Source organism: Prunus avium, chromosome 1, assembly GCF_965620075.1.
Source record: "Prunus avium chromosome 1, drPruAviu1.hap1.1, whole genome shotgun sequence".
Taxonomy (NCBI): Eukaryota; Viridiplantae; Streptophyta; class Magnoliopsida; order Rosales; family Rosaceae; genus Prunus; species Prunus avium.
Window position 1 is genome coordinate 52,291,028 of NC_142284.1, and position 116,011 is coordinate 52,407,038.

At 38.9% G+C, this 116,011-nt stretch overlaps 17 protein-coding genes, 1 non-coding gene and 1 pseudogene across 24 annotated transcripts; 10 read left to right on the top strand and 9 right to left on the bottom strand.

Moving 5' to 3' along the window:
- Nucleotides 1-6,430: 6,430 nt before the first annotated feature.
- On the top strand, nt 6,431-7,268 carry LOC110761301 (uncharacterized). The gene has a single exon (XM_021963749.2). It carries the CDS (start codon nt 6,537-6,539, stop codon nt 7,101-7,103), a length of 567 nt encoding a protein of 188 aa, XP_021819441.2. The 5' UTR covers nt 6,431-6,536; the 3' UTR covers nt 7,104-7,268.
- A 2,172-nt stretch (nt 7,269-9,440) lies between these two features.
- LOC110761302 (chaperone protein dnaJ-like protein) lies at nt 9,441-10,357 on the bottom strand. Its single transcript, XM_021963750.2, has 3 exons — nt 10,163-10,357; nt 9,939-10,070; nt 9,441-9,810 (listed from the first exon to the last, which is right to left on the bottom strand). The coding sequence occupies exons 1-3, from the start codon at nt 10,295-10,297 to the stop codon at nt 9,724-9,726; spliced, it is 354 nt and encodes a 117-aa protein (XP_021819442.1). The 5' UTR covers nt 10,298-10,357; the 3' UTR covers nt 9,441-9,723.
- Nucleotides 10,358-10,922: 565 nt separating this feature from the next.
- LOC110761335 (uncharacterized) lies at nt 10,923-12,379 on the top strand. The gene is made up of 3 exons (XM_021963796.2): nt 10,923-11,130; nt 11,307-11,550; nt 11,870-12,379. The coding sequence occupies exons 1-3, from the start codon at nt 11,059-11,061 to the stop codon at nt 12,211-12,213; spliced, it is 660 nt and encodes a 219-aa protein (XP_021819488.2). The 5' UTR covers nt 10,923-11,058; the 3' UTR covers nt 12,214-12,379.
- Nucleotides 12,380-12,565: 186 nt separating this feature from the next.
- On the bottom strand, nt 12,566-12,689 carry LOC148297995 (small nucleolar RNA snoR77). Its single transcript, XR_015833205.1, has one exon. It is a non-coding gene; the product is annotated as a small nucleolar RNA snoR77 (small nucleolar RNA).
- A 1,091-nt stretch (nt 12,690-13,780) lies between these two features.
- LOC110761239 (L-arabinokinase) lies at nt 13,781-21,933 on the top strand. Of its 2 annotated transcripts, XM_021963673.2 has the most exons (30): nt 13,781-13,995; nt 14,091-14,226; nt 14,339-14,446; nt 14,620-14,688; nt 14,797-14,880; nt 15,036-15,112; nt 15,261-15,327; nt 15,528-15,585; nt 15,699-15,766; nt 15,849-15,911; nt 16,193-16,246; nt 16,346-16,448; nt 16,525-16,634; nt 16,769-16,888; nt 16,974-17,030; nt 17,342-17,508; nt 17,590-17,758; nt 18,119-18,202; nt 18,371-18,496; nt 18,592-18,722; nt 18,796-18,877; nt 19,074-19,161; nt 19,695-19,738; nt 19,823-19,918; nt 20,008-20,084; nt 20,280-20,480; nt 20,638-20,803; nt 20,899-20,970; nt 21,333-21,536; nt 21,632-21,933. In XM_021963673.2, exons 2-30 carry the CDS (start codon nt 14,119-14,121, stop codon nt 21,755-21,757), a joined length of 2,979 nt encoding a protein of 992 aa, XP_021819365.1. In that variant the 5' UTR covers nt 13,781-13,995; nt 14,091-14,118; the 3' UTR covers nt 21,758-21,933. The 2 variants fall into 2 exon arrangements, with proteins under 2 accessions (XP_021819365.1, XP_021819364.1); XM_021963672.2 differs by having other exon boundaries at nt 13,781-14,226.
- A 167-nt stretch (nt 21,934-22,100) lies between these two features.
- On the bottom strand, nt 22,101-23,919 carry LOC110761165 (AIG2-like protein D). Its single transcript, XM_021963578.2, has 5 exons — nt 23,629-23,919; nt 23,405-23,477; nt 23,207-23,299; nt 22,856-22,939; nt 22,101-22,467 (listed from the first exon to the last, which is right to left on the bottom strand). The coding sequence occupies exons 1-5, from the start codon at nt 23,769-23,771 to the stop codon at nt 22,324-22,326; spliced, it is 537 nt and encodes a 178-aa protein (XP_021819270.1). The 5' UTR covers nt 23,772-23,919; the 3' UTR covers nt 22,101-22,323.
- A 285-nt stretch (nt 23,920-24,204) lies between these two features.
- PBA1 (N-terminal nucleophile aminohydrolases (Ntn hydrolases) superfamily protein) lies at nt 24,205-26,475 on the bottom strand. The gene is made up of 8 exons (XM_021963743.2): nt 26,243-26,475; nt 26,069-26,145; nt 25,920-25,975; nt 25,747-25,819; nt 25,531-25,642; nt 24,939-25,012; nt 24,639-24,713; nt 24,205-24,527 (listed from the first exon to the last, which is right to left on the bottom strand). Exons 1-8 carry the CDS (start codon nt 26,349-26,351, stop codon nt 24,393-24,395), a joined length of 711 nt encoding a protein of 236 aa, XP_021819435.1. The 5' UTR covers nt 26,352-26,475; the 3' UTR covers nt 24,205-24,392.
- Nucleotides 26,476-36,013: 9,538 nt separating this feature from the next.
- LOC110761222 (gamma-glutamylcyclotransferase 2-1) lies at nt 36,014-39,051 on the bottom strand. The gene is made up of 9 exons (XM_021963648.2): nt 38,767-39,051; nt 38,087-38,210; nt 37,887-37,963; nt 37,705-37,761; nt 37,424-37,480; nt 37,246-37,292; nt 37,005-37,076; nt 36,804-36,883; nt 36,014-36,690 (listed from the first exon to the last, which is right to left on the bottom strand). The coding sequence occupies exons 2-9, from the start codon at nt 38,193-38,195 to the stop codon at nt 36,527-36,529; spliced, it is 663 nt and encodes a 220-aa protein (XP_021819340.1). The 5' UTR covers nt 38,196-38,210; nt 38,767-39,051; the 3' UTR covers nt 36,014-36,526.
- A 3,686-nt stretch (nt 39,052-42,737) lies between these two features.
- On the top strand, nt 42,738-44,963 carry LOC110761220 (sequence-specific DNA binding transcription factor). The gene is made up of 2 exons (XM_021963645.2): nt 42,738-43,536; nt 44,350-44,963. Exons 1-2 carry the CDS (start codon nt 43,035-43,037, stop codon nt 44,850-44,852), a joined length of 1,005 nt encoding a protein of 334 aa, XP_021819337.2. The 5' UTR covers nt 42,738-43,034; the 3' UTR covers nt 44,853-44,963.
- A 1,167-nt stretch (nt 44,964-46,130) lies between these two features.
- LOC110761275 (Ras guanine nucleotide exchange factor K) lies at nt 46,131-48,294 on the top strand. The gene is made up of 3 exons (XM_021963719.2): nt 46,131-47,068; nt 47,239-47,671; nt 47,943-48,294. Exons 1-3 carry the CDS (start codon nt 46,343-46,345, stop codon nt 48,077-48,079), a joined length of 1,296 nt encoding a protein of 431 aa, XP_021819411.1. The 5' UTR covers nt 46,131-46,342; the 3' UTR covers nt 48,080-48,294.
- A 237-nt stretch (nt 48,295-48,531) lies between these two features.
- On the top strand, nt 48,532-49,266 carry LOC148297996 (pollen receptor-like kinase 1 pseudogene; annotated as a pseudogene).
- Nucleotides 49,267-51,151: 1,885 nt separating this feature from the next.
- Nucleotides 51,152-54,962, top strand: LOC110761294 (putative LRR receptor-like serine/threonine-protein kinase At4g31250). The gene is made up of 3 exons (XM_021963741.2): nt 51,152-51,892; nt 52,524-53,093; nt 53,252-54,962. The coding sequence occupies exons 1-3, from the start codon at nt 51,211-51,213 to the stop codon at nt 53,920-53,922; spliced, it is 1,923 nt and encodes a 640-aa protein (XP_021819433.1). The 5' UTR covers nt 51,152-51,210; the 3' UTR covers nt 53,923-54,962.
- Nucleotides 54,963-61,899: 6,937 nt separating this feature from the next.
- On the top strand, nt 61,900-65,061 carry LOC110761154 (ribonuclease H2 subunit B). 2 transcript variants are annotated; one of them, XM_088246965.1, is made up of 10 exons: nt 61,900-62,083; nt 62,171-62,242; nt 62,325-62,426; nt 62,504-62,580; nt 62,674-62,797; nt 63,272-63,336; nt 63,732-63,801; nt 64,111-64,183; nt 64,330-64,408; nt 64,647-65,061. In XM_088246965.1, exons 1-10 carry the CDS (start codon nt 62,035-62,037, stop codon nt 64,770-64,772), a joined length of 837 nt encoding a protein of 278 aa, XP_088103091.1. In that variant the 5' UTR covers nt 61,900-62,034; the 3' UTR covers nt 64,773-65,061. The 2 variants fall into 2 exon arrangements, with proteins under 2 accessions (XP_088103091.1, XP_021819250.1); XM_021963558.2 differs by having other exon boundaries at nt 62,171-62,230.
- A 384-nt stretch (nt 65,062-65,445) lies between these two features.
- LOC110761327 (protein kinase C-like zinc finger protein) lies at nt 65,446-68,230 on the top strand. 3 transcript variants are annotated; one of them, XM_021963789.2, is made up of 5 exons: nt 65,446-65,747; nt 65,922-66,300; nt 66,551-66,673; nt 66,948-67,427; nt 67,512-68,230. In XM_021963789.2, the coding sequence occupies exons 3-5, from the start codon at nt 66,596-66,598 to the stop codon at nt 68,091-68,093; spliced, it is 1,140 nt and encodes a 379-aa protein (XP_021819481.1). In that variant the 5' UTR covers nt 65,446-65,747; nt 65,922-66,300; nt 66,551-66,595; the 3' UTR covers nt 68,094-68,230. The 3 variants fall into 3 exon arrangements, with proteins under 3 accessions (XP_021819481.1, XP_088103090.1, XP_021819480.1); XM_088246964.1 differs by having other exon boundaries at nt 66,066-66,300; XM_021963788.2 differs by lacking the exon at nt 65,922-66,300.
- Nucleotides 68,231-68,748: 518 nt separating this feature from the next.
- LOC110761286 (kinase with adenine nucleotide alpha hydrolases-like domain-containing protein) lies at nt 68,749-72,928 on the top strand. Its single transcript, XM_021963733.2, has 10 exons — nt 68,749-69,283; nt 69,420-69,520; nt 69,683-69,804; nt 69,997-70,202; nt 70,295-70,352; nt 70,469-70,778; nt 71,068-71,169; nt 71,244-71,672; nt 71,864-72,619; nt 72,734-72,928. The coding sequence occupies exons 1-10, from the start codon at nt 69,082-69,084 to the stop codon at nt 72,770-72,772; spliced, it is 2,325 nt and encodes a 774-aa protein (XP_021819425.1). The 5' UTR covers nt 68,749-69,081; the 3' UTR covers nt 72,773-72,928.
- A 1,400-nt stretch (nt 72,929-74,328) lies between these two features.
- Nucleotides 74,329-80,025, bottom strand: LOC110761289 (aminopeptidase M1-like). The gene is made up of 19 exons (XM_021963735.2): nt 79,682-80,025; nt 79,410-79,558; nt 79,214-79,316; nt 78,767-78,956; nt 78,590-78,683; nt 78,261-78,411; nt 78,040-78,144; nt 77,846-77,962; nt 77,518-77,631; nt 76,764-76,946; nt 76,311-76,611; nt 76,102-76,223; nt 75,927-76,024; nt 75,573-75,750; nt 75,385-75,499; nt 75,225-75,292; nt 75,038-75,112; nt 74,841-74,918; nt 74,329-74,711 (listed from the first exon to the last, which is right to left on the bottom strand). The coding sequence occupies exons 1-19, from the start codon at nt 79,982-79,984 to the stop codon at nt 74,526-74,528; spliced, it is 2,730 nt and encodes a 909-aa protein (XP_021819427.1). The 5' UTR covers nt 79,985-80,025; the 3' UTR covers nt 74,329-74,525.
- A 1,183-nt stretch (nt 80,026-81,208) lies between these two features.
- On the bottom strand, nt 81,209-86,829 carry LOC110761230 (aminopeptidase M1). Of its 2 annotated transcripts, none has more exons than XM_021963658.2 (19): nt 86,502-86,829; nt 86,211-86,359; nt 86,040-86,142; nt 85,719-85,908; nt 85,543-85,636; nt 85,210-85,360; nt 84,989-85,093; nt 84,795-84,911; nt 84,488-84,613; nt 83,537-83,719; nt 83,113-83,413; nt 82,901-83,022; nt 82,726-82,823; nt 82,372-82,549; nt 82,184-82,298; nt 82,033-82,100; nt 81,854-81,928; nt 81,680-81,754; nt 81,209-81,553 (listed from the first exon to the last, which is right to left on the bottom strand). In XM_021963658.2, the coding sequence occupies exons 1-19, from the start codon at nt 86,778-86,780 to the stop codon at nt 81,368-81,370; spliced, it is 2,715 nt and encodes a 904-aa protein (XP_021819350.1). In that variant the 5' UTR covers nt 86,781-86,829; the 3' UTR covers nt 81,209-81,367. The 2 variants fall into 2 exon arrangements, with proteins under 2 accessions (XP_021819350.1, XP_021819351.1); XM_021963659.2 differs by having other exon boundaries at nt 84,500-84,613; nt 86,502-86,828.
- Nucleotides 86,830-87,299: 470 nt separating this feature from the next.
- On the bottom strand, nt 87,300-91,181 carry LOC110761274 (RNA-binding protein 208). 2 transcript variants are annotated; one of them, XM_021963717.2, is made up of 13 exons: nt 91,022-91,181; nt 90,558-90,696; nt 90,156-90,217; nt 89,850-89,952; nt 89,689-89,765; nt 89,443-89,504; nt 89,255-89,342; nt 88,914-88,989; nt 88,748-88,778; nt 88,523-88,642; nt 88,311-88,396; nt 87,981-88,154; nt 87,300-87,778 (listed from the first exon to the last, which is right to left on the bottom strand). In XM_021963717.2, the coding sequence occupies exons 2-13, from the start codon at nt 90,681-90,683 to the stop codon at nt 87,521-87,523; spliced, it is 1,263 nt and encodes a 420-aa protein (XP_021819409.1). In that variant the 5' UTR covers nt 90,684-90,696; nt 91,022-91,181; the 3' UTR covers nt 87,300-87,520. The 2 variants fall into 2 exon arrangements, with proteins under 2 accessions (XP_021819409.1, XP_021819410.1); XM_021963718.2 differs by having other exon boundaries at nt 90,558-90,687; nt 91,022-91,171.
- Nucleotides 91,182-91,738: 557 nt separating this feature from the next.
- Nucleotides 91,739-102,333, bottom strand: LOC110761248 (DNA topoisomerase, type IA, core). The gene is made up of 22 exons (XM_021963683.2): nt 102,137-102,333; nt 100,945-101,715; nt 100,440-100,858; nt 99,540-100,194; nt 98,791-98,877; nt 97,849-97,895; nt 97,426-97,535; nt 97,198-97,298; nt 96,954-97,046; nt 96,326-96,409; nt 96,153-96,236; nt 95,934-96,002; nt 95,571-95,630; nt 95,084-95,155; nt 94,722-94,829; nt 94,557-94,633; nt 94,293-94,376; nt 93,561-93,672; nt 93,347-93,436; nt 92,892-92,957; nt 92,689-92,793; nt 91,739-92,352 (listed from the first exon to the last, which is right to left on the bottom strand). Exons 1-22 carry the CDS (start codon nt 102,257-102,259, stop codon nt 92,224-92,226), a joined length of 3,546 nt encoding a protein of 1,181 aa, XP_021819375.1. The 5' UTR covers nt 102,260-102,333; the 3' UTR covers nt 91,739-92,223.
- Between the last annotated feature and the right edge of the window lie 13,678 nt (nt 102,334-116,011).

Here is a 116,011-nt window from a genome sequence, read left to right on the forward strand (position 1 = left end):
CCCACTTTATTGCTAAATTACGGACATGAGCCTAATAATGTGGGTGAGCCCAGCTTTAGTTTTGTTTCTCTCTCTCTTTTTTTTTGGGGGTGGTTTTTCCCATCTGCCAACCTCCTTTATCCTTGATGATTCTTTAGTGATTTTTCTTTTTGCTTTCCCCATAGAATTTTTTGTTGGAACCCGATACGCCAATTTGACGTACATTAGCTAATTGGTATTTAGACGTAATTTTGCCGATTGGTGCTTGAAAAAACAGAAAGAAAGCTAAATGGGTTCTGAATTTGTAGAAGTAACATGGCTCAAATATCCTTTGTGTGTGCTTAGCCTTTTGAAGTAATAAGCTACGTACAATTTCTTAAAAAGGATAAAACAATATGAACACCAAATATTCTTGGCATGCACTCCAACAAAGGATGAGCTCAAAGACTAATTTGCAACTAATCAAAAGGGTTTAACAAAATTTGGGTTATCTTTCATTTGAGATTTTTTTTATAATGGAATCTGGACGATACGAGAATAAATTTTATTAAATAAAAATTAAACGAGTACAACGAGGGGACATAAAAGTTTCATTTGGGATTAAACTGCATTATTTTAGGATATGGGGAACTTAGTTACCACAAATATCAAGTGGGTTTAGGTTTGGGAATTTCTGTTCCACATAAAATTAGAGTGGTGTTCATGGAATTTAAAACAAAAATGCAGCGCTAAATGCAACGAGTGGAGGTGCTGCATGAAACAGAGTGAGAGTCTGACAAGGCGCAGAAAAAAGAAAAGAAAAGAAGAAATGATAGATGAGGAGGGAGCTAAAGAAGGAGAGAGCACGCCTTCTTCATGAGTCTTGAGGGACTGTGCACGCACTGCGCACTAATTTCAGGGATAGAGAGAGATGGAGATAGTTCGACAGAGCCGTTTCCCTTTCAAATTTCTTACGTATGGACACTACTTAAACATGATCATAATCATCATGCTACTAATACAGCAACAAATCATATTTGACAATAACAACTGAAATTGATCCTTTGAGATCTATGACATGGATCCACCAACGTCATTTGTATATCCGATATTATAACCTATTTATTAGTCTAATGACATTTGTCTCTATTTTACAGGAAGATGACTTAGGTTCGGGACTCCATCGAGCTCGTGTTAAGGGTAATATTTTATTATCATACTGTGAATTTAACCATTAATTATGTCGATTATTACCAAAATGTGCGATACATATGTACAATTTAAGAACATATAAGCAGATTAGTCTCCATGTTAAACATTTCATTCTGAGTGTTAAACATTTCATTCTGAGTGTTAAACATTTCATTCTCCACCAAAAACAAAACTCGGAAAGTTTTGGTGATGACCACTAACGAATACTAATCTTAAAGTAATCTTGTACTGAAAAAAAACATGAATATGCTGAGAAAAGGAGTAGTACTAAAGTATGATTAGGACATGCAGCATGGCAATATACTAGTCTAAAAGGAAAAGGCAAGGTTGAATTGTTTTTGGGTCATGGTTCATCTTTCCTTTGATGGATGAAGCTCTCATCAGGGTGAATAATAAGGGGTCTCACTTTGTCAAAATGTGACTGTGTCTTTGTCTTTTGCAGTCATGTTGAGCAATGAACAGACCAAACACTGGTAGTGGGATACTAGCATGATTAATTGGGATAATAAAAACAAATTCAAAAAGCATGTGCTGCATGCATAGACCTCAGCAATCATCAATAAAAAAAGCCCCCTTATCGTGCACCTATAGTCTTCAAACATTTATAAGTGGGGTACAGCTTAATTTGGTTGACCTCTTTTACTATCATTCATATGAGGTTTGAAATCTCCAGGCACTTAATGAATATTTGTGTAAACTCCCCTTTCTCAATCGCTTTAAAATAATAGTCTTGAAACTTTTAGAATAATAAATAAGTTACATCATGGAATTAATTTTCTAATGAAGACGAAAGAAAGAAAAAAAGAGATGTACAATCAATGAGATATGTAATGGGGTGCCTTAAGAAGTGGGTGGCCAACAATACTTTGTATCTATTGGATCATGTCATCCACATAAGACCACTGTTTATGTCTAAGTAGTGCTCTCAGGAGACCCAACATGGAAGAACAGCAAACCTGCAAGTTCCTAGCAGCCTCCTTCCTTGCATAGGAAGAAAGAAAGAAGCTTGTAGGTGATGGTTTGGCTCTTTTATTTCTTCTCATATTTATCTTTCTGGTAGGTACATGTAGCTGGCCATTAATCTTTAGTGCTCCAATATAAATTTTACCTAACTTGGAGTGCGAATTTTAGCTCCAAAGTTTCATCAGTTTGACAAATGAGGAACAAAGCAACCCCCATTAAAAGAGAATATGCTACTTTGAGATTCTTAAGATTCTTATTCATGTAGGCTGAGTTTCTATAAATTTTATCCCAACTTTTTTTATCTTCTGGGTTAATATTCCAAAAAGGGTTGTGAGACAAGCAAAGCCAGAATAATTCTATACCCGAAGTTCTGAACCAACACCTCTAATGCTGTCTTAGTTCTTGGCAAGTGTATATATATATGTAAATAACATATTCCTTGTGATCTGCCCAACCCATCCCAATGTTATCAGTCATGAATCATGATTATCACAATGGCTTTTGCCAGTCTTGGCCTACAGGTAAAGATATTCAAATTCTAATACCTTTGAATATCATATTGCTTTTGTTAGGGAGAAATACTACAACGTGATCGAAATCATCAACTGGCGTTATCAATTCAAGTGCTATAATATAATGGTTGATATTACCTAAAGTATAGCGAGGTGATTTTCCCACTTTCCTTTTATCCACTTACACTCCCTTTTGTTTTTTTATATCTTTTTAATTAATTTTTTCTTTTCTGTTCTTTTTCTTTCTTATTCCACCCTTACCGTACAATTCCCTTTAATAAGAAGACATGTACAATCACTTACTAATATTATGAAAGAATAAAAATATGTGACTATTATGCATACCTTGTTATCTGCATATCTAAGCTCCTAATGACAGTTTGGTTAGCAACATTCTTTAGTTCTTCTACCTGTAAACATGTTAGCCCAAAAAAATTATTATCTATTAACTACAACAAAGATAAATAGTACTCACATACTTGGTAAAAAAAACAAAGAATTTGGCATACAAATACTTACATTTCTATCAATTTCCAAAATTTATTTTTGTTTTTGTTTTATTTTATGTTAACTTTTTTTAATTTCAGTTATCAAAACCTTAATGTAGGGTAAGGGATATTGATTAAAAAGTATTAAAAACCAAAAAAGAGTGTAAGTGGAGAAAATGGGAGTGAGAAAATTAACTCCCGAGGTATATTATTAACAAATCGATATAAGTATTTTAACACGAGTAGATTAATAACACTACGTTGATAAACTTATTTTAAAATAAAGTCAGATCTTGAATTGTTACAAAATTAATGATAATGTTCTTGAATTTGGGCAATGACTTCTGGGCCAACTAACTGGCTAAAAGCCTTATTAAGAGCTACAAATTATCGCTATACGTCTTAACATCAAAGATCCACGGTGATGGTCAAGTACCCATTGAGAACCAAGTTCCCAAAAAGACAGAGCAAACGAAAGTACGGAGGGATGACATGAACAGAGTTGGTTTTTTTTTTATTCTTACATTGGGCACAAGCTGAACCAGCAAAATATAAATAAACAATGAGAAGCCATGAAGCACGGCCCGTATGAATGGGAGCAAAAAGATGAGCCATATGTGCCTGGAATTAGATGCAATATTTTAAGTCAAATTTAAATAAACAGACTTCTGACCCAGTAAAAAAAAGAAGGTATAATTAATGATTGCTGACCCCAAGTTAATTATCCATTCTTAACAACGCGCTTCTGCGCTTGTGAGAAGTTTTTTTTAATTTATTTTAGAATTAAAAATAATAATGGGCATAAAAATAAGATCCATTGTCTGGTTTTTGTTTTAATTTCAATTTTTTAAATATGAAAATATGTGAATTTACCGTATTATCCTCGTTTAATTAATAATTTCAATTTCTAATGTTTGCATTAACCAATGACATTTTCTCGTATTTTGAATGTTTTACCATTCTCTGCCTTTTGCTTTATATATAGATTCTTAACAATGATTAATAAAAACAATAATAATAATCCAAAGTCTAAACGCAAAATCTAAAATTTAATGGGGAGAGGGATCTTGTTATTTTAAAGGGTTTAAATTCTTGGTGCAATTGGAAAAATAAATTATATGTATATATAAAAGTCAATATATTAATTATGTTATGTGGCAGAAAGTTATGAAAATGGATTTATTTATATAATTGAAACGTCGTTGTACTAATTTGCAGATGCAGGTACATTCTAGGGTTCTAGAATATAGAAGACAGCTAATTAACAATTTATTATACAAGACAGCTAATTAATTAGCTTGCTTAGCTGGGTAATTGGGATAGGTCAAAGAACTTTTATAAATTATTTATTTATTAAAAAAATTCTTTTATAAATTAATTTAGATCATGTACGTGGTACCCAACCTGAGGAAAATATTCAAAAATATTATGAGATGTTGGTTTAATCATGGGATGCCATCATTCTTGGATGCATATGATTTAAGGGGCAATTTTTATTGGACATGGGCTCTAAAATTGAATAACATAAAACAAAAAGATAACAGACGAATCTTTATTGAATTAAATTGTGAGAAATTGTTGAGGTTTTATTTGTTTAATTCAGCACTATATTGTAGTTGAATACCCTAAGCTGGCTTAATTTTGAACTCATTTACCTAAACATAGCCCATAAAATAGAACAGAGAAAATATATAGTTGGTCTGCCAAACTTTGGTGAGCACAAGGTTGACCAAGCCAAATCAACTTTGTCATGCACTGAAAATTCGGAAGTGTGCCTTTTTGTTTTTGGAGAGAAAAACGATAATTGTATTTATAAATTAAATATGAAAATTATAAATTACAAGAGCCAATATAAATGCTTATAAAGGGTTAATATAAAGATAGAAGCATAGTAATTAACCATGCAGAGTTAATGCAGATACATACAAGAGTGTGCCCTTGTTATGCTACTAAAATTAGGAACTTGTTTAGCTTTATTCTACGATGACCGAACTCATAAAATGCAATTATAAGGTAAAAAATTAAGTGTGACCGTCACACTGTTACGTAATGTTATTAATTCTCAATTAGAATATGTTATATCTTTTTTTGAACTTAGACTTTTTTAGTTAAAGTCTCAAGTTTGAGTTGAACTATATCGGATCATAAACTCAATCATGGAACGCGACCATTAGGTTCATTCCACAAAATTTGATCACACAATAATTTCTCAACTAATGCTCAACCTAAGGCTTTTGTAGCTGGACATTAAAGAAGAGACCTCATATCAGATCCATACCTGACAATTATTTTAGATCATTAGTGTGGCTCATGTTGTACTTGCAATTTAAATATTTTCCAATCATGATGTTTGTGCATGCTTAATTCTACTATAGCATGCTTTTTGTATTTGCTCAATGGTATGCACCTTTTGCTTTCAACGTGTGCAAATTATGCACTAAGTAAGCATGCATTCGTAGGTCAAATAAAAACAGTCTTGAGAGCATTTGGATGAAAATTTTATACACATTACTTATTTCCATCATTTATTGGAGAAAAAAAGACTAAGATTCGTTTTGAGTGATCCTGGACTTCTCCATATAATCACTTTAGGTGAGTTTTAAGTGATTTTATGAACATGCTTCTCCTTAAAATCACTTAAAGTGATTATATGAAGAAGCACATGGGAAGTACTTCTCCTCATAAGTAATTTTGGCTCCCAAACGAGCCTTTATTGTTTTATTTCTGTCTTTCATTTTCCTTGAATCAAAAAACATAAATATAAAATCACCTGATGTGTTCCTTAGGGCTTGATGATGATGTACGAAATTAAATAAACTTATTAATTCAAGACCACCGCAGCTGTAAAATCCTACAAATTAAAGTTGAAAATATCTTGGGCCAAAAAGTAAGTTGAAAACTTTAATAAACAAGACAATTGAAAGCTACGAGGTCCCGTGAGTGTTGATACCAGTCATCCTCATTCCTGTCACTGATGAAAAATTACTATTTTACTTCTCATAATCAACAAATTCATTTATATTCTAAAACTTTTTTCAAACAATTATTATTTAAAATAAATAAATAAGAAAAAAAAAACTCAAACTTGTATTGGTGCAAAACTGTAAAGCTTGAAGTTGAAAAAGGGGGACAATTGCATGCAACGAGAATGGCCCCTGTCTAAATCAGTCCCGAGACTTGAACTTTTGTGCATATATGAAACTGTCAACCTTCCGATGGGTTTGTTTACAAGTTTATAAATATAAAAAGGTAAAGAATACCAAATTCATTTTTATGGAAAACTGTACATTAAATAATATTCATAATCTTAAAGGCCCCTCAACCGCTATAAATTGAAGGCACCCATCTGAGATTGACAGAAGGAAGCAATTCAGAAATAGCTAGCAACTTACTTAGCTCAATAATGAACACCACCATGGATTCAAAGAAATCTAACAAGATCAGAGACATTGTCAGGCTTCAACAGATTCTCAAGAAGTGGAGAAAGATTGCTAACTCCTCCTCCTCATCATCAAAAGCAATCTCCACCAGCAACCACAACATGAGCAGCAGCAGCAGCAAGAGCATCAAGTTTCTGAAGAGGACACTTTCTCTGTCGGACAAAACCACCTCCTCCTCATTTGAGGGCTCAAGCAATGCTGCTGTCCCCAAAGGCTACCTTGCTGTTTGTGTTGGGGAGGAGCTCAGGAGATTTGTCATCCCAACTGACTACTTGGGCCGTCCTGCTTTTCACATTCTGCTGAGAGAAGCTGAGGAGGAATTTGGGTTTCACCAGACTGGGGTTCTGAGGATTCCATGTGAGGTTTCTGTGTTTGAAGATATTTTGAAGATGGTGGAGGAAGACAGGGACACATTGCTCTTCAATCTGCAAGAATGCAGGTTTAACAAAGATGATATGATGGGGTGCTGCTCATCATCAGAAGGCCAGCTTAACTTTTCTCACCACCCAGAAAGCCCAATGTGCAGATAGTTTTATTTATTTTTCATAATTTTCACTCCTGTAGATCTCTCCTTAGCTGAGACTGAGAGGGAGAAGAACTTTCAAGTTGAGTGTGTAAATTATCTTCTGATGCATTTTGTCAGGCATCCAATCCAACATCTTATTTTCTGAGGCATCTAAATCCAACATCTTATTTTCTGAGGCATCTAAATCCAACATTTTGATAACAGAACTGCATATACTGACAAGCCTAGATGCAAACCAACAATCTTATTCATGAGGCAAATGCTGATTTTGTAGGATCAAAGCAAAATGAGTTTTTTTAGGCATCCAATCCAAAGGGTTCATAGTCAATAATCAAAGATTTTGATATCAGAATTGCATATACTGATAATGCAGTAAACAACTAAACCAGTTTCATTGGTGAGTCAAGTGATGATGACTCGTTACTCATCCGACATATAAAGTCTTCACATGTCTGCAGAGCCAGTTGCAACCAAATAATAAAGTCTTCATAACATTGCACCAATCAACATTTGCAAAACTTCAAACCACAAACCATATTCCAGAAGTTCTCAACTAAACCACATGAAATAATAATTCAAAAGCTGGCCAAGGTTTGCAAGACATAATTCATCCATTGGACCTGAAAAGGTAACCAATGGAAAACCAACAATTTAAAAATATGAGATTACTTCATTCAAAAGAAAAAGTAGCCTTGGTCAACATTTCTCCTGATGGCACCCCCAATAAAAAAGTTTAACCATATCTGTCAGGACAGGTTCATGAGAGCTTTGAACATAAGACAGCTAGCTGTTGTAATCAGTACAAGTGAGTACCATTAACACCTCTAATGTTGTCCTATTCTGAGAGCCTATAGATTTTCAAAACCTTCATTCCATGAAACTTTGTTGTCAGCAAACCACTCGTCTGAGTCTGCCACCTCATAAACTAAGGCATATTGTATATACAATCTGCAAATATCGGTATCCTATGTCTTTGATGCAGAAAGTCAGAGACAAATGTCTAGTTTAAAGACTTTATGATGCAGAAAACAATATAATATTGCAGCCATTAGCACTTACATCAAGTAAACACCGAAAATCACATTGGCAGATTTTCACAGTTTCTCTTTGTTCATTCACATGCAACTTTCTTGTTTCAAACTTCAGGAAGCAAAACCATGTGTCAATCTTGAGTGACTAATCAACCATATGAATTGTAAAAAAATAAAGCAATTTGAAGTTTAAAAAATCCACAGTAAGATCCAGTAAAAAAGGCAGATCATCACATGATGTCTGTAATGAGTATGACCCTTTGGTCCAATTTGCAAGTAGCAAAAGCCTAAAATATTCACGTGAAATACGGCTTCAGTTTCACAATTCTTGGCAATAGAGGTCTAGTTTCATGAAAACCTGGTGCTAGAGTTGTAACTCTTAATCAATCTTGGCAATAGGTCTAGTTTCCTGAAAACCTGGTGCTAGAGTTGTAACTCTTAATCAATCTCTTACAAAACGATTATAAATCTAAACGCTAGGATTCCTTACAAAGTTCCAAACAAGCATGGAGATATATAGAAAAAGTCAAAGAGAAACCTTATGAAATACAACGAACACCCATTTGACATCTGTGTATGGGAACATATCTTAATCAATCAGTGGCTAACACAAATTGTCAGTTTTGTGCAGCACCAGTAGTTATGTTCCTCAAAGATTATAGTCCTGGTTGCAACTTGAAAAAAGAAAATAGCCAGCCAATGGTACTTTGGATCAAGCTCATCAATACCAAATAAACCAAATTGATTGTCATTTTAATATCAGGCCTCTCAGTCAGAGTGGCTTCTCAAACTCAAGAAGTTGTAGAGAAAATTTTATATGCTAATAAGCACTTAATTATATGAATGTAATAACCAAAGGAAGCATTTTCAACCGTTTTCAGTCAGTTTGGTGTTCTTTGTGACAGCGCAAACTAAAACTCAAGCAATTTGTTTAAAACAAGCCAAAAGTTGAACATTGAAACAAACAAAAAGTTTTCCCCTTAAATATATTGTTCAGTCCTCTTAATATGTACATTATGGGTTAAATTCTTTTTATATTCATGAATTTTGGCATACATTGAAGATGAAATCTTGGCCCTTTTATATAAAAGGGACTGGGTAGTGCAGGGAGAATAGATTGAGGGGTTATTGTAAGGGATTATATTGAGGGGGTCCTTAATAACCGTTTGATTTAATGTAGAGTTATTATTGGATATAGCCCCTCATTATAGAAGCTCCCTTGTAGTGAGCCTCAATTGGGTTATTGTGGACTCAGGCCTACATTTCTAATTCTCAACATTCTGCAATCAAGAAAGATAGGCATTCAAGTATTTAACTTCTCAGTGGTTAATTGCAATTTACTCAAATTACAAGGATTAGAAAATTTATAAAAATGGTCTTGGCATTTTCACTTGTAATATTGCTTCCTCTCAAACAAATTACACATGAGCAAAAAAAAAAAAAAAAAACCTCAACAGTGAATATAAGCTGTTCAAAACAATGAAAACCATCTCCAAAAAATCAAAGTAGTTGTGGAGGAATCAATCAATCCCTCCTAACTCATATCATATTCATATGTATCAATAAGGAAGCAACCCAGATGAAATTAAAGGCTCAAAAAGACACCTCTTCACCATCATTGTAATTTGGGAATGTGACACATTTGAAAACTTTGCACTTAGAACACAAAACCTGACCAATCTGCAGCAAAAAATAGCAACCATGAAAAAATATCAAACCTTTCACTTAAATCTGTTCTGGGTTTCCATAAAAATTGAAACTTGCAAATGAAAAAGTACTGGGATTAGGGAGGAGAGCCTCAAACTTACAGCTCTGCAAGCTGGGCATCGACGGTAGATTCGATTGGTCTCAGATTTCACATTGGTTTTCTGGCCTTTGCAAAAATCACAGAGCAACCACCCTCTGCCATTGCAGGCCTCGCACAGAACTGCTACATCACCCTTGGAAAAAGCTGGACCAGAGTCAGTCAGATGACAAACAATTGAAAATGGTGAAGCTCAAAACGTCTCTACTGACGGCAGTAGTTCAGTACCTCTGGTTCTTGTCGTTGTTGTTGGATGGGTGCGCAGTGTGCAGGCTTGACCAAACGACGTGTTGTTGAGGGTGAGGGTGGCAAGATGCGTAAAGAACTGAGCTTCCAGGGGGCGAAAGTCATCATCGTCGCCATTAGGCTTGGTTGTGAGCTTCTAAAAAACAGAGCGGAGTGAAGTGTCGCTCTGCTTTTCTTCTCATTATCCGATAGCATGTCCTTCATTTGTGACGTGTCTTCCAAATTACAGAATTGCCACTGCTCCAATGCACAATTAATTTTTTTTTTCTTTTATACTATTTTTATAATTTTTTTTTATAAATAAAATTATTATTATTGATACTATTCAATTTCAAAAAAATTTAAATTTGTTATTGGTACTAAAATTTATTTGAGTTTTGGAATTGGAGATGATCTTAGTCCCCTCTCGTTTTTTATTTTACTAAGCCTCAATTTCTTAAATGAAAAGAGTTTTAGTATATATTGTTTTTTACAAAGCGATATTCTAAAATAGCTCTAAATGAAGGGAAATCGAACTCAGATACAAAGTGGCGGACGCACTAAATCAGCCAACGGGTGTGACAATGTTGTCATTTGCAAAAATATGGCCCACTAGGCCGATGAATTTGGGCCCCGCTAAGTAATATTTGGGCTAGCATCGGGCCATAAATTTGGGCCTTTCCGGATATTATGGGCGGGAAGTAATCTTATTAGAAAGAAATAGAAGGTTGAAGAAACCCCCAGAAAAAAAAAAACCACCCACCCACACTATTACAAGAATAAAATTGTTCTTTAAAAATCAATTCCCAAAAAGAGAAAGACTGGCGGTGTGAAGCCCGGCAAGCTCGCTAGGAAGACAAAGCGAGAGAGATTTTGATTTAGGGTTTCGGATCGCAAAGATGAAGCGCAAAGACTTTGATGAAGACGTAGACGACGCCTTCTACTTTCCTTCATCTAAATCCAGGAGACTGGTAAGCTCTCTGCGCTCTAAAATTTGTCTTTGTTTCAATTCATTTCAATCCTCAGCAAATTTAGGGTTTTTTTGCCGCGCTTTCCTCCGAACTTGGAGATATGATGAATTTCTGATACTTGTGTTTCTTCGCTCTTTAACATGTAATTTTCTGCATTTTTGTTGTGGAATTTCTAGGATGCTGACTTATTTGCAACTGTAAATGAAGACCCAAGAAGTGCAGCTCAGGTGTTTGAAGAAAGGCCATCTCAAGGCACCATTGTGATGCAAAGAGATGATTTGCGAAAGGACCCATTACCTTCGGGTGATGAGAAAGCAATTGTGCTCTATAACCCCGCGAACATGCCGCTGCTTCTCAAATCCCCCGACTCGCGGGATTTCTCTCTGATTGTGAGTTCAGATTTGATTCCGGGTTTAAGGGGTAAGAACCTGGATCTCTGTATTGTTGTTAATTGACCCGTGTTTTTGTTACTTAAGTTTAGGAAACTTAGATTAGATATGTTGATCATAGAGTCTAATTTCAAGTTGTTATTTCAGCTTTGAATGGTGTTGGAGTAGTAACACAGAACTTAGGTTTATTTTTCATGATTAAGGTGATTTTTAAATGCTTACTGCTGAGCTATGTTCTGATTTTGTGTGTCATTGAAAACATGTTCTGGTTTGGTTCTGGCTCTAGAATGAATGCATACTTTGAGTACCCATTTGACCTTGCCTTTTACTAACCAATTTGTTTCTGGTAGATCATATCTATTCGTGGGGAAATTCAAGGTCGCCGAAACCGGCAGAGGATCGTGTGGTTGAAGAGGAAAACAAAGAAGTTTCAAATGGCTGTTTGGCTGTGGTTCCCTGGGTTGCATCTAAGTTCCCTCTAGCCTCAAGGGATCAGGCAGCGAATCAGTTGGAGCCCATGGAAGCTGAGGAAATTGAAATGATGGACACAGATGACAACGATTACAATGGCGGGGAAGCTACCGGGTCTGGCAGTATGATGGAAGGATCGGGTGGGTTACAGCACTGGCAGCAACAGCAGCACCATTGGTTGGAGCCAAAGCTCGTCCACAATAATTATACTCATGTCACCTAATAACTAGTTCAACCTCCCAGTTCTTTGCAGACTCACTGTAGTTTTATTTTATCAACCTGAACTTGATGAAATTTTCCACTTGGGGGAGTTTTCCAAAGTTATATTGTGTTCTTTGGAAACCCCCTTTAAGAATTCTCAAATAAATCACGGATTGTTTGTACTTCAATTCTGTGAATGTTCGTAAATGTCTGTCAAAACATAAACGTCTTCCATTTGGCCTGAAAACTCATCTAGGTGCATCGACTCAAGACATTATAATCCAAATTAAGATTCGAACCAAACCCACGATCAGTGATTATTTAGAAAAGAAAAAACCTCAAATGAAATCAATCGATTGTGAAAACAAAGTTAAAATGTACTGATGCTTACTAGACCAGCTTCAAAGAGAGAATCTCAGCAAGTCTGAAGAGCAAAAGAATTCGATTTACGAGCAGTTAAACGCCTCCCAAGCCATTGTGATCGCAAGGGGGCTGCCTGAATTACCACTCGATACACCAAAAACAAGTATGAAATAGAAACAAAAATATATATATATATCAACCTCAACAGAGAAACCCGCTAGAAGGAAAGAAAGCCACAGCGAATTTGGGTGAAAAGGTTGAGAGGTTGATTTAGGGAAGCTGCATTCATCTCGATGGCACTGTTTTCAATAAGCCAAAGAGCCAAACTCCAGCCCCATTCGCCTTCTCAACAATAAAAAAAACTACAAAGAGAAACAGAGGAAAAAATAATATATTGAAGAAACTCTGCAACCTCCAATTTTGCTCAGGCGTTCGGCGCAACTCTAACCCTAGGAACACGACTTCTGTAAACTTCCCTCGACAGACAAGTATATATAGGGAGGAGACGCGCCTAGCCCTCTGCCAAACGAAGCCCACCTGGAATTCTTTTTCTTCTTGTATGGGCCAGATTTGAATTCCAAGGACGTCCAATTCTGAATGGACTAGACCCATAACCGATGGGCTAACTCCAAATTCACGGGTGGCTTCTTTTATTTATTTTTGTTTATTTTTCATTTTAGTTTTATCAGCACTTATTGGTTAGTGTTTTTTTCTGTACGACTACTCATTGGTTTGTTTGGTGGCCGCATTTGGATTGGTTCGGAATTTGTCCTAGGCGACAAACCCAACTGATCTCATCTCATCGGTTTGGATTTTTTCTACGAATCGAAACTGATTGAACCGTATACCTAACCAATCCAAATCAATTTATCACTCGAGAGTTTGATTCCGTGTTTTTTTTTTTTTTTGGTCAAGTGATTCCGTGTGTTTACACGCTTTTAACCACTCGAAATACAAGTACGTTGCAACATCCTATCTTGTAAGATTATAATCTGTGTGTTATCTTTTTATTTTTTCTCCTTGAGCAAGGATGCCTAACGAATATACTCAGTCATGGACGCTGCATTGAGATTCTTCTTCCCGGCAAATTGGACCTCAATTTGGAAAAATGATTGTAAAAAATAATATTCGGTAAAACCCACGATTCTGATTCCAAAACCCCACCAAAAAAGAAAAAGTTCGAAATAATTGAAGATCATATAATCCATTGCCCATACTTTTGGATAAATGTACGCCGTACGAGAAGAACATCCATTTTAAAATGACCACGTTAAGCTGACGTGGCACTCTGAATCGGCTGCAGCATGTAGCAGCAGCTGACTTCTGAGAGAGACAACAACAAGAGGATAAACTCGATGACTCAACTCACACAAACAAAACGGCAAAACCCCGCTCAGTTTGTAACAAATCGAAACGTCACCGTTCATCTCATCTCTTATTAGTAAACCTCCAGCACAAATCTGTTTGATATTTTGGTCAATTATAGTCCCTTCTTCTTCTATAATTGAGATTCTCTATCTTCCTCCTTGATCACAGCGATCATTGCTAGACAGAGAGAGAGATAATGAGGATTGACGAAGAGAGCGAAGGAGTTTCGGCGTCCAGGAACCACCTGGTGTTTGCTTACTATGTCACCGGCCATGGCTTCGGCCACGCCACTCGCGTCGTTGAGGTCAGCTCTCTCTGCTCTCTGATCACTGTTTTCTTCAAATTTCAATGTCGATTGTCCAATTGCTGATCTGCTCCGTCAATGCGGTGTTTTTTTTTTCTTCTTCTAAGCGTAGGTTGTGCGGCACCTGATTCTGGCCGGCCACGATGTGCACGTCGTAACCGGAGCGCCGGACTTCGTTTTCACGTCGGAGATAGAGTCGCCTCGGCTCTTCATTCGCAAGGTATCACTTCCACAATCTCACAAGTTGCATGTCTCTCAATGATAATAAGTATTATGCATCAATGATCAAAATGATAATTTTATAGAATTATTTTATGATTTGTGATATTTTAGCATTATATTAGTAATGTAGCAGTAGCAACTTTATTTACTTATTGAATTTTTGGATATTAGGTTCTTCTAGACTGTGGAGCTGTTCAGGCAGATGCTTTAACAGTCGATCGTCTTGCATCCTTGGCAAAGGTAATAGGAAGTGACATTTCCTCTTTTTTTTCTCTGTTTTGTTGATTTTTATTTTTTTATTTATCCTGGTGGAGAAGTAATGTTGCTGATTCTGTTATATTTGTTTAGTATTCGGAGACGGCTGTGGTGCCAAGGGCTTCTATTTTGAAAACAGAAGTTGAATGGCTAAACTCCATCAAGGCTGACCTAGTGGTACTTAAAATGTTTCTTCTGTTGTTTTGTTGATATGGGCTTGAGCTTGTCCAATGTAGTCCGTTAAGATTGAGTGGAAGGGAGCTTTGATTTGTGTTTACATAATTCCATAAAGATCCTTGCTCTGACAGTTTATTCTACTTGTACAAGAACAGGTCTCAGATGTTGTTCCTGTTGCGTGTCGTGCAGCAGCGGATGCTGGAATTCGCTCTGTTTGTGTCACTAACTTCAGGTATCTTGTTATCACTAGCATTCTTTTTTAGTCTTTTAGTTGTAAATGCATAACTTGAATCGTTCAAGTTATGACTTTTGATGATCTTGAGTTGTCCAACTCTTTCAAATTTGTGAAAACTCTCAGTGTTCTTCGTTTCTCTATGCAGTTGGGACTTCATCTATGCAGAATATGTGATGGCTGCTGGAAGTAATCATCGTTCAATCGTTTGGCAGGTGACCTTCCTGTGCTTTAGATTGAATTAATTACCATTAGATTTTATTCATTTGCCCATTGCATCCCCCTACCCTTCTTCTTTGATTCAATCCGGCCATGTCTCTGTAGATCAATGTCGGTGCGAAACATACTGACTTATGTGTTCTTTAGATTTGCCTTTTGATGTTTTATGTGGTAATTTTCTTTGTGTTGATTATAGATAGCGGAAGATTATTCTCACTGTGAGTTCCTCATCCGCCTCCCGGGATACTGCCCAAGTATGTTGCTTTCAACCCCAAGGCAGTAGCTTCCTTGTCTTTATTACCTTTTATCTCTCCAGTTCAGGGAATTATTTATTAACTTGTCTCATACTGTATATTTGACTTTGCAGTGCCTGCTTTCCGTGATGTGGTTGATGTACCTCTAGTTGTGAGGAGGATTCGCAGATCCCGCAAAGAGGTTTTAGTCTCAAGATCTATAGCAAAGCCCTTCCATTGGTTCATTTTATTGATTATTTTTTTCATTCTTTTCCTGGTTATAGGTGAGGCAGGAACTCAGAATTGAAGATGACGTAAAACTAGTCATCCTCAACTTTGGTGGACAGGTGAATTGATGATTAAACAGTGCTCCCTGGATTATTGTTGGGATGCCTTTGTTCCAGTTTCATCTAATTTTGAATGATTCAGTTAGATCTGTCAGTGATAGATTATGCGTGCAGCCTCACAATAACTTTATGAGTTCTCCAATGCACACTTAGCTATCTGCACTTTTATACTATTACTTTAAGTTGCAATTCATACAAACTTGCATATTCGCTCACACATAGTTCATAGTTCATTATGTCTATTGCTAATTGTACTTGTATATTTCTCTCTCTATCTGCAGCCAGCAGGCTGGAAATTGAAAGAGGAGTTTTTACCCCCTGGATGGCTGTGCCTGGTATTTTCATGGAATTTTCTATATGTTTTCTTCCTGTCTAAAAGTGCTTTTCATTTTTTTTTTAAATAATAATAAAGGTTTTATTGTTTTTTGGTTCAGGTTTGTGGTGGTTCTGACACCCAGGAGCTTCCACCAAATTTCATAAAGCTTGCAAAAGATGCTTATACGCCTGATTTTATGGCAGCATCTGACTGTATGCTCGGTAGGTTTGAACTATTTTGGTAGGGAACTACATTGAATGGACAGAGATCAAAAAAATTTGGTTCATGTTGTTTCAGGAAAAATTGGATATGGCACTGTGAGTGAAGCCCTTGCATACAAGTTACCCTTTGTCTTTGTACGCAGAGATTATTTCAATGAAGAACCTTTCTTGAGAAATATGCTTGAGGTTTGGTCCATTTCTTATAAAAGAAAAACTTTATTACATTTTTTGAGCAATGTCATCTTCATCTTCTCCTCCCTCTCTTATATGCTTGTCAATAGTCTGATACTAGTTCGGTTTAAAATAATTTCGTATGACAGTATTATCAAGGTGGTGTTGAGATGATTAGGAGGGACTTGCTCACTGGTCATTGGAAACCTTACCTTGAGCGTGCAATCAGTTTGAAACCGTGCTATGAAGGAGGTATCAATGGTGGTGAGGTACCTTCTTTGTTTCTAGAATTCTGTGATTAGTTATACATTTTGATTTTGCATCTATGCAGTAATGTAAAAATTCAAAATATAGGTGGCAGCTCACATCCTGCAGGAGACGGCTATTGGGAAAAACTATGCATCAGATAAGGTAATTGAACTTAATCAACTTGTAGGTTAACAGAACTTCAATACCAAATCGTTTTGTTGTAATGAATTTCCTCCAGTAGCAGAGACTCAGAACCTGCTCTATAAAATTAGTGAATTAGCACTATAGTCTGGCACAAATTCACAGGGTGTTGTAATCTAATAGGCCAAACTGTGCAAACCCAAAAAGAAAAGGGCTAAGGTTGGGTGGTAGAAGATTCACATTTCTGTGGAGAATAATTTATTGAAACTATTATTTCAATGAAATAAAAGAAAATTACATTTTGATTCTACTTTTGTCATGTTGAAACGTAGCTAAGCGGGGCAAGAAGATTGCGTGATGCCATAATTCTTGGGTATCAACTACAAAGGGTACCTGGACGGGATATGGCCATTCCTGAATGGTATGCAAATGCTGAAAGTGAACTTGGAATGGGATCACCTACTTGCGAAATGAGCGAGAAGAGCTCCCTAATGAACTCGTGAGATGTATATTCTATTAGTGTTGTCGTTATACAAAAATTATTTGGATACTAATAAGATTATTGCAATTCTATTTTTAGATGCACTGAGGACTTCGAGATTCTTTATGGAGATCTTCAGGGTCTTTCAGATACAATGACATTTTTGAAGAGCTTGGCAGAACTTGATTCTATGTTTGACTCTGACAAAAGTGCTGAGAAGCGCCAGATGAGGGAGCGCAAGGCTGCAGCCGGACTCTTCAACTGGGAGGTCTCACTTAGCTGAACTAAATCTCATATGCTTTTTCTTAGGTTTTCGGTTTTTACTATATCAGCAAATGCCCACTAGCTGCTGCAGATGACATATTAACATTATGTATATATTGACGTAGTTACTTTGGAACTGATAACTTGTTATATATGCATTTGCAATGACACCATCACTGTTTTTCTGCATTTCTTTTGTGTACGTTTGGTGTATAAATGACCATTTAAGGTTAACTAAACTGCTTGACAGCATTATTTGGACGTTTGCCTTAGGAAGTATTATATATGTATTCGTATTTGTCAGAATATAAACTGTCTTTCCAATGGTTTTACTGAACAATTGTATTTCATTTTTGGGATACAGGATGAAATCTTTGTGGCAAGAGCACCTGGACGGTTAGACGTAATGGGAGGAATTGCTGACTATTCAGGAAGTCTAGTCTTGCAGGTTTGTCTCTGTATTTTATTAGTTATCCTGTCTTCATAAGCTTGCTCTTGCCACTCAGTGCAGTGTGTACGCGTTTGTGCATGGATGCAGACATACACACATTGGACAAAGCTGCCTCTTGGCATGGTCTTTCCTCCTGAATGTTTCTTCTGATTTTCTTTCTCACAGATGCCCATAAAGGAAGCCTGCCATGTTGCTGTACAAAGAAATCATCCAAGTAAACATAGGCTCTGGAAACATGCCCTGGTTCGGCAGCAGGCTGAAGGAAAAAACCCAACACCTGTCCTGCAAATTGTATGTATAAGCATATCAATAAGCATAGAAAGTGGGTTTGTCTTACTGGTACAAATTTTAATATCGTTACCATCTCCATATATTGGCTGTATCAGGTCTCATATGGTTCAGAGTTAAGCAACCGTGGCCCAACGTTTGACATGGATCTAGCTGATTTTATGGACGGAGATCAACCAATGTCATACGAGAAGGCAAAGAAATATTTTTCACAAGATCCATCCCAAAAGTGGGTCAATCTTCTTTACTTAATGTGTCTGTATTTGTAACTTTGTACACTGCTTACCTGGTCTCCATTTTAGGTGGGCGGCATATGTGGCAGGTGTCATTCTGGTTTTAATGACAGAACTAGGCATACGTTTTGAGGAGAGCATCAGTTTGCTGGTATGAGTTGGCACTTATTTTGTTTAGAGAATATTCTGATTTATTCTTATCTCCTAGCTCAGAACTTTTGCTGTTATAGTGTTTGCCGGTTCTGTTCTCTATTCTCTGCTGTTCAATTCATATGTGTAGTTGCTTACAAATAGTTTGTTGTGGTATAGCCCATAATGTTGACACATACACTTCTCATAACGTACAGGTTTCCTCGACAGTCCCGGAAGGCAAAGGTGTCTCTTCTTCTGCTTCTGTGGAGGTTGCTACCATGTCTGCCATAGCTGCTTCCCATGGTATTTCCATTATTCAAATATTACAGAGCTAGAAAACTTAAGAGTCTTCAAATTCTTTTTTTAGCTTTTCTAATTTCATTTTCTACATATAATAGAAGTGGTCCTTTTTAGCTTCTTGCATAATATTCTTATTGTTTCTTCCTTGTTTCTAGAAAAAATGACAACATTTGTTAACTTACCCAGCTACTAAATCAGGCCTTTTCATTTGTAACTTCAGATTTATTATTAACTTGTATAGAGTTGTACAGGTTTATCTTTGTTATCCCAAAAGAAAATTTCATGGCAATTCATGAAGAATATTTGTGTGGAAATACTTACACATTTGCATGCTTGGTTTCTTCTTTTGATATTAAGCTGGTTATTTATCATGTTGTTTGTTTGACTTAGAAAGTTCTATTTCTGGTTTATTTAAAGTACTGCATATTTGGGCCTAATAAACTTTTTTTAAAATTTAAGTATTGACTATTCATTTTGTTTATTAAGTTATGAACATGGAAAACTAAATGACTAAAACCTACTCCTGTGCTTTGTAGGATTAAGCATCAGCCCCAGAGATCTTGCTTTGCTTTGCCAAAAGGTTGCACCTTCAGCACTGTATTATAATCAACAAGCTAGTGGTTTTCTTTTGAAAATTTCCTTGATTATCCTAGTTGTTTATTAGGTGGAGAATCATATTGTTGGAGCTCCGTGTGGTGTGATGGACCAGATGACTTCTGCATGCGGTGAAGCCAATAAGCTTCTTGCAATGTTGTGCCAGGTATCCGTTAATGTTTCTGAAAACAACTCTGCTGCAACATTTTACATATTGAGAAATCATATCATTTTTCTTTTTGGTTCTTTGTACAGCCTGCTGAGGTTCTTGGACTTGTAGAAATTCCTGGTCATATCCGATTTTGGGGAATTGATTCAGGAATACGACACAGGTAGGAGATCTATATCAACTTTTTCCATGAATTTTAACATTTGCTCCCAGTTCTCACAATTCTAGTAAACGTTTGATCAGCTTAAACCATTTGTTGATGGAGTTTTTATTATATGATCTATATCAGGACTTATTCTGATCTTTAATCCTAAAATAACGACTTGTACTAAGCCTTGCCATTTTTCTTCTTGGGTAGTGTTGGAGGTGCAGATTACGGATCTGTTAGAATAGGTGCCTTCATGGGTCGAAAGATGATAAAGTTAGCAGCATCTGCTATTTTGTCTCGATCATCAGGAACTGAAAATGGACCAAACCCTGATGAGTTAGAGGATAATGGTTTTGAACTACTTGAAACTGAAGCTTCATTAGATTACTTGTGCAACCTGTCACCTCATAGGTAATGTTCTCTACTGGCACCTTTAAATAATTTCTTAAAAACTAAGGTGCAGTTACTGGCCAAAAATAAACAAAGGTGATGTTTATAGCTAAACTACTTTTAAAATTGTATTGGTCCTATAAAGGATTGTTTATTTATTCCAAAACTTGAATTTCAGATACGAGGCTCTTTATGTTAAGATGCTTCCTGACTCTATACTTGGTGAAACTTTTCTTGAGAAGTATGATGGTCACAATGATCCAGTTACAGTAATTGATCCAAACCGTAACTATGGAGTGACAGCACCTGCTAAACATCCTATATATGAAAATTTCCGAGTTAAGGTACCCAGATTTTTTATGCCTTTCAATACATCTATCTCTAAATGCTTTTATTCTTCCTATAATCTAAGGTACTTGGTTTACTGTTTAATGTATAGGCATTCAAAGCACTGTTAACATCTGCAAATTCAGATGATCAGCTTACAGCTCTTGGAGAGTTACTGTACCAGGTACGTACAAATAGTTGAAGAAAACCTGTAATTCGAACTCCTCTTCAGCACAATTATAGACAAGACTACGGAAAATAGTGAACGAGACCATTTTTAGCATAGGAATCAAGTACCACCAGGTTCACATCCTTTCGTCCTATAGATAATTGGAGGACCAGTGTATGCCTTGGTCCATGTACCGACAAATCTCGAGCTACTTGCTGGCTGGGCAGTAAATGAGTTTGCTTAAGCCAATCAAGCACTACCTGAATTTTTCCTTTTCGTTAAATCATTGAGTTAGCACCTAGCTTTAAATATATTGCATGGATTATTTATTGAGCTACAGAATCTTAGATTGCTGGACATGCTCTTCTTTTTTGCAGTGCCACTACAGCTACAGTGCCTGTGGACTTGGCTCCGACGGAACAAACCGCCTTGTACGGTTGGTACAAGAGATGCAACACAGTAAAGCATCTAAATCTGGCGACGGGACACTATATGGAGCCAAGATTACAGGAGGAGGTTCTGGTGGGACAGTTTGTGCAGTTGGTAGGAATTCTCTACAGAGCAGCCAACAAATTTTGGAGGTAATTTTATCAGGCAAACAGTATTTTACTTAATTAAACATTATTATACCAGAAATTGAGTTTATTGATAGAATGGTTGATTTTGATGCATCCAGATTCAGCAGAGATACAAGGATGCAACAGGGTACTTGCCATATATTTTTGAGGGCTCATCACCTGGTGCAGGCAAGTTTGGATATCTAAGAATACGACGCCGTCCCTCTGTCAATCCAAATGAGTAATTTACGGGAATGTAAAATGTCTAGTAATTTATTAATTTGGGTTTAAATTTATGAACCTTTTCAAGAATCTCACCAATGGTACAACTGTCTTGTGGATGTATTGGCGTATTGGCAGTATAACAATAATATTATTGAAGTTCAAATAAAATTAATAAAATTATATATATTTTTCATTCCATATGGTTTTGATTTTTCTGAGGTACAGATTAAAACATGACGAAATTCAAAGATTCAAAGTAGGGATATGAAATGATTGGTTCTTTCTTCTGACACCGGTTCCAATCAAGATTTCTCATAAGTTTAGTACAACATTGCTCTGGAAACATATAAATTCCAATCAAGATAATGAGAAAAGTAGAATATTGAATCTGGCCCAAACCTTCAGCCAAACAAACAGAACAAAACCTACAAACAAATGGGTAATAAACAGTTTGCCCTGACCACCATTGCCTCAAACAAGTTATTTCGATTATTAACACACTGGATAGCATTTATATAAATCATAGAATGGTAGATGTTGTTTTGTTTATATGGGTCAGAATCTACAAATCGAATCGAATATAGCATCACGACACGGCGGGATTCTCAGGACCCTGCTGAAAAAATGATTCATATGTTGCAACTCTCGGCTTTGCTTCAGGCAGCTCCAGCTCTTCCATGAAACCCGAAGTCATCTTGATAAAATCTTTCTTGTGTATTTGCTTCCATTCCTTGTCAATTTTTAAGTGATCAAAGGAACTAAGAAAGTCAGACACAATACAATTGACTAAGGTGCTAACTAAAAACTACGTCGGTATACATAGAAGTTAGTTCTCTAGTTTATTTTGGGTTCTCTAAATCTTGACATAAAGCAAAGACTATATATATCATCCTGTTTTGAAATAAGAATTCTAAACTCAGTAGTTAAGTACTGAAACGGCAGTTAGGCCAAAACCAGGAATTTCAACAGTATAATTTTTTTTTTTCCGTCTATTATGTGTGGGCGGCTGACTGGCTTTGTCTCGGGAACTCTTAGTGCACTCTAGTCTAAGGGTGGTTCGGCCCTTGCTTGTTCATACTCAACTATACTCAAATAAAGTAGGATGGAAGAGCTTTTACCTCAAAATTCCAATCTCCATACAAATTTGGATCACTTTTGTTGCTCCAAACGTAAGCTTGAACTAACAAGTTGTCAGAACTATCCTGGAAAAAAATGGTTACAAAGTTCTTGAGACAAGGCATACGCTTATTAACAAAATCCATCAAACATTTCCCAAAAGGTCATGAAAACTGATGAAGTGGTTAGCTCCAATCACAAAAAAATGCATCAAAATTGTAGGTTTTTTCTTTTAGCTTTCTAATTTCTACCCAGCCTTTGCCAATCATCGTCTTCAATTTGATATTTGCATACTATGATGTAACAGTAAACATTATGAGATTGTAAAGAATGCATTTGAGCTACCAACTTACCACCAAGGAGACCTCAACAGTGCTCCTCTCATACTCAACATCCTCAAATTCATCCAGAATATGTAATTCAGGATCTGTGATGCCCAACAGGAGCTGCCCAAGAACAAAACAAAGCACCCTCCTTTCTTAATCAAACATTTACAATTAATTAATACATAACTAATTTTAAAAATGATCAGAAGAGGGCTTAGGCCTTGCCTTGCCAGTAACTTTGTCATTCTCGACCGGTAGAATCGCCGGATAAACTCGTCCTTTGATGCTATACCTATGGCTACATATTTCACATCATCATCATCATCGTCAAATTTCACTTCTTTTTTCTCTTTCTTTTTTTGGTAAATTATCAAAAATGACAACCAGAAAAAGCATTTGTGAGAGAGAGAGAGAGAGAGAGAGAGAGAGAGAGAGAGAGAGAGACTGACTAGCCATTGAGGATGGCAGGGGAAGATTGAGGGACACGATTTAAGAGGACTCTGCAAACGTCATCCGCCATGAGGCTGCCGTACACGAACACCTTGTGAAGGCTCTCAGACTGAGCCATCGCCACTGAGCTCATCGCACTCATCTCTCTCTCTCTCTCTCTCTCTCTCTCTCTCTCTCTACTATTTCTTCCTGGATTTTATTATTTTCTTTGGAAATTCTTATTGTAAACCAATACGACGTGGAGGTTGGTGGTCGCTTTTTGAGGCCGTAGCTTCTCCAATTCGTTGGGGACGAAACAATCACTACACGACATATATCTGATGATTTTTAAATTTTCTTTTAATTTTTGTAATTTTTAAATGCCTATCAGAATAATTACGATTGCTTGAATGATTGCTGATGACGTTATATATGTTATGAAGAAAATTCTGAGCTTAAGTTTATTTTTTCGAATATTCTGCATTTGTTTATCGGAAATCAAATATATTTTTCAAAAATAGAAATTTCTTCCGAGCGTCGAGTGATACTGTAGAAAGAGTTGGAATCTTGATAGGGAATTGAGACAAGAGGAAACATGCACAAGCCACAATAACTAGAATCTAAGCATTTGTTGATTGAACCAAACATACAACAACTAAATCACAAAAGATGAGAAAATCTCCCAAGATGGAGTTGAACACCCTATTCCTCATTGTAAACAGAGTTTGGAGTTAAAGAAAAACTAATAAACAGTTGCCAGACTCCTATCAGTAGAGCAAGATCTTCATTGTATGTTCATAGGCTCGGGAATCGCGGTGTTCAAGATATCCAACAATGAATTCTGAGGCTCCAACTCCTCGTGCCAGAGTGGAAGCTTGTCACCAGGGTAGTAGTTTCGGGTCACTCCCTCAGAATTTATCTGCACAAGCACACAAACAAAACTTAGCCAATCTGTGGTCATGTATGGTGCAAACACAAGTGCGATAGGATTGCTTAGTCATGATTAGAGTTGAGGGGAAGAAAAACTTACAACTACAGTGCGGACAACACCCCCACTGGCACCATCTCGTGCAATGGCGAGAGACACGGCTTTGACCACTAATTGCTGCAAAAATGCCACCAAACAGCAGTTAACAACAAACTAAGAGAAACTTCTCATAAAGATAGCATAACAATCCCTTTTTTGAGGTCAAAGCTCCCTCGAGATTGTAGCATTTATCAATGTAAAGTACTGTCCAAGTCAAGTTCAACGGTCTAGAACTTTCTATGACAAATTTGTTCCAAGGCAGTTACAAAACCTTTCTACCTGCAAACATCAACAGATACATACCTCTGCTTCATCTTTGGTCATTCCTTCTTTCCATGCTTGATCGAAAAATCCATACAAGTAGCTGGACCCAGACCCTGTAAGACAAAAAGTATGTTAATCCCAAACCCCCAGATGAGCAAAACTATCGCCTGAACCTCCTCGTGAAGGTAAAATCACATAAGAAATTTTCCACAAATAAATTTCAAGTTGTAACCAAAACAGATTGGAAATCAATCCGCATCATGTATATGCAAGTAGGATATGATATCTGAACATAGCCCTTCTTTGGGCAGTGAATACAAGTCGTTGATCCCTCAAATTCTATTCATTAACCACAAAGATGAATTCTTGGCATGTACTTGGGGCGCATCCAACATTACCAACCAGTTGCAAACTACTAAATCCAATTTGATGATAATCTATAAAATATCGCAGAATACTTCCAATCCGATTCCACTAAAGATCCTATTTCAACCAAACAAATACTAGGAAGTTATTCTTCGTACAAGCAATGAAATTTGCATCCCATATAACATACAGAAACGTGCAAAACGTGCACCATAACCTAACCCCAAGGGTGAAACGAAATTTTAAGTACTCCAGCATAGCATACCTCCAATGGTAAAGGGCAGCTCTAGCAGTGTGCCACCAAGAGGAATTCCATAAATCTTACCGCCTTCGTACTTGTCCCACCCACCAACAATCAACCCAGTTTCTAGCATATTCTGCCATGTCCAAAACATGATGTTAAAAACACAATCATTTATTTATTAAACTACAAATGAACTGATACCATGATACCATAAATGAGAAACTCAAAAAACCCAACCTTGTTGCCATAAGACAGTAGCCTGACGAGGTTGGCACAAACTTTGACAGTTGCAGGTTGCCCAAGCTGTATGCTGTGCAAACACAATCATATAACAAACCCATTAGATACCCAACGTGAGCTATGAATCATAAAATGGGAAAAACAAAAGCAACAAAGAGGCAAAGACTGACGTGTGTTGATGAAGGAAGTAGCGCACATAGTCAGAAACAACCTGAGAATCCGCAGCCTGCAAATTGCAAATGGGTAAATGCTCAAATGATCGAAAAATCAAGAAAATGAAGAAATTAAATGAAAATAGTAAAATTGATGAGATTGATACCGATCCAGAGCGACACACGTAGACATTATCGGTGAGCTGGGTGATTTTATCGGAGGCACGATTGGCCACATACACTCCTACACGAATAAAAGAGTGATTTCGATGAGTGTTGAAAGCACAAAAGCTTATTAGGGTTTTGGGGAAGGAAAGGGAAGAGAGAATGAGGTGGCTCACCAGTGCTGGTTCGAGAGTCGGCACCGAGAACGACGCCGCCGTTGTAAGTGACGCCAATGATGGTGGTACCCATGGAGTGAGGAGCGTTAAGATCCATGTCCGAAGCCATTAACGAGAATTGGGAAGGAAGGAACGGGAAGGTTGGGTTTTTCAGAGGAATTGAATTTTGCAGAGAGGAGAGAGAGAGAGAGAGAGAGGTTTTGTTTTTGGTTTGTATATGTTAAGCTTGGCTTTCTGCACAAGTTGTTTTACTTTCTAATGTTTTGTAGTTTTTGGGTCATCTGGTCCAACACTAAAATTGTCATTTTGGATGATCCAATCCAAATCGAATTTGGGTCAAATGCTGGGCTTTCTTTTCTTTTTAATTATAAAAAGTGCAAGGTTTTTATGAAGGAAAAATGGGCCTATATAACATTGCCAATTTATTGGGTAATGCTATGCTTACCACATAAATCTACCACATTTTAATACCATCTTACATGGCAGCTGATGTGGACAACCACCTCATTAAAATTATATTAATTTTTTTTTTAAGGAGATAATATTTTCTATATTTTTCTTTAGTTAAAAATTTATAAAAATAAAAAAAACTAAACTAAACCCTACGACCACTTTTCACACGTCTCTTTGCCTCCCCTAATTCTCTCTCTCCCTCCTTCCTCTCCTCCCCATCGCAGTGCTTCGCCGGACTCCTGCCACCACTCCTCCCCATCGCAGGTGCTTCGCCGGACTTCTGTCACCGCTCCGCCAGACTTTTGACTCCATTCCACCGCTCTACTCCTTCCTTCACGGTTAAGATTCTTTTTCTGTTTAGCTTAACCTTCCTCCACCAGTCCTCCCCATCGCAGGTGCTTACCACGGACTTTTGCCACCACTCCGCCAGATTCTGACCCTGTTCCTCCGCTCTACTCCTTCCTCCACGGTTTTAGGTTAGTAAACCTTCGTTATAACTTTTTTTTTTTGTTTTGCTTACCTTGTTTTTTTTTTTTTTTGGATGAATGCTTTCTTCTCATACACGGTTGCTGAATCGTTAATTTATTTGTTTCAATCAGTATTCAAATTAAGTTTTTTTTTTTACCAGTTAAACATGCTTTTCTTAAGAACCTGTAATAACTTGACTGTAGTATACCATTGAGATATAACTTTCTGTTTCTTTTTTGGCTTATGTTGTTTCTTTTTTTAGTTTAATGTTTTTGATACGTTAATTTGTTTATAATTCTCTCTTCTTCTCTTTTTAGTCATTAGATGAACTGATTGACCGTAGTATTGAAATTTTGGTATTATATGCTTATGTATCATAAGCTCATGTCCTATATGATGTAGGAATGGAAGAATATTCAAATATTTCTGCAAGTTTAGAAATTATTGATGAAGATGAAGTTGTTGAACTGGAATCTGATGGGATTAGAATTGAAAATAATGGAGATGATGAGATTGCCATGGACAATAGAACAGATGTGAAAGAAAAAATACAAGAGCCGATGGTTGGAATGGTGTTTGACAATATTTATGAGTTAATTCAATATTATAGAGAATATGGGAAACAATCTGGCTTCCCAGTGATAAAGAGGTCATCAACAAAAGGAGATGATGGAGAGTTGAGAGTCATCACTGCAAGGAACTCATGTGGCTTTTTTTTATTTTTATTATAGCAAGTACCTGTAAGGTTCATGAAAAAGCTATTCTCATATGCCCAGCGAATCCTTAATTAAAAAACACCCAAAAAAAACTCAATCAGATGTAGATGCAAACACAGTAAAGAAACCCATCAGAAAATTAAACAAATTCATACCCACCCAGAAAATTAAAAAAGTAAAACTCATTCATCCACACCTTATGAATTCCAGTCCTGATTTTCTTTAGATAAATTGCTTTGTGCGATATAGGTGTACTAAACCAAACACCAAGAGGACTTAATTTGAAAAAGAATCTTAAGAAAACTTAATTTGAATACTGATTGGAAACAAATAAATAAAGGATTCAACAATCGCTTATGAGAAGAAAGCATTCATCCAAAAAAAAAAAAAGGGTAAGCTAAACAGAAAAAGAATCTTAACCGTGGAGGAAGGAGTAGAGCGGTGGAATGTGTCAAATTAGGAAGAGATATTGAAGGTTGAGTAGAGATAATGGAGAGTGTAGAGAATTTGGGAGCTATGCATATTTTCTGATTTCAACTTATGTTCATTCAATTACACATCAAAACATATATACATGTAATAACCCTAAAAAACATTCCATGAAACATTCCCTAAAACATTCCATGAAACATTCCCTAAAACAAGGATTACATTGCTCAAGAAAAGCATTCCCTAAAACAAGGAATGAGACAAGTGCCATGAGACAAGGGGTGTCTTGTGTTTCATGTCTTTGTGTTCCACAAAGGACAATCACACAAGAAACCACTATTGCTAACACTCCCCCTCAAGTTGGTGCATAGATATCACCAATGCCCAACTTGACCAGTGAGTTGTGGAATACCCTGCTAGAAACTGCTTTTGTCAAAATATCGGCCAGCTGGTCTTCTGACCTGACAAACGGAAGCTGAATTTCTTTATTGTCAAGTTTTTCTTTAATGAAGTGTCGATCCACTTCAACATGTTTTGTACGATCATGTTGGACTGGATTGTGTGCAATGGATATTGAAGCCTTGTTATCACACTGTAGATGCATTCCTAATGTAGGTGCATATCCAATCTCTGTAAGCAATTTCTTTAACCAAAGGAGTTCGCAAATTCCTTTGGTCATGCCTCTGAATTCGGCTTCTGCACTAGACAAAGCAACAACATTCTGTTTCTTGCTTCTCCAAGTAACCAAGTTACCACCAACAAATGTGAAGTACCCTGATGTTGATCGTCTATCAGTGACATTCCCTGCCCAATCTGCATCTGTATAGCCACTGATATTTAGATGACCATTTTTAGAGAACATAAGTCCTTTACCCGGTGCAGACTTCAAATATTTAAGAATTCGAAGAACCGCATCCATATGATCTTCACTCGGACAATGCATAAACTGACTAGCAACACTTACAGCATACGCAATGTCGGGTCGGGTATGGGATAGGTAGATCAGTCGTCCCACCAATCTCTGATATCTTTCTTTGTTAGTGGGTACTTGATTGGGATATTCCCCAAGGCGGTGATTCTGAACGATTGGAGTGTCCACAGGTTTGCAATCCAACAGTCCCGTTTCTGCCAATAAATCTAGAACATACTTCCTTTGTGAGAGAAAAATGCCTTGCTTTGATCGAGCAACTTCAATGCCCAAGAAGTACTTGAGTCCACCAAGATTTTTCATTTCAAACTCCTTTGCTAAACATTGTTGGAGTTGAGAAATTTCCTGCTTATCATTCCCAGTAATAATCATATCATCAACATAAATGATAAGAGCTGTTACCTTTCCTCCCTTGTGTGATAAGAACAGAGTATGGTCAGAATTACTTTGCTTAAAACCATAATTCTTCATTGCCAAGGTAAAACGCCCAAACCATGCCCGGGGAGACTGTTTCAATCCATATAATGCCTTCCGTAATCTGCACACCACATTAGCAGGAGTAGATGTAACATATCCTGGGGGGATATCCATGTAGACTTCTTCTGTGAGTTCTCCATGGAGAAAGGCATTCTTCACATCAAATTGGTGGAGAGGCCAATCAAGATTTGTTGCAAGGGACAATAGCACTCGAACAGTGTTAAGTTTTGCAACCGGGGCAAAGGTTTCTTCATAGTCAATACCATATGTTTGCGTGTAACCCTTTGCCACAAGTCGTGCTTTGTAGCGTTCAATTGACCCATCAGCATTGTATTTCAAGGTGTAAACCCATCTGCATCCGACAGTCCTTTTTCCCCGAGGTAAACTCTCCAGTGTCCATGTGTGATTTTTCTCCAGAGCATGCATCTCTTCCTTCATTGCGTGAACCCATTTTGGATCCTTCAATGCCTCACTCACTTTGGTTGGAATATAAATTGCAGATAATTGGTGTACAAAGCCTTGGAGAGGTGCAGATAATTTTTCAGCCGAAACATAGTTTGCAATTGGATACTTCGATGCTTTGCCATTATCCGGTGAATACCGAATTGGTGGTTTTCCACGGTTCTGTCTATTGGGTAATTGATATCTAACAGTTTCATCAACTAAAACATTAGATGTAGTAGAATCACGTACCTCAGGAGTATTCTCAGGAGATTGATCAGCTGGTACTGAGATGTGAGGGGGGTCTTCATCATTATCGTCGGCGAAGTAGGAAAAAAGATTGTGCTCTCTGCTGTGGAGCGACCGGTCGCTGGGATCCTGGCGACCGGTCGTTTCTGGACAGGTTCGAATTTCAGCTTCAGCGCTTGGAAGCGACCGGTCGCTGGGCTCCTGGCGACCGGTCGTTTTAGTACAGGTTCGAATTTCAGCTTCAGCGCTTGGAAGCGACCGGTCGCTGGGCTCCTGGCGACCGGTCGTTTTAGTACAGGTTCGAATTTCAGCTTCAGCGCTTGGAAGCGACCGGTCGCTGGGCTCCTGGCGACCGGTCGTTTTAGTACAGGTTCGTTTTTCACCTTCAGAACTTCTATGCGACCGGTCGCTAGGCTCCTGACGACCGGTCGCTTTTTGGCAGGTTACACTTTCTTCTGGACTTTTGGGATCCGTTTTGCTCCAATCTTCAAGTTCTTGAATTTCCAGGGCCTCATTGCCCAGTGATTCTCTTTGTATGTCTCTGTGAGGCGGAGAGTTGGACATCGGATCATGGAAAAACATTTCCGATTCCATAAAAGTGACATCCAAAGTGACATATGTACGACGACTGGAGGGGTGATAGCATCGATATCCTTTCTGATGGGCAGCATAGCCTACAAAAATACATCTGATAGCACATGGATCAAGCTTGCCACGTTGATTCTTATGGAGGTGTACGAATGCCACACAACCAAAGACTCGGGGCGGAAGCATCTGAACAGAGGGCAAGGGCCCATGTTGGGCAAGTGCTTGTAATGGAGTCCGGAAGTCTAAAACTTTGGAAGGCATTCGGTTGATGAGGTAGACTGCAGTGACTATAGCATCATCCCAATGATGGCGAGGAACATGAGCTCCAATCAAAAGAGCTCGTGCTGTTTCAAGGAGGTGTCGATTTTTTCTTTCCGCAACACCATTCTGTTGAGGAGTTTGAGGACAAGTGGTCTCATGAATGATGCCATGCATTTGGAAGTAGGTCTGAAAATCATGGTTGATATATTCACCTCCATTGTCAGAACGGAGGACTTGAATCTTGGTAGAGAATTGAGTGTCAATTTGCTTATGAAATGACTGAAATATAGGGAACACATCAGTTTTATTTTTCATCATGAAGAGCCAAGTCATGCGGGTACAATCATCCACAAAGGTAATAAACCATCGAAAGCCAGAAGTTGTGGAGATAGGTGAAGGACCCCAAACATCAGAATGTATCAAAGCAAATGGAGCAACACTTTTATTTGTACTTAATGGATAAGAGGCTCTGTGGCTCTTGGCCAAGATACAAGTATCACATTGGAAATCAGTGGTACAGGAATTTGAAAACAAATCTGGAAATAGATGTCTCATATAGCCAAAAGACGGATGCCCCAAACGTCGGTGCCATAGCCAAAGTTGTCGATCCTTCCAAGTCGATGAGTGCTTCACACTATGTGCCTTTCCCATACTGAAATCATCCACATAGTACAACCCCCCTCTCTTAGTACCACGACCAATGATCTCCTTCGTGAGAATATCCTGAAATAGACAGAAATCGGGATACATGAGTACACAACAATTTAGTTGCTCAGTAGCTTGGCCAACAGACATCAATTTATTAGACAACGATGGGACAAGCAAAGTATTTTGAAGAGTAAGGGACGGAGAGAGGCCAATGGTTCCAGCACCGACCACGGGAGAGGTAACACCATTTGCGTTGGCAATACTTGTTCGTTGTGGTGTAGTTGTACTTAGAAAATCAGTTGGATCGAACGTCATATGATCTGTGGCTCCTGAATCAATAATCCAACATGTGGAGTCACTTGTATATGATGTATGAAATACGTATCCACAGTTACCTGAGTCACTAAAAGATGGAGAGTTCTTTTCTGGTGCTGAGGTAGATTCTTCATGAGGAATTAATGTTACCGGAGAGCCCATGGTGACAAGGGCAGCACGACCCGTTCCTCCAGTAGCAAGTTTACGAGCCTTGAGACCCTCCCACCACTCTGGATAGCCATGTAGTTTAAAACAGGTTTCTCGAGTGTGTTTTGGATTCCCGCAGTGAGTGCAACCATTCCCATTTGTGGGAGCCTTGGGTCGAGAAGATGGTGGAGTAATCGTCTTGTTGGTAGTGGTCTGTAGTTGGAGAGAAGCAGCAACTGGGGTTGAAGTTGGGCGAGAGGGTCGGTATGTTCCTTTTGTTGCCAATCCTACTCCGGTTGGTGTTGGAGCTCCTAACATCACAGCTTGTCGAATATCTTCTCGTCGGACATGAGCATAGGCTTGCTCTACTGTAGGGAATGGGCTCATTTGGAGCACATCACTTCGGGCTTTGTCAAGTCGGTCATCCAAACCATCCAAGAAAATATAAACTCGATCTTCTTGGATGATATCATAGTATTTCTTGATATCCAGCTCACACTTCATTTCATTTGGACGACGAAAATCGATTTCTCTCCATAAGCCTTGGAGATCATTGTAGTAGGTTTCAATCGAACCTCCCCCTTGTCGCATACGGGAGATTCGCCTTTTAAGATCATACACCTGGGAGGTGTCAGTGCCATCAAAGTAAGTTGTGGCAATTGCATCCCAAACTCCTTTGGCCGTCGGGAATCTAATGAAGTTGCCAATCAACCTTGGCTCCATGGAGTTGATTAGCCACCCTTTCACAATTGCATTTTCTGTCCGCCATCGGTTGAATGTAGAGTCTGTCTGAGGAGGTGCTGGGAGCTCACCCGTGAGATATCCCAGCTTGTCTTTGCCAGCAACATACATCTCAATAACTTGAGACCATAAGGCATAGTTGGAGCCATCCAATTTAATGCCAATTTGTACAGAGGAGGTTTCGTAGGTAATTGTCGGAGTCGGAGTCGTAGTCGATGTTGATGCTTGTGTCTTCATCAACTCAGCCATTTGAGTAGCAAATTCTGTGAAGGTAGGTTGATAAGGAGTAGCCGGATCGGTGGTGCTACTTTCAGTGGGAAAGAAATCGTTTTCTCCCATGATTGCAGCAACGATTCGAGACTAGAGTCAGCAAGATCGCTGCTCTGATACCATGTCAAATTAGGAAGAGATATTGAAGGTTGAGTAGAGATAATGGAGAGTGTAGAGAATTTGGGAGCTATGCATATTTTCTGATTTCAACTTATGTTCATTCAATTACACATCAAAACATATATACATGTAATAACCCTAAAAAACATTCCATGAAACATTCCCTAAAACATTCCATGAAACATTCCCTAAAACAAGGATTACATTGCTCAAGAAAAGCATTCCCTAAAACAAGGAATGAGACAAGTGCCATGAGACAAGGGGTGTCTTGTGTTTCATGTCTTTGTGTTCCACAAAGGACAATCACACAAGAAACCACTATTGCTAACAGAATGGAGTCAGAAGTCTAGCAGAGCGGTGACAGAAGTTCGGCGAAGCACCTGCGATGGGGAGGAGTGGTGATAGGAGTACGGCGAAGCACTGCGATGGGGAGGAGAGGAAGGAGGGAGAGAGAGAATTGGGGGAGGCAAAGAGACGTGTGAAAAGTGGTCGTAGGGTTTAGTTTAGTTTTTTTTATTTTTATAAATTTTTAACTAAAGAAAAATATAGAAAATATTATCTCCTTAAAAAAAAAACTAATATAATTTTAATGAGGTGGTTGTCCACATCAGCTGCCATGTAAGATGGTATTAAAATGTGGTAGATTTATGTGGTAAGCATAGCATTACCCCAATTTATTTAGTCCATCTATTTTCTTTTTTCTTTTTGGTGGAAATCTATTTTCAATTGTTCAATTTGATTTATGTGTTAAAATCGACCACATTGGCTAAATGTCTCCAAACAATGATTAAATTGCCCAAATTGAAGACACATTCACTAATTTTTTTTTTATACAAACAATGTTCTATTTTAATCTAATTTACTTGAGTAAACTTAATTTTTCTTTCAAACTACAAACAATATTCTAATTTAATCTAATTTGCTTGAGTTAAACTTAATTTTTCTTTCAAACTAGCATGGGAGGGGGAGAGGATTTGAACTTTGGTGCATAGTGGTGAGCACATCCGATCTAGCCAACTTGGCTAATCCCATATATGCATACATCAACCAAATTAGTTAAAATGGTACAACACGGGACCATTTTGGTAAATAGGGCTCGTTTGGTACGTCGAACTATATTGACTAATTTATGTCGGATAGTATTAATCTACTTCGGAGAGTACTGACAGTTTATCCATAATATTATAAGGCGTTTGGTGTTGTTTTGAATAAATAGTCTGACTAAACTATATTGTGTTTGGTGTTGTTCCAGATAACATTGGATCATACTATTTTTTTATAAAAAATTCTTTGATAATTTAAGTGGAAATTGAAATTCAAATGACACGAAATTTTTTTTTATAAGATTCATATGACAAGATTTGTTTTTCAATTGTTTTTGCCAAGAATTTTTTTTTCATATAACCAAAAAACAAACCAACAAAGCACCAAAAGTAGAAAAAAAAAAATACAGCAAGAAAAACATAGCTGCATGTATTGTTCTAATCGCTAACTTGGGATGATAATTTGATTATTGAGTTGGATACCTAGAGAAGATGAAATATATAATAAAGAAAACTGAAGAAAAACTCAGTAGCATGTATTGAGTTGGATACACAGCCGCATGTATTGTTCCAATACATCAAGAAAGAAAGTCAAAAAGGAAAAACTCATAACCTAATTTCCACAAAAAATTAATAAAAGAGGAAATATATAAAGAAAGAGAATATGAAGACGAAAGAAGCATATGAGAGAGAGAGAGAGAGAGAGAGAGAGAGAGAGAGAGAGAGAGAGAGAGAGAGAGAGAGAGAGAGAGAGAGAGAGAGAGAGAGAGAGAGAGAGAGAGAGAGAGAGAGAGACGAGTGACGAGTGACAAGTGAAGAGAATAACCATGGAGAAGATAACAGAGAAGAACCCTAGTGAGAAGAATATGAAAATAACGTCATGGGATTTTTTACGTAAACGTGTGTGTTCTTTTTCCCTAATTGTATAATTAAGCATGTATTATCTAAATTGAGGTGTGCAAGTTGTATTAGTTAGTCGGGTAATGAGAGTATTAAAAGCCCAACCCGTTTAAAATAGCCAGTTAATTAAATAATACAAGTTGACACCAAACACCTGATATGGACTATTTACTCCTATCCAGAGTCTAATATAGCGTACCAAACGAGTTGTTTTGTCGATAAAATGGTACAACACGAGACCATTTTGGTATATACCCTTTTTGTTTTGTCGGCTATGAGATATTGTAAATTAATCTACGAAGAGGGAACTTCGAGCCCAACTGCACAAGGGTGGACTCATTGCTCTTACCAAACTTACCAAACTCTTTTATTTTAATTTATTTTACATGTGGAAAGACTCGTGTACCTTCTCTTTTTTCGTTTGATACAAAGACTCATGTACCTAGATCGAATAAAGGGTCAAGACACTTATAAGGTCCCAAAAAAAATTATTCGGATAAGTTATTTTTAATATTAGGTGGAAGTGAGAATAGAGGTGGTAGAGATTGAATTTAAGAATCGACTTTAGCGTCACTCAGATAAAATAATATTGTAAAATTCAAATATCTATCAAAAGTGCTAAGCCCACTATTGGGACTGTTACATCCCTCCATCCTCACATATTCCACACGTACAAACTTATTGAAGATTAGAAATTGGAAACACTCTTTAAATTAAAATGACTGTAAACGTTACATCCGACATAGTTTTCAAAAAGGAAAGAATAAAGGAAAAGAAGAGGTTAGTTATCATCCTCATATTCATTCCTAACCAACCAAACCATGTGTTTTTGCCGCACTCAAACCTAATCTCTTCTACGAGGCTAGAAATGGTGCCCCATCTGCTAAGCAGGCCGCTGAAATAAGCTTACCAAAAACACAGAAGAAAAAAAAGACATATGTCTTCTCTTCTAGTGGGAATTAAGCCAAAAGGAAAGGAAATTAAAACAAGGGGTAGGGATATGAGGGTTAGAAGCACTCTCAGCACAGCATAGGCTCCGCCATTTTTATCATCAATCTTCTTTCTGTTATCGTTGTCTTGTGTTCAAATGTTATGAGTCCATGGCGATGGCTTCGGGAAGTGGATGCAGTTGAAGGGGTGGGATGTGGGACTTGAGTGGGAGGTGGGTTGGACCAGCCGATTTCTTCTCCTTCAGATTTCCAAGTACCTTCCTCACCTCATTTGCAAGCTCAATCACATAGTCCTCTTCATGGTCTGTTCACGTTACAAATTCTTTGATTTAGTCACATATTTAATGAAGAAATAAGAAAAGCTTGTCATGTCTTAATGCTGAAGGATTTGTGGTAATGTAAGAAAAGATTGCTCACCAATATCAAACAAAGCCTTCTCCAATAGAAAGAGATAGTCTCTATTGTTTCCGCAGGGCCCAGATGCAGTGGCGATTTGCCTGAAGAAAAATACTCGGTCATCAGGGAGTGCCATTGAGGGAAAATAACTTTATCACACAAATAATTACACCCACCATCGCACCACCAAAACAAGAAAAGAAGAATTGCAATCTATATTACCTTGCCATATCCTCCAATGGAGCAGGACCCAGATAATACTTGTTTGATTCCTTGTCTGGAGTGGATGTGAAACTGCAATATCAAGAACAGGTTAGGTTAGGAAAACATCCCGAAAACAATTTTTGTAAACAAATTTGTAATGCGTTTTTGTTTCTTTCTTCTCTTACATTATGGAGCAATTTTACAAAGGATGAATTTAATGAGATGCGGGAATTGATGAATCTACAGCAAAATGACTTACACAATCACTCCTGTCAAGGACGGCTCAGACTCAGAGAAGTCCCCTTCCTGCACACCACAGAAAGCACATGTTATGACAAACAGTACAAAAATAATAATTAGAAATTCACAAATACTAAGAAAGCTGGCAATTCCAACTTTCGGGCATGAAGGTGGAGTAATATTAAAACTAATCTTACCTTATAAAAGTTCACAAGGGTCTTTGAATCATATTCACATTCTCTCCTTTCCAAGTACTGCAAATGAGAAGCAAATAAATGTAACATTCCAATTAGATAAGACGTACGTAAAATTTGCAACTAATAGTAAAAGAGGATAAGAAGTATGTCTATTAGATAAGTAGGGTATGACTGCCCCGCCAAAACACCAACAAATAATGTCAAATTTATCTCGGGTGAACACTCTCAACAGAAAAATATATCACAACAATGATAAATTTTGATTTTGAAGAAGCATATACCTCCATTGCCAGTTTTTCCCTTTCAGGCCCTCCGCGTACAGAATAAGCAGCACCCCACTGTTGGAAGAATTTGAAGGTAAGAAAGAAAGAACATTTGATAACAAAAGCTGAAGCATTATTCCGATGCTATCAGAACCAACGAATATGAATCATGAAAGGTAATAGTCTAAGATGTTACTTACGCAAATAGCTCCTTTTTGGTACTCCAAAGTGCAAGTTCGAGCAGGGTGCTCAGGGGTACCTCTGTGATCAATGCATGCTTAACAAATGGAAAACAAATGAACAGAATCAGTGGCAATATATTATAATGACATAAAAGGAATTGAAAAGTATAAGTTATAACAATATGTACAATTTCTTCCTGAATACTAGTGAGACATACCAAGATCAAATACACGCCTGTAGTCCTTGATGTAACCTATCACTTTCTCGTCGTATTCGAAACCAGGGTTCCACACAAGTGAACCATATCCAAAAACCCAAAATACCATGGTTGTGTATAACTCCTGAGAAAGAACAATGGTAAAAAGGTCACAAACTGTGTTTAAATAGTCTAAATTAGAACATTTTATAATAATCACGAACTTTCTATTACCAAGCGCGACGATGCCCTACTTTGTGAAAGTTATGTGTATATTTAAAAATTAAAAAGCTTCAAGCTTTCTTCTTCTTTTAAGGAAAAAAAGTTGCCCAACTTTTCTGAATCAGCCAAACTAAGTGCAATGATGCAGATCAAAAGACTTGATTAAATATCTTTAAATCGTTGCTAATGTGGAAAGTTTTGGGTTTTTCATTCAATAAAATCTCAGAAAGACAAGGCAACTATAAATGCACTCGACATTTTAGGAGCTAGAAATTGACATTCACATTAATTGGAAACTCAAACAAAGAAAACACGAAGTTCAAAATTTTCCATTTTCCCCCTTTTTCTCAGCATCCAAGCAGAAGGTGCAGATCACGACACAAAATAAGAGTGGAAAAGGAGAAAACCACCGGCATTGTTATGCAACCAGAAAAAATCGAAATTTCACCAAAAAAAAAACAGAGGGAACGAAAGCTTACAAAGAAGATGGCAGAAATTTCCCCAAAAAAACAATGAGAGCAAGCGTTTGGAGAAGGCCCTGGTGGTCTGAAGGAGAAAGCGAGAAATCGACGCTCTTTGATTTTGCAATGGCACGACGACAAAGAGAGAAACGAAAAGAGGGGAAGCTAAACGTGATTAGGGTTTAGCTTCAGAATTGGGGCTTTTTCTTCTTCTTCGTTTGTCTCTCTCTCTCTCTCTCTCTCTCTCTCTCTGGTATCTCTTCGCCTTCTCTTTATTTGGTTTGGTGTCGGTGTGAGGAGCGAGAGTAGTAAGCGCTTTTATAGGCCTTCGAAGCAGAGGAAACAGAAGCCCGCGTACGCGTAGCATGGAATGCCTGCTTGAGACAGCTTGTTGATGTATGTGGCATGAATTTTGTATCATGTGCATCTATCACATCATGATACATGCCAAGTAGCTTTTTTTTAAAGTAAATTTTTATTTTTATTTCTTTTTTATGAGCATAATTAATTTTGTTATATTATTGGAATACTTTCCTTTGTTTTTTTACACTAAACAAAATAAAATCTCAATTTTTTAGCATAAATATTTTTGTTCAAAAAAGTATTAATAATAAAAGAATTGGTCTAGAAAAAAAAACACATTGGAATATCTAGATGGGTGTCAAATCTAAGGGTGAGACAAATTCTAGGTGTCAAAGTACCAAGATTTTGATCCAAGGGTATAAGTCAAATTTTTTGACTGATTAAAGAACTAATATGATACATAAAGTGGGTTTTGTTCCATTCACTTTGCTCATATAAAGGTCAATAATGGCATACTAAGAATAGTTTGAAAGAGTAATAGTTATACATTTGTTAGCTTATGTTTAATTTAACAAAATTTAAAATTAACCAATACTCATTATATTTATTATTTCGCCATATATAGGTATAACTTTCAAGTTTCTTTTAATATTTTAGGAATAATATTTTTCGACACATTGTTACGTAAATGAAAACACAAATGTGGAAATTTCGCTACCACAAAATCGTGTGGAATTATAAGAATCATTTGTTGTCAATTCACGATCTCATCTTATCTTATCTTCCTTATCTTGCATGATGACGAATATGTTAACTTGTGTGGTTACAATATATTTCACATTGTGTAAGGAAAAAAAAAATATCAAAGATTAGCTCATAAATAGGTTTTTTTTGGCCATATATTGTAATTATTTTATTTAAATTAAAACACAATTTTAGAAGAAATTAAAACTTTGATTACTTCAAATAAGTAAACTTGATTACATTATTTATTACAAAAATTATGTATTAGCGGCAAAAACTATATCCATACCATGCATGTCCATCTCATCTAATCATCATGTATGTCTACATACATCATGATGGTTGGATTTGGTGAAACGTAACACTAAAATTTCAAAAAGAACAAACTTGGTCAGGTTCATTGAACCTGGTCAGGTTTTTACAGCTGTGATCGTTTTCCGCGTTACAATCAAATTCAAATTAGTGCTTTTATTGCCAAACGGCGTGTACCACAGAATCGTGTCATTGAAGTCTGCAAGACAAAGACCTAATTTGGTTCAATGAACCTGGATGCTAATCCGACACCAAACCAAACCCACAACTAGTCTTGGTAGCTTTCTAGGCAAACCCCGAATCCACGCACCCCGTGACTTCGATTCCTCTGTCTCTTCGATTTCGGTGAAGATTCCAAATCCCAAATTACAAGTTTGAATTTCTGGAGGAGGAATTTGGTGCTTTCTTTGTAGGACGACAAGAAGGTGGACGATGAGAGGGATTTCAAATATGGGAAAATTATCCAGAACCCCAACTCAATGCAACTCAATGGAGCCAAACAAGCCACAATTTGAGGAACTTCGTAAGGTTTCTATCAATGAGTGGATAATGGGTTAGAAATGATAGGTAGGTTGGGAAGTTTTGAAGGGTTTCTGTCTATGTTTGCAACTGTCTTTTTTATTTTTATTTGGACTGTATATTATTATCTGAAAAAGATGGTAAGAATTTCAGATCGTAGATTTTGATGTGGACGTTAAAATCTGGTGTGAAATTGATTGTTGTACTAAGTCGTTAGTTACAGTTACAGTTATGTATAAATATGCGAATAAATATGCGACTGCGTATGTATTGAGTAATTTGGTACAAAAGAAGTCGGGTTAAATAACTTATTTAAATTATTTGCATGATATTGAAATCATTATTGAATAATGTCATCTAAATGAAATGGTTAAACAATTTACATCTACTTTTCTTTCATTTCATTTTTTGGTGAGTCGTGATAGATGATGCCTACTTTTATTTATTAGATATAAGGGATTACATTACAGCAATGAATTCGCTAAAATGTCAACTATGAATAAAGTGATTTAGGTGGCAGGCCAACAAACTATATATGCAATTTAATAAATTAATCCATAAAATACTGTCCAGTTGAAAAGGTCGAGGCCTGGGTTTATAATAGTAGAGATTATGTTATGTGCACATGTTACATACGGAACGCGTGCCATAGAGTTATAGTCCCCGCAGTCCATTTAGTCAACCTTTACAAGTAGATTGCTTCCCATTTTCTCTCACTTTACATGATTTTTTAATTAGGAAAACGAGACTTTTATTAAATACTAGAATATAGTGATTGTGAAAGGTTCGCTTTAGACGATTTTTATGTGTGAAATGATTATTACTCGTTGATTATGTGTATGAATTTTATTATAAATTCATATATATATATTAACAATTGACAATTATTCATACGTGTATGAATATCTATCATTAACATTTACCTTAAAATTCATATCATTTTACACTTCTTCTAATTAATTTACGACTTTAAACTCTTAAAAGGAAAAAGTATGATGTATTTTACCCTTTTCATTTATCCATCGGCAATCGAAACTAATAATTTATCATGTTCCTTACACATTCGCATGTGGAGTGTATGAGAGGAGCATAGGATTGCTAAAATCATTAGTCATACAAACAAGGATGGAGCTAGGTGTGGTTTGAGGTTGTCTTTTTGTTTTTTGGGTCAGGGAAACTCTATTCATTAATAGTGAGAAACAAAAGCCCATAAAACATTAAACAAAAAAACCATAGATCTAGAACACAGGAGCAGCCCCACCACATAGGAAGCCAACAACACCATCAAGGAGGAGTAACCGATACCAAGGGATATCAAAGAGACCAACAGAAGATGGGGATGAGCAGGCCACTCGGGGGGAAACGACCTCATAATCCAAGAGTCAAGTGCAGGATGCACTTTAATCGCAACCACACACCACCGAGGAAGAACAACGGGAGCGATAGACGCAAAATTGAGGAACAAAGGGTGGTGGTTGAGAACTGGCGACGAAGTCACTGCCCATGGGTGGGCAACATCACAATAGAGATGAGTAGAGTATAGATGTAAGAAGTGGAGGGTGAGAAGTGAAGGTGGTTGGGGAAGAAATGAGAGGAAGAGATGGAAGATGTAGGGTCTCACATGATGGGCTTAACTTAGGAAAAAACTAAAGAAAACCAAAGCGGAGATAAGGAGCCTAAGATCTGAGACATAGCCCAGGGAAAAAACACCCATTTTCGAGTGGGGAGAAGCTAGGGACTCAAAATGGAGGACGAGGAACAAAGCTCTCAGTTGGGTTTTTTTGGTCATGGATCCCCAGCCTTCATATAGATCATTCATCATTTAAAATAATAATTCACATAGATTGAAAATTTTATGCTAATTAACCCCTCATATGTACCCGTCTTGCTCCGCCATTGCATACAAAAATTGACTAACGCTATCAAGGTCCAACCAAAAAACTGCTGTGCCATATTCAGTGAGACATAGAAACCAATAGCAACATTTTAGATTAACATAAACATGTGTATCTGAATATAGAAAGAGTCAAAAACACATGTTTATGTTCTTCGAGCCCAATAGTAACACCAACTTAAAAGCATTCCAAATGTATAGATGAACTTGGGCTCAAACAATATCAACTGAATTTGACTAGGCATATATCATGTAGTATTGTAATGTAGGGTTTGAATCTTTATTAAAGAAATGTTTCCAAAATAATATAGGTTATACCTAATATCCAGAATATTTAGCTTAACTAGTCCAAAATAGTCACTTAAATTAGGGCTTTTCAGTGATGAGCAGAGCTTTGTGGTTTACAGAGGGTTCAGGCCATCGATCGCTCAAAGGGACTCTTGCGTAAGTCGATTGAACTCTGACCATCACCAAATTTCCGAAAAAGATGACATTTTGAGCACAAAATTGGAAAATGAAAGTACAAGGAAGCCAATCCGAGCTCGACCGATCGCAGCGCGGTTCGAGCAGTAGGCGCAGCACGCGTTCGCAAGTAGCACCAGACTGGAATTCAACAGACGAGCTCCTTCTGGTGAACGAGATCGCTGCTGTGGAAGCCGATTGTCTGAAAGCATTTTCGTCATTTCAGAAATGGAAGATCATATCTCAAAACTGCTCTGCTTTGGGCGTCCCGCGGACTTTGGATCAGTATCGCAGAAAATGGGACGCTTTGTTTCTCGATTACAAGAGCATCACGCAGTGGGAGTCAGCGTCTAGAGGCGGTGCTTCGTACTGGGTTTTGGAAATTGGAAGGAGGAAGCAGAAGGGGTTGCCTGAGAATTTTGATAATGAGTTGTTCAGAGCCATTGATAATCTTGTGAGGGTTCGGGGGAACCAATCGGATACGGACCCGGATAGTGATCCAGAAGCTGAGATTGATGCTGAGGCTGATGTGCCTGATGTTGTTGCAGAGCCAGGTATGATTTTTCTCCAACCCCAAATGGAAATCTGTGTTGATATTCAAGTGCTGCATTGTCAAATTAGTTATCAATTGCCTGTGTGGTTTTTGCATTTTTGATTTCTTTTGCGCCAATGATTTTGTGTTGACATCATTGAATGCTGAATGTATGTTTACATTTTGAGCTCATTATTTGGAGGAAAAAGAAGCGGGAAGGTGATGTTGAGCCTCCTTCATATAGTATGATGTTATATTGGGCACTCTCGAAACGGATAGAGGATTACGAGTTTATGAGCATTAAAATTTAGAGCAGAACATAATGTAAATGTAAGACATTACAATCCAAGTAGTAAATAAAACTGCAAAGTTTCTTGTTTAGTTTGCGTATGATTCTTGGAGGTGAATGGTTATGTTATCTCCTTCATTGAAACTTGGATCATAAAGGTAGAGTGTTGTTGAGCATGAATATTTTTGAAACAAGGGTAAGTTGTGACATATGACAGCTTAGATATGCACAAACGCTTACTAGTTAGTTCTCTTGTTTGCAAGCTTGATTATTCAATTGCTGTGTGCGTACCATTTCAAGATGCAATAAATTAGTACTGGATGTTGTAGAAGGTTTAAGGTGGTTGAATTTGTGATGTGAAAACCGGTCAACTGCATAAGTTTTGCTTACTTTTGAGTAATGGGTGAGTAAGTGAATTTTAGTTATGGTTTAATTGTTTTTTGTGCTTGGAGTTGTGAAAAAGCATAACAAGCATGTTGTTCTGTAAGCCTTAGTTCTATGCTTCATCACCAGTTATGTTCTTATAGTTGTCCTGTATATTATTAGAGTCCAAGAGGAGAAGACGCCGATCAACACATCAGAAAAGCTGTCCAATAGAAAATTCATCTAGAAGATGTAAGGTGGAAAAGCCTGAAGAAACCCATGTAGAAGAAAAACCTGAAGAAACCCGTGCAGAGGAAAAACCTCAAGAAACCCACGCAGAAGAAAAACCTGTGGGAAGCTGCTTAGAAGTAATTCCTCAGAAGAGCCTGGCAGAAGAAATGTCTCAAAAAAGCTGTGCGAAGAAACATAAAAATAGTCAAATAGAAGAGAAGGCTATCAGCATTGAAGAACAGGAGCAAATTGCAGTTATGCAATTGCATGAAAATGTAGAACTAATCCAGGCCATTGTTAATGAGAATGCAGATCATGAGGCAGCCGATGTGAAGAGCACCGGGGACCCTCAAACTGATCTTGTTAGACGCCAAGGGGATCAGGTTATTGCATGTCTGGGAGATATTGTGAAGACTCTTGACCAGCTCCGTCAGCTTGTCCAGGAATGTGAATAGCCCCTCCCCCCTTTTCTAATTTACTGAATGTCAATATTTTAATGGTTAACATTTTGGTGTTAGGATATTTATCGTAAAGTTCTAATGCGATGTTGGAGGTAGCTTATTTTGTGTTGTTTGGCTATTGAAGACCAGTTTAGGTGTGTCTGTTTCGTGTTATAGACCAGTCTCTTTAGTTGAAAGAACAAGGTAAGTTTGTCATCCTAGAAAAGAGAAAGGACAGATTATCATTGACATGCAAGCTAGAGAATCAGACTTGCATTTAGTACATATTGACCGCTCCATAAATATCCTTTCCTATGGCTAGACACTTCTTAATAGATCTCCTCAAATCAAGTGAACTTCTTAGTATCCAATAACGCAATTACGCGTGGGAGTATGCACTCGTTCATATGCATCAATGGTTGACGCGTGTGAGTATGCACTCGTTCATATGCATCAACGGTTGACAGCCACGGTTATGACTTGTGATTGTGAACAAGTTGAAACAAACCTCTGGCAACAATGCCAAATTTGAGTTGTATTGTTAATGTGCTGTTCTGATTGCTGTCATGTACAATGTGCACGGGTATGGTGTCACGGTGTTGAAACCTTTAAGGGTGGAGTGGGGTTCACGTGTGGGAGTTTGAGACCATTAGCAAGTAATAATTATTTCCTGTTTTTGTCAATGGACCCGTGTTTATTAATACCATCTTCAACAACACCAAATTGACCAACCAGAACACACAATTTTTCATAACTCTTAGTTCTGTTATTTATATTTTCCATAATATATATGTCATTTGATTCCTTATATACTGTTTTAAACAACGTAAGTACGATTATGAAATCATATGGCAAATGGCAAATGGAAAAGCAAGCAAGGGCTCTCTTTCACGAGAAAAGGCAAGGCCTTTCTTTTTCTTTACCAACTTTTGGGTTTTTTTAATCTTTTATTTTTATGTAACTAGTAAAATATAGGGATTTTGCGCTAAAATAGCCCCTTTTCACAATTTTTTATTATTTCTATAATAGCCCCTGACCATACGATGTCTCGTTGTTATTTCTATTTAATGCAAATGGGGCTATTTTAAAATATAAGTCGCGAAAATGGGCTATTTTAGCCAATTTCAGTAAAATATATACACCGTTTTGGGTTTAATTGGCACCTCATGCATCTTAGAAGCACATGTGTTTGCAAATGAGTGGTCCAAGTGGCATTGAAGTGAGCTTCCAATACAAAAACAGTTTAATCCTCCAAAAGAAGAAATTAGCATGAAAAATACGTATTGCTCTTTGAAATGAGTTCCCATTTTTATGAAACTTCCATAAGGAAATCCCATAAAATCTACATCAAGGCATAGCATATTACTCTTGTCCAAAGCCAATCAATTTCTGTCTCATTCTTCCACCATTGTTGCTTCCTTTACAACCTGCAGAAAAAAAGAAAAGAAAAAAAAAATCAAAGACTCCATTAATTCCTTCACCCCAACACTCCACAAAACCAATCCATGAACCCCTCCACTACTTCACCCAACACCAACATCCATGTCGACTTCCCTAACAGCCACCCAAATGAAGACCAAAATCAACTAAACACTCCCTTACTCCACCAATGCTCTGAGGAGCTACGCAGCTTCAGAGCGAGCCTCAAATGGTGGACACTTGACCACTCCTCATGCCTTGGAAAATTCATATCCTACTTCACCTTCATCTTCCTAACCATCCTAGTCCCCATCCTAACCGCCTTCTCTCTCAAATCCCCATCCGAAGACCCCATCTCTTTCAACAAGCTTGTCCAACTTCCCCAGTCCGGCTTAGCCGCCATTGGCTTCATCACTCTGTCTAGCTTCTTCAGGAAGTATGGCCTGAGACAACTCCTCTTCCTCGACGGTCTTGGAGATGACACTTGTTTTGTTCGTCGTGGATACACTCGTGAGCTCGATAAGGCCTTCAAGTGCCTAGCTTACATACTATTGCCTTCCTTTTTCATTGAGCTTGCACACAAGATCATATTCTTCTGCACTGTCAAAATCTCACTGCCCCATATTAGCTTAAGCGTCCCGCTCAATTCCATCATGTTTGTTTTGGTTTTGGCTTCTTGGGTTTATAGGACAGGGGTGTTCTTGCTGGTTTGTGTTCTGTTTCGGTTGACTTGCGAGCTCCAAATACTTCGATTTCAAGGACTGCACAAGCTGTTTGAGGGGCGCGAATCCGAATCCAGCGTCATATTCCAGGTACGTATGATTTGAAATTTCAATAATATATTTGATAATAAAAATCTTTTTTCCTTGATGCAACATATACATTTGAGCCAAAACTTTCATGTAATCTCTTTCAATATTTCTGTATTTTCAGACTGTTGAGTGGATATTTTTAACAATAGTAATCTTCACTTTGGTTTCAGGAACATATAAGGATAAGAAAACAATTATGGGTTACGAGCCACAGGTACCGATTCTTCATCATCGGATGCATTTTTGTCGTCACTGTGAGCCAGTTTGGGGCCTTGTTGCTGGTTTTGGCATCCAAAACAGAGAAGACTTTTCTCAACTCCGGGGATCTTGTGGTTTGTTCTGCTGTTGAGCTTAGTGGTTTGTTCTTGTGCCTAATGGAGGCAGCAAGAATAACACATAGAGCTCAAGGAATTTCAGCGATTGCAACAAGATGGCACATGCTTTTGACTTGTCCATCCGCTGCATTAGATCAGCAATGCAAAAAACAGCAGAGCTCAGAGGATGATGGATGTTGTGGAGAGACTGATTCAGAATTTTCATCGAACGTTTTGACTTCAGTTTCTCCACAGGAGCCTTCCTCATTCCAAACCAGGCAAGCTCTAGGTCTGTCTGCTTTCTTTCTACATTCCTTGATAGCTTAGCTAGTAGAAGAAAATTACTTATAGCAGTACAATACTACAATTCAAGACCTACTTTCAAATCAGATACAAAGGCTTAAGGCAAACTTTGAATATCTCTAGTCACTCACTTGCAAACCAAATTAACCACACATATCAAATAAACTCGAGTGCTTTTGCACATGTGAAACTTCAACACTGTATGGCAGTGATATGGATGCTTATGTATAGTTGTGTGTCTGTGTGTGTGTGCGCAGTGGCATACTTGGGGCACAACAGTGGAGGGATCACGCTATTTGGGTTTCCGCTTGATCGGGGATTGCTTCACACACTGTTTGCGTTTGAGTTCTCTCTGGTGCTGTGGGTGCTCAGCAAAGTGGTTGTCTTGTCTTAAGCACAACGTTACAAGATTGACAATGAAGCTGCCAGCAACATCATTAACAATAAGATTGCCAGGACCAAACTCTCTGTTCTCATCGGAACTCGAATTGTTTAAACGTGTTTCTTGGACTGTTTTAGTGAGGATCATTAATAGAGATCAGCTCAAAGATTGAACAATAATATATTGAAATGTTTTCCCAATGAAAAAGGACCACAGTAGATTATTGACATTAAAGTCAAACCCTACCAAGCATCAAACATATTAGACTTACTATATCCATAAACAAGGCTGAGCAAACAAGGAGCTTTGTCATCATTAACAAGAACAAAAGAGCAATCTGTTACCTGTTAATGATATCATTAAACTATGGAAATCTTTCGTTCTTCTATAAAAACCCAATTCCCCATTTCGTTTCACCACACCCACCTAATCTAACACCATTTTCAAGCCCTCCATTTTATCCTTCAACCGAAAAAACACAACTCATTTCTTATCAAATGGCTCACATTAACAAAGCCTATGTTCTTAATCACTGGCTTTTGGTGCTGTTTTTCTCAGCACAACAATGTATTTTTGTGTCATCTTCTGACCCCTCAGAAAAACAAACCCTCCTCAAATTCAAGTCCTTTTTGTCCAATGACACAGCTCTAGATAACTGGAACAGCTCCACCAACCCCTGCAATGGCTCCATAAACATTTGGGCAGGCTTGTACTGTGACAAAAATGGCAATGTGTATGGGTTGAAGTTGCAGAACATGGGTCTCTTGGGCATGATTGATATCGACACCCTTTCGGGTTTGTCTGCCCTACGAAGCATAAGCATCATGAACAACAACTTTGAAGGTCCTCTGCCTAGTGTGAACAAGCTTGGTGCACTCATAGGAGTTTACTTGTCCAACAATCAATTCACTGGTGAAATCCCAGAAATTGCTTTTGAGGGCATGAGTCAATTGAAGAAAATTTAAATGGATGGAAATGAATTCTCGGGAGAAATACCAAGTTCTTTGGCTGCATTGCCTAAACTTACAGAATTGGATCTCCAGGGAAACCAATTCAGTGGGGAGATACCAAATTTCCCACAAGACCCAAATGGATGGAAGTATTTCAATGTATCAAACAACCAGCTCGAGGGTCCTATTCCGGCAAGCCTGAGCAAGCAATTTAGATGCAAGCGCCTTCGTGGGTATGCAGGAAACTAATATTTTCATTCATTTTTATTTCTCTTTTCAATTTTTGTTTTGGACTAAGTACGTTACTTTTTGAACAATTATGCAGGAAACAAAGGGTTGTGCGGAAAGCCAATTACCCCATGCAAATCCTCAATCAAGTGGATCAACTTTTTTTGAGAAGCTAGGAAATCTCGCACCATCGAGCATATATAGTATAACATTATAGGACAACTTTTGAATACACACAATCATTTGCAAATCATATGTAATGTTTAAATTGAGATGCTTTCTACTCAATGAAACATATCATTGAATTTGAGGACGGATCACAGTAATCGGAGTTTTTATTTATATATTTAGGTGATGAATTTATCGTTTGCAATTTTAATATTTCATATAGCTTATGCAGAATTTATATGATTACTACTATGTTGAGTTCAATTAAAGAACCACTAAACTTAAAAATTCCCTCAATCAGTTTCAGCATTATGCCATGATAACATTATACCTATCAGAAAGACAACTACTACATATAATTATGAAAACACCAAACCAGTGTTGCTGTTAAGTTGATCAATAGGTCAACTCTCGGTCAACGATTCAGTTTAGACTTCTATCAGCCTGCGTAGGTTTTGTATCAACTTCAGTCCTCTCTGTTTTTTTTGGACATCAAAACTTCAGTCTTAATTTCAAACTGCAATTCTGTGAAAATGATTAGAAAACAAAGAGGCATCTCATCATTTCTCTAGCGTTGCATTGCTCCATCAGAACTGTTCTTAAATTCATGATTTTTTTCCCGAACAATGTTTTTCTGTTATCTGCAAAATAAAATAATTTTCAAAAGTATTACTTTATAGTTTTGAGATTTTTAACAAAAACCCAAATCCAAATAAGTTGGTATTTCTTGTAAAATAATATCTTGCATATGTACTATCAAAATCCAAATAGAATGTGCCAGAATATTTATTTTCCAGCCTTGGACAGCAGTTTCTCCTTCCACCCATTCAATCTCTTTCTAAGCCTCTCTTTTATGTTTTTGAAGCAGTCTTTCCTTCTTCTTCCAATTACAGTTGGTAGACCCAGATACTTTTCTTGTAAAATAATATCTGCATATGTTCTATCCAAATCCAAATAGAATGTGCCAAAATATTTATTTGTTTTAATAAAATAATACCTGTGTTTGGTCTTATAAAGTTCGAATGGCTTCTAGTATGGATGTGTCTCGGACCTAAAAGCATGGTTTAATTGTTTTAGGGTCCTGTTTGAGATAACCCGCTTTCTTAGTGAGTTAATACAAACACGACTCGTTAAGGCTCAATTCGAACACTGAATTTTTCATGTCGTGTTAATAAAAAACACAAAAAAATAATATTATATACACATGTCAAACTGCATGAATGTAGGAGTTTCTACTTACAGAAAAAGGAGGTAAGTAATTTCCTTTTCGAAATGCATACCTACCGAATCAAATTACTTATTTACTACTAGGGCTCTCTAAATAGGTCCAACTCATAAGCTTAGCTAATATCACACAATGAAAGCCTCAGTAAATATAATTAATTAAGGGCAGTAAATTAATACGAAGTAATATTAAGTGAAAGGGATATCCTTGCTATCATAAACATTCGGCTGAGCCAACAATGAAATGCCACTTCACCATCACCATTAACAAGAACAGACCAGCAACTCAACAGCACACACCAAAGCTACAAAATATTAAACAAACACTTTTGCCTAACATCTAGGGATTAAATCTAATATTTTATAAAAAATTAATGCCGGCTCTCACCCAGCTCACCCCTCATGGGCAGGCCCAAAAAAAAAAAAAAAAAAAAACCTTGCCATTGTCGACCCTATTTGTACCTTTCCATCTTCCCCTAATCTAATTCTTTCACCACACCCACCTAATCTAACACCATTTCAATCCCTCCATTTTCTCCATCAACCAAAAAAACCCAACTCATTTCTTATCAAATGGTTCACATTAACAAAGCCTATGATCTTAATCACTGGCTTTTGGTGCTATTTTTCTTAGCACAACTTTGTATTTTTGTGTCATCTTCTGACCCCTCAGAAATCCAAACCCTATTGAAATTCAAGTCCTTTTTGTCCAATGACACAGCTCTAGATAACTGGAACAGCTCCACCAACCCCTGCAATGGCTCCATAAACATTTGGGCAGGCTTGTACTGTGACAAAAATGGCAATGCGTATGGGTTGAAGTTGCAGAACATGGGTCTCTTGGGCATTATTGATATCGACACCCTTTCGGGTTTGTCTGCCCTTCGAAGCATAAGCATCATGAACGACAACTTTGCAGGTCCTCTGCCTAGTGTGAACAAGCTTAGTGCACTCATAGGAGTTTACTTGTCCAACAATCAATTCACTGGTGAAATCCAAGATAATGCCTTTGAGGGCATGAGTTCTTTGAAGAAACTTTATTTGGATGGCAATGAATTCTCTGGAAAAATACCGAAGTCCCTGGCTGCATTGAGCAAGCTTTCGGAATTGGGTCTCCAGGGGAACCAGTTCAGTGGGAAGATACCAAATTTTGCACCAAGTCCAAATGGATGGACGTATTTCAATATATCAAACAACAGGTTTGAGGGTCGAATACCTGCAAGCCTGAGCAATTTAGATGCAAGCGCTTTCACTGGTAAGCAAGTCATTCAAGAATCTCCTTGTTGTCCTTTTTTTTTTTTTTGTTTTATTTATCCACTGCACAATACATGATTTTGATGTGTTTGGTTTTTGATCGTTATGTCGTGTGAAATGGTTGTTGATTGTTGATATTTGTGTGAGTCTCACGGTAAATTCACACATACATCAACAGTTGACAATCGTCCATGCGCGCGTGAACAACTGTCGTTAACATTCATCTTAAAACACACACGATTGTTTATTTGAGTTTTAAAAAGGAGGTTCAGTCGGAAGGTCATATTAACTAATGAAGTTTTGAAATTTATATAAGGTAAATGTAATTCCATGACTTTTAATTCCATATCAAAACCAAAGTTTTGAAAAAAATAACAAAAGAAGAAAGAAAATCAAAGATATTGTAATCAATTTAAATAAAGGAAATATGAGATCATTGACAAAAAGATTGAGAGATGCATCTTCGTTGATACCAGATCTTCTCAAACATAAACTTTCCATATGATGGTATTGGTAGCACGTTGGTCTAATTGAATTATCCTAATTTATAAGTTTTCTTTTATTTATCAAATGGGTTTTCATTTCTTATTTTCTTGGGCCTAATTATGGGCCTCTTTTTCTTGACCAAATAGGTAACCAAGGCTTATGTGGAAAGCCTCTGGCCCCATGCAAGTCCTCAAAGAAAAAATTCCTCATCATAGCCATCATAGTTGTCTCAATTGCTGCAATACTGTGCACCATTTTAGCAATCCTCTTCATACGACGTCGTAGAGCCCAATCAAAGCAAGAAGCAAGAGCCCAGAGGAAGATAAAAGCCCAACAGCACACAGCTGCAATGGAGGTCCAGTTAACAGCTGATGAAGACAACTACAAGAAGGCTGAGAAAGGAGGGGAGTTGTATTTTGTGAGGAAGGACAGAGGGTTTGAGCTGGAAGAGTTGCTGAGGGCCCCAGCTGAGATCTTGGGCAGTGGGAGTTTTGGGTCATCTTTCAAGGCAGGGCTCTTGAGTGGGTCCATGGTTGTGAAGAGGTTTAGGCAAATGAACCAAGTTGGGAAAGAGGACTTCTATGATCACATGAGAAGGCTAGGGAGGCTTTCACATCCTAATTTGCTCCCACTTGTTGCTTTCTATTATAGGCAAGAAGAGAAGCTCTTGGTTCATGATTTTGTTGCCAATGGAAGCTTGGCTAGTCATCTTCATGGTATGGTCTTATATAGTAATATTTCATCTAACCAAATTACGAATCACGCATTTAATTAACAGAATTGAATTAACAATGTGATTAGTAAATATGGTACACATAATTGGTCAAATGTCGTTGTTATATCAAATTAATTTGAGTTGCTTGTGCATTTTCAGTGAAGCGAGAACCCGGGCAGCCGGGATTGGATTGGCCAACTAGGTTGATGATCATCAAAGGAGTATCAAAGGGGTTAGGCTACCTATACAAAGAGTTCCCAGGCCTAACAGTACCCCATGGCCACCTCAAGTCCTCCAATGTCCTCCTAGACCACAACTTCAACCCCCTCATAGCAGAATATGCCCTAATACCAGTGATCAACAGAGACCATGCCCAAAAGTTCTTGGTGGCCTACAAGTCCCCAGAGTTCTCCCACATGGAACAAACCTCGAAAAAGACCGATGTGTGGAGCCTGGGCATACTCATCTTTGAAATGCTGACAGGAAAATTCCCAGCAAACTATTTGCAGCAGGGCAAGAGGGCAAATGCAGACCTAGCAGCTTGGGTGAACTCAGTGGTGAGAGAAGAGTGGACAGGAGAAGTGTTTGATAAGAACATGAAAGGGACCAAGAATGGGGAGGGGGAGATGCTGAAGCTTTTGAAGATTGGGATGTGTTGCTGTGAGAGCAGCGTGGAGGGAAGATGGGATTGGAGAGAAGTTGTAGACAAGATTGAAGAGTTGAAGGAGAGGGACAGTGAGGAAGAATATTCTTCTTATGCTAGTGATGGGGATATGGGCTCTTCTAGGGCAATGACTGATGATGATTTCTCTTTCTCAGTTAACGCTTGAGTTTGGGGCTTGGTTTGGGAGGGGCAGGGGGAAGGTTGTATAATGAAGTTAATTTAGGAGGGTTTGAATACTTTTGCACTATGTGTTTTTTGTTAAATACATTTGCGCCATATATATATGTTGCTAATTTAAGGCACACAATAAGGTGGCGTTTGGCCCCGCTGAAATTTTTTAAAAAGCAGCTTTAATAAAAATTTGGCACACCCATGGTGTTTGGTAAACATCAGAAATCAGCTTTTTTTTAAAATCGTGGTCAATGACCGCTGTTTTTCCAAAGCAGGCATAACCCAGCTTTTAAAAGCTACTTTAAAAAAAATTTAACCGGTGGTTTTAATGAATGTTTTACTTTCCCATAATGCCCTCACTTATTTTTCAAATAGACAGTCCTTGTCCCTCCAATACAATCAAGCAACGCAAACTCCTCTTCTTCCCCATTCTGCAGACTCCCATTTTCTTCTTCATTCCTTTTTGCTCAACAAATCCCACCCAAGCTCCAGCCACAACCACAACCTCCCTTTTTCTATTCGTCGTCTGCAACAAACCCCACCCAATCTCCAACCACAACCACAACCTCCGACCATGGGCTGTAGACGACGACGATGACAGACAAGCACTGATGGCAGACGACGATGACAGCGATGACAGACGACGAAGACTCCACTGCTTGGATTATAGACGACGATGACGACCGTGCAAGGAGGACGACTTCTCTGGGCAAAGGGAGAAAAATAGAACAAGGAGTAGAAGAGAAAATTTTTGAAAAAAAAAATGTGCAGAGAGAAAGGAGAAGAAGAAGCAGATGACAGGAGAAAGGAGAAGAAGAAGATGAAAATGGAGTAGCAGAAAGAGATGCAGAGATCTGGAAACCAAAAAAGGGGTTCCCAATAAAAAAAAGAGATGCAAAGAGACGAAAAAATTCTGACTCAAAAAGTGTAAATTAAAAAAAGAAAAAAAATGTAGAGTAAATGGTTTTTTTTTTTTTTTAAGTAGAAAAAGAAATAAGAAAACAACAAATAATTTCATCATGATTCATGTCCTTTTTTGTCATTATACACACTAAAAGCAATTCTAATAAAAATTTACCAAACACTTTGATTACTCACAACACTTTTTCAAATATAGTTTATCAAACGCATAACTGATTTTTTTCACAGCTGATTATTTTTGCAGCACAGCAGAAGCAGTTTTTTTTAAAAGCACAGCAATGCCAAACTAGCCCTAAGTAACAATGGCCAAAAGGAGGAGGAAAAACAATCCCTCCCAAATTTGTTGCTCACAGAAATTTTTTATTGTTGTTTATCTATCACAACGATTTATTTTGAATTTAAGCAAATGTGTAAATTTTATTTATTAATTTATAATGGAGTTGTTTTGGGGTTTATAGTTCTTGAGTTATTAAATTCCATAGTTACAATGAAGCTTTTCATCTCCAGAAGCCAGAGAAGTTTTCTAGCGGCTAAAGAAATCCCCACCCAAGAGAAAGTATCGAGGGTGGAAGTGGAATAGCGGAAAATAAAAAGACATTTCCGCTGACGGGATTCGAACCCGGTTTCATAAACTCAATCCAATGTATTGGGCTACAGTGGATTTGATGATATTGATTGAATAAACATTAAATATAAATCATGAAACATTTATGGACTTTCTGTCTCGCCGATATTACCTTAATTTCAGCAAATACATGTCAATAAAAGGAAATAAATATAGCCTGTTGCAATAATATTAAATAATCATGATTCATGAGAATAGTTCGTATATCAATGTCATATGATTTATGTTACCTTCAATTTATTTTAAAATAAAGCTGCAAACTTCTCTTCGTTGTCTTGTTAGACTGTTTTGTATCCAATTTTTCATCTGCATAGAATACATCGCGGAATTAGGTTTAGTTCATAATTACGATAGATACATTTTAAAAAGTAAATTCCTATACAAGCAATTTTATACTATGAAATTCAACATTCTTTGATCCACAAAATGTTGGCGGATCCTTATTTTTTGTTGTTGTATTTATGGGTTTAACCCGTATTATTTGTTATAAATAAAATCCATTTTTTTTATTCTTGCCCAATGGGGCTAATAGCTGGGAATCATTAGAATGAAAGGTATTGAAAAGAATTTAAATTTTCATTCCTCAATATCGCTTGTATAAATAAAATAATTGAAGAAATAACTCTAGCCCAATGGGCTAAAGTGGTATTTTAGCCCTACACCCTAAAATGATATGACAAAAATGTATATTTAAAGGGTATAGCCCAACGGCTATACTTTCTAAATACATTCGAATATTTTAAAAGTATAGTCGAACGGCTCTACGCTTTAAATATTAATATACTCGAATATTTTAAACGTATAGCCGCGCGGCTATACTCTTCAAATATTAACATGAAGCTTGCACTCGCAGTCACAGCCATTTCGCTTCTCTATCAAACTCAAGCTTTGATTGGTTTTCTTCGGTTTCGGCTGCTTCGTCCTCCGGGTTCGGCACCCAAAAAAGACTCAACCCGCCTAGGAGGCCCGCCCAGCCGCCCAGCCGCCTAGCCCCCGCCTAGCCGCCTAGTGCCCGCCTAGCCCAACATCACCGGCTTGTTGCAGATTTTGATGGAGAAAAATTTGATAGTGGAGACAGGGTCGAGTTCCAGAGCCATAGAATTGGACCATATTAAGGGTTTAGGGTAGAAATGCTTTGAGGAAGGGGTCGGAAGGTGAAGAAGTCCGAGCTATGCAGGTCTGCTTGCTTTTGAAAGGCGAGTTTTGATTTTTCGGAGTCAATCATTCATTTCTTGTGTTTTGTTTATGATTTAGTGTTGTCTTTGAATTATAAAATGGTACTTTTAAATTTGGCAAATTGAAAACTGAGCAGCATACAGTTTATTACAACTTACAAGGGGGTATTAACTTTCTTTTTAGTATAGAAAGTTGTTAGCTTTTGTTTCTTTTCTTTTTCTGTAACTGGGTTTGTGTGGTTCTTTCCTTTTCTAGCGTTCGCTTCATTTTTGGATGTATTATTTGTGATTTCGACTTGTCCTAAGATAATGTTCCTGAGACATGGAGTTTTCCAGCTTCTTAAGCGGGACCGAATGTGCTGTCAAGACTTGGCAAGTAAGTTTCAATTATCATTAGATGTTACGATGTATAATGCATGAAGAGTAAAATTTCAAAATCATCAAGTTGAACAAAAATTTCACAACGCGAAATATATATGTTAGTTTGCATTTATAAACAAATGTAGAAAACCATATGTATATCTATTGTTTATTATACAAGTCAACGGGGTCTAACTCAGTTGAAAAGGGCAATGACTTGCAAACTAGAGGTTTCATATTCGAACCACGACATCATAGTTGTGTGTGTGTGTGAGAAATCCCCCTCCCCTTTAGACTATTGTTTGTACTATAAAAAAAATAATAATAAAACAATCCATCACAAACTAATTAACGGGGTCTAGCTCAGTAGAACAAGCCTCCTTAAACGCCCCTCAAAATGGCATAGTGACTGCAGAACTTCTTGAACAATTATATACGGGGACACTTAAAGGAGGAAAAACAATCCATCACAAATTTGTTACTAATGGAAAATTTTATCTTATTTTTATGTAAATTAATTTTTGCATTACTCATTTGAGTTTGTAATGTATAACTACACGATATATCATGAATTAAAAATAAAAAAAAGAATTATTCCGCTGCCGGGATTCGAACCCGGTTTGATAATCTCAATCCAAGGTATTGTGCTACAGCGGATTTGTTGACATTGATTGGAGAAACAATTAATATAAACAATTAAAAGTTGCTGGAGTCTGTCTTACCAGTATTACCCGAATCTTAGCAAATACGTGTCAAGATGGTCACTATTTTTTTCTCCAACAAAACCAAAAACAAACAAAAGAAATAGCCGGCTGCAATAATATTCATGCAAATACCAATTCTTTTGAGGGTTATGGGCTGTTTGCTTTTATTTGTGTGTCTAAACAAAAATATTATTTATTGGTAAATACATTTGCATTATATACATATATGTTGCTGATTTGAGGCACACAATAAATAACAATTGCAAAAGAAGGATGAAAATTTTGGCAAAAAACAAAAAAAAAAAAGAGGAAGAAAAAAATAGCGCCTGGAAATTCACTACAGTCTTTATATTAATTTTTGTCCCAAAGTTTATATTTGCACGGTTCATTTGAGTTTGTAATGTGTAATTGTGCACGATATTGTAATTTCATCATTGTGTATCCATAGCAACAATAATCTATCCTAAATTTGAACATTATTCTTAGGAATGTGAATTATTTATGTTCAGAAATGTCTTTTGCTTCATCTCTTGATGATGATGATGACTTCTCTTCCTTAATTAATGATTGAGTTTGGGGCTTGGGGGAGGGGGTGGCTACTAAATGCATGTTGTATAATGAAATTCATCAGGAGGGTTTTCCTGCTTTTGCACTATGTATTTTTTGGTAAATACAAACCACCTAGAACAAACAACTATGGTTATATTTGCACAGTTCATTTGAGTTTGTAATGTGTAACCGACATGACGTTGTAATTTTTAGCAACAATTTATCATAATCTTTATGTTCTAATATTTGTCAAATTTATAAACCTCCACTTAATGAAGCCAGATCAACATCTCTTGTATGGATGTGATTTGTGAACACCCTGAAGTTTTCTAGTGGCTGAAGAGGGAAAAAAAATAAAAGTGTATTCCGCTGCCGGGATTCAAACCCGGATTGTATTCTCAATCCAATTTATTGGGCTACAGCGGATGTGTTGATATTTAGTGAAGAAACAATTCATATAAACTATTAAAACATTCCAAGAGTAGAATAAGTATCGCCGCACGGTTATACTATTTAAGAAACATTAATAAAACCGAGTATAGCCGCACGGCTATACTACTTAAAGTTATATACAATGCTTGGCTCTTGATATATCAGGAGTCATTTCTCCTCAATACAAGATGTGGCCTCTTACAAAATGACACCTGTTTTTTTTTCTTTTTTTTTCTCTCTCTCTTCTCGCCCACTCGCCTCTCCTCTCCTCCCGTGCTCTCTCTTCTCTCATCTCTCCATCTCTTTCTTCCACCATTCCCAAAATTTCCAAATCTCCTCAATAAATCACTCAATAAAATTAAAAATTAAAAAGGAGAGAAATCAATACGTAGTGTTTGGGCAATGATGATGGAGGAGCAACGATGGGCATTGTCCTAAAGTTATTTACACTAACACAGTAAACAAGACCTGCCAAGCGATTAGGCGCTTAAAAAAAAAAATTAAGGACAAACCAAGCATTGCCTTGCGGCTATACTATTTTTTCAAAATCAGAAAAAAAAAAAAAAAAAAACCAAGTGTATAGCCGCGCGGCTTTACTATTTTTAAAAATAGGTAAAAAAGGGTATAGCCATACGGCTATACTATTTCTAAAAAAAAATTAAAATAACCGAGTATAGCCGCGCGGCTGCACCATATAAGTAACAATGACCAAAAGGAGGAAAAACAATCCCTCCCAAATTTGTTGCTAATGGAAATTTTTTACGTGCCTTATTTTTGCTTGAAAGTTTTGTTTTTGCACGGTTTATTTGAGTTTGTAATGTATAATTACGGGATATTGTAATTTTTTTGGCTTTTTATCTATCACAACGATCTATTTTGAATTTTAAGCATACCTGTAAATTTTATTTATTAATTTATGATGAAGTTGTTTTGGGGTTTATAGTTCTTCAGTTATTAAATTCTATAGTTACAATGAAGCTTTTTCATCTCCTTAAGCCAGAGAAGTTTTCTAGCGGCTAAAGAGAGAGTATCGAGGGTGGAAGTGGAACAGCGGAAAATAAAAAGAAATTTCCATTGCCGGGATTCGAACCCGGTTTGATAAACTCAATCCAATGTATTGGGCTACAACGGATTTGATGATGTTGATTGAATAAACCATTAATATAAATCATTAAAAATTTATGGAGTTTCTGTCTCGCCAATATTACCCTAATTTCATCAAATACGAGTCGATAAAAGGAAATAAATATAGCCTGCTGCAATAATATTGAATAATCATGATTCATGAGATACCAATTATTTTGAAGGTTATATGCTGTTTGCTTTTATTTGTACTGCAATTGTGAGTCTAAAAGAAATTTGATTTATTTATAGTGTGTGATTTGGAGTAATTGTTCTCCGAAGAAAGGTTTTTGGGTTCGAGTCCTAGTATCCGTATAATATGTGTGATCTATGTTCTTCTAAACTTGCCGAATATTTTAATCACAACCATTCATTTTACATATATAGTTTTTGGGTAATAGGAGGATTTGCATGCTTTTGCACTATGTGTTTTTGGGTACATATATTTGCACTCCATATATATGTTGCTAATTTGAGGCATACAATAAGTAATAATGGCCAAAGGAGGAAAAACAATCCATCACAAATTCTTTATCTTATTCTTTATGAAAATTTAGTTTTGCATTACTCATTTGAGTTTGTAATGTATAACTACGCGATCTATCATGAATTTAAACAATAATCTTAAGAATGTGAATTCTTTATGTTCTAAATTTTCTTGGTCAATTTATAATGAAGTTCTTTTGTGGTTTATAATTCCTGACTTATTAAAATCTATACTTATAATGCAGCTTTTTCATCTATGAAGCCAGAAGTTTCTAGTGAGCGCCCACCCAAGTGAAAAAGGTGGGTTTCACTCTCATTCCTTAAGAGAGGTCAGGGGTTCGATCCCTGCTCTCATAAGGAGTCACCACTTTAGCCAACACTTTACCCCTTACGGGCCGACCCGGTGTGAGTGGGGATTAGTCTGGGTTATGGTTAAGGCTTAGAGGTGCCACCCATGGTTGGGGCCCATCCAGGACCACCTCATGATTCAGACAAAAAAAAAAGAGGTGGGTTTAGGATCCCGCTTTTCTTCCTAACTATCATGTTGGATTTTGGATGTTTTCATCATTCACGCTGTATAATTTTATGGTGTTTTAATAAAGCATATATTTTATTATATAGAAAAAAGTGAAAAAAAGAAAAAAAGTAGAGGGGGTGAAACCGCAGAAAATAAAAAAAAGAATTATTCCGCTGCCGGGATTCGAACCCGGTTTGATAATCTCAATCCAAGGTATTGTGCTACAGCGGATTTGTTGAAATTGATTGGAGAAACAATTAATATAAACAATTAAAAGTTGCTGGAGTTTCTGTCTTACCAGTATTACCCGAATTTTAGCAAATACGTGTCAAGATGGTCACTATTTTTTTCTCCAAAAAAACCAAAAACAAACAAAAGAAATAGCCGTGCACATCTTCCATGGAGGTTGCAGACCATTGCAAATGATATTTGGCAGCTGATTCCAAAGTTCATGTAAATTTCTTTTACTAATATATTCCGGGAATCTAATATGGTATAAAAGATCTTTTACTCATATCATTCATATATTTGGTGTAGCAATTTCCCGTTGGATTCATGTATTATAGAGTTTGTATGGATATGTATGGAACTAAACTCAGATGTAACATTTTTCAGTCTTCCAAGAAACCTATTTGCTTGAGGATAAGGACTCTCCAACAAAAGGAAAGAAATACATGCTGCAATAATATTGAATAATCATGAGATAACAATTCTTTTGAGCGCCTCCTTGCGCCTAAATTACAAGGAAATGAGGTTTCTCACCATTACACTATTAAAATGTCACAGAGTTCAAAGCTAAGGCCATTGGGATGCAAGTCAAGACTATTTTCCACCGAACTAGATCCTTAAACATAACACATACAATTCCTATTCCGATAAAAACCACAAAACAATTCTATATTTATTTTCTTTTTTTGGGTTAAGCAATTTGAATTTGAATTTTTTTTTTCTTTTGAGAAGACCTTTTTCTTTGGATAAGTTTGATATTCAATCAATTGGGACATATGGAGCCCATACGACAAAGCCACTTTTTTAAAATTATTTATATTTTCATTTCCTAAAAAGTAAAAAACAACGGGTTTAATGACCCACCGGTGGACCTATCATATCCCCTCCCTCCATCTCTCTGCACGGCGCGCGCGCAGTTTCTTTTTCGGTTTCGCTTCACTACGCCTTTGGTGACTGCTAGGGTTTAAGGAACGAAAGTTTCATTTCAATGGCTTGGTGGGAAGGCTTCGATGAAATCCGTCTTCTCATCGCAGCAGGTAAATTTCTGTTCCGATTTCTCGTTCCTCATTTTCAATTAATCCTTTATTCTCTCCATCTCTAAACCCTAAACGAAAAATCTACAGATACTGCTGAAACTGGAAACGACGTCGGACAATTGCTTTCGCTTCGGCATCCCAAGTCCGGTATTCCTCAATGCATGTATTTGATTTCTTGAGATTTATGAGAATTTGAGATTAGGGCATCTTTCACTGTTATTCACTTGCTTTCTTTGTACAGGGAACTCAATCTGCTGTCTTTTAGTTAATGGAGTTCTTCAGGAGCTTAATTGGTTCAAGCAATCCTACACTTCTTGGTTTCTGGGTGACTATGTTGCTGAAGGTGGTACCCTGCTTCATTTTATTTCATTTTTTTCTTAAATTTTGTTTGCCTAACTTATGTTGCAATTCCATATTTAGATGGTGGATTATACACTACCACTCCAGTTGATCCTGTTTTCATTTTGTTGCCCATTTTTGAAGAAGCTAGAATGAAGGTACTTTTATGGTGCTTAATCCCACTTTTCATTGACTTTTTGTTTGTCCTTTTTTAATCTTAGTGGTAACTACATTCCTTGTTAAAAATGCAGAAGGGGGATGATCCGGGGAAGTTCAGGCTTGTAGATGAGATAATCTTTGTTGAAGGCTATCCCGGATATCAGAAACTATTGCCCATTGCAGAGAATTGTATGCAAGTAGTTAGTGAAATCAAAGGTGGCACACTACCTATGCACTAGTAATTCAAATTTTAGGTAGAAGTTTGCGAACCAACCAATTAACTTGTACTGTATCATGTTCACATCTTGCATTGGTGGTGAAGAAAACTAGAGAACTAGAGAATTCTAATTTGGCGTTGATTGTGAGTCGATACTAATGTCACACAATCAAGGGATTTGGATACACTTTCACCCTTGCCTTCAGAAACTTTCTAATGATCGAGAGATATGAATCCTGAAACATAATCTCTATTACTGGAATGGAAATTGACAGCTTTGTCTAGAATCTAGTGGTTAATTATTATCTTTTTTGAGGTCCTTAAGGGACCATGTATGTCTGAACTCCAATATGCTTGTTTAATTCATGTTGCCAATTCAAATAATTTGAACTTTTACAATATTAGTGTCAACAATTATATTGGACTTTGTTATATTTCCAAGTAAATATTGTTTCGTCTCATACTGTCTGCAGAAATTGGATCCTCAAAATTTTTCAGGCTTGATGATTCCAAAGTTCTAGCTTGGATGTACCATAAGGTTTGTCCACATCTGATATCACTTAATTTTGGTGTTTGATGATTATTGAGCAGTGTTTTTTGTGAAGAATTAGCTCCCTGCACCACGCATGCCATATAACTACATATGATTGACCACTAATTGCTTTATTTTTCTCTCTGATCCACGGCCTTGGGTCTAGTGAACCTCCTCCCCCATAATAGTATGGTGGAGGGTAAGTTCTAGGTTTCAAGCAAGTTTGACTTGTGCTTGTCTATCAATCTTTTTGTCTTTTTTCCTGGGTTCTTCCATTTTTAATGTTGAGATATGTGAATATATCCACGTACATATGAAAATTTTCGAACAATATTTTAGCTACTTAATGCTGCAAGTTTTTTTTGGTAAGTTTTTATAATCTTTGTGCCCTGTGATGGCAGGTATGTCAGCTAAAACAGACACTATCCACCTTGGACAATAATTATGCTGCAAGGGAAGAGAAAGATAGATGTACACTTTTAGTGAGAAAACCATTTATTTTATGACTCTTCTGTTTCTCTCCCCTCTCTCTAGTGTCTATTGGAATTTCATCTGTTCAGTGTTGAAGTGAGAGAAGTAAACTTACTTTGGTAGTAAAAAACTGGCATGTAGTCAAGACTGTTATCGGCTGTATAACAGCTTATACGTATTTATTATACTTGTAGCACTCCCTAAATCCTGCTATGCCATAAACAACTAGTTCATAAGTATGTGAATCGTTCCATTTTGCATGGGATGTCTGTTTTTCCATTCATTAATTCACCTCTGTTACTGGTGCAGTAATTGATGCAGTTTCAATATTAGGGGAATACTTGGATGAGCCCTGGCTGAAGCTTTTGAGTGACTGTTTGAGGTATTGCCTCAAAAAATGGTTCATAACAAGTCATAAGTCTTGTCTGTAGAAATTTGGGAACTAATGCAAACATCTATTGTTAGAACTTGGAATGTTTCAATTTTGAAATGCATTAACTAAGTCTGGGATACTGATTGTGTTTTCAGGATAGACTTAACAGAGGCAACAAGAAAAATGTCAGATATCGAAATTCTTCCGACTGCCACAGAAAGCAATGGCTCACAGGTATGCCTCCCAGACATAGGGCCACTTCTCCCTATAAATTGGAATAAATAAAAAACTGTTTGGTACAGTTGTGGAGCTTGGACTATTTCCCGGGAACTAAATATTCCCGCACACAAATGTTTTCCTGAGTGTTTCAAAACTAAATAGTTAGAGTTGATAAATGCTTTCCATATCTCATGACCAGACAATTTTGGTTCATTCTGATGGGTCTTTTTGTACACGTGTTGTAATTTGTCAGGAAAAAAGTAAGAGTGACAATAAGACTACCAGAGCTGGAAGGCAAGCTAAGAAGCCCAAAGTGGAGACAGAATCACATAACATCAGAGAAATGTTTACTAGAGCTTCTTCAAGAAGGAAAAAGTGAACCATTTCAAAATGACACATTTTTGTGTAAATCATGAAGTTCCTTCACCATGATTCGAAATGCCAATCTAAACGATTTTGATTAGACCAGTAATTAGTCCATCAGCATTGACCACTGTACTGCTGCCTTGTAATCCATCGACTGTATCATTGATTTGTGTTGTAGTGATTAGTGACTAGTTATTTCAAGATTAATGTTCTCACCTTAAACTGTAAGAACTAAGCTTATATTCAATGGTAACATCTGATTTTGGCATTAGATGATGTATAATAAGGAATTTTGTTAATTTGTTGCATGTGTAATGCTAAGGCAGTCGTCTATGCGCGAGTGGGCGATTTCCAATAATTGATGTGATTTGGATTTTTACGTTTATCAATGACTGACGCTCGCCCGCACAGTTGTACATACAACCTTCAATATCAACCGTACCCGTCTGGCCCGCAAGAGGTTCCATTCCCTATTGATGAGTTCCGTGTAATTGTCATGCCGTTGGTCGAATCAGGCCTTGATATCCGCCCACCTTATCTATTCCGATTCAAATGGACGAGGAGTATAATTTTATTTATCTATTTTATCAAATATGCTAGAATGCGACTTATATCATTTTTTAAATATATTTTTTTAATTCCTCGGTCAAATTTTATATTTAAATAAAATAAAATATTCCAACCTTGTGTAAGAACATGGGAAGAGGGCTAAAAGTTAGAATCTAATATCTGCAAAGTGGGATATACCTTTCCCACTCTATCAATCCTCAAGTTTGTTCCCTGCGCTTGTATTCTCTTTTTATTCTTTGGAATTTGTGATCCTTTTCCAGCTCTCACCCTGTGGGTTGTGTCCATTTGCTTAAATATTCTTTTGTGACCATTCTCATGCACGAGCAAGCAAAGGGTTCTAGCCAGAAACAGGGAATATATATAATCTCCCTCTGTCTCTCTCTCAAGAAGATTATCCAATCCTGAACCGAAGTCTCAGGTACTCCTTTTCTATACTCTGATCGATTTCAACTTTCTGAGGAGTTTGTGTAATCTTTTGTTTTTGCTCTTTAACAATCCACGATGGTCAATGTAATCGGAGTAATTGCGATTACATGTTTAAAATATGACCATCGAAAATGCTAAAGTCAGTCGTCCACATGTGTATGTATAGGTGGCTGTCACACACACACATCAACCGTGGACACAACTGCCTACACATGCGTGGATGACTCTCAGCATAGCTCTTGTTACAATACTAAGTTTATGGAGTGAAGAAGCAAATATTAACTAATAAGTTTTCTGATTTGTCCAAAAGGGAAATCACATATTGATCATTTCCAGTTAGTCAACTTTGAGTTGGAAGAAAGAGCATGCCCTGATTCTTATTGGATGATTCCTTACTTTGCCTACATGTCCAAATGAGTTGCCAAACAAATCAAACATAATTAAATGGAGGATTATAAAAGAGAGTAATAATATTGCCAACAAGGTAGCGCCATGGCTGCAAAGCCAAGGTTGACATTAACATGTGTATATAGACGGTTTAAAAGGTACCTCATATCTTTTCCTTTATTTTATGGAATATTTTGGGAGAATAATCGACTGCGAATTGATACGATTGTTGAAAATGTTTTAGATTTCCCTTGTAGAAGAATATATATATGAAGCATCTACACCTCCCAAAGTTTGTAGCTTTGATGGCATGAATAATATAAATCAAATATTCTTTTGCAGCAAAGTGTAGGTACTTTTGTGAATGTCACTCTTTCTTTCTGTTTCCTTGTTGATCATTGTGTTTAGGAAATATAAAAGAGGGGTGGAGGCCGTACTTTGCTTGTAGTTCTGATGGCAGTGCCTAGCAGCAATATAGCAACCGTCCTTGAATCTGAAGGAGTTGAGTTCCTTCTATCTGGTGACAGAAAGGTAGTCTTCAAAAGCTTCTCCTTCTTCCTCCTCTCGTTTCAATCAATATTTTTGTTTTTCTTCGGTTGCTGGGTTTCGAAAAGATTTTAGTTTCATGGAACTATATGCGTTCTGGTGCCCCAACCACCTGAAAATATGGGAGCATGAGTTTTAAGTTGGTCTATAGAAACCCCTTTTTTGGCTAGAAAAGGATGTCTCTTCAATTTCAGAGGTGAATTTCTAATCTATGTTATGATAAGTAAAGCGTAATCTTGTTTTTTGATTATGAGGTTAGGTCCCCTTGTCATCATGTAATGGGAAGACAGTGTGCCTCTTCTTCTCAGCAAATTGGTGTAGGCCTTGCAAGGCTCTTACCCCTCAGCTGGTGAGGCTTTATGATGTGCTTAAAATGGAAGGTAAAGAGTTTGAGATTATCTTTGTCTCCTTCGACCGCGATGAGGAAAAATTCAATGAACACTTCAAGTGCATGCCATGGCTGACAGTCCCATTTGATGCAAACCTGCATAAACGATTGAGTGACCTGTACCACATCGATCGCATCCCATCACTCATTTCATTAAGTTCAGATGGAATATCAGTTGAGGAAGACTTGGTTGGACTGATTGAAGACTATGGAGCTGAGGCATTTCCATTCACTAAGAATAGAAGAGAAGAACTGAAGGCTGCTGACGAAGCGAAGCGCGAAGGGGGAAAACTAGAAGAGCTTTTGGCTCATCAAGGACGAAACTATGTCATGTCTAGTGATGGTAGAGAGGTAGTTTTTTTTACTACTCTAAATTCTTAAATTTTTTGTGGCTTACTTTGTCGACAACTGACATATATGATTGCTCATCTGCAGATATCAGTGTCCAAACTTTTTGGTAAGACCATAGGCCTTTACTTCGGTGCACATTGGAGCCCTCCTTGCCGTGCCTTCACTTCCAAACTTATAGAAGCATACAACGAGCACATGGCCTCCGGTGATCAAGACTTCGAAATCATTCTAGTCTCCACAGACCGAGACCTCAAAGAGTTCGAGCTCAACATAAGCAGCATGCCATGGCTTGCCATCCCATACCAGGATAAAACAAGACAAGACCTTTGCAGAATTTTCGACATTAAAGTGATTCCAGCTTTGGTTCTGATTGGACCAGATGGGAAGGCTATTAGCACAAATGGGAAGGCCATGATCTCCTTGTATGGTGCCAAGGCCTTCCCATTTACAGAGTTCAGGATCAAAGAGCTGGAGGCAGCTTTAAGAAAAGAAGGAGAGGCATTGCCTCCTCAAGTGAAGGATATAAAGCATGACCATTTGCTGAAGTTGGACATGGCCAAAGCATATGTATGTGATTACTGCAAGAAGCAGGGGAGGTTCTGGGCATTCTCTTGTGGTGTGTGTGATTATGATCTTCATCCGACTTGTGTAGAAAAGTCATTTTAAGAAAAAGTTTATTGAATTGTGAGAGGTGTGAGTGTAAGTAATTGAATATTGAAATTTGGCTATGCTGAAGTTATTGTAAAATGTTGATAAGATATCCTTATCAGCAAAGATTTAGTAAAACTGTTACTTGATGAAAATGCACCCATTGCCACCAACCCCTCATTTTATTTTTTAGGAAAAAAAGGAAAATGCAATTGGACCCTTTTATAAAATTACTGAAATTAGAAAATAAGAAGAAAAATTAGGAGTGGAAGAGTAGATGGGTGGAACAGATTGGTGAGTGACAGTAGATTACAATTTGTTTGTAGCTCAAGTGGTTAATATCATTTACCTCTGCACCCTAGGTAGGCTCGATTCCCCCCTCCCAATATCGCTCATATAAAAAAAGATTACAATTTGTTTTTAAGAATGATAAACATAACTATTTTGACATTTTCCAAATATGAGTAAGGTCTCAAGACTTTCTCAAATCTTGTCCCTGTGCTGAGTGCTGAGATGGTGATAATTTGAAGGAGAGGAGGGGTTGACTAAGAGAGACAATATATAGTCATTAGCTTTAGGGAGAGGTCAAACACAAAAAAGAATCCGCTAATGATGGAGGGTCCTCTCATATTAATTACCCAATCTGGACAGAGCTATTTATGGATTAACCAGTGAAAATAATCAAAATTAGTTGGTCATTGCCAAAAGTGATTTCTTGTTTCTGCTAGCTGAAAACAACAACAAAATAAGAAACATTAAGGTCAAACAACAGCACAAATACCTGGAACACAATCCTTCTTTGTCTCTTCTTGGACCCTGCTGCAGAAGAGAGACAAAGGAATTCAGACAAAGTGAAAACAACCCATTATTAATTTTGTGATCTTAAGGTTTGATTGATATATATTTGCCATTAGATTTTTGTTCTAGTTCTGGTTTTGTTTGAGTAAAAGAAACAACACAGGAAAAGAAAAGAGGGAGAGAGAGAGAGAGAGAGAGAGAGAGAGAAATGTGGCTGCCTCACAATCATGTTGACAAGAAGGAAGGAGGGAATGGGATTGTGGCACTGGCCATAGACAAGGACAAAAACAGCCAGAGTGCACTCAAATGGTGTATAGACAGTCTTGTCAAACAAGGCCAAACAGTCCTTCTCATCCATGTCAAGATCAAACCTCCTGTGTTTTCCCAATCACCTTCTCTTTCCACCCCAAGTATGCATTATCTGTGTATCTATGTGTATATATATATATATATATATATCATCCTTCATGCTTTTGTTGTTCTTCTTCTTCTTCTGTTCCTTAATTTCTGCATACCAGAAAATAACAACATACTTTTTGGGTGCAGGAAGTAACCCAAATTGGGACCAACATTTGGTATGCAAAGACCCTGATCCCCAAACCAAGGAATTGTTCCTTCCTTTTCGTGTTTTCTGTACACGTAAAAATGTGAGTGTGATGAAATTGTGTTCGCTTGTCTTTTCAGTTAGTAAGCAACACAAAATCCTACCAGCATTATTGATCCTGAACCTCCATATTAGTTGAGGCCTTTTGAGCATTGACTTTTTCCTTGTTTTTTTTGTACATTATTATTTTTATTTTTGAAATCAGATACAATGCAAAGACATTGTACTAGAAGACTCTGATATCGCAAAAGCATTGAACGAGTACGTCACTCAATCTGCAATCGAGCATTTGGTTGTTGGTGCCTCAGCAAAAACTGGCTTTCTCAGGTATATACCATTTTAACTCAGCTGCTGAAGCCTAAGTAAAAAAAAATGATTAAACCAATATCAAATTCTGGAAAGAAGGCTCTACAATTCTATAGGATGTTATGATGGTTGCAAGCGTGTTGAATGGGATATGTGATAAAAGGGCCTCGAATGTCCACAGAACATTTTCTTATCTTCGAAAACCTTTTGTAGATTCAAAATCTCAGATGTTCCAGGAAACGTATCAAAGGGGGCACCAGATTTTTGTAATGTATATGTTGTATCCAAGGGAAAACTTCAATCAAGGAGGTCTGCCTCACGTCCTGCCCCATCCATCTCACCCATACGAGCCCCAGTTCGTAGCCATACCCCAAGCCCAAAGTCAGAGCCTTATGTCTTCCCTCCGTCTGGCATGAAAGGTTAGTTTGTTGCACCTTAAGCATAATACTGTCCCACTAACTTTTTGCTCTAACATTTCTCAGTAAAACTTAATTGTTGGATCCTCTACCAGGACATGAAAAGCCACCAGAACCACACCGTAAATCCCATGATGAAATGGACAACTTCAGGTCAGTGGCACTCAGTTTCCCTTTCAATGAAGATAGACAAAAAGGTGTTATAAAACATAAAGCTGGTTTTACCTACATTATTGTGAGAACTAACATATAGTCATTATGGAAATCAGGTCTCCATTCACTAGGAAAGGGCCAAATGGGAAGTCCTATGCAGATCTCCCTATGCCAGACACAGACATATCTTATGTTAGCTCTGGAAGGCCAAGCATTGACCGTATATTCCCTGCATTCTATGACAACATAGATTCAGGAAGAATCACCCCGCCACGAATGTCAAACAGCACAGAAATAGACTTGAACCACAGCTTTGAGTCTATGCAGTACTTTGGAAGGAGATCCGTGGATGTCAGCTCCTCTCCACCTACATTCTCTTCTGTCTCTCAGGATAGCGATCGATTATCCTCTGCATCACAGCCGATGGTAAGCATATGACTTTTTATCTAGTCATTTAATTTGATAAATGTGTACTTCTTTCTCATACATTATTTATGCTTGAATATACTTAAGTTTAGGTGAGGTGTGTCAAAACTTGAAACATATTGATTTATGTGTGATTGGACCAATGAGGCTCCTGACCATCATCCTATAACTAGTTTTTGTATGGAGAAGTTTTACTTGCATTTACAGATTGTAGTTGGTAGGTCCCATTACTCAGTGGCATCCAAATTTTTTGTTACAATAGAGATGGTTGTGTAACTCAAAATTACAGGAAGATGTGGAGGCTGAAATGAGGAGGCTAAAGCTGGAGCTAAAGCAAACTATGGAAATGTATAGCTCCGCCTGTAAAGAGGCACTCACGGCAAAGCAAAAGGTACCATAAATCTTATCAGCACTGCACCTCTGATGATTTTCGCAGGAAGCTCTTATAAGATATCTATTCTACAGGCAGTAGAACTCCAGCGCTGGAAATTAGAAGAAGAAAGAAGATTGGAAGAGGCGCATCTAGCTGAGGAAGCTGCAATGGCTATTGTAGAAAAAGAGAGAGCCAAGTCCAGAGCAGCCATTGAGGCTGCTGAAGCAGCTAAGAGGATTGCAGAACTGGAAGCACAAAAAAGAATCAATGCAGAAATGAAAGCGCTCAAAGAATCAGAAGAGAAGAGAAAGGCACTTAATGCTCTGCAACATTCGGATGTCAGGTATAGGAAGTACACAATTGATGAGATTGAGGCTGCCACAGAGTTCTTTGCAGAATCTCGGAAGATTGGAGAAGGGGGTTATGGTCCTGTATATAGGTGTTATCTAGACCATACACCTGTTGCAATTAAAGTTCTACGCCCTGATGCTGCTCAAGGAAGATCACAGTTTAACCAAGAGGTACTTATGTTACCAGGCTATGAATTTGGACTATTCGTTCAAAAGGATCTTGGCTTGCCAGACTGTCTAAACAAGAGAGATTTTCCCCACATATATGCACCAATACTTAATGATAAATACATATTTCTATACCTTGTTCAGCTGTGGAACATTGTTGTTTCTTTTGTTGACTTGCTAATGACCATGAACAGGTTGAAGTACTGAGCTCTATACGGCATCCGAACATGGTTCTCCTCCTGGGAGCCTGTCCTGAGTATGGATGCCTAGTTTATGAGTACATGGCTAACGGGAGCTTGGAAGATCGTCTCCTTCGTAGAGGAAACTCTCCACCTCTCTCTTGGCAACTTAGGTTTAGGATTGCAGCTGAAATTGGCACAGGCTTGCTTTTCCTCCACCAGGCTAAACCAGAGCCACTTGTGCACCGTGACTTAAAACCTGGCAACATCTTGATTGACAGGAACTTTGTGAGCAAGATCAGTGATGTTGGGTTGGCCAGGCTTGTGCCCCCATCTATTGCTGACAATGTGACACAATATCGAATGACATCCACAGCCGGCACGTTCTGCTACATAGATCCTGAGTATCAGCAAACAGGCATGCTTGGTGTGAAGTCTGATGTTTACTCACTTGGGATAATGTTTCTACAAATGATCACAGCTAAGCCAGCAATGGGATTGACTCATCATGTCGAAAGGGCTATCGAGAAGGGGACTTTCAAGGACATGCTGGATCCATCTGTGCCAGATTGGCCTGTTGAAGAAGCTTTGAAGTTTGCCAAACTTGCTCTCCAGTGTTCGGAGTTAAGGCGAAAAGACAGACCAGACCTTGGCAAGGTTATCCTGCCGGAACTTAACAGATTGAGAGGGATTGCTGAAAACACAATGCACCATACACTAATGGCTGGTGATAGCCCTTCATCTCAGCACAGCCAAGTTTCAGTGCAGCTAGTAAGTTATATGGCCAACAAATTCGATTTTTTTTATATTCATTTATAGCAAACCCAAAACCAACCCTGAAAGCTTAAAAATGGTGTTCTTTGTTTGTTTGTTTGTTTTTTGCAGGAGGGGGGTGAACCAGAGTCACATTCTGCCGCGAGTTAGAAGGAACACATATCAACCACTCTCTAACATCACAAACATGTAGACTATTTAAGAGAACACTTTTAAGGGAATGTAACTTTGTAAGTAAGCAGACCCAAAAAGAAAAAATGTACAAGTTTTGTAGATAAATTGATGAGCTCATGAAATTTCTCAGCATGTGTATCTCACTTTTTTGGTATTTTAGATTAGTCAATCACTTCAGAATTATCACTTTCTTACTCTCTTTTGTTTGCAAAGTAATACAAGTACGATGTCTTGGTCGAAGCAACCAAAGATCCTTAACGAAACTCTTTCCCTTTCTGACCAAAACATGCCATCTTGGCTCCTCTAAACCTTTATTTATTTATTTTAAGAATAAGATTTCATTCATAAGCCAAGAAAGCATACAAAGACCAGCACAAATACAGTGGCCTTGTTAAAATCTTCCTAGGAAAACCACATGGGACAAACCCCGGGGTAGGAAAGAGTACCACATATGCCATGGACTAACAAGAGAGTTCGACACAGGCCACTTTGGACCGCTACAAAGAACTCGAAATAATACATACGAAACAAAGCACAACTCCAAGCCCCGCAAAGAACAACTCGCTACAACGTAATACTATCAAAGAAAAACTCCTATGCACGCATAATTCAATGTATAGAACGTGTTGTGAGCGTCAAAACATAGTTGGCAGAAGTACCAATACCAAAGCACAACTCCAAGCCTTGCGAAGAACAACCCGCCACAACGTAATACTGTCAAAGAAAAACTCCTATGCACGCATAGTTCGATGTATAGAACAACATGTAGTGAGTGTCAGAACATAGCCAGCATAAGTACCAATACCAACTCCATGAATCTTAACCTAGGCCCTACCCGACAGGGCATGGGGGATCAAGATTGGCCTCTTAGCCTAACGAACTTCCAACATAAGAGCATCATAATAGGAACGTTTATCAGGTGCCAAGCCCAAACGTTTCAGCAAACGCATTAGGGAGAATTGGGAGACCCCTCGAGGTTGGCCTCCGTCACCTTTTTAACAAACTTGGCGAAATATTGCTCAACAACAGTAAAGGCTCTATCACCACCCGGATCCTAGATCCCCACCACAAAAGAACCCAGAGAGATGGGAACAGAGATCGCAACCAACAACCCTATCCGTCGAAATCGAACCCAACACCAAGGAACCTAGAACGCACCAAATCCATTCGATCCAAGAACTCCTAGAAGCCAACCACCAGTAAACTCCCAGCCGGCACCACCAGCACCTTGCGAAAATCCCCATCTCCTCTAAACCTTGTCACCATTGTCAACATTAACAACCTTAAACCTTGTCAGCTGAGGATTAACTAGCTAGGCTTAATTTCCAAATGTTTCACTCAACAACTCATTCCACAATTAGGTTATATGTTTCCGGTTAAATATCTAAGCCCATATATTACTATTTAGGGCACACTGAAAAATTTCTCATAAATACGAACAGTTTCAGTTAAAAACATTTGAAAATGGTTCCCTTTTTCATGGAGGGCCTTTGTAGAACAATTGGTACTATGATCTAATATAATGTTGCCCATTTGCTGTCCACGTCGACAAATCGCATTCATTCTATAAAAGATAGCATAGTTGGAAATTAGATTGCTACTTACAAATCATCCTGATATCTTTGTCACATTGTGTTCAACGTTGGCCTTTTATCAAATTGCATGGATGAGAAAATGAATACTCTGAACCCATTTGGCCTTTCATAACAGAACAAGCTAAACATGGAGCCTAGTATTTCCTGTGTGCCAACTCCGTCACAACATCAGCAAGATGTTTCTCACTCTGAACACTCTGAACCCATTTGGCATTAATCTGTACCTGTTCAATACTCTGCTTCAAGGTCCTCATTATCGACGGGTTGGGATGGGATTTGAAGAACTCATCTACTTCATTAACCTTCTCAAATGAAGCCAACTGCAGAGGAAGGTAACCACGAAAGGACAATGAGGGCACAAGAAGAGAAGGAAATGGAAAAGGCATTAGAACAAAAGGCCTCAAAGACAGGAACAAAAGTTTAGAGAGAGAGAGAGAGAGAGAGAGAACCGGTGAAACAATTGCACTTAAAAAGGAGCGAATCAGATATCCTGAACCCCAGGTCTTTGAGATGTGCTCCCAGTTATCCTGTATTTCGGATCATCCAAAAGGCAAAATGAATCATATTAACAAAGTGGGTGAAAAATCCATGAATGTGGGTACGGCTCATAGTATGCTAATTAAAAACTAGTGCTTCAGAGAAGTGCCTTCAGCCATGTCCAAGCTGTTTCCTGCCCTTTACTGCTAACAGAAAGTCCAACGACAGCATCCTGACTACGGACCTATATAGATAGGATTAAACCCAGTATCATCAAGCTTTGAGATACTCTAACGGTTTACTGAATTAAAAATTTCAACCACCAATTAAGAGATATACAATAACATCGAAAATACCTCAGAAGACAATAAAAAGTTGAGAACTTCCAGTATTATGTTGGGATCTGGACAAGATGCTACTGATCCTACAGGCAAAAAGAGATATATTAATTCCACAGCATAACAAACTCAGATGTTCGACAAGATGCTAATGGTCCTACAAATTAATCAGTCTTACTTAAAATGCGGGTTTTCTCCTCCCTTAGATCAGTCTCTCTGTAAACTCTAAGAAGAGATTCATAGCCCGATCTGTTAGACATGCTTACTCTTTGCATTACAGCCACATACACTGCCTGCATCAATAGTTAATAATGAACATCAAGAGGGAATTTAAAAAGTTGAATGTATGGTTTACATGGAGACAACCTTTCTTATGTCAGGAGGAAGGAGTGGTGTATTTCTGTCATGTAAGAAGGCATGAAAACGCCTACTTGCTTCATCTATCGTCAGGCCATGCCCAAACACAGCAAGGGCAGTCAAAATGTCTCCTCTCAACATTGCATCTAATTGGCTCTCACCAGGTTTAGGCTCCCAACCAAGCTTCCTGTAAACAAATTCAAACACAGATAATAAACTGTTAACAAAAATAAATAAAAAGAAAGAAGCAAATCTTGTGGATAGTTAGGGTGTGTTAAACATTTTGTTCCAGTCCTAGCTGCTTTGTCATCAGAAAAGCTTATCTACCTAGGTACTTGGGTAGTTGAAAAAGAAAAAACTTACTCTGCAGAGCACTGGAAAAGGCCAATAAAGAATTGATTAATGAGATCCAGTAGCTCAGGCACCGCATCAGCGGCAATTGTTGCCAGCTTATAACTTATCTGTGAAACGTGAAGACCAAAATCAGACCACGGCCACAAATACAGTAACACAAACACAAAGCAGAGTTGATCATTACGGCAATCAAATTTGACAGCACTGTACAGTCAAGTTCCTCTCTGTAAGCACCCAGCAAGGTAAGCAGTGAAGCAAATGACTGCTGGCGAGCCATAGAAAGAGCAAATGAATCATCCAAAATTCCTGTCAAAGGGGAAAAAAAGATGAAAACTAAATACTACCATTTTCACTAACAAAGAGATAAGCAAGTGTGCATAAAAAAATGATTACCAAATCTGTCAGTTGCAGACAAGTGTTTCTTTTCTATAGCATTTCTAAGTGCAGCTGAAAGTTCCTGCTCATATTTCACCCTGTAAAAACCAATCTGATCCACATTGATTTTTATCCAACTGCATAATGAGCCTCTACATGCAGTCTCTGCTATGGAGCAACCTAGAAATTCCTTTACGTCAAAACTTTCAAACTTCTTTTGTAGTAGGAAACTCTTACGTACGTCATATGAGCCACAGCATAATGTTATCGGCACAATCCACTGCCCATCACCTTGGGAACCACTCGAGTAGAATTGTGTCTGCCATTTATTAATTTACTTATTAGATCTTCCCTTATACCATGGATTAAAACCTAAATAAATGATCTAACAGTGTATATATGCATTAGAGATTTCTTTCAGAATTTCACTTGATAATCAAACAAGATTGAAGGAGGCAAACATGAGGAAACCTGCTCAAACTCCAATTTCTGATCTTTGACTTTGACAGAGATAACCGGGTAGCCCTTTTGCTGTGTCCATGAATTCATTAGCTTGTTCACAGGTTCACCAGATCCCTCCTGAAGGGCAGCCCATAAATCTTCTGTCTTTGCATTTGAGGAAGCATGCTTTTTTATGTATGCAGCAAGTGACCTCTGGAGGCATGAAAAAAAAAAAAAACAAATGCAATTAACTCTCTAACTTTCAGGAGAAATGGAATTAACTCTAACTTTTTTATGTATGAAGCAACTGACTGTCTTGGTCCTAATTCTGGTCTGTTATCATGATTCAAGGTTGATTTCTAGAGCATAATACTAAATGAATTCATGTATTGGTGTTCTCTGCAATCACCTATGTAATATAATAAATGGTTACCCTATTTCATTAACTGTATAACTTAAGGCATACACAAATAAGACCATAGCTCAATCTGGACTATGCTAACCATTTAAGGGTCAAGATCAGCCCAACCTCAAATTCATGGTTACCCTATTTCATTAACTGATTAAATTCCGCACAATTGGACCAAAAGACTAGATATTGAGCTAGTTCAGTATTTCACATCACAATCCAACAATCTCCTCAAGATCTCTATCCTCTAAAAATCCTGCATGCCCAGAAGCCTTGATTTTTTGGAAATTTCCATGATGTAAATATAATTTTTTTTAAAAATAAGATAGTTGCCTCAATCTTCAAGGATACATGCTAACAAACCAAAGGACTAACCTGGAAGCATTCAGCACCAAGATAGTTTTGCAGCATCCGGATAACAGAAGCTCCTTTTCTATAACTTATTGCATCAAATATTTCAACAACCTCAGCAGCATGATTGATCTCCACCTGGCCAAAAAGAAGAAAGATTAAAACATAATATACCATAAACACATATAAACTAATGCCCTTCAATAAATGATGCCTTGAAAAGTACAGTGGTGAATATTACTATGTGAAGCCTGTCATGCAAGTGATCCAGGTTCGATGCCGCAAAACAGCAAAAGTTTGGACAACAGAATTAAAATAAAACCCATGAAAGACTGATTCCGCGTAGAAGTACCTCAATGGGGTGAGATCCTTCAAGCCCATCCAGCTTAAGACCCCGAGTAATTCCATCAAGAAATTTAGTCCACATTTTCCACTCTGGGAACAAGCTATCAGTAGCTAAATAGCTCACCTAATGGCGTTAAAATACTTACTTTAAGTCCAAAAGCATATAAAATAACAAGTACAACAAGTGAAATGAAGTGATACCCATGTCGCAAATCCCTCGTTCAGCCATAAATGCGTCCACCATTCCATCGTTACAAGATTGCCAAACCACTGGTGTGCCAATTCATGTGCCACGGCAGTTGCAACCTTTCAGAAAAGCCAAATGAAAAACAATTCTTTATGGTTCAAAAACAACAGCTACATATCATATGAACCAAGCTAAATTCTGAAAGCTAGAGTTATATTCAAGATGTGTATGTTACCCATTGCTTGTTCGCAGCTGCAGAGTGCTGTTCGTCAAAGAGCAAAGCGGTTTCTTGGTATGTAACTAAACCATAATTCTCCATGGCGCCAGGAAAATCAGGGATTGCAACCATATCCAATTTGGGCAGAGAGTATGGCACAGCAAAGTAACTGTCACATTTCGTCAATGATTCCATTTTGAATGCCAAATATAATAATGCAGAATTAGCAGGGAAGGGAAAAAAAAAACTAGAGGAACTAATAATCCACAACATGCATCAAGTGTAATTTAGAATTTGAATGTGAATGATTAGTAATTTTTTGTAGTTTTGCGATCCAAAAAACATACTCTTTGTAAAATTCAAGAGTCTTGACAGCAACGTCCAAAGCAAACTTCCCTTGGTTTGCCTTACCAACTTGACAATATACCCGAACTTTGACCCCTGTGGCGAGATGAAATGTGACACCATGAAGAAAGGTTGTACAAGCATACACACAGAACAAAGGACAATGTGTATGAGTTTACCATCAGATGTATGATCTTCAACATAATCAAACAACCCAACAACAACTGCCGCCAAATATGTAGACATGATTGGTGATTCTTGAAATGAAACTGTCTTCAGATGTCCATCCACTTTTTCTTCTACAATCGGCATGTTGGAAAGAGCTACTAATTCAGATGGAACATCATCCAATCTAATCTTGAATGTAGCCTGCCAATCAATCAAAGTTCCGATAAGGATAAATGGGGTCAATTCAAACTCTAGAAGTTCAACAATTTAACCACAACCGGAAGATTGATTTCTCATCCATAGTAAACTAACATCATAAACAACGTATCTCTTTCTTCCGAGGAGACTCAAAGATGCAAATAGAACAATGTGAAGCATCCAGAATCGCTTTCAACAAAATCACAAGATACAAATACAAATCAATATTTAATTGAACTGAGCTTGTTAGACAGAGCAACCTTCCAAGCAGGTTCATCCCAGCAGGGAAAGCACCGCCTGGCATCAACCGGTGCAAACTGCGTAACTGCCATATTTTTCTTCTCACCGTTATGCTCATATGTACTGCACATAATGAACGAACCAAAGTTTAGCCATTGAAGTGTAATTAATATTGACTGTGTAAGTTGTAAGGAACCCAGAATTCAAAGAACACACCTTCTGTAGAATCCCTTCATCTTGTCATTCAAAATTCCTTCAAACCCAATACCCAAAACTCCCGAACCAATCGGCAGCGTCTCCCCAAACTCCAGAACCAAAATCTCATCTTCTTCAAATGTCTCAACTTTCCAAGGCTTGAAAAGTACCTGCTCTCAGAAATCATTTCATTACTTTTTCTTTTTCTTTCTTGAGTACAATTGTCCAATTGTTCAAAGCAAGCAAGCAAATGCATCATGCATGGCATGGCAGCAGGGATCAGTCAGTGGTACCTTGGAGGAAGCGAAAGACACGGAAGCGGCATCGACGGAGAGGTCGGCGGCGTTGAGGACGATGAACCGGGTATCGGAGACGATGTCGAGGTGGACAGCGACGGAACCGCCGAAACTGCAGGCGGTGAGGTCCGGTTTGAGCGTTATGTCGTACCGTTTCGGCACGGCGAATTTCGGCAGGCGGGGGTGGCCTTTGAACTGCTCCATCTCCACCATGTGAACAAGTGCCGAGGACTTCGAAGTTGAACTGCTCTCCATGTTGAAAATTGGCGACAAATTGTTGACTTTGGAGGACTTGTCCATGTTTGTCAAATGTATGGTAAGTCTCAGTTGGTCACAATTGGTTCGAGTGCAAGGCGAGTGACACCAATTTAAATATTCAAATATATTCAGGAGTATAGCCGCGCGGCTATACTATCAAAATATTCGAATATATTTTAGACGTATAGCCGAACGACTATACTCTTTAAATATATATTTTTTTAATATTCATATATATTTAAAGCGTACAGCCACCTGGCTATATTATTTAAATTTCGAACATATTTAAATAGTATAGCCGTGCGGTATACTATTAAAATTTTTGAATATATGTCAGAAGTATAGCCGCACGGCTATACTCTTTAAATATGTATATATATATATACCTAAAATTAATTTTTTTTTAAAGGCGCAAGGCGCTAAGCTGGTCCTTTTTTTTATTTTATTATTTTATAAATATAAATACTAAATTTTTTTCCTGATTTTAAAGAAAACCACGCTGCCTCTCTCTCCTCTGAGCCGTCGCCTCCTAACTCTCTCTGCAACCTCCTCGCCCACCCACGACTGCTTTGCCCCACCTGCCTTTCATTTCAAGTATTTTTTTTGTATGCTTTATGTGGGCCATGGCCTCTTGGCTTCTGTTGTTTGGGAGCGTGGTTTGCCCCTCTCAATTGTATTTCCCTTCTAATTTGACCTTTTTGGGCTTCTTTGCCCTAAAGATTTTGCTTTGTAACTTTCGTTTTCGTATTATAAAATACACATTTTCTAGACATCACACTTGCTCGCCCCACTTAATCTTAGATCACACTTGCTCACCCCATTTAATCTTAGGTTACATTTGGATGGATGGATTTGACACAAATGCTAAATTTGTTATTAAGAAAACAAAAACAAATTAAGATTGAATGTGTTTGAAATAATTAGATGTAGTACATTTGAAATGAATATATGCATTGAATCATTTGAAATCTATTTGTTTTCTTCCTTTCTTTCTTGTTCAAATCTTGGCATAAATGAAATATAAAACAAACAATTTTACCTTATAATGTCATCTAAATCCATAGATTTCAAGTGCGGTCACGCCGAAAAATTTCTTTATGTGAATCAGAACAGTTTTCATGAAGAACACTTGAAATCCAACCCATGGTTTCTTTTTTTTTTGTCCTGGTATGCCTTTGTAGTACTTAACAATTGGCACGATTTAATGTAGTGTGGCCCATTTGTCTTCCATATGGGCAAATCGTATTCATTCAATAAAAGGTAGCGTAGTTGAAAATTAAATTGCCACTTATAAATCATCTTGCTATCTTTGTCACATTGTGTTCAATACTCAGTACATTTATTCTTCGTCTGGGAAATTTAAGTTACATAACTTTCGAAATCCAGATTTCTCCTTCCATAACAGAAGAAGCTTAAATATGGAGCCTAGTATTTCCTGTGAGCCAACTCCTTCACAATATCGGCAAGATTTTTCTCACTCCCAACACTCTGAACCCACTTGGCGTTGATCTGTACCCACTCAATGCTCTGCTTCAAAGTTCTCGTTATGGAGGGGTTGGGATGGACTTTGAAGAACTCATCTACTTCCTTAACCTTCTCGAATGAAGCCAACTGTAGAGGAAGGTAAAACCACCAAAAGTACAATGAAGGTACAAGCATTGAACAAAATGGAAAGGCATCAGAACAAATCAAAAGGCCTCAAAGACAAGAACAAACGTTTCAAGAGAGAGAACGAACCGGTGGAATGATTGCACTGACAAAGCGAAGCAGATATCCAGAACTCCAGGTCTCTGAGATGTGCTCCCAGTTATCCTGTATTTCGGATCATCCAAAGGGTGAAATAAATCATGTTAACAATAGTGGGGAAAATAAATTCATTAATGTCATTAAAAACTAGTGCTCGAGAGATGCCTTCAGCCACGTCCAAGCTGTTTCCCGCCCTTTACTACTAACAGAAAGCCCGAGGGCAGCATCCTGTCTGCGGACCTACATAGATGGGATCATCAAACTAAGTACCATCAAGCTTTGAGATATTCTTAATTTAAATTTTCAACCAGCAATTAAGATATATATAAAAACATCGCAAGTACCTCAGAAGACAATAAGAAGTTGAGAAATTCCAGTATTATGTTGTGATCTGGACAAGATGCTAGTGATCCTACAGGCACAAAGAGATGCATTACTCCCTGGCATAACAGACTCAGATGTTCGGCATGCTTTTACTAAATTAATCAGTATTACTTAAAATGCGGGTTTTCTCCTCCCTTAGATCAGTCTCTCTGTAAACTCTGAGAAGAGATTCATAGCCCGATCTTTTAGACATGCTTACTCTTTGCATTACAGCCACAAACACCGCCTGCAACAATAGTTAATAATGAACATCAAGAGGGAATTTAAAAGGTTGAATGTACGGTTTACATGGAGACAACCTTTCTTATGTCAGGAGGAAGGAGTGGCGTATTTCTGTCATCTAAGAAGGCATGAAAACGCCTACTTGCTTCATCTATCGTCTGGTCATGCCCAAACACAGCAAGGGCAGTCAAAATGTCTCCTCTCAGCATTGCATCTAAATGGCTCTCACCGGGTTTAGGCTCCCAACCAAGCTTCCTGTAAACAAATTCAACATAAATAATAAACTGTACACAAAAATAAATAAAAAGAAAGGAGAAAATTTTGTGGATAGTTTGGGAGTGTTAAAACATTTTGCTCCCACCCCAACTTCATTATCATCAGACAAGCTTATCTACCTAGGTACTTGAGTAGTTAAAACAGAACAAGCTTACTCTGCAGAGTACTGGAAAAGGCCAATAAATAATTGATTAATGAGATCCAGTAGCTCGGGCACAGCATCAGCGGCAATTGTTGCCAGCTTATAACTTATCTGTGAAAAGTGAAGACCAAAATCAGACCAAGGACACAAATACAGTAACATAAACACAAAGCAGAGGTTATCATTACGGGAATCAAATTTGACAGCACTGTACAGTCAAGTTCCTCTCTGTAAGCACCCAGCAAGGTAAGCAGTGAAGCAAACGACTGCTGGCAAGCCATAGAAAGGGCAAATGAATCATCCAAAACTCCTGTGAAAGGGAAAAAAAAATGACGAAAACTAAATACTACCATTTAACTATCAAATAGATAAGCAAGTGTGTGCATAAAAAAATGATTACCAAATCTGTCAGTTGCAGACAAGTGTTTCTTTTCTATCGCACTTCTAAGTGCCGCTGAAAGTTCTTCGTCATATTTCACCCTGTAAAAACCAGTCTGATCCACATTGACTTTTATCCAACTACATAATGAGCCTCTGCATCCAGTCCCTGCTATGGAGCAACCCAGAAATTCCTTTACATCAAAAGTTTCGAACTTCTTTTGTAGTAGGAAACTTTTGCGTACATCATATGAGCCAGAGCATAATGTTATTGGCACAATCCATTGCCCATCACCTTGGGAACCACTCGAGTAGAATTGTGTCTGCCATTTATTGGAATAAAATCTAAATAAATTATCTAACAGCTTATATATGCATTAGAGCTTTCTTTCAGAATTTCACTTGATAATCAAACAAGATTTTGAAGGAGGTAAACATATGGAAACCTGGTCAAACTCCAATTTCTGATCCTTGACTTTGACAGAAATAACCGGGTAACCCTTTTGCTGTGTCCATGAATTCATTAGCTTGTTCACAGGTTCACCAGATCCCTCCTGAAGTGCAGCCCATAAATCTTCTGTCTTTGCATTTGAGGAAGCATGCTTTTTTATGTATGAAGCAAGTGACCTCTAGAGGCATGAAAAAATAACATGCAATTAACTCTGTAACTTTCATGAGAAATGGATTTAACAAACAATAACCAAAATTCAAAAGTTGAGGAAAAGAATATGAGACACACTTCAAACACCTTTATCATATGAGCAATATAGCCTGATTTGAACAAAATTAGCTACAGTACATAGTAATAACTCTGCTGTTATGAAGAACATATATATCCGCACCAAGTAGGACAGTCAATCAAGCCAGGCTGACCGTCTTTCCCTTAATTCTGGTCTGTTATGATGATTCAAGGTTGATTTCTAGAACATAATTCCAAAGGAATTCATGTATTGGTGTTCTCTACAAGCACCTATGTAATTTGATCATCCGTAATGGAACAGAATCATCTTCCTCTTATTTTGCAGGCTTTATTTCAGCAGATATTACATAAATGGTTACCCTATTTCATTAACTGTATAACTTATGGCATACACAAATAAGACCAAAGCCATTATGTTCAGTCTGGACCATACTAACAGTAGATCTAATGGTCAAGATCAGCCCAACCTCAAATTCATGCTAAAATACTATGATTAAGCTTCACATTGGACCAAAGAACTAGATGTTGAGCTAGTTCAGTATTCCACATCACAATCCAACAATTTTCTCAAGATCTCTATCCTCCTAAAATCCTCTATGCCCAGAAGCCTTGATTTTTTGGAAATTTCCATGACATAAATGTAGAAATTTCAGAAATAAGATAGTTGCTTCATCTTCAAGGATATTTGCTAACATACCAAAGGACCAACCTGGAAGCATTCAGCACCAAGATAGTTTTGTAGCATCCGGATAACAGAAGCTCCTTTTCTATAACTTATTGCATCAAATATTTCATCAACCTCAGAAGCATGATTGATTTCCACCTGGCCAAAAAGAAGAAATATTAAAACATAAAATAGCAGACACACATATATTCTAAACTCTTCAATAAATGATGCCCTGCAAAGTGTAGTGGTGATCCAGGGTTGATGCCACGAAACAGCAAAATTTTGGACAACAGAGTTAGAATAAAACCCATAAAAGACTTAGTCCACGTAGAAGTACCTCAATGGGGTGAGATCCTTCAAGCCCATCCAGCTTAAGACCCCCAGTAATTTCATAAAGATATTTAGTCCAAATTTTCCACTCTGGGAACAAGCTATCAGCAGCTAAATAGCTCACCTAATGGCGTTAAAATACTTACTTTAAGTCCAAAAGCATATAAAATAACAAGTACAACAAGTGAAATGAAGTGATACCCATGTCGCAAATCCCTCGTTCAGCCATAAATGTGTCCACCATTCCATCGTTACAAGATTGCCAAACCACTGGTGTGCCAATTCATGTGCCACGACAGTTGCAACCTTTCAGAAAAGCCAAATGAAAAACAATTCTTTATGGTTCAAAAACAACAGCTACATATCATAGGAACCAAGCTAAATTCTGAAAGCTAGAGTTATATTCAAGATGTGTATGTTACCCATTGCTTGTTCGCAGCTGCAGAGTGCTGTTCGTCAAAGAGCAAAGCGGTTTCTTGGTATGTAACTAAACCATAATTCTCCATGGCGCCAGGAAAATCAGGGATTGCAACCATATCCAATTTGGGCAGAGAGTATGGCACAGCAAAGTAACTGTCACATTTCGTCAATGATTCCATTTTGAATGCCAAATATAATGATGCAGAATTAGCAGGGAAGGGAAAAAAAAACTAGAGAAACTACTACTTATAATCCACAACATGCATCAACTGTAATTTCAAATTTGAATATGAATGATTAGTAATTTTTTGTAGTATTATGATCCAAAAACATACTCTCTGTAAAATTCAAGAGTCTTGGCAGCAACGTTCAAAGCAAACTTCCCTTGGTTCGCCTTACCAACTTGACAATAGACCCGCACTTTGACCCCTGTGACGAGATGAAAGGTGACACCATCAAGAAAAGGTTGTACTAACATACACAAAACAAGGGACATTGTGTATGAGTTTACCATCAGATGTATGATCTTCAACATAATCAAACAACCCAACAACAACGGCCACCAAATATGTAGACATGATTGGTGATTCTTGAAATGAAACTGTCTTCAGATGTCCATGCACTTTTTCTTCTACAACCGGCATGTTGGAGAGAGCTACTAATTCAGATGGAACAGCATCCAATGTAATCTTGAATGTAGCCTGTCAATCAAAGTTCCGATAAGAATGAACGGGGTCAATTCAATCTCTTTCTTTCCTAGTAGATTCAAAGATGAAATTAGAACTATGTTAAGTATCCAGAATCGCTTTAAACAAAATCATTATAGAGCAACCTTCCAAGCAGGCTCATCCCAACATGGAAAGCACCGTCTGGCATCAACCGGTTCAAACTGTGTAACGGCCATATTTTTCTTCTCACCATTATGCTCATATGTACTGTACAGAATGAATCAAAGTTTAAACATATCCGAAATATAATATAATCCAGAATTCGAAGAACACACCTTGTGTAGAACCCCTTCATCTTGTCATTCAAAATTCCTTCAAACCCAATACCCAAAACTCCCGAACCAACCGGAAGCGTCTCTCCAAACTCCAGAACCAAAATCCCATCTTCTTCAAATGTCTCAACTTTCCAAGGCTTGAAAAGTACCTGCTCTCAGAAATCAGATGAACTTAGAAGCACTTTCAAATGAACATTGCTTTTCTTTTTCTTTCTCGAGTACAATTGTACAATTGTCCAAAGCAAGCAAGCAAATGCATCATGCATGGCAGCAGGGATCAGTCAGTGGTACCTTGGAGGAAGCGAAAGACACGGAGGCGGCATCGACGGAGAGGTCAGCGGCGTTGAGGACGATGAACCGGGTATCGCAGACGATGTCGAGGTGGACGGCGACGGAGCCGCCGAAACTGCAGCCGGTGAGGTCCGGTTTGAGCGTTATATCGTATCGTTTCGGCACGGCGAATTTCGGCAGCCGAGACTGGCCTTTGAACTGCTCCATCTCCAAGTGAAGTGCCGAGGACTTCGAAGTTGAAGTGCTGCTCTCCATCTCCAATTGGAAAGGCAGAGTCATCCGAACTTGAGACCACTAATCTGATAAAAAGTCAACTCTCATTTTCACTAGGCTAGATCAGTTAATTGATTTAATTATTAAGTAATGTTATTTAACTTGTTTTATTTTATTTTATTTTAAGGAAGATTTTTGTTTTGTTTTTATCAAAATTTCTAGGCATTATTGACAAATAAAATAGAACCTACGTGGCAATATTAATTAGTTACCATCATCTGCCACGTCAGCTAATGTGCTGGGTATGGCAAACACACTGCATTGCCAATTGGATTAAACTTGTTTGAGTCGGTTTTGCACGTCTAACACCACTTAAAAAGAACCTTAATACGGAAACAATTTAAGGCTTTGCAATTGATTGAAACCGGTTTAGATTGGAGTTTTATATTTTGAAATTTATGAAAATTAGTAGAAATTTTAGCAAAATAAAACTCTAGAAGTTGTAATGTTTTTTTTTGGGTCAAGAAAAGTAGTAATGTTTTATTCAAAATCAACGTAGACTATTCTATTATCGAAATTAACAAATAATAAATAAATAACCATTTTATAACAAGCCCACAAAACAAAGAAAATTTTCATCTCTAATCACACATATTACATGATACAACATGGGAGATCAAAAATTCATGTAACCGAAGATGCAGAAATCTTGATATATAAGACAGGTCCAACAGAAAGAATTGGCACAATGCAACCAAACACAACGGCAACTCCGCCAGAAACCCACACCAGCGCTGGCCGTGGCATTAACGATAATACATTAGCTGCTGACCTGATGAACTGTTAGGATATCCCTCATACATAGGTTGGGATCCACCAGAGTTCAAGGCCATGGACGTGGCTGCAGCCTGACTTAAGGCAAGTTGGCGCCGATAAGCCAACAAGTCAGCTGGAGAATAGCCTTGGTTCATACCAGCAACTGGAAGGATCTGATAGGGTTGGGCAGGAGGAGGCAGTGGATTCGATGTTATCCCAGGAGGAGTTGGCTTGCTACCCCATGAACACTGCATACATGATCACACAAAACAATAGATGTTTTTATCAAGACACATATACACGGGGCTTTGCGGAAACTAATCAAATGCACAAAAACCCACCGGAGGGTGATCTTGTGCATGTGCATGTGCATTGAAGAACAATATTAAGAAGGCAACAGAACTGTGTGACCATCAACATGAAAAGACCTTGCAGTAGAGATTTTATTACCTTCATGGACTTTCCATGAATTATCCTGCCATTTGCCATTTGAATGGCCAAGGCTGCTTCTTCATGAGTGTTGTATCTCACAAATCCGAAACCTTTATCCCTCTGCACACGTACTTCCTCAATAACCCCAGCCCCAAGAGCATGAAACTGACTATGAAGTTCAGCTTGAGTAACCTGAAAATGCAGACCAGATTTTCAGGAAGATTTTATGGCTAACAGCATATAGTTGTACCAACAGTTGAAAAGTTATGTCATAAGACCAAACTTAAGATTTAAAACTTAAATATGAAACATAATCTATCAACGTAGCCAGAATCACTGTTTAATCACCTCATGGGAGAGGTTGCCAACATAGACAGTAGTGTATGCTTGATTATTTTCAGGGGCCTCTTCATTGGAGTTCTCCTGACCTCCATCTGCAAAAGAAAGGAAACAGAACAAGCCATCAAAATCAAGTCTGGTCCGAACTTCCCACTCAACCCTGGTATTATAAAGGACGTCAATGTATGCTACAGTCAACAATCAACCTAAGACCTATATACCTGAAGATCCATTTGTAAGTACAACGGCATTTTGAGTGTCGCTACTCTGCTTCTCTTCATTGGAGCCAGCACTCTTAGTTGCCCAGTTGCATCTTATTTGTCTATTTCCAAGCCATTTACCTACAAAATGGAGTCCAGAACACATCAACCATTATGCACTAATGGTATGTTTCAAAACTGATAAAAAAAAACCATGCAACATGAGGCAACATTTAGATGTGTTACCGGTTAAATCATTGATAGCACTCTGAGCATCCTATAAAGCATTTCCATGAGGCACTTAATCAGTTCACAGATATTCCAGAGTAAACAACATGTGGGAGGCAATTTTCGGGTGGGAAGAATCTCACCAAAACACTCTAATTTCTAATCACAACAACATAACAGATACCTGCTGGTTACGGAAAGAAACAAAACCATATCCCTTTGAGCGGCCAGTTTTGTGATCCCACATGACCCTTGCATCACTGCAAACAATAAAAAGGACAAAAGGAAAAAGTCTTGTAAACCTAACATCAGGACATTTAGAATTTAATAGGTGGTTCAAACTGTTACCCCACACCAAGTGGAAACACAAAATAAATTCAGTCCTTAAACAGTAGTCAGTCAGTAACATGAACATTTGATGAAAGTAATGAGGTAAAACTATAGCATGCTACCCTAGCGCCTGGGATATATCTGCTAAAACTTTGAAGGAAAAAAAAACGATAATCGAAAGAAACAGGAACTCACGAACAACTAGGATAGACCGAGAAGCAAGCAAATAAAGTTGCATCTGTAACCTCTGGACTAAGATCACCAACAAATATATTGAAGTGCCCTGATAATTGTAAAATTGCATTAAAGGAATGAACCCTATAAAATTGTAACAAGCAACACTATCCGACAGCAGCAGTAGAACAACTGAAGCTCAAAGTAACCTGAAGTATCCTCCCTCTGGCTATTGGCATATGCCCAATTCACTTTAAGTGCCTGACCGTAACTGCAAATCAGAATTAGAAAGACTAATAAATATAAACCATTTCTTTATGATGATAACCATTTTTTTCAAAAAAAAATAATTTAAAAACATACAGAGAGAGAGAGAGAGAGAGTTGATGTTTAATATTGAAGTCAAGAAAGGCATGGGAGTAACCACACTTGATCTAAAGTAAGTGAATGCTTACAGTTGGCGTCCATGCAATGTCATTATTGCAAGGGCTGCCGAATTTCGATCATGGTAGTCAACAAATCCATATGATGACTGTAATAAAAAATACACAGCCACATCGTGAAGGGAAATTCATTAAGGGGAAAGTCAATTTTGAATATGGAGTACTCAATGTACCTTATCCTTTCGGATGAGCTTGCATCCTGCAAGAGGACCAACACTCTGGAAAACTTCAGCAAGAAGCTTATCGGTGACATTTACGTGAATGTTTCCAACATACCTGAAACCATCATGCCATCAGAATTTATCAGCGTTAATTCAAATGAATAATGTCCACTTTAAATTTAAATAATTTGAACTACTCAAAGTCAAGAAGTCCACTTAAGCTAAAAAAATTTCACCCCGACTAACATATAGATGAATGCAAAGGAAGACAAAAGACTCCAGAAATAGAGAAAAACAAAAAATCCATATAGCACTTACACACTGTGGCATGTAGATGGGTCAAATCCGGGAGGCAGATTTCCACTTGGGATAGGCTCCATCTGCACATTGTAAAAATAGAAAGAAGATAAACAAATAATCCTAGCAAATCTAAGATGGTACCATACATGAAACCGTCCCCAAACATCCTAAGTAAAAGCACCAAGTACGGAGAAAAAGTCTGGCAACAAAAAGTACAAACTTAAGCCCCCAACCAAAAACAAATGTCTTAACAAATGATATTTCCTATTCTGATGAATTACATAAATTTTGAGTGAATTAGGTGATACCCAATAACTCAAATCATCTATTTTTGAGATCAAAGCAGGCAAGCAAGCAAGCATACAAGCCATATAGAGAGAGAGAGAGAGAGAGAGAGAGAGAGAGAGAGAGTGATGGGACCTGAGACATGGCAGCGGCGAGCACACCAGGATGGTACATGTGCTGTTGTTGTTGTTGCTGAAGAAGAGCTTGCTGCATTATGGCTTCTTGTTGTTGCTGTTGCTGAAGCTTCAATCTTTGTTGCATATTACTATACTCCCTACCCAATTTTTTATTTTTTATTTTTTATAAATCAGAACAAAGGCAGATCACCCATTAATCCAATGTTTGAATCTCGAGCAGTGCAAGAATACACAGAAAAACGTTCGAATTCAATCATCAAATTCCCAAATTCTGCAACTTTCCTCTGAAATTCATTTGGGGGTTCTTAAAAAACTAAACTTTTTCACTCGAATGTAAGAATCAGAGTGTCAGATAAGATAATTCAGACAAATCTCAACAAGAAAATAGAAACCCAAAAAGAAAAAAAACAGAAGAAAGAGAAAAAAAGAAAAAAAAAATTGAAAGTCAGGGAAGATAGGAACCTGAGGAGGTGATGGGTAGAATTGGAGCGAAACTCGGTGTGGCTCTGTTGTTGTTGTTGTTGTTGTCTTCTGTCGGAGCAACTTTCTCACAGTGAAAGGCTGAAACCACATGACTCGGGTTCGGGTAGAATAAGACTGTCCTCCATCATTAATCATTATTTTGTTTTTCTCACTCCCAAAATTGTCCTTTTTGTTTTTTCTTTTCTTTAAAAAAAAAATCTATTTTCAAAATTTGTTTGACCTCTCAAATTAATTATAGAAGAAGGATTTTTTTTCTTCTTCTTTGAAATGCATTATTTTTTATTTTTTATAAAATGATAGATATTTACGATTTTGCCCTTATTTTATTAATTTGCTTTTTTGTTTGTCTATTTTAGTGTAATTTCAAACCCTTTTCTTATCAAATTCAATTTTTATGGAAAAAATGTATCATTTGATCAGAAAAACAACATTCTCCTCCGATGGTCACACATGTCATATCAAGTCTATATTTTATTAGTTAAATACAATTATTTGTACTCCATTCTCAAAGAATCTTTATCTTTCTATGTTGATTATTTATTTTATTTTAATTCACTATAAAAAGCTTCTCTCTTTAAAAGACCGATCATGCCAAACATGGTTGGTGAGAGCAAAATAAATATTATACTTTTTTGGACTGTTTTCATCACGCCTAAAATTACCAAATATCCACTAATTGCAAATGGGCTCTCTGACTTCCATGGAACCATATCTTTTTTATTTGAATCAAATGTCATAACTCATAAAAATATATCAAAAATTGAACTTACACACTTTACAAAGATGCGATTTCATGCCGGCGACTTAAATCAAGCCAATGATGAACTAGTTTATAACCTCAAATTTGGAACATGGCTAAACCTTTTGGCCAAACATTTGACCTAGCTACCAATTACAAGTTAAACTTAATACTGTTTAATCCCTCACACTAATGTTTACGACACCGAAATCTTCTGGGCGTATAGTAGAGACTACAAATGCAGGTCAGTGCACCGATTTAGGCCATTTCTTTTGCAGTACGAAGGATACACACTTCTCAGTTTGCTATCGGAAGAATGCCAGCACCCATTTTGAGTTGAATCACTTCGAGGGGGAGAATAAGTGAATGTTCATACAAATTCAATTGCAAAAGGTCATTGTCATCATAGGAAGGGGTAGCACTTCTGTATAATGAAGCAAGGCTACACGGCTTCCAACATGACTTCTTCTTCAACCTTTGGTTTGCTCTTAGGTCGACCGGATCGTCTTACATTACTGCTTGACAAAAGCTCCAAAGCATCTTCCAGGGTGATTTCACTGGGTTTCTTATTCTGCATGTGTAATGAAGATACCCAACTTATTAAATTTGGTAAGGAATAAGAATTGCTGAAATATTCGATCTCAACTCTTTGACAACAGAATTCTGAATGTATAAAGTTAAATAAATGATCTTATTATAGTTCCGTTGTGGTCTTAAATCTATATAATAATGGGATCAAACCGATACAATATGCATTGTGATCCAAAGAGATTTCCTCAAAGAAATGGAAGGAACATGTATCACATGTGGAAAATCTAGTTGGATCTCCAAGTTTTTCCTCGGAGAAAAACATTTAAACTATTAATTACTATTGCTATAAACCAAGCTCGTATTTTAACTCCATTACCTTGTAGACCTTAGGAACAGAAGCAATTGTGCGCCGATGTCTAACTGCAAACCCAACCCTTGCCACCTTTATAATCACCGGTTGCCCATCCTCTGGATGGTTACCCTGAAATGAAATTAAAACACATATACAGAGAGCAAGAGAATGAGTTCAACAATGATGAAGAGGAAACAGAACTCAGCAAAGTAAAATAGAAAACAAACCAATGTCACAGGATAGCGCATTAACTCCAGAGCATCTTCAAGGGTAATTGAACCCACATCCTTTATCTGAAAAGTGATTCCATGTAAACATAAAGATTACAGATTTCAAATAAAAGCATGGTGCATCTGCCATACACAGTGAGCACACAAAGAAAAAAAAGTAAAAGGGTTGGTAAAATTGAACCAAGATTTTCTCTTGGGTAGGCATGGAAATCTTTGTTAGCACATGAATGAACTCGTATAAATCACATGCAAGCATACAAGCACATACATACTTAACTATTATGAATATGGTTTTAACAGCATTATTAAAATCAACTCCAATAATGGCAAGAAGATGTGTAGATAAACATCTCAAAGATCCGCATCAAACCAAACAAAAGGAAAAAAAAAAGTATCATATAAAACCAGAATAAAAAGTTCCAATGTTTAGTTACAGTGTAACTTTTACATACATGGGATACAGAGGCTCTTTTAGGTGAGTTTCCCTTCCTGTCTTCACCAAGTTGTACATAGGATCCATATGGACCATTTTTCAAAAGAACCTGAAAGAGGACATACATTTTTCTTTAATGTAGACATAACTTACAATAATAAATAAACTCAAGCAAAGCTAAGGCTCAAGTGGACCCTAAACCAACTATAGAAATATCAGAATTCAAAGCAAACCTTTTCATTGGAACCTGGACTAAGACCTAGCACTTTTGGTTCCTCCACACTGCTGTTCTTCGGAGTACTCTCTTCTTCTTCATCATCACCATATAATGTCTTAGCAATGTACCTATTTGCAGCAACCAAATGAACATTGATAACTTATGGATGGTGATTTTTCTTTCGCTACAACTAGGACAAATTTAGAGCAACAAAACGCAAGTTAAAATTATAAGAAAGCTCTGCTATTTCCATTGCCTAATGTTATAGTAAGGAGCCATGTCAGATAACTGAAAGACATGCAAGTTGAAATTACAAGAAGGCTCCGCTAGTTCCATTGCCTAATGTTATACAAAGGAGCCATGTCTGATAACTGAATCTTTCTTTTCACTGTAAGCGACCTGGAAAATAACATAGGGTTCTGTTCACTGTTCTAAAGTTTAGGTGAAATCCCCTTTCAGGGTCTATTGAGGGCCAGGGCTTGCTAGAGGGACAACCATTGTGGTTGTGTATGTTGTTTGCCATTCCATTAGAATTGGCTTGCCAACTTTTCATATATATGTAGGCCCATGGGCAATGGCCAAACAATGAAATTGACCTTTGACCGATACTGTGATGTTTCCTTCTGTATTTTGTTACTTGTTCTATTCTTTGCATTGGACCGTAATTGTAGTGCTACCGGCAACACTAGGATCAAATGACCATATTGCCGCACATGCATGAGATTACACCATAGCTTTTCATACTCACTTGCACTTTGGGTGTTGATCACAACCAATAAAATAGCCTGCACCGAACCGACTCACTTTGAAAATCAAATTGCCTTCCATACAACTGAAACATGTACAAGTGAAGATTGTAATATGTATTAGAAACGGTGCTCAAGAAAACAATTTCAGTGTGCAGAAGAGTAGATAAGCCATCAAAACAGCATCCCAGAATCAAATCTGAACTGCAGAAAACTTAATGAGAACTAGCCATATCAAGAAGAATTTCATTAAACTATATGCATACCATGGGCATGTCCTGCTTTGATCAGGAAGAGAAGCAAACAAGAAGTCTCCAAATTTTTTTTCCATCATCTTCTCCACCTGAGAGATTATATGGCTATGAATACAAAAGTTCCTATAAGGATATTTTACGAAAAGAAGGTTATGTTTAACGAAGACTAAACCTTACCTGATGAATATGAACAGTACTGGTACGGTCACAATAAGCGCTGAATCGGGTCCAATAATCTCTAAGGAGGCCCTTCCATTCAGTTAAGCCAGCAGAGACATTATCAAGCTGGTGAGAGACATAAAGAAGTCAATCACCAGTAAAAAAAATGTTCGGGTAATCAAGTACATCAAATAGTTAACAATGGAAGATGAACAGTATTGCTTGATTGAGCCCAACATATATCAAAATCATGTGGCTACAGCAACCAAATGAAGAAACTATTTTAGGCAATGGGAGAAAGATTATACAAAATATTTTCTTTTTCGTGTTGAAAGTAAAGAAATTTTTATTGAAAAAGATTATATTCAATATAGATTTACCTCAGTCTCCATATCAGCAGTAAAACTATAATCTGTGACCTCGGAAAAATGGTGGCAGAGAAATGCTGACACCTAAAGGTAACCAGAACAATAAAATAAATTGAGTGGCTGAATGGGATGTCGAAGTATCTCATGGACACAAGAGTAAAATGTTAAACATGCTCTTCAACTAAGAATTACTGATAATTTAATGCAAAACACAACAGTAAGAGAAGTGTAAGAAGAAAATTAATTATAAAGGGAACAAAAAAAAATAACAAAACCCCACAGATACAACCATCTAAAAGTTTTGATAGGAAATACAGAATAAAAACTGGGATGAAAAGTAAACCAATAAACCAGGAAATAAATAAATAAATAAGCACCAGTCTGTTCGAAATAGAAAATTCCACATAACAATGGACTTGCATGTAGCCACAAGGGAACATGTAAAGATCTTTTCTATTTCTCTAATGTCCATAAAACCAGAAGGAATGCAAGAACATACCATACGACCACGAAATTCTGGATGTAACACACGGCTTTTCACTGTCACATAGTTTCTATCCTGGCACCACAAATAAATGAGAAATCAAAATATTGTTAAGTTATAAATCGAAGTAAATTAAGACTTTTGCACAGATGGCTGTTAAGAGACAAATTTATTAAAAATTAAGACATCATTCTCAAGAGCATGCTTATTGTGATGATATGAGATAACTTACCAGAATACATGTTGAAACTACTAAAAAAGGGTTCTCAGGATATGAGATAGAAATAACTCAAGAAATTGCGCTTACTTTCGAACAGAAGAATACATTAGAAAAATATAATCAACGAAAAACCTGGCTATGTGAACATCATCACATACCTGTAAAACTTTCAATGTGCTTGCATAAGTTGAAGGTCTTCCAATCCCAAGTTCCTCCAATTTCTTAACCTTATAGCACACAAAACCACAAAGGTCAGAGAACCAAAGCTAAACAGAAAAGAAGTACACAATTTGAACTCGAAAATTTAGTGTGAGCACTAAAAATAAAAAAGGAGTTCAAACCATGTTCTGGTATAATGAAAAATTATAAAACTTTACCAATGATGCCTCAGAGTAGCGTGCAGGAGGTTGAGTGTGGTGCTCCTTGAGTTCCACTTTACCAACATATAATGGATCCCCACGCTGCAGATTTTAATAGTTCATCCAATGCAAATTTTACCAATAAAAATTAATTTCTGATGAAATTGAACAGACTTGGAGTCGAAATTTACCTTCAAGGAATTAAGAAGTCCAAAACTTTCATTACGACTGTTCCCTTCATTTTCTTTATACTTGACTGCTTGAGCTTCCACGTCCTAAAATTATAAATTAGACATATTGGACAATCTCACATAAAAGCATGCAACCAATTTAAAATAGGCTATATAGCATCAAATGAATCACATGAAAGTGAAACTATATGAACAAGAGGCAATTTACTCTCCAAACCCTGACATAAAAACTGCCTTTTAAAAGATGAATAAAATTACAAAGATGTGGATTTGTAAAATTTCCAATTTAGATCCAATGACTAATAGATATGATGAGTTCAAGATATCCAAAGTTCAACTCACATATAAACTCGTAAAAGTAGCAATGTTTTGAAATATCATGGGCATTAAAGCCCATTTTATAAAGAAAAACATATCAAAATTCATTCTATAACTTGGGAATATTAAGAAGATTTTGTTGTTTACCAAAATAAAATAGCAGATTCAGTTTATTAATTAAGGATTCCCATCAGTTTCAACCACACATAATTATGAAATTGCAAACTGGTACAATTGTGGCACTCCAGCCAAACGTATATGCACATTTTATGGTGTTTACAACCATACTAAGATGGAAAATAGATTATACCTCAAAGACTGCCTGATATCCAAGGAACTCAACCCTTGAGCATGAAGATCGGAAAACAATGGACTCGCCCGCATTTCCAATATCAAGTTGTATCTGGTAAGATTGATGGGGCAAATAATTAGGCAAGAGATGGTGGATTTGCATTACATACATATGACTGAACATAAGAACCAGGATATGAGAAAAAGTCAACAAGTTAATGCATTTTCTATTTGAGAAAAAGTCAACAAGTTTACATTCTAACCTGCTCAATTGTAGCGGGCTCCATTTGACATGCCACTGTCCGACACCAAATAAGAGTGTATAACTTCAATGAATCTTCATCAAGCATCCCACGGAACAAGGCTAAATGCCAAGGAGAAAATTTTATGGTCAATTCACTTGAAAGAGACTATCAAGAGATGAAATGAACATCTACAAAACTTGCATTAGAAAAATGTAGAAATTATCATATAGCATGCAGAATGTTTACATGGCAATCTTCGAACATCAGTTGGTCTAATCGCTTCATGGGCCTCTTGAGCATTCTTCACCTTTTTAAAAAATTTGCGTGGACTTTCTGATGCAAAATTCTGTCCATACCTGCATCAAAGGAATATTGTTTGTAAAGGACACAAACAAACATAGAGATCTGAAAAAATATATTAGAATATGACAAATCAGATTTCCATGCAAGCAAAAAAGGTCTAAGTTTTAAGTTGTAGGGTGACAAAAACATAAAATATATTAGAATAGTAGTGGATTGAACAAACATTTGAAACATGGGCAACTTGTTCAGGACCCTGGGAAAATGAACTTGTATTTATTAATTCATAAAAACCTATTTATAAATACAAGTTCAATTAAATTCAAATTACAAATAAATAGAAGTAGAAATGACATTTATCTCCAGCACCTTTGAATTACCAAGGAGCGCACATCCTTACAGGCTTCATCAGAAATCTGTAGAAATTAAAAACAATAGGTATTAGAAATAACTAACGAATCTCAACCTCATTTAGACATGAATAATATAGGCTCAAAACCATGGATCTTTGAGGCAGTGTAAATCATGTGCACATAAGAAGACAATCAGCATATAATAAAGTATGAGCTACCATAAAAAAGAAATGCAAGTACAATTATATATTGAAGCAAACTCAACAAATGAAAATTAGCAGCTTCAAAACACTTATACTCGCCCAAGGAAGCTCATGCTTTTACATTATGCAGTATAAAAGATACCAATGTGCAATTGAGCAATTGAAAACACAAGACAAGGATACCCATTCTGCATGAGCATTTCAATTAAGTTCTGAAAATAATTAATTAGAAAGAACAATGTTATAATCAAGTAAAAAATTTATTTCAAAGTTGTCCTTTCACATTAGACATTTAAAAACACAACATGTAACTCAAAAAGATGCTTAGTAGGTCAAAAGCACTCTTACAAATTAGTTGAAAGCACCAAGTGGATTTCTCTTTTACGTAAGACCAATAAAATAATTGTTCTTAATGCAGCACACAAAGGAATTTTAAACGATATAAAAAAATATTAAGTAAATTAAAGCAACCATATACAGTACAAGCCTTGAAGGGGATGAGATGAATTTAAAAATCAGTTGATTAAAAAATTTATAGAAGTATGCAGTTACAGTTACTTGAAAACCAAAGTGAGTTAGAATCTAACGAAAAGTTAGAAATTCAGTATATTCAGAGGTCATTAAAAACTAATCACCCAAAGAGAAGGCAATACAAATGTGCAGAAGGAACCCAGCCACCAAAATCATCTGACAGACAACAAGAAACTTAATGAACTAATACGCACTAATATTCATGCAGCCAAAGTGATACCTACGTGTAGTCCATCTGTTCTCATGTATGTGATCAAACCCGCTGCCTTACCATCAGATAATTGAACCCCCTCATAAAGTTTCTGTGCAAGCTGCATGCATAATGTAACTTCCATGAGCCACATACATATTCGAAAAGCAAAAAAACAAAAAATCTACACCTACCAATTCAAAGCATGAAATCAAAAGGCCAACTGAATTAAAGGACAAACTACTGACTAGAACAGTAGAGGAACGTTGAAAATAAATAACAACTCTTCCTGGTTATGAAATATGTTGCACCAGGACTACATGTGGTCTTGCACTTCCGATTAAGAAAAAAAATCAGAACAGAGAATTCACCATTAGGCTGGTTTTGTTTTGAACAGAGGTCTTTCTGCAGGAGAGGGTGGGGGGGGTGGTTTGAATGAGCAATACTGCCCAAATAACTGGTTATGGTAGATAACACTCTTAAGAAGTTTATGACTTTATGTGAAGATAAACTAAAGCAGAAAGACAAACAACAATGTCCGAAGTGTACCCTTATAGTCATACAACATTCCATATGAACTGGATCAGTCAAACAGCCATTACACATATGAAGATCAAAGTTGATCAACAATAATAGGCAAAAATATCCTCAACAGCATACGAAACGAACCAAAAGCTAATAAAATACATAACTATTCCGAAGCAATGATAATAATTTAATTAAATGTAAAATTCAATTTTAGCTTAAATGGAAATCAGAAGATAAAGGCCCCCAAACCCAAACCTTCATTGTATATGCTGCACTGAAATGTAATTTGTTTGCCGCATCCTGTTGAAGTGTTGATGTTATATACGGTGTGGGAGGATTCTTCCGCATTTTGTTTTTCTTAGAGCTGACCACTTTAAAATTTTGTGAATTAATCTGCTGTTCAATTTCTTTTGCCTCGGTATGAGAGCCAATAGAAAATTGATTTAACTTTTTGGAATCAAAATGGGTCAAGTGCGCTGAGAAGTCCGGGGCATTTACTGATGAACCCGGTTCTTTTTGGTTCAATTCAATCTCAGCAGTCCAATATTCCTGCTGTTTAAATTCATCAATTTCCATTTCTCTGTCACATAGAAGAGCCAGTGCAGCGGATTGGACTCGCCCTGCAGACTGGCAACCTGGTAGTTTCCTCCATAACAGTGGTGAAATGTTAAATCCAATCAAGTAATCAAGAGCACGTCGTGCAAGGTAAGCATGGACCAAGTTTTCATCGATTTCCCTTGGAGCTTGCAGAGCACTTTTGATAGAGGTCTCAGTGATTTCATGAAAGACAACCCTTGCTACATTAATATCTTCACGTAAAGCATCCTGCTGTTGCAGCATCTCAATAATGTGCCAAGCAATAGCCTCTCCTTCACGATCGGGATCTGATGCAAGAATAAGATTTTCTGCACTGATGAACAAGGTAAACAAATAAGAAAATTCAAAAAACATACCCCAAAAATTGAAAATAAAAAATAGAAATGCTTAAGTTACTGAATTCAATATCAGTACTATACACCAGCATCCTAGATTAGAATGAATGCCCGCAAAAAACGCATCACATTAGTATCCAACCATATAGGGAACCTTAATAGCCTCATAATCACAGTTGCTTAAGGCCAATTGGACGTGAATGAAAATGATAAAGAACCATACCCAGTTAGTGCAACCTTTATGCTCTTAAGATGAGTCCAGGCAGCAGATGGAACTTCCCACACCATGCTAAAATCATCATCAGGCCTTACAGATCCTGACCTAGCAGCCAAGTCCCTTACATGACCATAGCTAGGCAGCACTTCAAACATATCACCAAGATAACCCTGAATAACCTTTGCCTTTGTAGCAGACTCCACAACCACAACAGTTCTCCCAGTCGCGGGGTACAGCTGCTTCAGTGTCATTTTTCCTTGAGGTTTCACGTTGCCCATTTTTTGTGGTATATGTTTCTGGGGTGACTTGGAATCTGAAGTTATAGACTTTCCCTTTCTACTAGAGTTCCCACTTTTCTTCTTTGGCTGGGGTTTTGTTGAAGAACCATCACTAATTTCTACAGGAGCTTTTCCCGTGAAATTCAACTGAAAGACTGCAGTGTTAGTTACAATAGTGCAATGTAAAAATAAGATTCAATCCTAATTCTACTTGAAAATTTATAGTTGCTGACCTCTGAATCCTGTGCAGATTTTTTGCCACTTTTGGTACTACCAGATTTCTTTGTTTGAGAAGTACCTTTAGAACTTTGTGTCGCAGCGGCTTCTGCTGGGGCATTAGCAGCAGAAATTTGTTCTTTAGTCTTCTTGCCTTTCGACCTCTTTTTTACTTTGACTTTAGGGACCTGGTTATCATTGATTATAGGCGATTTTGAAAGGAAAGACCCCAGTTTTCCATCTCCCTTCTCACTTATAATCTGCTGTTCAGTTGAAGCTTCTACATCAACATCTTTGGAGATGCTAGAAACGGTAGCTTCATTTTTGCTTTGAGCCGCTAATGCCTTTTCCCTTTTCCTCCGTTTACTGAGCTGTTTGAAAAAAGATGTACGTACAGAGTACTTGCCATTTTGGGCACCAACACTCTCTAATTTGCTTGTCACATGTGGAACTTGAGAAAAAAACCTCTTGGCAAAACCTCCAATGCTATAATTAGCTACACTTAATCTGCAACTACTTCCGAAAGACCCGCGACTGATAATATTACCAGGGCCCAAAGAACTCAGGGAACCAGGTTTTAAATGAGAAAAAGCACGTTCAGACCCATCACCACTTCTTCTGAAAGAATGAAAACTAGGTCCAACCTTTGCAGGGTTTATCATGATCATGCAAGAAACTCCAGATTTTTTTAACTTAAGCTGAGAATAATTTCTGTTTTTACTTGCGGTCAAAATCGGGGAAGATGGCAAGCAAGCGCATGGGTAAGTCTCAAATGCCCTGCACTGCAACTGTGAACACCAATTGCACACATTAGAATAAGATTTTCAGAGAAACAGCATACGTAAACAAATTGTGAACACGCAATTGGCACAAGCACACACATTCACACACAAAATTTGACAAATATCCCATGTTGCACTAGCTTGAATGTAGCACATTTAAGAAAACCCAATGAAAATCTACGCTTAATATTTGTATTAGTCGCTAAGTTAGCCCAGCCAATGTGAAAAAGCTACAGACTTGAATGTCCCAGCAACCCAAAACAGACCATGGCTTTAATTACAGCTAGAAATAGTATCATCATTTCGGGCTTTTAAGGAAGTTGTCCTCTGGGAAATGCAAGAAATTGAAGGAAAATCAAAGATGAAAATAAAAGAAAATGATTGATGTTTTACTAATCAAACAACAAAAGAAACGCAAAGTGGGAACCTTAGACATGGAGCGGCGGAGTCGCAGAGCTGAAGAAGCTAACGTGTTTGAGCAAACGAATGAAGAAGCAGAGGAAGTGGGGGCGGTCAATGATAAGGTCCTTTGAAAATGAATCATCGCCATACCAGTTTCATTTGCTTGACGCAAAGATAAGAGAGTTTTCGAAGGGTGAGGCTATAAAACGAAGAGGGTTTTTGAGGGAGGGTTTTAGGGCATGTTTCAGACACTTGGTAATGGTCCGGGTACGGGCCTCCAAATTTGATCCGGTAGTTAATGGCCCATTATAAACTTTAGATGGGGTGGTGTTGTATTGACAAAAATGACCCTGAAACCCGACCCAAAAAAATACTCTTAAAAAAAGTCATGAACAACACATATAACCGAAAATTTGACGAATTGGACGGCATAGGTGACATTGATGTGCGGATTAAAATGTAGAGGACAACATTAATCGATTTTAAACATTGGGGACCAAAATGATGACTTTTGAAAACGTCATATACCATTGGTAATGGAAATTGTAAATTTTAAGTACTCACTTTTTTTCTTGGACTTGTTGTCTTGTATTTTATTATTTTGTAAAATTTTTTTTTGTGAGGAGAAACGATAGTGATTTATTGATAGGAAGAGAACCAAGATTACAGAATGGTCCAGCAATACCTCAAAGGTTAGATGAGTTACTCTACGCATAAGGAAACGGAGTAGAGAAAACCCCTCACCCTAATAAGCTACCCGTACAAGTTAACGGTTACAATTCTCAAACAAGACATTAGAAATAAAATATGGGGGTTCTTCAAATCAAGTTAGAGAAACTCCAATATGCAAGGTGAGTCTTGTATTTAATTATGATATCATTTGACATGCAAGATTGGATTATCTTTCCAAATAACACTAGATTTTATAGCTCTCATCTCAATCCTATTGAAACTTGGAACTCAAACCCAAATCCAAAATTATGACCCTCCAAGTCACAAATTTTGAAAACAATTGAATCTTGAACTTCAACCTTTAACCTTTGAACTTGAACTCTCACCCTTAGGGTCAGTCCTGGATTTTTCAAGGCCCATATATATATATACAAAAATAAAAAATAGGCCCGGGGCAGTAGCACTGACTGGCCCTGGTTAGGACCGGGCCTGCTCACCCTTGCACTCAATGTTGTCCTCAAACTCAACCATCATACATATTTTCATACACAAATCTAAATCCAAAATTAAACCCAATTTGAATATGGATCGAAAATTTCATGCCAAATTCTTGATTCTTGTTGGCACTAAAAACTGGACAGATGGAGATGAGTGCAACTTACAAATGAGATGGACGATCGAGAGATCGATTGAATATTGGATGCTGATTCTTCCTGTCCCTGGATGCTGATCCTGAATAGAAAGAAGTCGAGACTCGTAAGGTCTATGGAACCGGTGTGGAACCAGCCTAAGACCCTCCGATGCCGAAGTAAGTTTGTTGTTTTAAGAGCTCTTGCTGTTGACCATATAGAAGTATAAAAGTCAAGCTGAAAAGTCTTACCCCTGTATTGTAGTAGAAGGGCCTATTTATAGAGGGCATTTAGTATGCTCTTAGTGCTCATTTTCGATGTGAGACTCGTGGGAGGGCCTTCTGAGGTCGACACGAGTCTTTAGATATTTTGGGCGGGCACTTCGAGGTTGATTCTTTACAATCGGTAGGGGATGCCGATTGTAGACGAGTTTAAGCATGGCCTTGAGACAATGCCATCGGTGGCCGATGCCGATTGTCCGAGGCCTTGGGTGCTTGGGCGAATTTATAAGATCCACGTGTCGTCGTACGAGTGGAGGGTCAGATATGGTACAAACAGTAGTCCCCCAAGTTGCCGATTGAGAAGCTTCTCGGTTGGGGACTTGAATGTGTATTCGGCATTCTGACCCGGACACAATGGTCCCATAATTGCCGATGGTGGTATGTAGTCCCCCAAGTGCCCAAGGGAGTGAGCTTGGATAAGAGACGGCATGATGTGCCGGTTGTTGCAAGGGGTGAGTGAAAACTCATGAATATGCGGCTGCCGTTCGGCACGAGAGGTGAGTGAGAACTCATCAATGTGCGCCTGCCGTTCGGCACGAGAGGTGAGCGAGAACTCGTCAATGTGCGCCTGCCGTTGGTTAGTGGAGTTGTGCTCGAAGGTGGCTAGATCTGCCACGTTCGGGAAGTTGAAGCGTCTCTGAGGATTGGAAGCGTTGCAACTGACGTTTGGTCTCTCCCATGCATGCGTGACACGTGTCGGCATGGCTGTGAAGAGCCGCGTCGTTTCGTATCCCGATGCGTCGCTTCGCTTCCCGATGCTAAATCGGCCTTATAAATGTGAGGAGGAGACGAGAGTGCAAATACTTGGAAATTTTGAGAGCAAAGAGAGCTTGTGAGAGGCGATTTCCGGCAACCGTGCGAAGGCTGAGCAGGCGATTTCCGACAAGTTTGAACAAGGCGGAGGCGATTTCCGGCGAGCTTGAGCCACCGTGCAAACAAGGTATGTTGCCGTGTTTTCATATTCCCATGGATCAAAGTGTTGAATTTCAAGAATTTATGTTTGAACAATGTATGAACGAGCATGAACACGCATGAACACGTATGAACATAGTGTTTTTAGGAGGTAGAATAGGATTTGGATTCTAGCATAGCCCTTAGTGTACGTTCGTGTGTTGTTTGTAGATGTCAGATACCGAATCCGAGCGTAGGCGTAGTCCGAGGGCATACGAGGATGAATCGTCATCGGGGAGTTCTGCCGAAGAGAGTGGGAGTTCTGAATCTGCTAGCTCTTCGAGCTGTGAGATAGTGGAGGGGGCAGGAGAGCGTGCCGAGGCTGGGGGCACTTCAACGAGGGTGCCTGGGGGTGATGAGCCTTCGACTTCGGGTCGTGAGGCCGATGGCGGTGGCGTCTCTGTTGCCGTTCCAGGGGAAGGGGTGCTGAGGGTCGTCAGGGGTAGGCAACGGATCCCGATGGCGAAGCCCACGGAACCTGTGTTCGGAGTAGATGACTTAGAGCCGAACACACTGACCGAATCCGAGTTGGCGAAGATTCGGTCGGAGTACAATATTCCGGAATCGGTAGGGATGCGAATTCCGGAGCCCTTAGAGTCGCTTAGTGACAATGACAAGGGAGTGGTCTTCTTCACGGACGTGTTTAAGCATGGCCTTCGGCTGCCGTTAAAGCATTCGGTGCAGAAGATCCTGGCGGCGATCGGTTATGCGCCAGGGCAGTATAACCCAAATTTTTGGATTACGCTGCTCGGGACGATCGCGGCGTTCAACTTGGCCGGTGAGGGGGAGCCAAGCTACGAACAGTTCGCCCAGCTGTATAGTGTGACGAGGGCGAAGAGTGCCGATCATGGAGGGTGGGTTCAGTCCAACTGTCTCTCGGCATGGCAGCGTGGGCACTTTGTGGTGGGGGTGCCGAGCTCTCAAAAGACGTGGCGTAAGCGTCGAGTGATTGTCTCCGGTGATTGGGAATCGGCACCCGGAGTTATCGTTGAGAGGAGGATTCCTACGTCCTTCCAGACAGTCGGTAGGGTAGAACCTGCCGTTCGGCAGGGTTAATAGTTTTTTTTTTTTTTTTTTTTGGTACTGACCGTTTGTATTTTTGTTTCAGTGTCCTTGAAACGGCCGGCCGCACCGATCAGAGAGATTGAAGCAATCGAGAGGGTGAGAGCGAAGATTGCCGAAGAAGATCGGTTTTGTAAGGAGCTGCTCTACTTCCGGAATCTGTTCAAGGCAGGCCTGATCGGTAGGGCCGAACACGATCGGAGGGTGAAGGAGGAAGAGGAAGAAGAAAAAAGGCAAAGTAAGAGATGCCGTTCGGCAGGGTCTGTTGTTTCGATTTGTCTATGTTGCCGTTTCCTCTCTGACTTCGTGTGTTTTTTTTTGTTTTGCAGTGGCAGGAGGGAGGCCTATGAGCGAGGCGACGAGGAGGCGTCTAGAGGGGCAAGGGGCGCCAAAGACGAAGAAGGTTCAGTCCTCCGGGCCGAAGAAGAGGAGGACGGCAGGGCCAGCGGGAGGGACGTCGGCTGATGAGCAGACGGTGGCTGATCTCCGCAGTGAGAAGAGGGCGGCGGAGGCAGAGGTCGTTCGGGAGGCCCACCTCCAAATGACGGCAAACGGCAGATCGAGGGTCCCATCGATGTGACGCCGTTGCCGAAACGGCCAAGGGGCCCGAACGAGGGGACATCGGTGCTGATCCCTGATGATGAGGTGGAGGGGGAGGAGGGACCGGTTAACATCGCGTGTCCTCGGAAGGCTGTGCCGTTCATCAACTGTATGATTGACGGTGCCCAGATGGAGCTGGCTGAGCTGGAGCAACTGTCAACGAAGACGTTGCGTGAACAAACCGGTCGGGCCTTCCGTCTCCAAGCAGCGGTAAGTGTAGGATTTGTAGCTTCTCAAGGATACTTTGATTCAGCATGTATTAATGTGTCCGTTGGTGTGGCAGGCTAATATGGACATGTGGCTCTGCGCGAAGCGAGCTGTGAATGCTGCCGAACGGTACCAAAAGAGATTTGAAGAGGGCCGTTCGAAGATCGCTGATGCCGGAAAGATGCTGCAGGAGGCGGACCAACGTGCCGAGGAGAATGCGGCCAAAATTGCTGAGCTGACGTCGAAGCTGGCGGCGACCGAGCTGGACGTGGTGGCTGCCCATGAGGCGAAGGCAGCGGTAGAGGTGGCGATGGATGCGGCCGAGCGGTCGCATGCCAGGGAGCTGGTAGAGGAGAAAGCGAAGGCCGTTGCTGACTACCGATCGTCGGAGGAGTTTACGCGTTTGGTGGATAAAGAGGTCATGGAGCAATGTGACGACTTTCTCTATCAAGTCAAACGGTACAATGCTGACAAGAAGCTGAACCTGAACTTCCTCCGGGATCCACCACCGCTGCCGGAAGGGGTGACCGAAGAGATGGTAGAGGCCTACAAGGGCGAGGATGCCGAGGCCGAGGAAACCGACGACACCGAATCCAGTAGTGAGGAGGAAGGGAACCTCCTTGCGCCAAACGCAAGTAGTGCGCCGAATGCCGAAGCCTCGACCAATGCCGAGGATGCAAATGCCGGTCCTGGATGTGAAGGTGCAGCCGCTGATGCCGAACCCCAAGCCCCTTAGACTTCTCAGTTGTTTGTAATTATTTTGAACATGCCGAAAGGCGGCGTGTAAAGACAAATGGCCCTTCTGTGGTCTTTTATTTATCAATGTTAAGTTCGTTTCGGGTTAATGTGCTATGTCCCTTAATTCTGTATGTGTGCATGCCGTATGTAGAATATTTTCGATATAATATTGCTGGATGGTAATGCCGTATGTATAGAATAGGGAGTTCTAAAATAAACTGATTACAAAAGTGGATGGCCGAAGGTGACGACCGAAGGTACGACCTTGGTGTACAAAGGTGGTGACCGAAGGGGCGTTCACTTGTAGTAATATTTGAGATGTTCTACATTCCAAGGGTGGCCGAGGGTTTGACCATCGGTACCGCGCAAACGGTAAGTTCCTGGGCGGCAGATGGTGACAACTTCGTAAGGACCTTCCCAAGTTGGACCAAGGGTGCCGTCGTTGGAGTCCTTGGTGGCGAGGGAGATTTTACGTAGGACCCAGTCCCCTACTTTAAACGATCGGCGTCTGACGCGCGAGTCGTAGTAGCGGGAAGTCCGTTGTTTGTAGGCGGCATTCCGAAGCTGAGCCTGGGAACGGTGTTCCTCAATGAGGTCCAGGTTGAGAGTGAGCTGGGCTTCGTTTTGCTCTGGCTCGTAAGATGCCGTTCGGCACGAGGGTGCGTTGATCTCGACTGGAACAACGGCTTCGGAACCGAAGGCAAGGGAAAATGGCGTCTCGCCAGTCGACCGTCGGTAGGAGGTATTGATGGCCCATAGCGCTTCCGGAAGGAGATCGGGCCATGCTCCTTTAGCTGTCCCAAGCTTTTTCTTCAGCGTCTTCTTGATGATCTTGTTGATGGCTTCGACTTGGCCGTTCGACTGTGGATGTGCTGGGGAGGCGAAGAACAGGTTGATGCCAAATCGGTGGCATAGGTGCCGGAACTGAGAGGAGTCGAATTGTTTTCCGTTGTCGGTGATTATTGCGTTCGGGAGGCCGAATCGACGAATGATATTTTTCCATACGAAATGTTCAACCATGGCTGCAGTGATTGTGGCCAAAGCTTCGGCTTCGGTCCATTTGGTAAAATAGTCGACGGCGACGATGGCGAATTTGACCTGTCCCTTTCCCTGGGGCATAGGGCCGATGAGATCTAAACCCCATTGGGCAAAGGGCCATGGGCTAACAATCGGAGAGAGTGGTTCGGCATGCAGCTTTGGAACGGAGCCGAAACGCTGGCATTGATCGCACTTCTGGACCAGGGTGGTGGCATCGGCATGGAGAGTCGGCCAGTAGTACCCTTGCCGAATGGTCTTGAAAGCCAATGATCGGGCCCCAGAATGGTTCCCACAGGCTCCCTCGTGAATCTCTCGTAGGACGTAGTTTCCCTGCTGCGGGGTCATACACCGAAGCAATGGTAAGGAGTGACCACGCCGATAGAGAATCTGATTCAGAAGGAGGTATCGTGCCGATCGGCGGCGGATAGTCGTTGCTTCAGATTTGTTGTCAAGCAACGTGCCGTTGGCGAGGTAGGCGTGGATAGGATCCATCCAACTTGGATCCTGCCGAACGGCATGTACTTCGAGGTCGGTGGTACTGCGCCGAGTGAGGACCTCGGCACATGGCGCCCTATGTTGTCGTCGATCGCCGATGCAAGGCGTGATAGAGCATCGGCGTGGCTGTTCTCGGATCTGGGGATCTATTGAACTTGGTACGCAGTGAAGTGGTGTAGCAATCGGCGAGCGTGTGTCAAGTAGGCAACCATCGAAGTGTCCTTGGCTTCAAATTCAATCAGTATCTGGTTGACGACAAGTTGTGAGTCGCTACAGATCCTGAGTTGCTGAGCGCCCATTTCTTTAGCGAGCCGAAGGCCTGCCAACAGAGCTTCATATTCGGCTTCGTTGTTGGAAGTCCGGAATTGGAATCGGATGGCATATTCGATGGTTGTCTGGTCAGGGGCCTTGAGTACCAAGCCAGCTCCGCTGACCTGTCGGTTGGACGAACCGTCCACGTAGAGAGTCCAAAGTGGAATCGACGGATTAAAGATTCCTTCGGTCGGGTGGGCGACCGGTACCGTTGAAGATGAATCGGAGGCGGCGTCCTTCGGAACTGGCCCCTCGGACGCGGTTAACTCAGAGATGAAATCGGCTACAACCTGTCCCTTCTCGGCAGGACGAGGGTGGTAGCGGATGTCGAATTCGCCGAGCTCGATGGCCCATTTGACTAGCCGACCGGATGTCTCCGGTCTCTGGAGTATCTGGCGCAGAGGCTGATTGGTGAGGACGGTAACACTGTGAGCCTGAAAGTATGGCCGAAGCTTGCGTGCTGAAAGGACGAGAGCGTAGGCGAGTTTTTCGAGCTCGGGGTACCGAATCTCAGCGTCTTGCAAGGCATGGCTAATGTAGAAAATGGGGAGTTCGATGCCGTTCGGCTTGCGAATGAGCACAGAGCTAAGTGCCGTTGCCGAAACCGAGAGGTAGAGGATGAGTTCTTCACCGGGGAGAGGAGTGGATAATAGGGGTGCTCTGCTCATGTAGGCCTTAAGATCTTGGAAGGCGCGATCGCATTCGGCAGTCCAGAAAATCTACCGTTTGCTTCCTTTGAGGGCTTTGAAGAATGGAGCGCACCGGGCCAGAGCGGCGACACGCCCAGTTAGACTCTGAATATCCTTCTGTGTCTTCGGGACCTGCATGTCGAGTAATGCCTTGATTTTTTCAGGGTTGGCCTCGATTCCTCGTTGGCTGATCATGAAGCCGAGAAATTTGCCCGAGGAAACGCCGAAGGCACACTTGCTCGGGTTGAGGCGCATGTTGTACTTTTTTAAGACGCCGAACATGAGCGAAAGGTTGTGGAGATGAGAATCGGCCGTTCTGCTTTTGACCAGCATATCGTCCACATAGACTTCCATCGAGGTGCCAATGAGGTCGGAAAAAATTTTGTTGACCAATCGCTGGTATGTCGCCCCAGCGTTCTTCAGGCCGAACGGCATGACTTTGTAGCAGTAAAGTCCCTTGTCGGTGATGAATGCCGTGTGTTCGCGATCGATAGGGCTCATGGATATCTGGTTGTAGCCTGAGTATGCATCCATGAAGCTGAGAAGTTCATGGCCTGCCGTGGCATCCACCATCTGATCGATCCGTGGCAGAGGAAAGCTGTCCTTTGGGCAAGCCTTGTTTAAATCGGTATAGTCTTGACACATTCTCCAGGCGCCGTTTGATTTTTTGACTAAAACCGAATTTTCCAGCCAAATTGGGTAGGTTACTTCCTGGATGAAGCCGATGGTCTTCAGTTTGTCTACTTCGAGCCTCATTGCCTCATACCGTTCGGCATCGTAGGCCCGCCGTTTCTGCTTGATGGGTTTGAAAGTGGAGTAGATGCTGAGCTTGTGGCTGATGACGCTCGGGGCGATGCCGGGCATATCGTCGTATGACCAGGCGAAGACTTCTGCATTGGTTTGCAGGAAGGTGATAAAATCGGCCCTCAGTGCCGGACTCAAGGTTGTACCGATTCGAACTTGTCTGTCCGGTTGTGCGTCGGAGAGGGTGACTGATTCTAAATCTTCGGCGGGTTGTGCTTGTGGGGTTACAGCCTCATCTCGGGGGTCATCTGGTTTGTCCGTACCCCTGCCGTTCGGTACGCCTAAGCTGGTGGCGACCGAGTATGTTTCGCGAAGCGCAGCCCTTGCCGATTCCTTGGTTGCCGAAACGTAACACGTCCGTGCACTCAATTGGTCCCCTCGCACTTGGCCGACGCCAGCGTGTGTGGGGAACTTGAGGAGGAGCATGTGTGGTGACAGCATGGCCTTCATTTTTGTGAGCGTCGTCCTGCCGATGATAGCGTTGTATGCCGTTGGGCAGTCGACCACTAGAAAATGAGTGTAGAGGACCGTTTGTCTGGGGATGGTACCGACGGCGAATGGGAGCTAGACACTGCCGATTGGTTCAACCACGTCGCTAGAGAAGCTCAGGAGAGGGGTGATATCCTTGTTCAGATGCCGAGGGTCCACGCCGAGGGCGTTGAAAGCGTCGGCGAATAGCACATTGACCGAACTGCCGGTGTCGATGAGGATTCGGCCTACGTCGAAATCCGAGATATCGGCCCGTATGATCATGGGATCGGAGTGGGGGAAGATGATGCCTCGCTCTTCTTCTTCAGAAAAGGTGATAGGTTCCCAACCGTTTCGTTGAATTTTGTCATTGCGTCCTCCCGCCACGTTGAGGATCTGTGGATGCCGCACGGCACGAACGTAGTTTTTTACGGATCGGTTGCTGGCTTCGGCAATGGGCGCTCCTCCACTGATCATATTGATCTGCCGATTCAATGATTTATCCGTTGCTGGCTTGGTGTTTAAATACTGATCCAGCTTTCCGTCATTGATGAGGCGTTCAACAATTTTGCGCAGCGCGATGCATGATTCCGTATCGTGGCCGTTGTATTGGTGGTACCGACAGAAGACACCGGTGTCTTTTTCGCTATGGCGAGGGAGTTTTCGGTTGTTCGGCTTCGGTATCATATCCCCTTCGGTCAGGAGAACATGCTCATAGGTGGTGTTGAGCAAAGTGAAGATTTCGTCTGGCCGATTCCCCTTGTGGTTGCCCTTCTTGTTGTTGTCCTGCCGATCCCGGAAGTTGTCCTTCCGCTTATTTCGCTGAGTGGAAAAAGCAGGGACATGGGGTGCCGTTCGGTAGGGGGCCTGGTTTGCCGATCGATCGACCGGGAATCGGTCGTAGTTTTGCGTTGGAGGCTGATCGGTCGACGTCGTTTTGTTTATTAGGGTCGTAGCCGTTCCCTTGGAGTTGAAGTGCTCAGCCTTGGCGTGGATAGCCGTCTGTTTCATTAATTCGGAGTAGGTGGTCCAGTTGCTGCTGTGGACCAAATAACGAAACTGAGACGACCGAAGGCCGCTTTTGAAAGCACCGAAGGCCGCCCTGTCGTCAGTTTCCGGACATCTGGAGTACTCATGGCTGAACCGAGCCGCATATTCCCTCAACGGCTCATCGTCCTGCTGCCGAACGGTGTAAAGGTCATCGGCAGAATATAGGCGATCAGTCTGAATCATAAAATGGTTGAGGAAGGTTTGCTTCAACTGATTAAAATTGTCAACCGTATCTGGCTCCATCCGATAGAACCAATTCAGAGCGGCTCCGGTCAGGGTGGAGGGGAATAGCAAACATTGGCCTTTGTCCGTCAGTCCTTTGCAACCCAAAGCTGATTGGAAGGTATGAATGTGGGTAAAGGGATCTTCCACCCCCGAATAGAACGATATGCGAAGTGCTTGGACCTCTTTCTCGTGTCTGAATGTCCGGATTCGATTGGTGAATGGCCCTGGCTGTACCGTTCCCCAAGTTGGCGTCCGAGCCTGGTCTTGTTCCTTCTCGATGCGATTCATCTTCTGTATGAGGAGATGAATAGTCGGATCGGTAGATGGAAGATCGTCACCAAAGGGCTCGACCGCTCGGTTCCCTGTGCGTTGTCAGCATTGTGACCTCGCCTTCCTTGGTCTGCCGTTCGGCTGGGGCTTTTCTCGTAATTTCCTTTGCGCCGATCGTTGTCCTGGTTCGATCGGTGGCTGTGGCGTTGTGCAGAGGGCCCTGCTGATGAGATTGTGGTTCCTGGAGATGTTGGAACATAATCTGATTCGTCCGTCTCTTCCAGGCCGATCGCACTGTACCTTTGGCGTAGGGGGGATTTTGGTCCAAGTACCTCCAGGCGTGGATCGTCGAGCTTCGCCCGGACCTGGATGGGCGAGGACTGCTGTTCCCTCCGCCGATCGTTGATCCTCTCACGGCAATCAGAATAAACGCGATATTCGGGATGGCGCTCCTTTGGAGTGGGCACGAACAGTCTTCGGGAGACAGTCGGTCCGTTCGCGGCCTGCTGCTTCCCTCTATCTTGGAAAGTGGGCTTCCGTACGCTTTTAAACGATTTCTCCTGCCGAAGCTGTGTGGTTGGTTCCCGATCGTTCTGCAACTGGGCGGAGAGTGTTTGTTGTTGATGCAGCTGCCTCTGGGTGTCATCCAGTTTAGAGGCGAGAACATTGTTGTGCTCCTGCATTCTTGCCATATCCTGCTGTAGGGTCTCCATGCGAGCCTCCAGGGTGGTCGGTCGAGCAGGTGTCTGAAGCAATGGAGCTATACTTGGCTCGCCACCGAGGCCGAGGATGGGGCCATCGGTAGGGAGGGCCGAAGATGGATTCATTTTTTGGTCTCAGAGTTCTTTTGTTTGAGATATGGGTTGATCGATAAGCGATTCCCACAGACGGCGCCAATCTGTTGGCACTAAAAACTGGACATATGGAGATGAGTGCAACTTACAAATGAGATGGACGATCGAGAGATCGATTGAATATTGGATGCTGATTCTTCCTGTCCTTGGATGCTGATCCTGAATAGAAAGAAGTCGAGACTCGTAAGGTTTATGGAACCGGTGTGGAACCAGCCTAAGACCCTCCGATGCCGAAGTAAGTTTGTTGTTTTAAGAGCTCTTGTTGTTGACCATATAGAAGTATAAAAGTCAAGCTGAAAAGTCTTACCCCTGTATTGTAGTGGAAGAGCCTATTTATAGAGGGCATTTAGTATGCTCTTAGAGCTCATTTTCGATGTGGGACTCGTGGGAGGGCCTTCTGAGGTCGACACGAGTCTTTAGATATTTTGGGCGGGCACTTCGAGGTTGATTCTTTACAATCGGTAGGGGATGCCGATTGTAGACGAGTTTAAGCATGGCCTTGAGACAATGCCATCGGTGGCCGATGCCGATTGTCCGAGGCCTTGGGTGCTTGGGCGAATTTATAAGATCCACGTGTCGTCGTACGAGTGGAGGGTCAGATATGGTACAAACAATTCTAAAGTTCATATCCAACCCTAAACTCAAACCTTAAATCTCATGTTATAAATTTTGAAATTTTAGTCAAACCCTCAACTATTTGGGCAAGCATGAAATGGGATTTTCAATCCCATTCCAACAAACCCCCGGGGGTTTAAGAATTGTGAAGTAACTCTCAATCTCTTCTTTTAACCTATTTTATTTTATTTTTACTATGAGGAAGAATAGAATGACTTATTTTAATCATAACTCATTACTTCACCGTGGCTCAGCACTTGGACCAAACCAAAACTTAATAAGACCATAGCTCGGCACTTAAATTTAGGGGTGGGCATCAATCCGGCCGATCCGACCAAATCGGCCGAACCAATCCGTTTTTTCCGGTTTGGTTTGGTTTTGACTTTAAAAAAGTCAACAGTTTTAAAATCCGAACCAAACCGGAGTGGTTTGGTTCAGCTGCAGTTTTTAGCTTTGAAAAACTGTGTTAATCCGAACCGAACCGTTTAAATAATAATTAATTATATATATATATTTATGTATATATTAATTTACATGTGTCAATGGTTGAGTGGCTAATTAGAAGTGTTAGTGTACACCCAGCCACACTGAATTGGACTCCAAACCAATTATTTTCAGACTCAAACCTCATCTCAGATTCTCCTCTTCCTAACACGCACGCAGCCTCACTCACTCAACCCACTTCAACCCTAGAGAAGCCACCATTGCTTTGAACCACCACAACCTCCATCGTCGTCGCCGCATAGCCAGAGTCGTCGTCGCCTGAACCCTCGTCGCACAACCTCCATCGTCGTCGCCGCACAGCCTTCGTCGTCGTCGCAAAACCATCGTATGTTCTGATATTTTACTTCTGCTTATCTACACATTTTTCTTTTGATGGATATTGTGATTTAAAATTCTTGATTTAGGGTTTTCAGTAGTGGGTATATATATATATGATAATAGGGTGTTGCTTTGAATGAAATTTTTTGATCTTGAAAAATGATGGTTTCTTTGGTGAACGCTTCATATGCCTAGCCATTTGAATCTTTGTCAAGAGTACCAACTAGGTCTGCCAAAGAGTTCATCAGAACAATTTTTACTGGTTATTTATTTGTTTAAGTGAAGAGACTTAAATAAGGTGCAGGGTATGAGAATAAGCATATAGTAAGCTGCACATTCTTGTGCTGGGAACTTTTCACAATATATTCTCCCAATCATACTGAGTAGAGAGTTGATACTAACAATGTTCATGAATGCGGAATGAGAATAGTAAATCAAGATGAAAGGCAACAAACAAATAAGATGAAATAAACTAATGCAATGCACCTTCACTTCGTCATAAAGTTTCTTTTCCCATGCTAATACCTTATTTTGACTCTTCTGCTGCCATAAGTTGAGATACTTCAAGACTTTGGTCTTGTTGTGCTGTTCTTCTGACTTTTACCTGTTTGCTTGCTTCTGCCATGTGTGTCGAATGCACTTATAACGTATAACCAAGGTGGTTGGAAACATAAATTTTCTTAGTAAATTTGGGAAACATAAATAAATGCCTTCACCCACTTTTCACCAGAAGGAAATGGATTCTCCAGATCACTTTCCCTCCTAAACTTTTATGCACATTTTTACTGATTGATTCTCTATTGATGCACAACCTTGCAGTTATGGTAATTTTCTTATTCATTTCTTATTTTGATAATCTTGTATTCTAGAATTTGTGTTGATTGAAACTCTTGTATGTGCAGTATGGGGGACATGCTGGAAAGTGGAAATTGATGCTGGAAACTGGAAATTGATGCTGGAAACTGGAAATTGGTGCTGGAAACTGGAAATTGACGCTGGAAACTGGAAATTGGGCAGCCTTTCATTATGAACTAATTTTGGGCAGCTTTTCATTTCTTAGTTTTATCATGTATTCATTTCTTATGAACTTTAGAATGTTTGTTTTGATGGATATTGTG

What these genes read in the sequence shown, in the direction of transcription:
- LOC110761289 (XM_021963735.2), bottom strand. Translation starts at nt 79,984, where the DNA reads ATGGACAAGTCCTCCAAAGTCAACAATTTGTCGCCAATTTTCAACATG. An exon ending in ACGAGGGATTTGCGACATGG is followed by an intron (nt 77,963 to 78,039) that starts GTATCACTTCAT and finishes TAACGCCATTAG; the next exon opens with GTGAGCTATTTAGCTACTGA. An exon ending in GTCTGCAACTGACAGATTTG is followed by an intron (nt 76,224 to 76,310) that starts GTAATCATTTTT and finishes CCCCTTTGACAG; the next exon opens with GAATTTTGGATGATTCATTT.
- LOC110761230 (XM_021963658.2), bottom strand. Translation starts at nt 86,780, where the DNA reads ATGACTCTGCCTTTCCAATTGGAGATGGAGAGCAGCACTTCAACTTCG. An exon ending in AAGGATCTCACCCCATTGAG is followed by an intron (nt 84,614 to 84,794) that starts GTACTTCTACGT and finishes CTTTTTGGCCAG; the next exon opens with GTGGAAATCAATCATGCTTC. An exon ending in GCTTCCAGGTTGGTCCTTTG is followed by an intron (nt 83,720 to 84,487) that starts GTATGTTAGCAA and finishes TCATGCCTCTAG; the next exon opens with AGGTCACTTGCTTCATACAT.
- LOC110761239 (XM_021963672.2), top strand. Translation starts at nt 14,119, where the DNA reads ATGAGGATTGACGAAGAGAGCGAAGGAGTTTCGGCGTCCAGGAACCAC. An exon ending in ATCGTTCAATCGTTTGGCAG is followed by an intron (nt 15,328 to 15,527) that starts GTGACCTTCCTG and finishes TGTTGATTATAG; the next exon opens with ATAGCGGAAGATTATTCTCA. An exon ending in AAAACTATGCATCAGATAAG is followed by an intron (nt 17,031 to 17,341) that starts GTAATTGAACTT and finishes GTTGAAACGTAG; the next exon opens with CTAAGCGGGGCAAGAAGATT.
- LOC110761274 (XM_021963717.2), bottom strand. Translation starts at nt 90,683, where the DNA reads ATGCAACAAAGATTGAAGCTTCAGCAACAGCAACAACAAGAAGCCATA. An exon ending in TTTCTTTCCGTAACCAGCAG is followed by an intron (nt 88,779 to 88,913) that starts GTATCTGTTATG and finishes AATGCTTTATAG; the next exon opens with GATGCTCAGAGTGCTATCAA. An exon ending in TTCATGGAAAGTCCATGAAG is followed by an intron (nt 87,779 to 87,980) that starts GTAATAAAATCT and finishes TCATGTATGCAG; the next exon opens with TGTTCATGGGGTAGCAAGCC.
- LOC110761335 (XM_021963796.2), top strand. Translation starts at nt 11,059, where the DNA reads ATGAAGCGCAAAGACTTTGATGAAGACGTAGACGACGCCTTCTACTTT. An exon ending in CATCTAAATCCAGGAGACTG is followed by an intron (nt 11,131 to 11,306) that starts GTAAGCTCTCTG and finishes TGGAATTTCTAG; the next exon opens with GATGCTGACTTATTTGCAAC. An exon ending in TTTGATTCCGGGTTTAAGGG is followed by an intron (nt 11,551 to 11,869) that starts GTAAGAACCTGG and finishes TGTTTCTGGTAG; the next exon opens with ATCATATCTATTCGTGGGGA.
- LOC110761302 (XM_021963750.2), bottom strand. Translation starts at nt 10,297, where the DNA reads ATGGCGACGATGATGACTTTCGCCCCCTGGAAGCTCAGTTCTTTACGC. An exon ending in AACAACGACAAGAACCAGAG is followed by an intron (nt 10,071 to 10,162) that starts GTACTGAACTAC and finishes GCTTTTTCCAAG; the next exon opens with GGTGATGTAGCAGTTCTGTG. An exon ending in GATGCCCAGCTTGCAGAGCT is followed by an intron (nt 9,811 to 9,938) that starts GTAAGTTTGAGG and finishes TTTTTGCTGCAG; the next exon opens with ATTGGTCAGGTTTTGTGTTC.
- LOC110761286 (XM_021963733.2), top strand. Translation starts at nt 69,082, where the DNA reads ATGTGGCTGCCTCACAATCATGTTGACAAGAAGGAAGGAGGGAATGGG. An exon ending in TTTTCTGTACACGTAAAAAT is followed by an intron (nt 69,521 to 69,682) that starts GTGAGTGTGATG and finishes TTTTGAAATCAG; the next exon opens with ATACAATGCAAAGACATTGT. An exon ending in GCCAAGTTTCAGTGCAGCTA is followed by an intron (nt 72,620 to 72,733) that starts GTAAGTTATATG and finishes TGTTTTTTGCAG; the next exon opens with GAGGGGGGTGAACCAGAGTC.
- LOC110761165 (XM_021963578.2), bottom strand. Translation starts at nt 23,771, where the DNA reads ATGAGTGCGATGAGCTCAGTGGCGATGGCTCAGTCTGAGAGCCTTCAC. An exon ending in ATGACAAAGTTACTGGCAAG is followed by an intron (nt 23,300 to 23,404) that starts GCAAGGCCTAAG and finishes GTTCTTGGGCAG; the next exon opens with CTCCTGTTGGGCATCACAGA. An exon ending in CTGTTGAGGTCTCCTTGGTG is followed by an intron (nt 22,940 to 23,206) that starts GTAAGTTGGTAG and finishes ATTTTTTTCCAG; the next exon opens with GATAGTTCTGACAACTTGTT.
- LOC110761294 (XM_021963741.2), top strand. Translation starts at nt 51,211, where the DNA reads ATGGTTCACATTAACAAAGCCTATGATCTTAATCACTGGCTTTTGGTG. An exon ending in AGATGCAAGCGCTTTCACTG is followed by an intron (nt 51,893 to 52,523) that starts GTAAGCAAGTCA and finishes TTGACCAAATAG; the next exon opens with GTAACCAAGGCTTATGTGGA. An exon ending in CTTGGCTAGTCATCTTCATG is followed by an intron (nt 53,094 to 53,251) that starts GTATGGTCTTAT and finishes GTGCATTTTCAG; the next exon opens with TGAAGCGAGAACCCGGGCAG.
- LOC110761222 (XM_021963648.2), bottom strand. Translation starts at nt 38,195, where the DNA reads ATGGTATTTTGGGTTTTTGGATATGGTTCACTTGTGTGGAACCCTGGT. An exon ending in ACCAAAAAGGAGCTATTTGC is followed by an intron (nt 37,762 to 37,886) that starts GTAAGTAACATC and finishes TTCTTCCAACAG; the next exon opens with TGGGGTGCTGCTTATTCTGT. An exon ending in TCCTTGACAGGAGTGATTGT is followed by an intron (nt 37,077 to 37,245) that starts GTAAGTCATTTT and finishes TTGATATTGCAG; the next exon opens with TTTCACATCCACTCCAGACA.
- LOC110761327 (XM_021963789.2), top strand. Translation starts at nt 66,596, where the DNA reads ATGGCAGTGCCTAGCAGCAATATAGCAACCGTCCTTGAATCTGAAGGA. An exon ending in TTCTATCTGGTGACAGAAAG is followed by an intron (nt 66,674 to 66,947) that starts GTAGTCTTCAAA and finishes TTATGAGGTTAG; the next exon opens with GTCCCCTTGTCATCATGTAA. An exon ending in TGTCTAGTGATGGTAGAGAG is followed by an intron (nt 67,428 to 67,511) that starts GTAGTTTTTTTT and finishes GCTCATCTGCAG; the next exon opens with ATATCAGTGTCCAAACTTTT.
- LOC110761154 (XM_088246965.1), top strand. Translation starts at nt 62,035, where the DNA reads ATGGCTTGGTGGGAAGGCTTCGATGAAATCCGTCTTCTCATCGCAGCA. An exon ending in AGTAGTTAGTGAAATCAAAG is followed by an intron (nt 62,798 to 63,271) that starts GTGGCACACTAC and finishes TACTGTCTGCAG; the next exon opens with AAATTGGATCCTCAAAATTT. An exon ending in CAGAAAGCAATGGCTCACAG is followed by an intron (nt 64,409 to 64,646) that starts GTATGCCTCCCA and finishes GTAATTTGTCAG; the next exon opens with GAAAAAAGTAAGAGTGACAA.
- LOC110761275 (XM_021963719.2), top strand. Translation starts at nt 46,343, where the DNA reads ATGAACCCCTCCACTACTTCACCCAACACCAACATCCATGTCGACTTC. An exon ending in AATCCAGCGTCATATTCCAG is followed by an intron (nt 47,069 to 47,238) that starts GTACGTATGATT and finishes CTTTGGTTTCAG; the next exon opens with GAACATATAAGGATAAGAAA. An exon ending in CCAAACCAGGCAAGCTCTAG is followed by an intron (nt 47,672 to 47,942) that starts GTCTGTCTGCTT and finishes GTGTGTGCGCAG; the next exon opens with TGGCATACTTGGGGCACAAC.
- LOC110761248 (XM_021963683.2), bottom strand. Translation starts at nt 102,259, where the DNA reads ATGGCGATGATTCATTTTCAAAGGACCTTATCATTGACCGCCCCCACT. An exon ending in CTGCTGATATGGAGACTGAG is followed by an intron (nt 94,830 to 95,083) that starts GTAAATCTATAT and finishes GTCTCTCACCAG; the next exon opens with CTTGATAATGTCTCTGCTGG. An exon ending in GTCCAGGTTCCAATGAAAAG is followed by an intron (nt 93,437 to 93,560) that starts GTTTGCTTTGAA and finishes GTCCTCTTTCAG; the next exon opens with GTTCTTTTGAAAAATGGTCC.
- PBA1 (XM_021963743.2), bottom strand. Translation starts at nt 26,351, where the DNA reads ATGGCTTCGGACATGGATCTTAACGCTCCTCACTCCATGGGTACCACC. An exon ending in ACGTGTGTCGCTCTGGATCG is followed by an intron (nt 25,976 to 26,068) that starts GTATCAATCTCA and finishes TGCAATTTGCAG; the next exon opens with GCTGCGGATTCTCAGGTTGT. An exon ending in TACTTCCTTCATCAACACAC is followed by an intron (nt 25,820 to 25,919) that starts GTCAGTCTTTGC and finishes GTGTTTGCACAG; the next exon opens with CATACAGCTTGGGCAACCTG.
- LOC110761220 (XM_021963645.2), top strand. Translation starts at nt 43,035, where the DNA reads ATGAAAGTACAAGGAAGCCAATCCGAGCTCGACCGATCGCAGCGCGGT. An exon ending in TGATGTTGTTGCAGAGCCAG is followed by an intron (nt 43,537 to 44,349) that starts GTATGATTTTTC and finishes GTATATTATTAG; the next exon opens with AGTCCAAGAGGAGAAGACGC.
- LOC110761301 (XM_021963749.2), top strand. Translation starts at nt 6,537, where the DNA reads ATGAACACCACCATGGATTCAAAGAAATCTAACAAGATCAGAGACATT.